The sequence below is a fragment of the Gymnoscopelus microlampas genome, assembly GCF_963454915.1.
Source record: "Gymnoscopelus microlampas genome assembly, chromosome: 15".
Taxonomy (NCBI): domain Eukaryota; kingdom Metazoa; phylum Chordata; class Actinopteri; order Myctophiformes; family Myctophidae; genus Gymnoscopelus; species Gymnoscopelus microlampas.
In genome coordinates, this window is record NC_139952.1 from 35,682,792 (window position 1) to 35,826,970 (window position 144,179).

At 41.9% G+C, this 144,179-nt stretch overlaps 5 protein-coding genes across 6 annotated transcripts; 3 read left to right on the forward strand and 2 right to left on the reverse strand.

Annotated features, from left to right (window-relative positions):
* The first annotated feature begins 4,840 nt into the window (after window positions 1-4,840).
* LOC311061515 (uncharacterized protein) lies at window positions 4,841-7,669 on the forward strand. Its single transcript, XM_084080174.1, has 5 exons — window positions 4,841-5,000; window positions 5,341-5,484; window positions 5,675-5,715; window positions 5,832-5,903; window positions 6,537-7,669. Exons 1-5 carry the CDS (start codon window positions 4,933-4,935, stop codon window positions 6,809-6,811), a joined length of 600 nt encoding a protein of 199 aa, XP_083936300.1. The 5' UTR covers window positions 4,841-4,932; the 3' UTR covers window positions 6,812-7,669.
* Window positions 7,670-16,587: 8,918 nt separating this feature from the next.
* Window positions 16,588-70,637, reverse strand: atp1a3a (ATPase Na+/K+ transporting subunit alpha 3a). The gene is made up of 23 exons (XM_084080894.1): window positions 70,287-70,637; window positions 49,730-49,849; window positions 47,232-47,291; window positions 45,039-45,242; window positions 43,569-43,682; window positions 42,009-42,143; window positions 40,848-40,965; window positions 39,657-39,745; window positions 36,248-36,427; window positions 33,655-33,853; window positions 31,278-31,522; window positions 28,660-28,852; window positions 27,822-27,997; window positions 25,531-25,667; window positions 24,851-25,001; window positions 24,472-24,640; window positions 23,436-23,590; window positions 22,103-22,226; window positions 20,903-21,048; window positions 20,564-20,694; window positions 19,311-19,412; window positions 19,082-19,173; window positions 16,588-18,507 (listed from the first exon to the last, which is right to left on the reverse strand). The coding sequence occupies exons 1-23, from the start codon at window positions 70,290-70,292 to the stop codon at window positions 18,479-18,481; spliced, it is 3,075 nt and encodes a 1,024-aa protein (XP_083937020.1). The 5' UTR covers window positions 70,293-70,637; the 3' UTR covers window positions 16,588-18,478.
* A 20,987-nt stretch (window positions 70,638-91,624) lies between these two features.
* Window positions 91,625-95,004, forward strand: LOC311061361 (uncharacterized protein). Of its 2 annotated transcripts, none has more exons than XM_084079965.1 (3): window positions 91,625-91,847; window positions 92,026-92,121; window positions 92,848-95,004. In XM_084079965.1, the coding sequence occupies exons 1-3, from the start codon at window positions 91,697-91,699 to the stop codon at window positions 94,080-94,082; spliced, it is 1,482 nt and encodes a 493-aa protein (XP_083936091.1). In that variant the 5' UTR covers window positions 91,625-91,696; the 3' UTR covers window positions 94,083-95,004. The 2 variants fall into 2 exon arrangements, with proteins under 2 accessions (XP_083936091.1, XP_083936092.1); XM_084079966.1 differs by having other exon boundaries at window positions 92,030-92,121.
* An 18,101-nt stretch (window positions 95,005-113,105) lies between these two features.
* On the forward strand, window positions 113,106-114,383 carry LOC311061768 (protein pelota homolog; the record flags this gene model as incomplete). Its single annotated transcript, XM_084080460.1, has 1 exon — window positions 113,106-114,383. One exon carries the CDS (start codon window positions 113,106-113,108, stop codon window positions 114,381-114,383), a length of 1,278 nt encoding a protein of 425 aa, XP_083936586.1.
* A 17,302-nt stretch (window positions 114,384-131,685) lies between these two features.
* On the reverse strand, window positions 131,686-137,224 carry LOC311061520 (uncharacterized protein). The gene is made up of 8 exons (XM_084080180.1): window positions 137,169-137,224; window positions 136,830-136,871; window positions 136,075-136,159; window positions 135,063-135,157; window positions 134,351-134,422; window positions 134,018-134,089; window positions 132,626-132,697; window positions 131,686-131,972 (listed from the first exon to the last, which is right to left on the reverse strand). Exons 5-8 carry the CDS (start codon window positions 134,355-134,357, stop codon window positions 131,794-131,796), a joined length of 330 nt encoding a protein of 109 aa, XP_083936306.1. The 5' UTR covers window positions 134,358-134,422; window positions 135,063-135,157; window positions 136,075-136,159; window positions 136,830-136,871; window positions 137,169-137,224; the 3' UTR covers window positions 131,686-131,793.
* Between the last annotated feature and the right edge of the window lie 6,955 nt (window positions 137,225-144,179).

Sequence of the window (144,179 nt, forward strand, 5' to 3'; positions counted from 1 at the left end):
ACACAAGACCACAATGGAAACAACTTTTTGTGCAACAATCATTGTACATCGTACCTCTGCTAATTGCAAACTGTTAATAAAGTATTCAATCAATCAATCTATCAATGCAGCAGATGAAAGGAGCCATGTGTCCTTTCTCCTTTTTTTGTCCTTTCAACGTGTCACAAGTTCACAACAACAAAGGTCCGCAATGCAACACAAACAGAGATCTGAGAGAAGGAGCCCAGTCATTGTGTGTGTGTGTGTGTGTGTGTGTGTGTGTGTGTGTGTGTGTGTGTGTGTGTGTGTGTGTGTGTGTGTGTGTGTGTGTGTGTGTGTGTGTGTGTTCATCCTCCGTCAGGCAGCGTGCAGACAGTCTTACAGAGGGGGCCTCCCTTCCTCCCCTCATTTTAATTGATTTCTCATAATTAACTCAGTATGTCCATCGATTTCCCCGCGGGGGCCTCTATCGGCTTTCAATCGGCAGGCTTATTATATCCACGTTAACCCCGAATTATCCCCGACCAGCCGCCGAATAAATATTGACCACATTCAACAACAATTACGGCCGAACAGAACAAGCACTAAATAATCCCATTTCCTTCAGTACAAAGGTCATATGGAGAGACTGTGATATTTTTGGACCAGCAAAACGTCATTCTAGAGACTATACTCTGTCATTTAGGATGGAACTTTTTCCAAACTAATGCATAATGCATTGAATTGTTGCTATTTAAATTACAATTTAGCAGACGCCCTATGCAGAGCTATTTACAGTTGCAAAATCAGAGTAAGTGGCATGAACCTGTCAAATAACAACAGTGTTACCACCAGCAGTGGTCGAGTAAATAGAGTGCTTAGAAAACAATACATTTAATATAGACCAAAGCTAGCATCTGTTAGCCTACTATAGATATAAAAAAATATAGTTTAGATAGATACTTAATATCTGAGGACTGGCTGTCAACAATAATGCCTAGCCTATAGGCCTATCAAGTAGCCTAAACAACATATAGGCCTACAACTGAATGATTAACATTAAAACTGATAATTGCATATTAGCCTAAAAACATTTAGCTTATCTCTAAACTTATAAAACAAAAATTGCGGACATTACAAATCTGATTTATTTTCTAAATCATTGGAAGACTATTAGACACGTGTCAACCAACAATACAGACATTAGTCTCCCTCTTCAAATCAATTAGACAGCCAGTTAATAGCAATGATATGTCCGAATTCTAGCCTATATCACGTTCTCAACCTTTTCATGCCATGGCCCCTAGTTTGACTCTGTTCCACTGATAAATATTGTGAAAATGTTAAAATGTTTGCCTCTTTCTTATATTATTTGACAATTGGGCCAATGTTTGACCAGTTTTTATAGTTTGTTGATTGCTTTTGATGCAGTAATGGTCTTTTTTCTTTTCTCTCTTCACTGTCATCTGGGGACACCTCATCTGGGGACCCCCCCAAAATCATGTGGGGACCCCGACCCACAGGTTGAGAACCACTGTATTAGACGGCCAGTTAATTAGCACTGATATGTCTAAATTGTAGCCTATGACAAAATTCATTAGTATAGCTACAGAAACGCTGTGGTAACTTATAGCTCACATTGACTTTGAACAGGGTGTGAAATGTCAAGCTGCAGGGCCAAAGTGTCCAGGGAAAGCATCTCTCTCAGGTTCAGTGACTTTATAAGCGGGGGGAGGCAGCAGGTCAAACCCAGGGGGTCCAAACAGGCCTGCAGGCAGCAATTCAACCAGCATTTAAGGTCTGACTCCTGGCCTGCTATATGACCCACGTTAGGCTATTGTTTTCCTGATATTAGCCAACATAAACATGTATTTCTTTTAGTATGCAATTAAACAATTGACCAAATTATATTATGCCAGCACAATATTTTGTTTACATGACACACAGTAATTTTCATGGGAGGGGTGTTTAAACCTTAAGAAAGGAAGGTGAGGGGATGGGGGTGGGTTGGGGGGGGGGGGGGGGGTGTTCATGTGTCTTGGTTGTGACATAAAAGTGAGTGGGTGTGTCATTGTCAAGGGTTATGGGTGCTCTATGTCTTACACACTTACACATCTCACGACACCTTTGTTTCAAACAGTATAACATTTAAAAAAAGGCTATACAAGCCGAGTTGATTTATTTAAAAATGGTTTTGCAGTAAAAATGCATGTGTGGCCTTTGTAAATGAGATCCTCAAATGTTTTCATATTAAAATGAGTAATATAGGCACATTTTGGAAGCAGCAGCAGCAGCTCATGTTGATAATATTGTTATATAAAAGTAGATGTTGTTGAAAACAATTTCAAATACATATCTGAAAGAACAGCAGCGAACACAGCAGACCAATGCCAAACACTATGAACATGCCTCGCAGTCACACACACACACACACACACACACACACACACACACACACACACACACACACACACACACACACACACACACACACACACACACACACACAGAGAGAGAACTATACTGGTGAGGACATCAACATTTTAGGATGTCGCTTTTATGAATACACCTCTTTTGACAATCCTTTGCCATTTTTAACCCTATAACCTTAAAGCCGAAAATAGCCGATCTACGAGCTTGTCGATCTGCTATTGTCTGTGCAACGACACCTGCACGAAACTGAGCATACATCAGGCACATATCCAACCCTAACCCCTAAACCTAATGTCTAAATGCAGTATCCTAACCTGCATATTTTCCTAATTGTTAGGCTAATTAAAAAAAATATTTTTAAACCATAAAATCAACCATTTATCACTCGTGAGGACCAGGAAAATGGTACTCACATGTCTATTTCTCAAATTCTACTATACTTATGGGGACATTGGCCCTCAAAAGCATAGTAAAGCACACGCGCACACACACACACACACACACACACACACACACACACACACACACACACACACACACACACACACACACACACACACACACACACACACACACACACACACACACACACACACACACACACACACACACACACAGTAATTGCACCGCTAAGGGGAAGCAAGTGAAGACAGGAACAGAAGAAAAGAAAGAAAGAAAAAGAAAGAAAGAGAGAGAGTGCAAGAGAGAGAGAGAGGGAGGGAGGGGGAGAGGTGGGCCGGGATTGTTGGGGCCTCCGGATGAAAGAGGGGGGGGGGGGGGGGGGGGGGTATTGTGAATTAAGCGCTCTCTGGCCCTGTGTCCTCGGCACGTGTACAGGGGCCCCCCGAATAAAATAATCCCCATCCATCTGGCCTTTGGGGGAGAGGAGGAGGAGGAAGGAGGAGGAGGAAGGAGGAGGAGGAGGGAGCAGGGTTAGGGTGAGGCAGAGAGAAAGGGAGAGAGAGAAAGAAAGAAAGAGCAGGTGAGGGGGGCGAGAGAGAGAGAGAGAGAAGGAAGTGGACTGGAGAGACACTGTATGAGGGAGGTTGAATGAGAGAGAGAGAGAGAGAAAGAGGGAGAGTGCTGAAATGGATAAGCCACCGAGTGCAAAGATGGAAGAGGCTTAATAAACAGGGAGAGAGAGTGAGGTAAAAGGCAACAGCATATAAAAGTTAACTCAAAGCTCTCTGTGTGTGAGAGTGGGTTCAGAAAGCCATGGCACTGCATGAGGGCTCATTGAGCATCCAGACCTCAACTTTACACTGTACGCTACATGTCCTTCAGAGACTATTTTCTATACCTTCTCTCTACCGCCCCCCCCACCCACCCCTCTCCCCCCCTTACCTCGATCCCCCTACTCGGCATCTTAGCTGTTTCCATGACGACCGAGTTGAGGCTGCAGTAAGAAAAGAGGGTGCATGTGCGTGCGTGCCTGCGTGTGTGCGTGTGTGCGTGTGTGCGTGTGTGTGTGTGTGTGTGTGTGTGTGTGTGTGTGTGTGTGTGTGTGTGAGAGAGTGAGAGTGGACAGACAGCAGGTGATGAGACTCATCTTGGGTCCCAAATGGCAGACCATGTGGGTAAATGATTCATCATTAGACTAAAACAAAATAAACATAAAAAAAACTTCTGAGGACATGTGTGCAAATAGAAAGTGAAAGTGACAAAATATTGTGCAATGAAATGCAACATAAATTCCTACAATTTAAAAAGCCTAAACAGATTCATATTCCCAAAATACATAAGTTATAGGCTTAGCCTATTAACACTAATATAGGATCTTGACTGATCTTTTTTTTAACATAAAAAATAATTTCAAAATTATATGGGGTTTTGTTTTTTAATCATAGGCTATCTGGTAAAATGTAGCTTCCAAGTAAAATGTCTTGTGTGCAAATTTGCCACTAACTTCGCTGCCATATTTCTCTACCATTGAGAGGTTATAGGCCTACACGTTCCCACACATTTCAATTCAAGCATAAACACCCTGATATTAATAATATTAAATAATAATGTTAAACCCCCATATGGCTTAACCGGAGTCCCTCAGGGCTTAATACTAGTGTATTTCCTGTTTTGGGTTATTGTGGGGAAAGCTTTCGCTGAAAATAGCAGATTGACAAGCTCACAACCATTGCTCTCAATGCACATCGTGAGCTTGTTGATCTGCTATTTTCTGTGAAAGCCTTCCCCACAATAAGGATGCTGGGGTTACCATTTAAGTAGTTAATAAATAATAATAATAATAATAATAATAATAATAAATAATTCAAATTATAGATAATTATAATAAGAAATAGCAGATGTGCGGTTATTTTTTTGGGGCACGCGGCACCGCCGTACGACGAACCATGGCAGTTGACCGTTGTTTTATTAGTCACCATACATGGGAAGATATGGGCTGATCCTTCCCGTATGTTGATGTACAAGTGCAGAACCAGGAAATCAGACACACTCCACAGCCTACGCACCACGGGTTATACAGAAGTAAAACCAACACAAATCTACCCCATTTGTACGTGAAAATTCAACTGTTGGATAACCATGTGCTTAGTTGAAATGACAATAAATGAAGACGCACATCTGAACGTCATCCAACACTACGATTTAAGGTGAGAAACGGAGTATGTATAGCGGCTTAACGGAGCTAAACTGAATGATAATTCATTACCTTTTTGTGCTGATGTGTTAATCTAAAAGTAGGCTAGTAGACTAGATCTAGGATACTCTTCAAGTTTGAAATGCCATGTATTCACTTGGCTACGTAGGCTATCACATAGATTCTTTGTTGTGTAATTCTAGTTTTAAATTAAATTATAGTTTACAGCGTTATGCACGTTTTCTCGCCCATATCTACATTTGTATACATTGGTTTAATTGGTCTAATTGGTTCCTGTGAGTGATGGTTTTATTTATCGAACAAATAAACTAAACTTGTTTCACTTTCTGCAGGCGGTTACTCACACGACTGTGGGCAAAGGCCTTGTGGCGCCATCATGTGGTGAAATCTAGTACCTGCATGGCTCTGACCAACACATACACAGACAGGTTGCCCGTGTTTCTGAAATATGTCTTCATCGCTGTAGTTGGATTCAGGTACACGAGAAGGCCTAAATCATATTAATAATAATAATAATAATAGCTTGCATTTATAGGCATATAGCGCCTTTCATGAACCCAAGGACACTTTACAAAAACAATGAACAACCATTTGTACAAGTATTGTTCTATCAAACATTATTTCCCATTTATCTTAAATAACCTTCATTCTGTTTCATTTTCTCAGTCTGATACGGACTTTGTGTGAGTCTGTGATTCTACCAAGGGGTGAGTGAGTCAGTTCCAAACAAAACATGTAAATGGTGGATATTTTATTTTTTTAATTGAATTTAAATTGATAGAGATTGTTGTAACCAGATTTTAAATCTTATATCTCTGCCCAGGTCCTCCCCCATGGTCTGCAGGGCCTCCCCTCTGGGTCTATCCCTACTTCCTGTTCTTTGTGCTAATAATAAGTAAGATCCTTTTCATGCAACAAAAGGTCTCTTTTTATGTCTTAATTTGTATTTACTTGCAGAATGGCTGTTGTCAGACGACTTCACCCATTTTCCCCTAATCTTCATTTAATTGGTTCTTACTAATGAGCATTAGTAATGCTTGTTATAATATGGTACCATTTTTGTCTACTCACTCTGTGTCTCAGAGGAGGGCTGTGGACAGTTCAGAAACCGGCCTACCAGTGACATCATCGATGGGGAATCCAAGCTAATGGATACTGCACGATTTCTATTCCTGGAAAGTTAGCATGCTATAATGGAAGCCATGGTTTTTGAGTTAACAAAAATCAAAATCCCCAAAATTACCTGCCTAATGATGATGTCACTAGGCGGTATTCTGAAGTGTCCACAGCCCTCCTATGAGAGACAGACCGAGTAGAAAAAAATGGTACCACGAACATTAGTGAGGACCAATTAAATGAAGATAGGTTGAAAATGGGTGAAGTCGTCCTTTAACTTTAGGACCAGTGCACTAGTCATGAAATATATATATATTTTAAACCGTTTTATTTAATTACACACGTATTTAATCAAATAAAGCATTGAATGGAATGTGACGGTTCCTTGACAGTCTAATTCTTTGTGTTACAGTGGTCGTGGGTGGAGCACTGGCAGCACTGTGTCTGTGTCTGTTCAAACAGAGAGGAGACAGAACGCTACTTTTGGTCCCACTTTTGAAAGAGGACCACCTGGACACGATCTCACGTGTCATCGTGGTTAAGAGGCACACTACAACTCCAACTGATCCAGAATGCCACGGCGGCACGCCTGCTCTGCCACCTCCCTACATTTTCATAGGCCCCCCCTTTCCCCCCCCAGAGCACGTTGTTGTAAGTGACTCTGAATCAGAGCAGAGCGTCTGTTAAATGCCTAAATTATATTTGTAAATTGTGCAATAAGGAAGGCTGGTAGCTGATTGGATAGTGTGTAGGGTTGGGATCCTTTAGGATTGTAACGATTCGGATTCCTTAACGATTCCCTCTTAAATGGTCTGATTCCTTAACAGTTCCCTTTTACAATTCCTATGTATTCCTATATATACCTCACTGGTTCACTTGAGGGGGTTCCAAATGGACCAAATGGACCCTTTCGATGAATTGAGTACAAAAGGAGTACAAAAGGACCCCAATGGAAACAAGCCATAGTGCCATTCTCTGGTTTAAAATCCTCTAAACAGACCTTGTATTGAACTGTACTTCCCTGTGCTTGTCTTTGCAAACTGTTAATTAAGTATTCAATCAATCAATCAAAGGTCTCTAACTCTGTGAGTGTACAAACGGGTCCATTTGGTTCCATTTGTACACTCTCAGAGTTATGGTGGTCCTTGAAATTAAAACGTTTGAGAATCCCTGGTATTGTAATTGCAGCTCTGACAGTGTGATAAAACCGGTTCTGGAAACGCTTCCAAATGTGGAACAATAACCCTAACAGTGTGTCAGGTCCAACTACAATATATCCTCACATGATCACATCTTCTAACCAGAGACCTATAGGCTTCCTCTTCCCTGCCCTCAGCTTCCTCTCACTCTCTTGTTTTTTGCATGTTTTACTGCATACAAATGTTTGTATTTTTATTTATCCAACACAAAAATGTTTTCTATTGTCAGCTGTACACGTGTTACTGTTCTGAAAGCACTGATCATTTTGGAGTGATTACAATGAACACTATGTTGTTTGTAAAGTGAATTTATTTAAGTAAACTTTGAATTTATTTAAATACTGAATTATCCTGTCCCAGTCTTAATTATTCATTATGTTTTTTTATAAACCGATGTGCCTTTGTAGCTGAACTCTTCAATGTGGCCTCACATTTGTAACGTGTTAATGTAGCATTCATTCCTTCACTCCTTTAACCACTTTGTGTGACTGATTTGGTGCAAGTGCTTTAACCTCATTAACCCTGCCGTCCGTATTTTGGCAACGCCAAACAATGGCTAAAATGGTAGATCTACAAGCTCACATATGTCGCATCACTTAAATATATAGGGCTTAACGGTATAGGACAACAGATAAGGGACAACCTTTGATATTTACATTCTAGTCCATTTCGAAACAATATCAATTTCTTTTTTTTGTAAATACACTTTCTTTTTTTTTAAAGAAATATCAGTAACAAATATGTCATGAAATAATGTTCCGAAAACAACAGCCCTCTTCCCTCCCCCCCACCCCTCAGTTTCTTTTTTCATATAATTATATGGAAATTACATAACCACTTAAACCCTATATGGTTAACCCATTAAGACCTGGAACGCATCTGTGTCACTTTAGATTTCTTTGGCTATTCAAAAATAGCAGATATACAAGCTCATAGCGCGGCACCGAGTGCCGCGCTATGAGCTTGTAGATCTGCTATTTTAGAAAAATCTTGAAAAAAAAAAATGTTTTCGATCTTTTTTTCAAAAAACTGTTAGGCTTTAGAAAACATTTTAAAGAATCGCCTCAGGTAGCGGAGTTCCTCAGGGCTCTATACTAGTGTATTTTCTATGTTCTGTTATCGCGGGGGAAAGCTTTCCCCACAATACGGATGCTGGGGTTTAAGTGGTTAAAAGGAGAAGTGTTGAGAAGGTGACTGACTGTACAGGCAGCAGAATGGAACAGCATAGTGACGACATCATCATCAGTAGCTCCTATAGATGTACTCTGTATTTTGTCCAACATTTAAAATGATCCGCCTTTAAGTGGTTAACAGATACATTTGTCTCGTTAAATTCATCGGCCAATGGCCATGCTTCACACAGAGAGGTGGAGAGAGAGAGAGAGAGAGAGAGACACACAATCACCCAATCCACTTCCTATTAACCACTGTTTCTCAACGTAGGGTCCGAGGACCACCAAGGGGTCTTAACCTAAAAATGGACCCTTACGGTTCTGTAACTCTGAGAGTGTACAAATGGAACCAAAGGGTCCATTTGGCGTCATTTGCATACTCTGCGAGTACAATTAACACGGAGGACTTTACAGTGTAGATTTAGGGTCCCACTGCAAAAAAAAAAAAAAACCCTGTATCAAATGGGGGTCCTTGAAATAGAAAAAGGTTGAGAATCACTCCTATTAACCGACACTCAGACACATGCACACGCACACAGACGTTCAGACCAACCCCCCCCTCCTCTAACCCCTGTGACCTATTAGGCGTCATGGCAACCCTCTGACCCATCCCCACTGTTGCCGTGGAGACAACCTTGGAGCACGCCTGACCACAGCCAACCCCCCCCCCCCTCCATCCCCCTTAACATCCCTGTCCACCCGCTCTATCTCCCCCCCTGCCTCCCTCCCTCTCTCTCTCTCTCTCTCTCTCTCTCGCCCGGTGCGGCGCCGAGGCCAGCCGATCGATATTCTATCACACAGAACAGTGGAGCGAGAGAGAGGGGGGCATGGGCCAGCCAGATTACTGATGGGGGGAAGAAGGGGGGAGGGGGAGGAGGTGGCTGACAAAAAGAGAGCTGTGTTTGTGTGTGTGTGTGTGTGTGTGTGTGTGTGTGTGTGTGTGTGTGTGTGTACGCGCGCCATGTGGGTGTGAAAGTGTATGTGGACGAATGTGCATGTGTGTGTGTGCGTGCGTGCGTGCGTGCATGTGTAAGTGTGTGTGGACGAATGTGCAGGTGTGCGTGTGTGATAGTGTGTGGGGGTGTGTGTGTGTGTGTGTGTGTGTGTGTGTGTGTGTGTGTGTGTGTGTGTGTGTGTGTAAGTAGAAAGGGGTATTTGTGTGCTTGTGGATAAGAGAGGGAGTCAAAGTGTGTGTGTGTGTGTGTGTGTGTGTGTGTGTGTGTGCGCGCGTGCGTGCGTGCGTGCGTGCGTGCGTGCGTGTGTGTGTGTGCTTGTGCGTGCAGGGTTATGAGTGTGCATCAGAGAAGAGGGATTTTACTGTGCTAGTAAAGTAAGTAAGAGACAGAGAGAAGGCATGTGTGTGTGTGTGTGTGTGTGTGTGTGTGTGTGTGTGTGTGTGTGTGTGTGTGTGTGTGTGTGTGTGTGTGTGTGTGTGTGTGTGTGTGTGTGTGTGTGTGTGTGTGTGCGCGCACGTGCCTGGGGAACAGCATTTTTGTGTGCTTGTGGAAGAGGGCAGACAAGGCAGAGAGGGTGTGTTTGTGTGTTTCGTAATGAGACATAGCTGATGCCGAGGGCGAGGTGGCAAGCTGAACTGTTTTACTATTCTGTGAAACTGATGTAAGCATCACGCATTCATCAAGCATCCACTCTCTCTGTGTGTGTGTGTGTGTGTGTGTGTGTGTGTGTGTGTGTGTGTGTGTGTGTGTGTGTTTAGCGCACACGGATGCCTGCATGCATCTACCTAGATCTAAATAGTAGATCTAAAATCTCTCGATGCATCGCAAAGCTATTCCCCTATTAGTTTTTTGTAATGAACATTATTGCAAATGCAAACATATTGGAAAGACATTAGTCTCGCGTGGCCAGACTGTTGCCTCCCACAATTTTCATACGGTCTGGGACGCGGAAGCTCTGATCATGATTAAAATTTAAACCGGATGTGAAGCCTCCTCCCCACTTCCGTTTCCTCAAAAGATTTTGTATTTTTTAAGCTAACTTGCATTTTACCATTGTCACCGTTTTTTCTCTGTAAATGCCTTTGTAATAATAGAATATGAATCGTCCTTGAATGCTTTCTCTGGTTTCGCTGTGGCAGAATTAAGCATTGTTTAAAAATGTAAACTATAATGACCTGCCCAAAATAGGGATGTCAGGTTTGAAGTGGTTAAAAAGAGGCACCACAAATGTAGGCTCAAACGGCACAAGACATAAGGATACTGTAGCAGTTCATTGGTAGTAGTAGTGTTATGATTAGTACTGTTGCAAAGGGACAGCTGCTATTTACAGAAGACATTGTCCTGCGAAAAGGACACCAGGGACAAATACCAACCTCAGGGCAACATTATAAAGAACCTACAATAGAACACCGATATCTCTGTAAGTGACAAGTGATTAATTTTAATTGATGGACAACGGGAGGAAGTCATGAAAACCACAAGAGAGAAAGAAAAAAAGGGAGAAAAAAGAGCTGGACCCACACAACGAACGAGGTGACCTATTTCCCCAGGATAAAGGTCTGTCTGTGTGTGTGTGTGTGTGTGTGTGTGTGCGTGTGTGTGTGCGTGTGTGTGTGTGTGTGTGTGTGTGTATGTGAGCGTGCGTGCATGAGTGTGTGTGTGTCAAGAGGGAAAGCACTCATTTGTTCCCTGAGCCTTGTAATAGTATTCATGAAACATGGACACCGTTGCACTCAGTCACACACAACCCCCCCACCACACACACACACACACACACACACACACAAGCCCCACCCCACACCATACAAACACACATTCACGTAGCTTCATTCAAGTACAAGCACAGCACTTCGATTTAAGCCTATTCTAACACGCTAAATAGTCTTTTCCAATTATCACTCTTGCAACAAATCCCTAAAATAGTTATACTGTATGTAGGTAAAAAAAATAACATTCTATTGACTTTAATTATTTCATGTCCAGAAAATAGCGACTGATTTCAAGCCACCTTCACTAAGTTTATAGCAGTGCTTTCTGTAACTTGAGCCAGCAGTTTGTAAACCAGTTATACAAAGAGTCAGATTATGGAAATTAAACCCTTCACTGTCAGATGACAGTGAAGTGACAATTTAAGGACCTTTTTAATACCTCCAAAAAAATGTATAAAGAAAGAAAAAAGACCATTATTGCATCAAAAGTAATCAACAAACTATAGCCTACTATAAAAACTGGTCACACATTGGCCAAATTGTCAAATAATATAAGAGAGAGGCAAACATTTTGAAAATAGCCGATCTATAAGCTCACAACACCTCACAACGCGAGGCGTTGTGAGCTTGTAGATCTGCTATTTTCCCAATATTTAGAACCACTGTGCTAGACAATTTAATCATTAGAGCCAGTTGGGTTTTGAACTTCATATAATTTCCCTGAAAAGCTGAAATGAAAAAGGCTGATTGATGTCCCATAATCAACAAAAGACGATTCCAGTAGAGGAAATTTTGCTGCCCAACATGCACAGTATCTTCTATTACAGTCGATCATGGGCTGAATAATCTGCTTTAAGGCTACGAGCTCTATGCCTGCCATCTAAAACTGTATTGAAACATAAAGGAGGTGGTTAGAAGGCTCCTAAATGAACAACAATCAGGATTTTGCGGTGTATACTAACAAGAGCAATGTATTAACGCTGCCAGGGTTAGGGGTTCCCTTCCCTAGCTCTGGGGTGGGCAGCTTTTTTTCCACAGAGGGCCATACAAAGAATACAAGAACACTCGTCACAAAACAATAATCCGGCGACCTCGGAACGGTTGCCACCAGGTATTCCTAAACGTAACCTCAGTAAAAAAATATGCCTAAACCTAACCTTATTCCTAATCTTAACATCAGTAAAACGAATACAAGAATGCAAGAACCGCTGGGGGCGAGCGGTCCGCAGGAATAAATGGGGGCGAGTGTGTTTTGGGGTGAGCGTTCCGGTTACCCATACAAAGGGCCAAACTTGGGAAAAGTGAATTTTAACTTGAAACACAGTGCTGAATTATAACTGCATGAATTTGGTACATATGATTGCTTTAAACAAGCTTGCTATACAATATTTGCCAGCCAGGCCAGAAAGGCCTGGGTCCTTGCTTCTAACATAAGAATATTCTGTTACAAAATGTAGACTTTTTAACAGCTGCATGAGTCACTCTGATGTACTCTGAGGTTACAAACAATGAAAAGATTACTTACATCAAACAATCCACTTCAAAGCATTATCAACTTCTAAAGCAGCCTACTAATTTGCAACTCGCCAGCTGTATGATATAGGCACCACTTCATTATGTCACTGATATAAAGAGATACAAAGCACAAATGACAGGTTATTGGCAAGGTATACACCTAACTGATTGGCAAGAGGGGAGGAGATAAGGGAGTAGCAGTTATCAGAAGTGATAGGAATCAGGTGAGGAGGGGGGAGTTGTTATCAGATTCTGTATCAGATTCTGTTAAGCCATAATGAGCTCTTTTACGTTTGGTGCAGAAAGTATATTTTGATGCCAATACTTTTGTACTTTTACTCAAGTAAAATTCTGAATAGAGGATTTCTATTCTTTGTGATATTATTGCTTGCTACTTTTACTTAAGTAAAAATAAATTTGAGTACTTCTTCCACCAGTTATAATTAGGCTATTTTTTGGCCTACTGATGGATTTCTGCCAACCACTTATATGGTTTCATTTAAGTAATACAAACAATTCCATTTTTTTAAACCATGGAGCTAATAGAGCCTGCTTGCTTGCTCAGGGTATAAATTGTATCTTGACCATCAGGTCAAAATTCATGTCAGATCCTGTGTCTAGGTGAGACATGACCTTTGACACAATCTCAAAAGTACGTTTTTTCAAATTGATTAGAAAATGTTGCAATTTTGAACAAAACATCAGTCAAAGCATCCGTAATCTGTGGTCTAGGACAGTGGTTCTCAACCTGTGACCCAGGGGGGTCCCCAAATGTTTTTTGGGGGGTCCCCAGATGACAGTATGACAATTTAAGCCCTTTTTAATACCTAAAAAAAATTGCACCAAAAGTAATCAACAAACTATACTATAAAAACTCAAATAATATAAGAAAGACGAAAAGATTGTGAGCTTGTAGATCGGCTATTTTCACAATAAATCTGTAGAACCGAGTCAAACTAATTGTAATGCCTCAACTACTACAATGGGGGGGGGGGGGTATGGTGTTATCGCCATACATGTTTTGATAAGGCATACATAGACATTGTACAGTGAGTGACTGTAACCTGCATGTAAAAGGGGCCATATTTGAAAATATGAAAATATCTTACTGCATCTCCTGTCATACTGTACCTTTGGTCTATAACAATGTCATATTTAACTACAGAGCAATATCAATAGTCTTTTGTTGTCAGTGTAGCCAAATGAAAGTCACTTATGTGTGCTGTGAACTAAACAAAATGCATTACAATTATATTTACAGGCCCATACATTGTCTTTTGTTCAGGTAACCAGGTCGGGCTTCGGACAGTGATGGAAGAAGTACTCTCATTTTTTACTTAAGTAAAAGTATCGATACCCTATTTTGGTAATAGTCTGTTACAAGTACAAGTTTGGTATTCAAAATGTACTTGAGTAAAGTACATAAGTATTGGCATCTGATGGATATGTTTTGTGGACCAGCTTGATATGATCTAGAAATATCGATCTAACCAGTCCAATTAATATAGTGATGTCTTTTTGGGCCTGTACTTCAGTCTGTTAAACATGCTTTTTGTAACTCTACTATACTTTCTCTACCAAGGCCATGTAGCTGGCTCCATATTTGCTATCTGGTGCTGGCTCCATATGTTTCCAATCAGTAAAAACCTGTCTTGGTCAACACTTTGTGATTAAATGTCAAATGACCTGTATCTGTGTAAGATGACCTGTATGACCGGGATATTGTCACTAATTTACTCTGTCAGCTGTCATCCTGTCACAGATAAAACCATACACATGTCCTATGATATCGAAGGAACAACTTGTTTATGGAACCGAGAATTGTACACAAGGACACCCTAAGATGAACAACAACTTATTATTAAGACAGCCAGACGCCTGTCCATCCTACGACTCCCATCCTACGTCTGAGGGTCTTAAAGCCAATCAAAAGGATGCACCTATGTCTGATGTCATTGAAGTCCAACTGTGTATAAATACTATTGTTTGTTATTGAATCATTGGTGTGTGATTGATATTCTTGTCTGTAACTTGTACTGCCTCCGCCGTGTACACTCGAGCAATACAGACTGATCATTCTGGACGTACCGGTGTCTGACTTTCATTTCTTTGGGTGTTGACTGGACGGGTATTGGGGGGTCTTAGTACCAAACCATCTTTTCATCTTTCTTGGGCTCATGCCTTATTCATAGGGTTCTTATTTAACCCTATCGGCATCAAAATGTACTTAAAGTTTTAAAATGTATAAAAATCAGATATACAAGCTAAGCGATGCGTTGTGAGCTTGTAGATCGGCTATTTTCAAATTGCCAATATATATAGGTCTGAAGTGGTTTTGTAAAAATAATCTAAATCTACAGTAACTAGTAACTAGCAACTAAAGTTTTCAAATAATTATAGTGGAGTAAAAGTACAATATTTGTCTGATGATGTAGTGGAGTAGAAATAAAAGTACTGAAAATTGGAAATACTCCAGTAAAGCAAAAGTACCTCAGAATTGTACTACAGTAGGCCTACATGAGTACATGTACTTAGTTACTTACCACTGAAAGCTTGAATAACGTCCCCCCTGGGGATCATAAAGTGAAATCTAATCTTGTCTAATGTATTCTTTGTTTGTCAGTGTTGCAGTTACCTGCAGAGTGCTGGGTCATGAGTTCAAGTCCAAGTCTCATTGCAGACATCCAGGCCAGCTGATGTATTGTCCAGCAGACAGCGGCCTCACATTTACACGTAGGCATCCCAATACAAATCAGCTGTAGTCTACAACGGTCAATTTGCTTGCATGCACAAGGGACAGTAGTCATATTGTGCAAAATTATAAGCTTTAGACAGGTAGCCTCTACTATCCTGCTTATTTCAAAAGGAGAGGATCATATGTTCTAGTTCTTTAATGTCTTCTACAAAGCATGTGTACGCTGCACACATCTGAGCCATAACCACTTAAACACACTATGTATGCAACAAGATGTGACTCTATAGTATGATGTAGGGCATTTCATTTATGAAATATGGGGATGCAAGGTTTCTGCCCGACAGCAACAATGAGATTTAACAATAAAGATCTTGAGTCTTAAAAGAGAAAAGTATGAAAACTGCCTAGGTTAGGTCTTCCATTCCCTAGCCTAGCTCAATAGGTAAATCGTTGAGCTCAATAGCTCAACCAGTGTTTCTCAAAGGAAGGTATGTCTACATCTAGGGGTGTGCAGAGGTACTACATGAGAGAAACTGGAAAATGGAAGAATTCATGTTACGGTTATCGTTGTGTGAACCTGCTGATCTGTAAAGTGTTAGACCAAACTGAATAAAAAAGCGTGACAAGCTCAATTGTTACTGTGCGTATAGAAAGCGATACTTATTTGCCATTATGTTTTATTTTGAACACATTGACATCAAAACTGGACTATTTTCTAAGCAAAATGTAATGGGGTAAAGTAAAAGGTACCTGATTCAGAGATGAGATAAAGGGGCTACTGAGGCCAATAAAGTTTGAGAAGCACTGTACTAGCAATGAGTAGTTCTCACACTTTCAATATTTTTCAAAAACTATCAAAAATAGCAGATGTACAAACTCGAGCTGTGAGCTTGTACATCTGCCATTTATGAATAGCCAATGCAAAAATCTAAAATGACACAGATGCCTTCCTGGTTTTAATCAATCATTGATTTGAAAAAAAATAATCGATTAAATCAATTAGTTTGATGAACTATTGCACCCCTAGTGTGTTATGTTATGTTGTTATGTTATGTTATGTTACATTACATATAGCCCAGATTGCCAGGGGGCGAGTCCCTAGAAGACTCTACGATGATAAATAGATGACTTGACACTAATTCAAAAGAAGAGTTGGTCACAGCATTTATTTCCATTTTCTGACAAAACTCCACACACAAAAACAAACTGGAGACCAAACTGAAAAAAGAGAGATCCTTCTTTTTTATTCATTTAATTAAATGTTCTCCCTTTTTTTCTTTTTTGCTGCTGCTGCTGCTGTTTCGCACATTTAAGGTACGGCACCGTATAACATTTTCGCACAGATTTTTTTAATAATGAAATTGGAGAGAAATCTCTTTTTCCTAGGACACAGAAAGATTGTAAATTTTTTTTTCAACAAGGGAGAGGGCACGGGCGGGGGGGGGGGGGGGGGGGTTTGCGGACCTGGGGAGGGTGGTGGGGGTGGAGGGTGTGCAGGAGAGAGGGAAGAGGAGAAGAGTTTACAAGGACGGAGAGGAGTTTTTGCATGGTGCTCACAAACAGACATTTAAACGGGGACGGACAGTCGGACGGATAGACGGGCGGGGGGTAGGGCTTTGGGAGCGAGGAAAAAGAAAGGAGGAGTGTGAGAGAGAGAGAGAGAGAGAGAGAGAGAGAGAGAGAGAGACAGACAGACAGACAGACAGAATGCGAAAGAGAGAGCGTGCGAGAGAGAGAGAGAGGGGAGACGGTGTGCTTTGTCATGTCCGAATGAAAACAAGCAGCTCTCAGACCCACTCCTAACTTAAAAAAAACAAAACAAAAATGAAAGACAAAAAGAAGGTACATAAAACTTTTACGAACGATTCAGTTTCTTAAAAAACACTCGGTCATCTATTAGAAAACAACAACACGAGCCGAAAAGAAAAGGGGGGGGGGGGGTGTGTGTGGGAGGAGTGAGGTCCAAAGATTCGAGGAGGTGACCACTTAATAGGATTTATTTTTCCCCCCACCAGTAGATGGCACTAGTGGGTTACAACACAGCGGTCGCAAGTGGGATTATCCTTCCTCGACTTGGTTGAGTGGAACGGGAGGAGGAAAGGAGGGAGGGAGAGAGGGAGAGAGAAGGGAAGGAGGAGGTGGAGGAGGGAGGGAGTAATAGATCTGTAATAGAAGACTGGCAGTGAAAAGAGAGTGCTGGAGAGAGAGAGAGAGAGAGAGAGAGAATGGCAGTTAAACAGCAGAGAAGGAATGTGGCAGACTATGGCAGTGATCGAGGGCAGAGCGGGCGCGGGGGCAGGGGAGGTTGGGAAACAAAACCATAACTAAAAACTACAACAAAACAAGAAGAATCTATAAATGGACGCCACCCACCCGCTCATATTAGCCGGTTGGGAATCTAGACGGGAGCTGCCATGTTTGGGTGTTCCGTGTGGTAGTAGTACGAAGTAGTGAGCCTCAATGGAGTTAGCATTCAGGGCTTCTTTTGTTTTAATTCACCGTCGTTATCATTCATGAAGTGTTATCATTCACAGCGGCGTGGTTTCCGTCCTAACTATGGTGCCGCGCGCGGAAAACAGCCGATCTATAAGCGCACGCATTTGCGTGCTTGTGGATCGGCTATTTTGTGGCTCGAAGCTTGCGGATCGGCTATTTTCTGCGCACAACGCCGCCGTTCGACTAAGTATAAAATCAGGCTTTAGAGCACACAGTTCTATATGAAGAGTGAGTGGATCTACAACGGTGATCTCAAAGAGCAGTACAACCAGTGGCAGAATAATGCTGTTAAAAAAAGGAGGACAGAGGACGAGAGAAAGAAGGATGAGAGGGGTGGGGCCACACTCCACCCATTCTCTTCTCTCCTCCTCTGTCATTGGTCCTCTCGTTGTTTTGGTGTTTCGTGTGAGTGTGTGTTTTTTTAGTTTTTTGTTTTTAGAAGAAGGTGTAGAAGGAGATGGGAGGATGGTGAAGAGGAGAGATGGATGGGTGGGAGGGAGTGGGAAGGAGAGAGAGAGAAGAGAGAGAGAGAGAAAGAGACAGAGGGGCAGAGAAAAGGGGGGATGAGCTCAGGGGAGGAACGGGGTGAGAAGTAAAGAATGGTTTGATAATTTAATAGTATGTCTCTTTTTCCACCCAGCCTGCAGAAGAAAACAAAGGAAAGGGGGAAGAGAAACAAAGAGAGAGAGAAAGATTTAGAAGATTCCCTCTATTAACTGTTATTTTGATTGTTTTATGAATTATTATTATTATTATCATTATTATGAATACATTTTACATTGAATTGTATTTTGAACTAGTACTGAAATAAATCATGTCATGTCTTTAGATAATATTGTCAGAGTTGCATTTAATGAATACAATCACAGTTGTTTTTTTCTCCCCTCTTCTCATAAATATTGCTTAACATTACAGACCTGAGGTCAGTCATTTACAATGACTAAGAATTCTGCACTGCATGCATTGAGGAATTGAGGTTTTGGATGTAAAAAGTTAAAAAGACAAAAAATATATATAATGAACCAAGACCTTTCCATAGGCCACTGGTAATCACGCGACTTATAAGCAAACTTTGGCACATTTTGGTGTGTGGATAGACTTGGTTCTTAGTTTTTTGTTATAAATCTCTCTGCTTCGGTAACGCAGCAGAGGACTCTTTGTGTATATGAGTGTGTGCGCGTGTGTGTGTGTGTGTGTGTGTGTGTGTTGTATTACCTCCGGGGTTCCGGCGCAGGATGAGTTTTCGGATCTCATCGTAAACAAAGATGAGGAAACTGTACGGGAATGCACAGAACCACCAGCTGGGCCTGAGAGGGTGAGAAAGAGAGAGAAAGAAAGAATGAGAGAATGGTAGAGAGACAATGGGAAGCAATGATTCCACCAAACAACTTCCAACCCCAACTGCTGCTAACCAAAAGCCTGAGCATAGGTCCCTGGTCCTTACTTGAGTGGGTACATCCGTAGTGCCACGTCCATGCCAGGGCAGTAGGACAGGAAGGCAGCCAGGGCCGTCTCCTCAAACAGGCCAAAGATCAAAATCTTATTCCTGGGGAAAAAAAAACAGAATCAAGTCAACACTTTCTCACTTGCTTACAAAAAGGAGGAAAGAGAGAGCGAGAGACAGACAGACAGACAGACAGACAGACAGACAGACAGACAGACAGACAGACAGAACTACAGAGACACACAAACTGAAGGAATGCAGAGAGGGAAAAAAAAAGGCAATCTAAAAGGTGTAATTGCAATTATTGTTTATTTACTTTGCAATTATTCAAATCGATTGCTTTTTCGATTGATCAAATAATTGAGAGCACATTTTCTTGATATATAAGCACATTTTAAATACCAAGTATATCAACAAATTGATTTTCTATAATTGATTAAAACGATTAGTTGCACCGCTACTCCACTGTGCTCTTCCATGCATGGCTGACCTCTAGTGTTCAAGTGCTGATCCAAATCTACTTTAGGCCTGTTAAGATTCTTTCCAAGGGAGGCTCCCTCCAGAGGAGTGTGTCTTAAGGACAGGAGTGGAGCAGGAGCAGTAGTACTAGTTATCTGGGTCTGTGTGGCTGTCCCATAAAAGACCACTGTCCAACAGTGTGCCACTGGGACATGACAAACATGGAGGATAACCCAGAAAGGATGAGCGGAAAGAATAGAAGTAAATAAATAAAACAAAAGCTTGGCCATGCATGCCTGCAATTTAAAGGGAGGGAGTGAAAAGGAGAAAACTGAAATGATAGTAATATAACTGAAAAAACGTCCTCCTGGCAGGCCGGAACGGGCGGGAGGCAGAGATAACTATGCTATCCTTAATATGCATGTAATGCAGTAACATGCTATTCCCAAATTGGAATAGCATGTTAAGGGGCCACTATAGAGTGTGCCTCTAAAACCACCTTCACTTCTGCCCATAGACGGCTGCACTTTGACCTGACCGACACAGCCCCGAGTAGGCAACCAGGCTTTTTACAAACCCTTTTTATTTTAAATCTCTGCCTACCAATGACATCATCATTGTAGTGTATTCCAAGCTAATGGAAACTACAGCCTTTGTCTTCCTGGAACGTTAGCACACTGAAGCCATTGTCAATTAAAAAAATAAAGTATGTTTAAAATGCTGTTTGAAATTACCACCGAAAGTAGTTTGTGTTAAACTCTGTATACAGGTTCAGGTGAGGTGTTTGTTCTTACTTCATGCCCTGCTGGAACACAGAGTTGCGTCTGGTCTTGCAGATGATGACATCCGCCCACTGCACCACCACAATGCTGACAAAGAAGGCTGTGTGGCAGGTGTATTCCACAATCTTACGCTGCTCATACGTCTATACAGGGAGAGAGAGAGGGAGAGGGTATTAATGGTCTGTTGTACCCATGGATTAAAGTTCTCAGTCTTTTGATTTCAATCATGTGGATTCTATAGAAGCCAGCATGTCTTCTATGGAAGCATGTTGCACGGTGAAAATAGCCGATCTACAAGCTCTCAATGTGTCGCAGACGTCAGATATTATTGTGCTTTAATCCATTGTGTACCCATTGCTGTCCGTAGCTGTCCTCCAGGTCGTTCATGGAGCGGTCGTCCCAGTTGAGCCTGATGCCGACCAGCAGAGAGGGAAGGAAGCCGTTCTCAGCCAGGATCACAAAGTAGGAGAAGAACCCTCCCAGAGCTTGGATCATACCTGTCATATGCACAGAGGTGGGTGGAGGAGGGAGACTGATTGATTCAGTGATTCACGGTTTGACACGATTACATTATATCAAAGAGCAAACATTCAGCATGACAACCATTCAGCATACGGTAATAATTATTATGATGACAAAAAGAGAAGGAACCATCATGGGAGGGAAAGAGAGTAAGAGAGGGTGAGATCAGTAGGAAGGAAGGGGCGAGGGCTTCCCTGTGAGACCCCTCAATCGAGCAGTGCCCCCCCCCCCGTCAGGCCTGATAGATCTGAGGGCGGGTTAGCTTAGTTTCTGGGACTTCTGTTTTATTAATGCTTCAGTGACGGGAAAAGTAGAGCTGTCACCAACCACTTGAAATTCTTTACAGACTAGTTTGGAATGTCACATTGAGTGCCAGGTTCTATGCATCCAAATCATCCTCGGAGTGCCAGCGTTTTTGACAGTGTTTTGACGATCTTTGGACAGCCGATGTAAAAGAAAAGTGTCTGGGGGGTGCGGGAGGGTCCCATCTATCCACTGGAACAATAGCATTTCTACCGCGATCGGCCATTTCGGAGCGATCACCTGTTAAAAATGGCTGGTTTTCACCATAAAAAAAAATAATCCGAGCTAGGAGCGTTTTTCTACAAATCCTAATATAGGAATGGACGGAAGTGATGTTTTTTGGGATGGCGTCACATCCATCGATTCCTTCTAGCAGAGTCGAGGGATCATTCCTAAGTTGCGTTAGAGCGCCCTCTTGTGGAATTTTCAACAAAAAGAAATGTTTTGGAAAAGACATAGATCTATGTTTAGGGCACCCGATGGTTGGATTTGAGACAAAGTAGATCTACATCCTTGGCACTCAATGTTTTAACTGTGCTTTGCTAAACGTTGGTTGGCACTGCTCTAGTACACACACACGCACAATTTCCTCCCCTTTGTCCCTTTTCCTTCTGATGGAGTGAAGCTTATGTCTGATTTGTAATTGGTTGCATGACACTGGCGCGCGACTAAGTATAAACAAGGCATTATATACTGCAATAACATGATGGGGTCAGTGTGACGTACCGATCTGTCCGTAGGCGATGCTGATCAGCCTCTCGTTCACCAGCTTGTCCCTCGCCGGGTTCCTGGGCTGACGCTTCATGATGTCACTCTCTGCTGCCTCATAGGCCAGTGAGATGGCTGGGACCTGGTGGACAGCAGGGGAGGGAGGGAGACAGAGAGCCATTAAGACCTGAGGCCAATTCTACAAATGCCTTCTAAACCATTCTTTCTCAAACTTTTTCGTGTCAAGGACCCCCAAAATGATAGGTATTTGCGGACCCCCGTCTGAAAATGATTTGTGCCAGGGTCCCCCAGAAGAGAAGATTTGTGTTAAAAAAAAGATCAAAATGATTCAAAATCACTTTCAAGATATTTTAAAAAAGGTTAAAAAACAGCACATGTACAAGCTCGCAGCACGGCACCAAGTGACGCGCTGTGAGCTTGTATATCTGCTATTTTTTAAGAACCACTGTCTAAATCCTAAGAGTTTTCTGAAATACCTATGTTGCTATATACGGTACTGTATATAGCTAAAATCTAAAATGACACAGATGCTTTCCCGGTTTTAATGGGTTTAAAGGGACATGAAAGTGTGGAGGAAGTGATTATAAAAGGACGGAAGGAGAGTGTAAGAAAGAGACAGAAAGAGAGAGAGAAAGGGAGCGAGGGACGGATGAAGTCCCACATGCAGAGAGGAGATAGATATTTGAGAGACAGCCAGAGAAAGAGAAAAGACAGACCGACGCATGTTGACACATTGTGATCATTTTCAGGTGGATGAGCATCACATCATGCCTGCACACTGTGAATGCAGGCAGATGGGTTTACATAATGTGGAGCCATGTGTGTGTGCATGAGGAATATTGATACCTGATATGCATTATTGGTGTGTGTGTGTGTGTGTGTGTGTGTGTACCTGTGAACATATTAGATTAGGGAGTGCATAACCCATGCTGTGTACAGTATGTATGACTTCTTGTTCAGCCATGGGGATCCAAGCATGAGTGTGCATACAGAACATAGAATGCTCATTGTATCCACCACTGATCGTGACTGGTGACTGCACACCCACATACAGTACTGTACATTCACACAGCATGCATGGTTATGCATATTACTGGCCTGTGCTCCGGGTGATGCTGTGTGTGTGTGTGTGTGTGTGTGTGTGTGTGTGTGTGTGTATGACTGTATGTGTGTGTATGCACACATGTCTATTGTTTGTCCATATATCTTCGTGTCTGTGCATCAGTGCTTGCATTCCTGCATTCGTGTGTATCTCTTTGTGTATATAGGTGCCTGTGCGGCTTCTTTGTGTGTGTGTGTGTGTGTGTGTGTGTGTGTGTGTCTCTCTCACCATGTCAGTTCCCAGGTCGATGCAGAGGATGGTGATGGTTCCCAGGGGCAGGGGGATGTTGACAACGATGAAGAAGAGGAAAGGAGTGATCTCTGGGATGTTGCTGGTCAGGGTGTAGGCAATGGACTTCTTCAGGTTGTCAAAGATCAGACGGCCTAAAAAGGAATGGGAAAAAAATGTTCAACGTTTCTAAAAAGCAGTCAATGTGTTCCGATCGGCCACAGATGTAAATCGGCCGATTTTCACTCCAAAAGACTTGATCGTGGTCACCAAATGACTTGATCCGGAAAAACGATCTTTTATGACCGAGCCGCCCCATTTAAGTGGTATAAAAGTCAATCACATCTATAATATTGCTTCAAAAAATAACCAATCTACAAGCATCATCAATTTTCTGTGAGCAACACCGTCTGATTGGTAAATGATCATATCAGCCTACTGCGTTGATGTGACGTATGTTGTTGTCATCTCTACTGCTTGTGACAGAGGCTCGTTCAAAAGTTTAATTAGTTCCAACACAACAGCTTGAACAACAGCCGTCCCTGATGGCAGAGAGGGACTCTTTTTGCAAGTGTAACATTTTTAGATCCTTATGCAGGGATTAAAATAGGAGAGGTTATCACTGTGTAAAGTAATGGGTATTTTGTAATAGTGCCCTCAGGGAATGTCAGCAATGGTGCCCAACGAGTATGCCACCGTCTTGGAAACCCAGGAGTACAGTTGTCACAACTCTCCTGTGCATCAATCTCACCTGATCCCATTACCGCCGCCGAATGAATAACTTTTTTACTGTATCAAATAAGAATGATGACTATCGTAAACAATATACTGTAGAGCCACCTCCCTGACAATAGCGCCGGGACAATTTGTTTATTTTTGGACCACAATTCTTATATGAGACGATTCTAAGATGACCCAATGTTATTCACCATAGAGAAATTACTTCCGTGACCCAGGGGATGAACGAGTGACGTCAGGACTTCGGTACTCAACATAAACCACCCTTTGCAATGCCTGCCCTCCACCACCACCTCACCTTCCTCCACTCCTGTGACGATGGAGGCGAAGTTGTCGTCCAGGAGGATCATGTCGGCCGCCTGCTTGGACACGTCGGAGCCTGAGATCCCCATGGCAACGCCGATGTCGGCCTTCTTCAGGGCAGGAGAGTCGTTCACGCCGTCACCTGTCACTGCCACGATGGCACCCTGGCAGACGGAGAGAGACAGCACAGAACTGACCAACCTGAACCAGAATCAGCTCGTGAAGTAGCATTTCATGTCTTGCCTTGGTGAATTAAATAAAGCAGTTCACGTCTGTGCCTATACGTCTATGTATATACAGTATTTTTTATTACAACTGCATGTGCGCTTGCCTGTGCACATGCACGATTGACATACACGTGCACGCATCTGTACCTGTCTCTGACAGCCCTCTACAATGATGAGCTTCTGCTGCGGGGAGGTCCTGGCGAAGACGATCTCTGTGTGGTATCTCAGGATGTCGTCCAGCTGGTCCTGACTCAGGTCCTTCAGGTCCGTGCCGTGGATGACGCACGCCTTGGCATCCCTAAAACATCAACATTGGTTCTGGCTGAATATTGACATCACATCATGCCTGCACACTGTGAATGAAGGCAGATGGGTTTACATTATGTGGAGACGTGTGTGTGCATGAGGAATATTGATACCTACTTTACATTATTGTGTGTGTGTGTGTGTGTGTGTGTGTGTGTGTGTGTGTACCTGTGAACATATTAAATTAGGGAGTGCATAACCCATGCATGTATGTATGACTTCTTGTTCAGCCATGGGGATCCAAGCATGAGCGTGCATACAGAACACAGCCTACAGGTGAATGCTCATTGTGTCCACCACTGACACCCACCCAAACTGGGGTTGGAAAATGACCAAAGGAAGCGCGTATTTGTGTAGTGTTTGTGTTACTATTACTACTACATTAAATTTAGAATGTCACAAGATGTTTTGGTAGGCAATATCTCTAATCGTCTGGCTACACAAGACTACATGGGACCATATGACAATCAGAGTGGAGCTCCAGGGCCCTACCTTGCCACCACTATTGTATTGTATCTTACCTGGGGTTGACCTGGCTGACAGGGATGTTGAGGCGGGCAGCGATGTCCTCTATTGTCTCGTTGCCTTCCGAGATGATGCCCACGCCCTTAGCAATGGCCTTGGCTGTGATTGGGTGGTCTCCGGTCACCATGATGACCTGCGCACAATAAGATTAAATACATGATTAGCCAGTGTTGTCCAGAGTCACAGAACCTACCACTATGCACACATATGGTCATGTGCATATATGGGACCAACCGACTTCAAACTACAGGGAGTGCGGTTCCCGCCGCCGAGTTGTTCGGATATGCGGTTGTCCAGAACCGCCGATCAGACCAATATGTCCATATATGGGCATATATGGGCATATATGGATATCCAGTTGTCCAGAGCCGCAGATCCAACCAATATGCCCATATATGGGCATGCCAATATACAGGGTATGGGCATATACTAAATGACATCAGGGATCTCCATCCATATATTGGCATACAGTAAAAGGGAGGGATACAGAGATCTCCATATACGGGCACAAAAGGGACACAGATAGACGGGTACAATGGGTACTCTGAAAAAAGCTCCCGACACTATGACTCAGACTGTCAGACATAATCAGTCGGATCGGCGGTGCGACGTAGATCATTGGTTCTCAAAGTGGGGTCTGTAACTGTAACTCTAAGAAGTGTACAAATGGAACCAAATGGACCCTAACGGGTCCATTTGGTTCCATTTGTACACTCTCAGAGTTAAATTGACATAGATTTTACAATATAAATTGCGGTCCAAGTGATAGAAATGCCATTAAATGGGGGTCTGTAGCCCTAATCCTTGAAATTAAAATGGTTGAGAATCACTGCTAGAGCCGTAAAAAAAAATCTCTTATGGGGGACCCTGGCATATCTTTTGAAATGGGGGTCCACGGGCTAATAAGTGTCAATTTGGGGGTCCTTGACATGAAAAACTTTGAGAACCACTGACGTAGATAACGCGGCCCGAACTCTAGCAAATAAGTATATAATATCCTCCACACCATTCAATATGTCTCCCACACGCTCTACACACAATGTAATGCCATGATTGCTTATCAGTGTCTGTGGCTGTTTGATTAGAAACAGCTGCTGTTTAATTAACTCAACTGCTGTTGTCCGATTAGAAACATCTGGCAGGTGGCAACCAAAATGACCTTGCAACAGCAGCTGAATTACTATTGTCTGTCTACGTATGTCCTTTACTGGGACGGATTACAGCTTGTGTGCACAATGTGCACACGTGCATGGGGCTGGGGGGGGGGGCAGTGGTGATTTTGTGCACAGGGCCTATTTTCACTTTAATCTGTCCATGGTCCTTTATGGCTAAAAAGCATTATTTGACACTTTGGCTATTCAAAAATAGCAGATATACAAGCTCATAGCGCGAGTGCCGCGCTACGAGCTTGTAGATCTGCTATTTTTGAAAAAACGTGAAAATGTGTGCAAATCTTTTAATATATATTCTTTTTAAAGCAAACATTTTTAACTCAAATCTTTGCTTCTGGGGGATCCCTGGAACAACATATTTTGAGATGGGGTCCGTGGCCAAATACATTATTTTGGGGGTCCTTGACACGAAAACGTTTGAGCACCACTGATATAGAAACATACGTTTTTTTTCAGAATACTGCTGGGATTTAGAAGACATTTGTAGAATCGGCTTCAGGTCTTAATGAGTTAAGCACATGAACCCCAAATTTACACCCCTGGGGGACCCCAGTCAACAAAGTATATAGTGTTTAAGTGGTTAAGGGAGTATTGGGATGGGTACATAAGTACTGAGCACAAAATTCATAGGTTGATGATGATAGGACAATATAGAGATCAGGGACGTGCACAGATAGACTCTAGGTGGTGCTAGAGCACCTGCCCTTTGCCCTCTTGACCAGAAGTGCCCTTTTTCAGTTTACAGCAGGGGTCTTCAACAGGGGGTCCGGGACCCCTAGGGGGTCCTCAGAGTTACTACAGGGGGTCCGCCAAATCTTTATGTGATATGATTTTTCTTTTTACCATAACCACTCGAAACCTAGCATCCCTTTTCTGAGGAGAACTTTAGCCAAAAATAGCAGATCTACAAGCCCACAACGCCTCGCGCTGCGAGGCGTTGTGAGATTGTAGAGGTATAGGTGTAGAGGGAAAAAAGAGCAGACCAAGGAAACAAAAAAAAGTATAATTTACTTGAGCACCTGCCCCTCAAAATGTCTGTGCACGCCACTGAGTATCCAACTAAAAAAACAACAACCTTGATGTACAGTAACGTGGGAGAAAAAAGTGTCGCCCACCTTGATGCCAGCAGACCGGCATTTGCCCACGGCATCGGGCACGGCAGCACGGGGAGGATCAATCATGGACATGAGACCCACGAAGCACAGCTGGTCTGTCTGGAAGTTGACGTCATCTGTGTCGAAGGCGAAGCCCTTGGGGTACTTGTCCTCCGGCAGGAACACATGGCAGAAACCTGGGAGAGGCAGGAGCAGGAGAGAGGAGAGGAACGTGGGAGGAAAGACGAACAGAGGAGAGAAACACAGGGAGGTGACAGGAGAGGAGGCGGTTAAAAGAAGGAGAGCAAATGAAGACACATAATGAAGGAGAAATGTTTAGAAGTTTGTCCTAATTTAACCACATTATCCCTGGCATCCCTATTTTTGGCACAAAAAAATATATGTGTATATATATTCAGTATATTTTCATATATATATACAAAATTAATAATTGTTGTGAGTTTGTAGATCGGTTATTTTCAATATTTGTTGTACGACGATATAGACGTATACGCATAAGTGGTTAAAGGGATAGTTCACCCCCAAAATGACTTCGATCGATTAGTCACCCCATGGAGACTTGAATTCATGGATATTTTTTTGTTTTTGTCGCATTCCTAAGCCAATAATTTGATGACCGGCAGCGGTTCAGGTAGGAGACACAAAGAGTCTCCTACGTGTCTCCTACCGCAACCGCTGCCTACCGGTCCGCTTAGGAATGCGACAAAAAAAATCCATGAATTCAAGTCTCCATGGGGTGACTAATCGATAGAAAAAAGGTTTTTTTTTGTGGGTGAACTATCCCTTTAGGCACACTATCCTGTTTCTCCCTCCTCCTTAGCCAGTCCTCCCATCTTACCCAGCACTCTCTCTCCCAGGCCTCCCAGCTCCATGTATGCGTTCTGGAAGGACTCCTTCAGCTCCTCGTCCAGGGGCTGCTCCTTGCCCTGCAGCATGATGGTGGAGCAGCAGTCCAGGATTCTCTCCGGGGCGCCCTTCATCACCAGCAGGTAGCGGTTGTCTGCCTCATCGTCTGTCTCGTGAACGGAGAGCTATGGGGGCACACACACACACACATTTGACTGTTATCAGCAGTGGTGGAAAAAGTACTCACATTATTTACTTAAGTAAAAGTATCAATACTGCGATATAGAAATAAACAACCAGAAATAAACCATGCTGCTAGCTGAGCTGCTAAGGCTATTCAACACTAATGTCTGTCTGTGTGTTTGTGTTTTATCATTGTATTCTGTGTATATCATAATATAAACAACCAGTAAAAGTCCAGAATTCAAAATTTACTGTACAAAAGTATTGGTTTCAAAATGTCCCCATCATACAGGTGGACGCCCCTGCCATGCATAGTCCACCATGGGAATTGTATTGGTTCTTTAATTATTGTCTCCGCCAGGCCGAAAGGCATGGCGAGAGAGTATGTTTTGCACCCCGTCCGTCCGTCCGTACGGGTCTTTCGGATTTTTCATATTCCATCCTGATTGGCTAAGAAGTTTGCGGGAGTGCTTTGTTTTCAACAAAATGCCTCAAATCATGAACACAGCATGCAATTTCCGTGAAATTTTGCACAAACATTCCCACTAGGCCGAGGAAGAAATGCCACTTCACATTTTCCAAATCAGCCTCATGGTGGCGCTATAACAGGCCGATTCGTGTTTTTACCTATAATTGCACCGATCTGTGTAAAACTTTGTATGTGCACTCCCTAGAGGCCAAGGAAACGTTTGCCCTGCATTTTTCATATCTGCCTTTTATAGCGCCACCAGGAGGCTGGCTTATGTAAAATACATTTTTGGATATTACTCCTTCAGATTTTATCCAAATCTCACGCAAATCGGTACACATGATCTCTATAGTCATGTGATCAAAATGGATCTGTTAGATTTTTCATATTCCATCCTGATTGGCTAAGATTGACATCTAAAGCTTGCAGGAGTGGCCCGTTTTCAACAAAATGCCGCAAATCATGAATGCAGGGTCCGATTGCGGTGAAAGTTTGCTCACACATTTGCACTACAATGAGGAAGAAATGCCACCCTTCCACATTGCCCTGTTATAGTGCCACCAGCAGGTCTAATTTAACAAAACATATTTTTGGAACAAAATGCCTCAAATCATGAATGCAGTGTCCGATTGCCATCAAAGGCCTAAGAATAAGTGCCACCCTTTTCACATTATAGCGCCACCAGGAGGCCACGATAACCTACCTGACCTGGCGGAGACCTGTGCTCCGAGGAGCACTTTTTCTAGTTTTATTTGTGCTTGTCAATTATATTTCTTAATTGCACTGTAATTTTTTTTAATTCTACAGTTTGACCCCAGGAAGAATAGTCACTGCTGAGGCAGTCGGTTGTGGCACGTTGACAGCATTGAAGCACGTGGAATCCAATGCGTGTGTGCTTGGAGTTCAACAGTGGTGAACTTTGACCGGGCAATAATCAATCGGAAAGAAGGGCTGTGCTTGACCCCACTTGGCAGCATTTCGCTTGTAGTTTTCACTCCAATGCACTCCGAGTCAAACAAACTACACACCAGGAAACCGGCACTCCTGCTGGCACTGTCCACAGCCCCACAAGACAAACTGACCGCAAATACAAGCAAAATACCTGTCCAAGTGGCACTTCTTTCCTACTGGCCGACGCCCGGGAATGCTCACCAAGAGTCAAGATGTCAAAACACCGCATCTGGCGGACGTTCCACCCCCTTGCTCCCATACAATTGGAACTGCCGCTTCTGAAGCGTAACGGTACGGTCACTTATGCACGATGACAAGAGAGTGGCCAATGCATACCAACGTGTCAAAGTTCAACTAAGTTGAACTCCAATCGACAGCACGGGACACGTTGCAACCGGAAGCTCCACCATAGAATGGAGGCCAACAGGACGCAACTTTGTCGTCCATGTGTAACTGTTCCCTCATGTTTACAATGTCAGGTGTACAGTATGTGTGAGTGGTAGAAAATGAACGCGTACGTGTGTCTGAGTATTTGTGAATACCGTACGAGCATGTGTGACAATTGTACACCTCCACCTCCTGTGCTTCTGTGCAGTGGTGGAAAAAGTACATTTCTTTACTTAAACAAAAGTATCAAGACTGCAACGTAGATATACTCTGTTACAAGTAGAAGTGCCATATTCAAAATGTACTTGAGTAAAAGTACAACAGTATCGGAATATATAAAAATCAAAATATATATAGGGCTGAAGTGGTGTTTTGTAATAATAATCAAAATCTACAAAGTAGTAGTAACTAAAGTTTTCAAATAATTGTAGAGGAGTAAAAGTACAACATTTGGCCCTGAGATGTAGTGGAGTAGAAGTAAAAGTATTGAAAATTGGAAAAAGTCCAGTAAAGTACAAATGCCCCCAAAAATTACTTAAGTACAGTACTGGAGTACATGTACAGTACTTGGTTACTTTCCACCACTGTTTATGTGTGAATACATTTGCGAGCACACTGACCTGGTACTTGTTGGTGGAGTTGAATGGGATCTCGGCCACCTTCTTGTTCTTCTCCCTGATGGCCTTGACGGAGCCGCAGGACAGCTCGATGCACTTGAGCAGGGCCGACTCGGAGGCGTCTCCCGCCACGTCCCTCTTCAGAATGGGCAGCTGGTCCTGGCCGGCCTTGAACACGGCGCGGTTGCACAGGGAGGCGACGCGCGCCAGGGACACCCACGTCAGGGAGGTCTTGTCAAACGACGCACCTGAAAACAGATAGTAGAGACATTTAGGGGTGGCAAACACATACTCGAACGTAGCCTAGTTTGAACCTTTTTACGTTTTCGTGCAACTAACATTTTAAGGGTTGCACCAGCTGAAATAGTTCCAATTTAGGCATAAAATTACAATGTTACCAATGTACGCCTCATCCATATACAGTAGTAGGTGTAAAGTCTTCCGTAAAACAGTGACTGTCATTGTGCGTCCTGTGGATAACTTGGAGGACGAGGAGGAGCGGCTGTTTTGCGTCCGCAACGCGTTCCGTGACAGATTAAACCCCTTGGAAATGTATGACGTAGATTTATACTAGCACTCTTGTTTTCCACAAGCGGGGATTATGAGGAATACCGACTTATTGCTGGTAGCCGGTTCATGAAACAGCAGCGTTCAAAGATGAACAAACAAAACATTTGCTGGCATATTTGTATAGATTATATTTTTGTTCTGTACAGTAGGTGGTGGCTGATTTAGGCAGTCACACCTGGCCTGAGTCCGTGTATTATTAGACTCTGGGCTGGGTGTGACGACACACCTGTTGTGCAGATGCACACAGGATAAACGGGGCCTTCCCCACACGCCTCCATCACGACAGCATGTTCCATCTGCTCTGGCTGCTTGTACCATCTGGCCCCTCTCTGCAACAAGCTGAGAGACAGGGACCATTCTGCTGAAGCAGTGGAAGGATTCCGGGACTTTCCTTAGGCACCAGAATTCCCTTGTTGCACTATCTACTTCTCAACCTTTTCAGGCCACGACCCCCCAAAATAGTTTGAACTGGGGACCCCCAAAATAATCATATTTGAACTCGGGACCCCCACCTGTACAAGCACTTGGAATTGTAGGAGTTGAGTTGATTACTTTTGATGCAGTAATGGTCTTATTTCTTTTCTCTTTCGTTCTTTTTTTTGGGGTATTAAAAGTCCTTAAATTGTAACTTCAATGTCATGTGGGGACCTGCTCAAAATCATGTGGGGACCCCCCTGGGGGTTCCGACCCACAGTCTGAGAACCACTGATCTACTTTGTGATTATACTTGCGGCCCTATCTGGTGCGGTGCCTTATCCCTTATCTTTATGCCTAATCTAATCTTAATAGGCATTTTTTATTATTTCGAGAAATTAAAACAGTGAAAATATCCGATCTACAGGCTCACAACGCGTCGATGTAGATTGTCTATTTCTTTTTACTATTTTAAAGTGTTTTTCAAAATAAAATAAAAAAACAAATAAGATTAGGCATAAGGTCGCGCAAAATAGGGCCCCTAATGCTTAATTTGAGTTTCTGTAATGCACCAGAAAATAAAGAGCACTTTAATCCAAAAACCCTACCTGTCATCTGTTTACTCTTACCAAGCACTCCACAATTTTAAATATTCTTATTATATCATATTAGGAAATGTTTTACTATGTTTTGAAGCAGGAAATATTAACCACATGAACCCCTAGCATCGCTATTCTGGGCACACCATAATAGGCGAACATCCTGTGAAAATAGGCAAACATTCAATAACCTGCAATCTCAATGTTTATCTATTTATTTATTATATCTATAGACGGAACACAAGATGTCCGTTGAGGAGGTTTGCCGGAAATACAACACTGATATCGTCCATGTAAATTTCTCCCCTAGGACGTGTTCTTATTCTCAAGTATGGCAACCTTTAAGTTATGCAGTCATCCATTGTTTCAGATCTGACTGACATACCATTATGTAGAGTATCTCTCTATTCACTGTCTCTGACAATTGATACATGTAGTACAGTACAAGACTACAGTAATCCCTGAGGGATTGGAACGAGTATTCGATTAGAAAGAAATTAAGATTTCTTGCATCGCTAATCTCTAGTAGAGATAGTGGGATTCCCACTAGGCGTATCACTTCCTCGAGATTTACATTTAGCCTTGTGTTAACCCATTAAAACCGGGAAAGCATCGGAGTGACCACTATAACCATTATTTTATACTTTGACCATACAAAGATAGCAGATATACAAGCTCATAGCGCGTCACTTCGTGCCGCACTATGAGCTTGTAGATATGCTATTTTTGAAAAACCTTGAAAAAACGTATTAGTATTGGTGATGCAAAACATTGTCTTGTGTCTCTCCCCGACTCACCGGACTGGTCCTCGGTGGTGTCGGCTTCGTGGATCTGACTGTCGAACCACATGTGAGCCACGGTCATCCTGTTCTGGGTCAGGGTGCCCGTCTTGTCGGAGCAGATGGTGGAGGTGGAGCCCAGGGTCTCCACGGCCTCCAGATTCTTCACCAGACAGTTCTTACGCGCCATGCGCTTGGCAGTCAGGGTCAGACACACCTGGTAGACAGGGAAAGAAACCAGAGAGAGAGGTAGAGAGAGGCGAGAGTAGGCAAAGAGGGGAAACGAGAGAGAAAGAAGCAACAGGGGTAAAAAGGAAAACAAAAAAAGAGAGAAAAAGATAATTGGTTGCCAGTCAAGATGGTGAAACAGAAGAGATACACAACTCCAGGCACAAAGTAAACTTTAAAGGAGAATTTCTTCAACACTTCAGGTGTCATTTTCACTCAGGCTGTTGTGTGGACCCCACACGTTTTAAGCTGCTTGATTCAATATATACTTAGATATTTGATATTAATTTGATCAAATGCATTCCAATATAAGCCCATCCAACACCAAACTCCATGTTCATTCATTGTAACTCTTTGTAAACACGTCCCTGGTTCTCAAGACTGATATTGTCCTTCTAATAAATGTGTCAACAGATTTTTTTCTAATGAATAAATTTAATTTCATCTTACTTTTCAAATTAAATATCTAAATCAAGCAACTTGGAGTACAAACAAAAGCCTGAGTAGATGTGAAAATAACCGCAGAAAGTGGAATTCCCCTTTAATCAAGCATGCCTTCATCCCACGTCTCTACCCTGACACCTGGAGATGTCCATCCTGATCACTAACACCCGTATATCCCCTCTACAGCACAATGCACTACCAATTCAATAACAGCCATATGAGCGATGCAGAAAGAAAGAAAAACGCAACGCATGAGCAAGTGATGCGCTGAAGCAGAAGAGTGTATTGCTATGTCATCATGCCAATGTACGGCAAGACGCGCGGGCCAAAAAACATAACTAGCCAAGCAGCCGGCGCCACATTCAAATGTAACGTAGCCGACTAGCCGGCGTTAGCCTATAGTGTCATTACGTTAGCTAGCCGTTGTCATTGGAGACAACTGACCCAGTGGTCTCACAGAATGACCCAGGCTCAGCCACAGGCCTGGAAAAAGAGACACAAACACAAAGAGAGAAGAGGAGGAGAGAAGGAGCGATATAGATACACAAACAAGTATGGGCTGTCCAAGGAGAGACAGGGAGAGAGAGAGAGAGAGATACACAGATAGATACAACACAACACCAATCGCCACAGAGAGATATAGACACATTGATACTGTACGTACAGTATGTTAAAGCCAACGCTAGTACAACAATAAAAACAGAGATGCACAGACGAATACACAAACACACAGAGATATCATGGCACGTCGGGACACAACACAATAACAGATGCAGACAGGGGAATACAAATATTACACAACAGGCTACACAACCTCACACGCACACAAAGTTCACAAAGTACACCACCAGCCCTGAGTGAAACAGTAGGTTGCATTTAGGACTCGTACTCTGTATTCTTAGGCTACTAAGTATTTCTTCTTAACTTCTCCTGTCTGTATTCTACTGAGATACCCTCTCAGTTTTAACCAGCTTGCAATACTAGGTTGTACAGAGGTGGGATTGAATACATTACAGCAATTAAAAGCCAGATAAGCTGACAGTCAAAAGTATAAAATATGTTAACGAGTGCCTTGCAATTGTCTAAAATTCTTCCTCATTGTGTTTTACGACACTGAAGTTGTCTAAAGGTCTTTACACACTAGGAATGATGCAAACCTGTCATGACTAAAGAGTGAATCGCTTGGTCTAATTTCATAATTGTTCGATTACTGATCTCTTTCTGATCAAGTTGGTAGAAGGGGACATAACCAGCACCCGTTGTTGACAGTATGCAGCGGGAACTAGCAAGCCTCCCACTCCACACGTTATCTGTAAAACACCATTTCAGAACACTTCATATGCTACTGTATGTTTTTTAATCGCTGATAATCGCTATCGCGGTTGATAATAACATAATTAAATGAATTGCCCCTGGTGTGTTAAGGCCTTAAAATATCTGCAAGATGCTGTTTGACTCAGGTCTGCACAAAACACCCTGTAATGAGAATGACATAAATATATTGGAAAACAGAGGTACAGTATATGCAGAAAATTACACACACACACACGCACACACACACACACGCACACGCACACGCACGCGCACACGCACACGCACACACACACGCACACGCACACACAGTCACACACATCCCACATTAACATAGTATGCTGTCCATTTTAGAGTCTAAAAACTACAATCCCTAGATAAGACAGATAAAATATATACTGTCAAACTGCAGTACTCAAAAGATATACCCCTCATACAAACAAAAAGGTATGGAAACCTAGTAGTAGTACGGTATGCACGCACGCACGCGCACGCACACGCTCGTGCGTGCACACACACACACACACACACACACACACACACACACACACACACACACACACACACACACACACACACACACACACACACACACACACACACACACACACCATCCTCCTGTACTCACAGTGACGGTGGCCAGAAGACCCTCGGGCACGTTGGCCACGATGATGCCGATGAGGAAGATGACGGCCTCCAGCCAGGAGTAGCCCAGGATGACGGCCAGGATGAAGAAGCTGACGCCCAGGAAGACGGCCACGCCTGTGATCAGGTGGATGAAGTGTTCGATCTCCTTGGCGATGGGCGTCTACAAGAGGAAGAGGAAGAGGGTTTTGTATTCGAGTGGGAAACTTGGAGGTCAATGGCATACAGTCACAAAAAAACAAACATCCTGTTTTGCTTTGTTTGTATCAGTGGCCACTTTGGACACAAATAACATGGCAGCCAACGTCTTTGACTTCACTACCCAAAAGTCTAGGCAAGCATGTCCGGCGAGGACTCACTGTGATTGGCCAGTCTTCGCACTGACTGGCAGTTCTGCCTTGGTGTCTTGGCAAGTGCCATGATGAAACTCATTGTCTCCCCTAAACATAGTAATACAGTCAACCCCCCCAAGGATGATTGTTATTGCTTAAACATGTAACTTTATAATTTTGTGGGACATAATATGCTATATAGTTGTTTAAAGTTACATAGCGCTGCTTTAACAAGCTCTGTACTTGTGAAATACTATGGGAAACTAGCCGATATACAACTTCCAAACCAAGCTTGTAGATCTTCTATTTTCATTATTTTTTGACCATTCTTTGACAATGTCTGCCTATAATGACATGCCCAAAATCGCCCTCTTTAAAATACATAGACACAGCCCTCTAAAGTCTAGTCATCCACTTACAGTAGCTCATCGTGCCTGAAGCAGGGTGAGCTCATAGACCCAGTGGCGTGCACAGACATTTTGAGGGGCTGGTGCTCAAGTAAATTATACTTTTTAGCCGCCAGCTGAAAGCGCGGCTCTGTATTCACTCTGACTCTGACCCGACAGATTTCCGACATGTATTCAACACTTTTTTTGCTATTGGCTGTCCTGGCTGTCCTTCACTACTTCACAGCCAATGGGGAGACACTACTTTAAAGCCAATGGACGGCCGTCCTAGCCAATGGACGGCCGTCGTTTACAGCACCCGCCTCCCCTCGCAGCACCGCGGCGCAGGCACGCCGGGCAGTTGTCCTCCCACCCCCCCTTACCTCTGACTGCAAAGGTCTAATAGCGGCCAAACAACGGATGCACGCTTATACAGTACTTGAGTAAATGTACTTAGTTACTTAGAACATTTATTTTTCGACGACTTCACATCGCCCGTCCCCGCAGGGAAGGGGGTTCCCTGGCTCAAAACAGATGGGGGGGGGGGGGCTGTTGACAAATACATATTAATCTGGGGGTCCATGAACATGTTTGAGCACGCGAGTTTTCCTTTCGCCTCCGAGGCACCCAAACCAGTAGAGAGTAGAGACGTGAAAGGAGTTGGGGAGAGCCTGGCTGTGTTGTTGACTGACAACGGGTGCATTTCTCCTTTCCGACATGTCGCCTTTCCGACGTTGACTAACCCTATACCTAACCCTAACCCTAACCGCACGCGGAAGCCACTAGTCGGAGTGGTGAGATGTCGGAATGGAAGGAGCACCCCACTGGCAACAGTGGGGTGCTCAAGTTGTAACAATAGTGCTGTATCCTTACTTTGTTGCAGTAATCAATTCATTACAATATACGTACAATGACTGACAGAATATATATATATATATATATATATATATATATATATATATATATATATATATATATATATATATATATATATATATATATATATATATATACATATAAATACATATTCCAAATATTATTTAACTTTTTCTTTTCAAGATCTTTTTGCAAATAGCCGATCTACAAGCTCAAAAAGCGTCGTGCATGCAACACTTTGCGAGCATGTAGATCTGCTATTTTCAAATAGCCAATGTACTAGTCTGTGCTACTGCTCGTATGTATGTATGTGTATGTGTGTATATATATATATATATATATATATATATATATATACACACACATATCTATACATATATATATATATATATATATATATATATGTATATATATATATATTCCAAATATTCTTTAACTTTTTCTTTTCAAGATCTTTTTGAAAATAGCCGATCTACAAGCTCAAAAAGCGTTGTGAATGCAACACTTTGCGCACATGTAGATATGCTATTTTCAAATAGCCAATGTACTAGTCTGTGCTACTGCTCATGTAGCCTAGTCGCTTCTTTTGGCTTTGTTTTCATAGAACTGACTGCTTATTTCACTCATGCAAGAGAGCCTAGTCAGCCTACGTGACACATAACATCACACTTTTGCGGATTCCCCTGTATTGCACGTTTAGATGGAGAAGCGAGGCTGCGCCATTTTCACCCTGAAAGGTGGTTTCACTTAGGATTAGGGTTGCACTTTACTTTCATAGCCTAAGCATAAGTAGGCTAGGCTAACTATTTTTGTTGCTGATACAAATTTAATTTACTTCTACTCAACTACATCTCAGAGGCAAATATTGTGCATTACATTATAAAACATACATTTAACACTTTAGCCCTATTTCACACCTACAAGTATAATACCTACTTGTAGATCTGCTATTTTCAAACATTTTAGTACTTTCACTTTTGGAACTTTACGTACATTTTGATACCAATACTATTGTACTTTCACACAAGTACATTGCGACACACGCACACACACACACACACACACACACACACACACACACACACACACACACACACACACACACACACACACACACACACACACACACACACACACACACACACACACACACACACACACACACACACACACACACACACATATCCTTTATATTGGTAGCCAACCGATGAACCTCTCTGTTGAGTTATTTTGGTTGCATTGGAATGGCTGAGATTTCATTTTAAAGACCACTTTTACATTTTGTGCTGCAGAGTGGGGCAAAAAAAGCCTGCCGCTGGCAGCTATATTATGACTTTAGTCATTTCTTGTTTTTGTTTACTTGGTCTGCTCTTTTTTCCCTCTACACCTATACCTCTTTGCCAAAAATAGCCGATCTACAAGCCCACAACGCCTCGCAGCGCGAGGCGTTGTGGGCTTGTAGATCTGCTATTTTTGGCTAAAGTTCTCCTCAGAAAAGGGATGCTAGGTTTCGAGTGGTTATGGTAAAAAGAAAAATCATATCACATTAAGATTTGGCGGACCCCCTGTCGTAACTCTGAGGACCCCCTGTTGAAGACCCCTGCTGTAAACTTTCAAAAGGGCACTTCTGGTCAAGAGGGCAAAGGGCAGGCGCTCTAGCACCACCTAGAGTCTATCTGTGCACGTCCCTGCATAGACCTCACACTGAAAGGGCACTTCGAAAATGATCAGTGGTAGTAGTGTCCTTGCTCAAGGGCCCAATGTCAGTTTGCATAAAAGAAAAACCCAGATGGAATACCTTGCCGGTCTCCAGGCCTGAGGTCAGGGTAGCAATGCGGCCCATCACGGTACGGTCACCGGTACACACCACGATGCCACGCGCCGTGCCTGGAGAATGGTAAACAAATATATATATTTTAATATAATATACAGAAACTGTATTATGTTTTGCCTAATTGTCAAGAATAAAATAACGAAACAAGAACAAGAATGAAAATCAAGGATGAGAGTGAAGAAAAAAGAAAACGTAAGAGCAGATGGCTGAAGACTGTGATCGCCTACACTGTATGCAATACCATATAATGTCCACATGGAGGCAGCATAGACCATACTCTTCCCAGTCAATTACCACCATGACCAATAATGGTGTTATAGCAAGCAAACGGGGAACACAACCATCAAAAGCAACTCTTACATAAAACATATACACCCATTTACACCTATAACTGTATTTATATATAATTTCAACAGTCCACTGTTTGTATGTGACCCACTGACTGTCATTGTCTATGTCTATGTTTTTATGTCATTGTCTGTTTCTTAACGATTCCCTCTTGACGGTCCGATTCCTTAACGGTTCCCTTTAACGACTACTACAGGGGGTTCCAATTGGACCCTTACAGGTCGGTAACTTTGAGAGTGTACAAATGGAACCAAATCCTCTCAGAGTTATGGTGGTCCTTGAAATTAAAAAGTCTGAGAACCACCAGTATTGTAATTGTAAAGCAGACGTGAAGTCCACATACCCGACAGAGTGCCAAGTGGGAAGTCAGTTGGATCAGTGTTTGTACACAATCTTGTCCCAAATCTGTGTGTGTGCGTGTGCCTGTCTGCAGTCTCTGCACATCTGTAATGCATGCATCTTGAGAACCATCTGACCGATAGACCTCAAACTCGGCCAGAAAGGCGGTTGTCCAAAACCGCCGAGCCGACCGATATGCCCACCACATGTGGGCCTGACCGAGTTCAAACTCGGGCGCATACATCGCCGAGGGAGTGATGATGGAGGAAAAGGAAGAAGAGGATGATTACATTAATGATGATGATGATGATGGTGAATGGCAAAGGCGGTAATGGGCAGAAGAGAAACCGAAGCAAAAGGGGTCGTGTGTGATGATGATGACAGCTGACTGAAAACATCTGCGATGATGACAGCATCGGTTCAAATGACATCAACGTCATTGTCAGGCAGTTGCAAAGATGACCGTACCTTCGACACAGTTGGTAGAGAAAAAAGCGATGTTGCGGGTCTCCAGGGGGTTGTCATGGGTACAGTCAGGTGACCTGGACTGTGGCTCTGATTCGCCAGTCAGGGAGGAGTTGTCCACCTGCGAGGGACAGGATTGTTTGTGAGAGAGAATATGTAAGTGTGTGTGTGTGTGTGTGTGTGTGTGTGTGTGTGTGTGTGTGTGTGTGTGTGTGTGTGTGTGTGTGTGTGTGTGTGTGTGTGTGAGGAAGCTTTTATGACCAAGGTCATTAAATACCAACCACTCCTACATACCATCTCAGAGCTGGGCTATAGGTGCAGACTATTTGTTTTTATATTTGGCAGCCTAGGACATACCCACAGACTGGTTGTTAGAGGGTTCCAACAACTGGGGATGCCCAAAAAGGAGGCAAAAAGGCTGGCAAAGTTTTGTGCTGTCTCTGCTATAATTGGCAGCCGCCACATATGGCGGAGATGCCCTTACTTATACCCATAGAGTACTGAGTGACATGCTTATTGTATCATGAAGACATATGCCATGATTTTGTGATGTAATCTTACTGCATCTTTAATATTTGTGTCCTTGTATGCTCTCCTTTGTGTGGACATAAATAAATGGTTAAAATGTGTGTGTGTGTGTGTTGTTCCTGGTTAGATACTGGCTCCTCTTGGCATTGCATGTCTAAGTGTTCTTGAGCACTAACCTGAACCCCTAACTGCACCTTGCATCTGTGTGTGAATGTGAGGCATACATTTTTTTTTTTTGTCAAGGTGTTGCGATGCAAAGCATTGTAGCTTGTAGATTGTTTCTTTTTGACGAGTGATGCCGTTTAACTTGTACAACGGAGTGCTTTCAAGTTAGTTTTACGTTGGCTATTCCAGTTGCCCTTTATGGTGTTAAACAGGGCGTGGACCAATGCGTCACAACGGCTATTTTCAGCATGCAACCAAGTGTAAAATCTGCCATTACGACGCCATCAAGGCCTGCCAAAAATACATTTTTCAACTGTAGATTTAGTCGACCAAAATGCTGTTAAAATTAACACTGGTTGCCAGTGTCGCGCACCGCAAATAGCAAATCTAACAAGCTCACAATGCATTGCAGCGCAATAAGGCTCAAGTGTGCATGTGCGCATGCCTGTGCAAGAGTGTGTGCGGTCCCACCTTGCAGCCATGGGCGGAGACAATGCGGAGGTCAGCAGGGACCCTGTCTCCTCCTTTCACCTCCACCAGATCTCCTCCCACCACCTCCTCAGCGTTAATCGTTATCTTTTCCCCCTCACGGATCACCAGGGCTTGCTGGAGATGGAGGGAGGGGGGAAAGAGGAGAGGGAAACAGTAAGAGAAAGAGAGAGCTGTAATCAAAGTCTGTCCCATTCGGCTCAACAAGATGCTCTCCACTGCTAAGATGGAAGAAATCCGTCATAACAGACATAATTCAGAAGTTCTGTGTCAAACACGGAAGAGGATGTAATCAATCCATCAGGGTTTGTTCAAAATGATATTTTACATTACATTTGAGGGTGCTGAGCTACGGCAGCACAAAATTAATCAGCTACACCATTAAAAGTCATAATCACCACTTAATTGTGTGTTTGTCATGAGAAACGACCGTTTACCTAAATCTTTACTTTTCGGGGGGAAAAGATTTATAACAACAATGAGCCATCATCACACACCAAATAGCTCCTATTAAAAGGATTTTAGTCTGCAAAAGTATTGACATTTCGAGCAACAAAGCTCAGACTTCAGAGCCGGTATTGCTCGAAACATCTACTTTTGCAGATTACAATCCTTTTAACAAGAGCTATTTGGTGTGCAGATCTTTCTGTTTCCATTCCACCAGGTATTTTTGGATCCAGCACCCATCCGATTTGGTTTTGAGATCTGCAATTATTTTTTTATCGTACCACTGTAATACACACATTGCCAAACGCAGGGTCCTAAAACCCTTCGGTTTCTCAAGAACACATTGCACATTCAAGTATCACTATCTTATCTTAAATGGTAGAGATCGGTTTTACAGAAACAAAACCTTAACTCATGGATGGATCCTAAATATCTGTGCAGATTCTAAATCCGAATATGCAATCACTTGCATTTACTGTAAGTAAGTAACACATCCAAAATTTCAATTAAATGGAGGACAAAGTACTCACATTTCCACTTTTTTTAATGGCACACCAATAAATGAACGCGTTTCGGCTATGAGCCTTCCTCAGAGCATGCTCTTTTTATAATTCCTTCTTTTGATGTGTATACTGGACTTTAGGTCTAGCACTCCACTGAGAAAACCCATTGTTGATGCGCAACCTCTTTTTCTTATTTTGTAAGTAAGTAGCCTTGGGAACTAATGGATCCCGAGCCATGTGGCCCATATCCTATAGCATATCGTTGCTGTCCGGCAGGAACCAACTAACTCCATTTTTCCGCTTTTGCATTTTTTCCGCCATAAATCAGGGCCATTGAACACCCTTTAAGTCTGTGTGTTCATTAAAAAAATCACACCTGTGTGAAGGTAGCGGCGCCTTTGATATATTTTGTCATAGATATGTGTTTCTACAAGAGAAACAATATTAAAAGGCTTCCAGTGGCACTAAATAGTTTTTTTGTATGTGTGAAAGTGAAAGTGGTGAAGTCTGTATAAATATCCAACCCATGAAAGTATTAACAAGCTTGTCAGCTTGTGACTGAATAATAACTACATTGGATCCATTGCCATACCTGGGGCACCATGTTCTTGAAGGACTCCATGATCTTGGAGCTCTTGGCCTCCTGGAAGTAGGAGAAACAGCCGGTGATGATGACCACAGCTGACAGCACGATACCAAGGTACAACTACAGAGATGGAGAGAGAGAGAAGAGAGAGGAGGGAGATGTTAAAGTCATCATTTAGTTCAGTGACATCTCATTACTTAAAGTACTCTGAAAAGGAGAACTAGGAAGGAATGGAAACAGACAACCAACTACAGGGAAAGAGCGCACAAAGATCTGGCTTTCATATTTAATCTCTCACGACGGTCTAAAAATACACTGGATATGAACAAACAAGGTCAAAACAGATAAACCATGAGAGAGAGAGAGAGAGAGAGAGAGAGAGAGAGAGAGAGAGAGAGAGAGAGAGAGAGAGGAAGCAGGACAGAGATATTACTGTCACATTCAGAGCAACAATAAATGTCATTAATTTTAACATCATTTTACACTACAAGTGTAATTTTGATTCATGCCGTTATAAGAGAGGTGAGGCGTTAGATATGTCAGACATGGCTATTTCAGTACCTTCTAGAAATAGTACAAATACTGCTCTGATTCGGGGGCGCGAACCTATGAACCTGTAAGATGCTGTTGTTCGCTGAAAATAAGTGATTTTAAACTGAAAGATTTTGGTTGAAAAACAGCTACTTTCAACAGATGGCATGGTTGTACAATAAAGTATAAATGACTGATTAGTATGTCTCAGTCCTTCATGCTGACTCAACTGTGTCCTCGCTTGGTCTGTGTGTTTTCCCAGAGTCCAGCCCTATGGCCTGTCTCTGACACATTGTCCTTTCCACGCTGTATGTGTCAAAGCTGTTTAGCCTCGAGACTTCAGCACTACGTGCTGACCCGGGCACTAAACAACGCTGACCCATAAACCTTTGCTCTTACCCTGCTGTGAGTGATGCTCCCCCCATGGCGGAACCAAAAGAGACACTGACACGATGCTATCTGTCAGCCTGAGAAGGTGTCCCTGTCTGGCCGGTGCGGCTCAGCTGAGGCGATGCTGTCACTGATACCATGCTATTGCTAGCCTAGCTCTCTTTTCATAACTTGCTGAAAACAGGTAGGGGGAACACTGCTTTATCAATCTCTCCCTCTCTCCCTATACTGTATCTATCCCCCCTATTTCTATACATCCATCAGTCTATGCATCCACCCACCTCTCACTCCCCGTTTATCTGTGTTTTCCCTCGCAAGATGCATGTACCTTCCTATGTATCCTTCCATCCATTAATCCATTTCTCTTCTGTAATCCTTCCCTTTCCTCTTTTGTATCGACTCATTATCGTCTGCATGTTCAACGGCTGTAGCAGCACGGATGGCATGAGTAGGACGGAGGACAGCACCATGTTTACCTCCCCACCCATCCCTCCACCCACCAACCCAACCTTCCATCCCACCACCCTTCCACCCACTCTCTCTCTCTCATCTTACATTGTCTCCGGCAGGTTCGTCCTCGGTGGCGGCCTGGATGGCGTAGGCCAAGAAGCAGAGGATAGCTCCGGTCCACAGGAGAATGGAGAAACCCCCGAACAGCTGGCGACAGAACTTGACCCACTCCGGGGTGGTGGGGGGTGGGGTCAGCGCGTTGGGGCCATCCCTGGCCAGGTACTCCGCTGCCCTGGCATTGGTCAGACCCTGGAGGAGGGGCAGAGGGAAGACGGTAAGGTGGAGAAAGAGGTGTATAGGAGTGAGCGAAAGAGTGAAAGAAAGAGAGAGGGTAAGAGTAATTGCAAGGGAGGAGAGAAAAGGAAGAGGTGAAGAGTGGTGAGAGAGGGAGGTGTTGTGGGGTGAGATGGGACGAGTACAGAAGTAGGACGTTAGGGGAGTTGAAAAAGGAGAGGAGGGAGGAAGAAAGAGAAGAGAGGGCAAGAAGAGCAGGATGGCTCATCAATGTAAACATCACATGGTACTGTATATCACTGTCTGTGAACAGTTACAGACAAAGCATCATCAAGTAAAGTGTAGGAGGAGCAAAATGTTTCTTTAGAACAGTGGTTTTAAACACCACCGAACACTGTCTTCTGACTGTTCTACAGGGATGTTGTTTTACCTACTATATCAAGATTCTAATACCGTAATCAGTGTTTCCCCTTGGATGACATTGTAGCAGCGGCGAATGCAAAAACATTCATTTTTTGCATTCAAAATAAGAAATCAGGTGTCTTTGAGATTGACAGGTGTCGCTGAGTCACAGTGGGCCTGTGGACCGCCTCCAGGCAAAACACAACATGGGCAATACTACTGAGGCGTCTATCTTTTCTAGATGATTGATGTGTTCCTCGCTTGACAAGAAACAAGGTCTCAACTCGATGCATTGCGATGCGATGGTCGCTCGCTTGTAGGTCTGTTCTTTTTGGTATCACAGTCTATTGAGTGAAGTTGCAGGACTCTTTTTTTGTCTCGTCAAATGACAATCCTGATCAGTGTTAGTTTACTTCAATGCAGACATCTACCCGCTGCTTGTTGTATGTAACTTGATTTTAATATGCTGAGATGTTAAGTTAATTGACCTGAATAGGACCACAATGGAACCTTTCTGTGTAATCCTTTTAGCCCAAAATCTCTGACTGTACCTCGTGCTGTTTACATTTCTGTCTAATAAAGTATTCAATCAATCAATATTCAAAACCTATGAAGAGATATGGCGTTCTGTACAGTAAATAGACGGATCCCAGGGCTATTCAGAGAGAGAGAGAAGCCTATGACACTCCCATACGTAGACCTCCGTTCGTTGACACAGAGATTAACACAATATTCAAACACATATTGCCAAAACCAACTTACAGTTGATTTAGAACTTGTTTCTGTGTGCTCAGACTCAGTGATAACAAGAACAAGGAGTGGGCATACATAAGCAACGTCACATAGCGGCGAGATCAAAGATTGTTGTAACTATTTCAATGCGCCTGGATGGAGCCGTCACCTCTCGTCTCCTCTAATCTCTTCTGATCGTCTGTCAAAAGACATAAGACTTTAAATTGTCTTGTGGGTTGACGGACGGTGGGTGGCATTCACAAACGTTAACATGTCCATATGGGGATAAGGCTAGCTCCAAAAGGTCAGAATGTTCTACGAAGGTTTGTTTGTTTCGTTGACGTTCGGATATTGAGGTTCGGACGTTTGCCATTTACTTATTTTCTGGATTGTGACTTGCATGGCTATTCATTCTGCACTCTCCTATACCCATCCGGTTTAGTGAGGATACGGAAACGGTCTGTGTGTGCATGTATGTTTGTTGTGGTTATTACCAGATACAATAGGCAGGCTTTCGACCGGATCTGAGCACAGAGCAGTAAATAGAGGAAGTGCTACTGTTTGAATGCACACACATCCACACGCACACACGTGTGAACGGCACGCACACTCACATGAGCGGCTGCACCGCTTTAAAAAAAAGTACCGCTTTAGGCAGAATCACAGACAGACAATGGAAGCTAGTTCTTATATGGAAATAAAAAAATGCAGTAGATGGCTCCGATTCTTTTCACACACCAAGTGGCTAGTTAGTCTCCGTTGTCAACGCCATTGGCCGTTGGCAGGTGTTCATTTTGTTCCCTGGACCCTGGAAGTAATTAAAGGCTGTCCTACTTGAGAATAAGAACACATTCAATGAGAGCAATTTACCTGGACGATATCAGTGTTGTATTTCCGGCAAACCTCCTCAATGGACATCTTGTGTTCCGTCTGTAGAAAGAAAAGGACAAAAAGAATTATGAATAAACCTCAATTATATTCTGACATTTCAGTGACATTTTATATGGATTGAGTAATTACAAAATACTGTCAGTGTCAATCAATATGAAACCTTTCTAGAAAGCACAACCTTTAAAAAAAAAAAAAAAGAAGAAGAAAAAACGTTGAGAGAGGCTGTGAGGTTTTCTGGCGTGTTTTTGGAGCAGCTGTGGGTCACATTTTATCTTCAATTGATTCCTGGCATTTCCTTTATCCTTTGGCATACCAGATGGTTGGTGGTAGACATGCAGGTAAGGTACCCATTCAGTGTCAGTTACTTTCATGTATTGTATGTGTTTTTTATGTTCTGGTACTTGTGGGTAAAACTCCCCTAGTCTAGACTGGCCTTAGTAAAAAATAAAAAGCAAATAAAGTGTCCAAATTGCATATTTTCCATTTGGGGGAAAAGGTTACAGAATTTTGATACAACGCATGACACCTTTTGAAGCACAGTAGGTACTTGGTTGACAACAGATGACACTTTTCCACTTTTAATCATTAAAAGTGTAGATACCCCTCAGTGTAAAGGGTCATTCCTATATTTAGCCTATATTTACCACCCTCCTAACCTAACCTACCCCCCCCCCCCTCTCTCCATCTTCTTTTGTACATATTTCTCACTCTTCATACCAGTAACCTGTAAACTCATTGTATGACATTCTATAGTAGTTGTGTATATCTGTCTGTCTCTTATATGTCATCATGATTTGTGTGCGTGGGGAACTCATTTGAAACAAGCTCAGTGCTTTTATGAGTCTTCCAGTTTAGTAGACCTCGTATTGTGAATTTGTACTTCCATGTACTGTTGTTCTCATGTCTTACTAAATAAAGTACATCAATCAATCAGCTCATGGCTCCACACAGTAGGAAATCCCTCTGCCATTAGGATTGTATTTCTCTGGCATATTAACCTCAAACCACACAGCCTATACCACCACTACAGTTCAATAACAATACACTATGTCTTTGTTTAGCTCCCTATCAATTACATTACTTCAGGGTCAGAGTTATAAGAACTGGATCAATGGCAGGAATATGCTGTTTACGGAGTTCCGTTTTTCTCTCAAGACTGAGAATTTGACAGAATTGACCAACATTGTTAATAGTATATATTTTAGCATGGTGTCAACCTCCTCAGAATGAAGACTATTTTGTTATTGATTCCAACATCAACTTTCAGCATCCTGCTTAATGTCTGCTAAACATAAAAGGATTTAGTCCCATGAGAAACACTTCTTGGTTGGTTTTCAATTCACTGTGTGCATAAAGGTGATGTTTTTGTTAAAAGGATCCCTGGCTAATAAGCCAAACATGCCTAATACATTATAATTGCCCTCTATAACTAAAATATATGTTTTTAATATTAACCTAGGAAGTATTAAGTTGTTTTTTATTCTCACATGCATTCCATAAATTCCATAGGGCTAGACCACGCATGGACAAATGACATCATCAACTTGCGACAGGCATTGCCCCTTTTGAGTGAAACTATTTCTAAAATAAATAATAAAAGTTAAGGTGTTTTTAATTTTACATTTTAGTTATAGAGGACAATTATAATGTATTAAGGCATATTTGGCTTATTAGCCAGGGATCCTTTTAAAACATTAAAGCTCTGTATGTGTTTGTTCAGTAACAGGGTATTCCCATCTCTCAAAATCGTTAGTAAAACAGAAGATACATTTTTATGGATACCAATTTTATCCAACCAGGAGAAAACCACACAAATAGGATTTATCAGCTTACATTTTCAATTCAAAATGTGTCAGCTATTTTCTTCCCCATCACTTGTGTATCCTGTATTCTGCATAAGTTCTTTATCCTGGTTCAAATTGGTATCCTGACCTACAAACATATTTTATGATTACTTAAAAGTCCCTTGTTAATGGACTCTCTAGCGATGATTGCTATCAGAATATAGAGCTATTTAAAATCAATTACACCAACTTTAAGTTCTCTTAAAACTAGGTTTGCAACGATGCAAAGAAATCTGTATTTGATTTCCCATTCCCTTGTCATAACACGAGCTGTGACTGTAATATACGGTAGCTTTGAGTAGCTTGTGAATTCCACCCATCTGTGTTTAATGTGATGAACCCTGCTTGTTTGACGCTCTGTGTCACTTAAGCTTTTGTCTCTTGGCACAGAGCTGGTAGTACTGTTTGACTAAAGCCAGATTTATTCTTGGTTGCGCATTGTGTTTCACACCAGAAATAGGCGATCTATAAGCACAAAATGCGTCGTGCTACAACACATTGTGAGCTTGTAGATCAGCTTTCTTTGGAGTGAGACACCGGCGCGCAAATAAGCAAAGAACCATCATCAGCTACTGTCAACGTATCCCCATTCTGTACACTCTAGTTTCAGTCAGAGGAACCAGGTGTACTTACCAATGGGACTTCCTTCTTGAGGTCGTCCAGGTCCTTGCCCTTCTCCTTCTTCTTGGAAGGCGACTCCTTCTCATCCTTGTCCGTCGTGGTGGCCACGCGGTAGCTGTCAGACCGTCCATACTGCAACACACACACACGATTTTACAGGTATTTAACAAGTAGGAGTCAGTCAAATGCCTGTTAAATAAGCTTGAATTCCTACATCCTAATCTAATAATATGCACTAGTGTAAAAAAAGATACACACACACACACACACACACACACACACACACACACACACACACACACACACACACACACACACACACACACACACACACACACACACACAATCTTCACTATGGTTCTTGCTGACTTCCACATTGCAGTTTTGCAGAGGCATTTTAATGGGCAAGAGATGAAAGCAATTGAGAGTATGTACAGTAGCAGCAATATAATTAATTATTTGTCACCATTACAAATATGCACACTGAAATAAATCCCATTTATAAACAAACTCACGCTCTCAGATGAATATAGAAGCTAATTCTTCTGACTAACTTTAGGAATTCTAGTTGATCTTATTCCATTCTATCTTATCTCAGGTTAGGAAATCCTAAAATACTCAATCCATCATGAATGGAAATTGTTGATCGTCTTTCAACGATCCTGAAGCCATCGTCTTTCATTTCACTAACGTCGGTTGGTAAAATATACAAGAGCTAAAGATGCCAGACTACTATCTAGAGTTTCTAATTCCAAAGCTACAGTACATGGTGAAAACAACTTGCTAAAATGTTTTTCGGATTATTTACCACTATAGTTTTTCATGAACATTTATTTTTATCATCATTTGAGATGGCAGACACGATGCTCCTGATAATGAGACAGAGGATACGATCCTTTAGTAAAGTAAAATAAAAATAGCATTAAATCTACACAAGAACACACAAAACCATTCTGCCTACACTTCCAGAAATGTAATTACTTCACACCATGATCATTGCAACAAATGTCTGTGAGTGTCCAGCAATTCCTCGGGGACCACGCAAGTTGTGAACGATATCAGGAACGATGAGGTTGGGAATGCATGCTCCACCCGGTTATGCAATACTGTTGTCAGAGTACTCGCTGTACACGTAGTGAGAGTACCCTAGCCAGTGTGGCACCCGTTAGCACAGTTATGAATGGGTACCGGCCTACTCGGGAATGATGCAAGTCAGGAGCGATGCAAGTTGGGAATGCATGATCCACCCGTTGGACCGTTTGAATTCAAAATAATCTCAGAGACTTCATTTCAAGCTGACATAGTGATGGAAGAAATATAAGTATCAGTACCACAATGTTACAAGTAAAAGTCTGGTATTCAGAATTTACTTGAGTAAAAGTACACAAGTACTGGCATCAAAATATACTTAAAGTACCACAAGTAAAAGTAAACATTATGCAGAACGTTATTAAGTTTTCAAAATGTATACAAATCTTTTGAAAATAGCAGATCTACAAGCTCACATCACGATGCAACGCGTTATGATCATCACAACGATCGTGTGATGCTCTATTTGAGCATCACACAATGCTCAAATAGAGCATCTATTTGAATAGAATAGAGCATCTAATAGAGCATCTATAACAGCCGATCTATTTGAAAATAGATCGGCTATTTTCAAATAGACAAAGTATAGGGCTTAAGTGGTTAATGTATGTTTTGTAATAATAATCAAAATCGACAAAGTAACTAGTAACCAAAGCTTTCAAATAACTACAAGTAAAACTACATTTTTTAAATTGGAAATACTCCAGTAAAGTAAAAATACCTCAAAATTGTACTTAAGTACAGTACTACAGTACAGTAGTTAGTCACTACCACTGCATATACCTGCCAGCACAGACTATGCTCTGAGGGGAGCTCTGATTTCTTCCATAACCATCAACGCCCCCCTCCCACCCAGTCAAAACATCTAGATTGAGCTCCAAACATAGACTCAATCCTCTGCTGAGAGGGCACATTGAGACACTGTGATTAGAAGTATCATTACTGTAGATGACAGACTTGTCTCGAGAGCGCTGGCTGCCACTCAAACAGCTGCCATTTAGTTGACAACTGTGCCCAAAGGTGGTGGTAGTGTGGGGGGTGGGGGGGGGGGGGGGGGTGTTACACGGAGACAGATTTGACTTTGTCTACGAGGGGGGAGACAAAGGACAAAGGGATCCTGATCACATGACTCCTGGTGGAGATAAAGAAGATGCTAATTAAAATGCATCGTGGGACATTCATCATTAGGGCTGTCCTACATTATGGCATACATTGTGCATTGTATGCGTGGATGCAGGATCTGAAAGTCCGTAGGGAACTTGCATGGAATTGTATGGGATGAGCAGTGTGGAAATCTGACATAGGAGATGACCTTGAGAGGCGGTCTGTTCGTGGCTAGAGTGTAATCAGTACTGCTGTACGAGGCCAGAGAGAGAAGGAACTGGTAGTGAGCAAACTGCATGTGGGAGTCAACCCAAGGTGCTCAAGACCATGAGTCGGCTAATCTGCATTCTCGCACATCGCATGGAAATTTGTGTGTGGATGTTATAGTATTTGCACATGTGCCTGTACTGTATGTACGCTTAAATGCACTTGCATTGCATGCACCATTGAGGTGTACATGTATGCTTGTAACTGTTACTGTACATCTATATGTACCAGACATCTATAAAATGTCTGGTACATATTGGACTACATGTGTCCATGGGATGGGGGATCACAGCGCAGGAGCTAGATGAATACATCTTTCTCTGTCTCCCAGACCAGCATGCATCTCACAATCCAGGACAAATAATTGTGATTAACAATTTAACTGTGTTTTCGGCCTTTAACATTTTTGATTGGCTATTAGGCTTTGTAGACAAAAAATCCACAGGGCAGATGACAAATTACTTAAAAATGACTGACACATTTAATAATACTATATTATTAAATATAGTATAGTATTTATTAATAATACTATAAATTATATTTAATATACTTTCAAAATGTAAACAAAATAATGGAAATAGCCGATATATAAGCTCACAACGAGTCGCATTGTGAGATTGCAGATCTGCTGTTTCCACTATTAAACAACAGATTTATATGAACAAAAGTATGTCACTTCTTTCTGTTCCTTCTCTTCACACATTGTCGAAGCTATGCAAATGTAAAGCACACGTGCACTTTTATCCACCTCCTCTTAGGAATATAAAACCACATTTTGGTGATAAAACCCCCCGAAAACAAATATTTTTTAAGAAAACCATTAACAGAATGGGCCGGGGCGTCCGAGTGGCACATGGGTTTAAGTACCCGCCCTCCACTGTGGGGACTGGGGACCGATTACTTCACACAGTGCAATGGCCCTTCGCCAAGTCCTACAACCCTTAGTTACTGTTGCTACACCTGCCAAGTTTCTGCTCCTGCCATGACAGACGCCAGCATGTCAATCATCATTAATGTCAACTATTTTAGCGAGAGAGAGTCAAGCATTCGCTTGCACAACACCCTCCTCTAAACCAGGGGTCTTCAACGTTTTCAGACCCCCTAGCTGAGAAAGAGATGAAGCAGGGACCCCCACTACTTATTGTATAAAATTGTGTTTCAGATGAAAAAAAAAAATATTACTTGGTCTGCTCTTTTTTCCCTCTACACCTATAACTCTTTGCCAAAAATAGCAGATCTACAAGCTCACAACGCCTCGCGCTGCGAGGCGTTGTGAGCTTGTAGATCTGCTATTTTTGGCTAAAGTTCTCCTCAGAAAAGGGAGGGGTGGTTCAAGTGGTTAATGTAAAAAAAAATCATATTGCACAAAGATTTGGCGGCCCCCTGTAGTAACTCTGAGGACCCCCTAGGGGTCCCGGACCCCCTGTTGAAGAGGCCTCCTCTAAACTTTGATGGTATATCTGTCGGACTTGTACATTCCATATACACACCTCTTCAGCATTTGTGCTGAGAACTTTACAGGCCTTCCGCATCTAGTTGTGGTTGGTAATGTAGACCAGAGGTTCTCAACCTGTGGGTCGGGACCCCCAGAGGAACCCAGCTGATAGTGAAGTGACAATTTAAGGACTTTTAAGACCTTTTTAATATAGCTAAAAAAAAAGAAGGAAAAAAAAGACCATTACTGCATCAAAACTAATCAACAAACTATACTATAAAAACGGGTCAAACATTGCCCATTGGTGAAATTGTCAAATAATATAAGAAAGAGGCAGAAATTGAGAAAATAGCCGATCTACAAGCTCACAACGCGAATTGCTGAGCTTGTAGATTTGCTATTTTCACAATATTTATCTGGGGAACCGAGTAAAACTAAATGTAATGCCTACATTTCCAAGTGCTTGTCAGGGTGGGGGTCCCCAGTTCAAATATGATTATTTTGGGGGGTTGCACGGCCTGAAAAAGTTGAGAACACAGATGTAGACAGTGGTTTTTCTAGGGAGGTACTGGGTTGGCAAAGGGAAAATTGGCCATGTTCGCTGGTTGGAAGCTCACAGGCCAGGGTCAGTGTTCTTTGTCGCTGCACTAGCTACTCCTACAGACCTACTGGTTGGTTGGAACTGCTGAAGCTCCTCACTGTCAGGTAAAGAGAAGTGGCTGGCAACTCCATGTGTATGAGGACACACGTGGCTATCTACACCCTCTCTAAGACCAACAAGCGGGTGTTATCAGCAAAAGGGACCAATTTGTAGTTCATTGTTCGATGGGAATTGACATCATGATTAAATTGCTGAGAAAAACTTTATCAAAAAATGTAATCTTTATCAAAACTGTGAATTTGGACAGAACATTTGTCGACCTTTAGTTCCTCCACTCTACAGCCATGGGTTTATTGTGAACATTTTTGTGCATGTAAAACCATGAACAACAGAGTGTAGGTCATGGGTGGTAGTAATGAGCTACGGGAGAGACTGAGGGAGAATGTATTTTGTGAAAGCTATTAATGAGTATTAGTCCGGGCTGGGAGGTTTCAGGCTGATTTGAGGGCTTTGTGATGCTGCGTTTCAGTGTAATTTATTTTGTCTCTCCAGAAAAGGCCCTGGCAGACTAAAGGGCTTGGTGACAGTCTGTGGTAATCATCATACGATAGCTCCGCCTCCCACTTTGGACACATCTGGCTGTTTTTTTGTGTATAGTACAGTATGTGTATTTGTTCTGAGAGAGAGTGTGTGTGTGTGTGTGTGTGTGTGTGTGTGTGTGTGTGTGTGTGTGTGTGTGTGTGTGTGTGTGTGTGTGTGTGTGTGTGTGTGTGTGTGTGTGTGTGTCTGTGTGTGTGTGTGTGTGTGTGTGTGTGTGTGTGTGTGTGTGAGAGTGTGTTTTTATGATGCATTGCATTGTGTTTACATCTTCCAATGAATTAAAGTGTAAGTGACTTTCTATATGTATTCTGTATCTGTGGGTTTCTGTTTCTATTCATGCAGGCATTAGTGTGTGTGTGTGTGTGTGTGTGTGTGTGTGTGTGTGTGTGTGTGTGTGTGTGTGTGTGTGTGTGTGTGTGTGTGTGTGTGTGTGTGTGTTGCCATCTGTCAGAGGAGCGGCTGTGTTCGCCTCAGGACAGTGGCGTCCAACAGGGCCTCAGATTATTGCTGTTTACTACACCAGATTAACCCACTGAACAATACTAATCCCTCTCTCTACCACTGTCCTCTCCCCTCTCACTAACACATGTTCATTCCTGTGTGTTCTACCGTATTACGCAACATACGTAGTATACCATCCAAGAACATTTGAAAAAAAAATGTATACTGTCCAGTAACCATCCGAGGAAGTGTATCTGATACGCAGGAGAAGGGGCTGGGGGCAGCAAGAATGTAGACTTTAGTCAAATAGCCTTTTTCATGTGATAATGTGGCATCCGAGATGATGTGTGGCTATTGTTTTGAGGTGATAATGACCAATGGCCATTGGGGTTTCAAAGTAATTCACACATTAACTTAGCAATATAGCGGTTGGGGTTTCAAAGTAATTCACACATTAACTTAGCAATATAGCGGTTATTTCATTCGGCGACTATACGCACGCATGTGTGCATGATGCATTCATACCTTTGGATAGTTGAAAGACTGGAGGTGTTGTGTCTTTCAGTGGCTAAAGATTAAACAAAACAAAACAAAAACTGTATAAAGAACCCAAATTTAATTCAGTTGAGCGGTCACCGCCAGTCACCAGGCTAGCCTGTCAACTGGAACACTTTGATTGAAACAGACTGTTTTCCTCCCTTCATGTGGATGTCATTGCTGTCGGGCAGAAAAACTCTTATCTCCATATTTTACTTTTTGTGTGTTTTCGTAAATGAATGCCCTACTTGACCATACTACAGCGTCACACAAAAGCAGATCTGCAAGCTCGAAACGTGTCGCGAAGCGACGCGTTTTCAGATTGTAGATCTGCTACTTTTGCTATTTTAGATTTTGAATCCTGAAAAGTAACAGTTTTGGACATATGAGGTTTCCAATTCCACCCGACAGAGACGATATATGATCCTCTGTGCAAACGTTATACTTTCCCTGTGGACCTGCAATGTGGATTTTCCTTTTTTATGTTACGTTTCTGCCCTTTTTTTGGCACCTTGTGTCTAATCTCGTGCACACATACCTGCCACTATGTGGACCTACCGATGTGCTACCACTTTCACACCTTATGTTTAATCTCATGTACATAATGTATCTGCTGGTGTTATGTACAGTATACATTATGTATATGTAGATATCTTTTATATGTTCTCTTTGACATGCTTCTTTAATGTTTAATCATTTCTCCCTGCCCTACCCCCCCCCCCCCCCTTTTCTTTTTCTCCTTTTCTGAAAAACAATAAGTCGGAGCTTAAGCAAAAACTAATTTCACCCACTTCTTTGCACCTGTAAACCATGTGAGTGATGAGATGATAAAATGGATTCTTCCAATTATGATTATTTTTATTATTAATTTGATCGTATCTTATCTCCTCCTTCTATTCCGTCATCCTCTAGCTAATCCATGCTTATGTAACACCTGAGATTCAAGCCTGGGTCTCTCCCGTGTGGGACGCCAAACATCATCTACCGCTACGCCAAGAGAGAATCCCACTTTGGCCTGGGAGATATTAAGCTTCCGGCTGAGCTACTCTGCTACACTTAGAAATATGGTTAAAGTGATATACACAAACCGCAATATAACACCTTTTGTTGATAATGTTAAATACAGCCATGACATTTATCCCTTGCTTCATTGATCTCTTTCCCTTCTCACTCATTGAGTGATAAAAGCTATGAAATGTTTCAGACACCATGTATTATTGACACTACTACAAGGACTTGCGAACAACAAAGATCCATACAAGAAGACGCACCATTTTTCCCTGCAATTGATTGATTGATTGAATATTTTATTAGACAGAAATGCTAACAGCACGAGTACACTCTGACCATACCTGTTGTTTTACCTGTTGTTTTATCTCTTGCACTTTATCTTGTGCACTATGCTATGCTATAGATGATGATGACGATGATGACGAAAACAAGCACTTTATGTCCGGCACTTTATTCTCTGAATATAGCCCTTCGTTCTATCTCTTGCACTTTATCTTTGTCTCTTGCACTTTGATAATGATGATGATGACGAGGATGAAACAAGCACTTTATGCCCGGCACTTTATATCTCTGATGTATATCTCTGAATGTAGCCCTTTGTCTCAGATCTTGCACTAGATGCGCCCAGACTTATGTTTTATGCTATGGCGTTTGTTTGTTGTCCTGTATTCTGTGTATGTTTTAAACCACTACTCCGGCTGTAAACTTATTTGCCCTTTTGGGACACTAATAAAGACCTTGACCTTGACCTTGTCATACACTTGGTCTAAAAGGATTTCATTCACTCTTTTTTTAAAACAACTGCTGTTTACATTAAAGAAGAAACATTTCTCATATTTATTGAGACCCTTCACTAAATTAGAAATAGTGAAAGCATTGAATTCAATCAATCAATCAATCGATCGATCAATCAATCAATCATTCATTCTTTCTTTCATTCACTTGCTTCAAATGAGAGCATAACCATAAGCTACACTGCCATCATCTCTGCTATTTCACATCCTTGTGATGAAGATTTGTCCGCAGCGGTTCCCAAATAGCAATAGCATATAGCATATTCCGGAGACAATGTGCAAGTTTGACCAATGAAAGCCATATCTAACTGCCAAACAAATATTGCATATTAATTTGACTCAACATGGGGAAATCACCCAGCCCGGACACATAAAGGATTGGTAGATTGATAGCTAGCCCTGTTCTCCATTATTTGGAAAACTACATAAACTGGATGGGTAGACTGAGTTGGCGAAATAAAAAGCAGTAAAAAGCCAGTGTTCTTGAGGCTAGTTGTCCCTTTTCATTAAGCCCACTTTGCAAGTCATTTAGCTCCTCCACCTGTACCCAATATGCTGCTGTGCAGCAAAACTGCTAAACTATCAACTGCGCTGCTGGAATAATTTTTTACCGCCCTCAAACTCTAGGAATACATTAGCCTCTATGTGACTATGTCATTTAGAGAGAGGGCACGATTGCATTTGACTTCCAGCACAGAAGCATTCAGCCTGAGTTGACTCCACACGCCTAACTTCTAACATCTAAATCCCAGGAGGTTTGTGAAAGCATCTAAGCTCTGCTATGCCTATGGCTATTCGTGACACAGATTGCTCTCTCATAAATTTGACATTGGCCATTCCAGCACTCTCAACCCCTTCCTCACCCCACACACCCACACCCACACACAGATGTGCGTGCCGTGCATATATCCATTCATGACAGTAACTGAGGCGGCGAGAGTTTTGACTGACTCACGCACACAACCAAGCACTGCCGTTTTCCTCACAAGGTCTTATGTTGCACTTGATCAGATAAGTGGTGTTACAAATGGATAAACAGGCCTTGCTAATTGCAACAGAACACATTCAATTAGAATATCATTGTTTCATGATATTGAATTGATACTGTTTCTCTGACAAGGTTTCATATCCTTTTCAGGGAAAGGCAGAGTTGTACTGTATGTTTATGGTGACATTAGGGCTGTCACAACAATCGAACATCAAATAATCGTTGACTATGGGGTGAAAATGCACTAGTGGGCATGGCTACCGCTAAAGTCAATATTATATATATATATATATATATATATATATGTCAATACAATAAAGTTGTGCGTGCCTCAACACACAACTTTTTTTCAACGCCGGATGAAAGAGGCTGGGCATTAAGTGGGTACGGCCTCCACGAGTCTGAAACATTTCCACATGACGGTGACATCACCGTCGCATCATTTGTATCTTCATTCCATTCCTTTGCCCACTAGCCGGGAGTGTCCATACTCAAGCACACTTACAAGCTGTACTTTGACACTCGCACTGGTGAACAGTGGTGTAAGGTAACTAAGTACATTTACTCAAGTACTGTACTTAAGTAAATCTTTGAGTTTTTTTTACTTTACTCGAGTATTTCCAATTTTCAATACTTTTACTTCTACTCCACTACATCTCAGAGGCAAATATTGTACTTTTACTTCACTACAATTATTTGAAAACTTCTACAAGATCTACAAGCTCACAACGCGTTGCGTTGTGAGCTTGTAGATCTGCTATTTTCAAACATTTTAGTACTTTTACTTTTGGTACTTTAAGTATATTTTGAAGCCAATACTTTTGTACTTTTACTCAAGTAACATTTTGAACACATGCCTTTTACTTGTAACAGAGTTTGTTTATATTGTGGTATTGCTACTTTTACTTAAGTCAAATATCTGAGTATTTTTTCCACCACTGCTGGTGAAACACTAGTGGGATTAATGTACCTGTCCGGTAGACTACACAAGTCATTTCATGTTTGACAACAATCAAGTAGAATTATCAGAAGGTGTAATTTACGAAAGATATCATATACTAAAATGTATAAATTATATTGATGATCCATTGATAATGCAATCTGACTTTTACTTCCTTTCTATCTGTCTCTCTCCGCCCATCTCGGTCTCTGCAGACAGTGGAACCTGCGGAGGTGCTGGAAGCATCCAGATGTTCTATACATTCCACAACAGAACAGATTGTCTGTGTGAACAGAATGTAATTTCACCATTTAGACTGTAGACCCGAGCATCAGCACAGCAGACCACAGGTCTGAAGTAGGCTGCAATGAATACTGTCTGTATTTAAGCCATGTTTTAATCTCCGGAAACCACTGCTTAAATCTCACATACTGTACACACACACAACTTCATTTTGATCTGGATACTCCGGTGCAGTTTCCATGAATGGAATGGCAGAGTACATGAAAATAACCATCATTTGTAATCCGGATGTGAATTCAAATACATATTGTAATCCAGATATACATTATTCATATTTGTACTGTTTTACGTTTTACGTTAATACATAGATGGATGGTTAAAATTATATCCCTAAGTCTTTTCCCAAATGACTGTAAGACAAGTCTCTCAACATGGGGAAGCTATTTCCCAATCTACAGTAGGCTTGTTCCAACTGGCGATCGTATATCACTGACTGAAGGGAAGATTGGTTGATTGGTTTTCCCTACACTGATATTGAGGCTGCTACTTCTCTGCAAGTTAATAAGCAAAGTAGCTAAAGCTCTTCAGAAAATCCTCATGGTGAGTTAAGTGACATTCTACACTATCAGCTGGCAGAGTCCTTGGTTTCCCAGATACGAATGGGAACGATGCCGGAAAATGGAAGAACTTGATGATTTAATTATCTTTCGTTCTTGTGTGTGTGTGTCTACTCCTTTTGTGCCTCAGATTGGCCGAATGTCCTTCGCATTTACATGTTCATATTTCTGTGGCAATTAAATATACGTTTTAAATAAGAGGCAGTACAGTAGCTCGCCTGTCGTTTTCTATTGATTCCAGTGTAGAAGTTCAGTAGTAGTAGTGTATAGTAGTCATGATGTCCATGTAGAAGATCATCACACTCGCATACAATGACATGCATTAGTGCACACATCAGTGGACAGACCGACCTAGAAAGCTACCGACTGACTGACTGGCACACACATGCATACACACAAGATCATGAAATCCTCCATCGCCCATTCATCAATGTATCCATCCACCCATGCATCCCCCATTAGTCTATGCATCCAGTCATTCAGCTAGACATGTTCAGTATCTGTTCATCCCTCTAAACCGGCAATAGGCTTGCTGTGGTCGGTGTGATTATTTTCCACCAATTAATACATTCATACTAATTACTAATATACCAGTAACACTGGGGTCCCTATTTTAACAGCGTCCAACAACTGTCCATGCCATGTGTTAGTGCCTGCCGCAAAGGGCCCTGAATTACTGATTACGCATTGCACTCTGCGGAAAATAAGGCCTTGGATGTGTATGCATTGTGCATAGCCTACTTAACTTCACTGTGTGCCATCTGATTTAAATAACTGCATTGCAGTTATTATTAACCAGTACGTGTCCTACTCAACATTTGCCATTGGGTTATACAAGTAAACAGACAGACAGTAAATATCCAATCAGAGCACTAGAATAAACAGCCACAATGTCAAAAACAGTAAATAAGAAAGTAACGTTGGTTAAGAGCACATTATGTGTAACATTCACATGTTAAGTAAATCAAGCACTGTCAAGAAAACGTTCTCTCCCTACTCATTACATGGTTATTTTACTTCATAATTTTACTGTCCGGGCGTCATCCAGCTATTGATCCTAGTATTGATAACATGCTTAGTACTTTGTTTATACAATAATAATAATATACAATAATAGAAATGGTTTTATCGGTGGGCATCAGTATATGCTCGCACACCGTGTAACACTGGTAATGCTGGCTACCTCAACAACCCTATCAGGCAACCATCAATCTATCCATCCACCCATCTGTCAATCTGGTCATCCAACCATCACATCTATCTTTCCATACAGCCATCCATCCATCCATCGGTTCCCCTGCCACTGTTTACATTCAGAAAGCATCGCTTCTCTCTCTCTCTCTCCCTCCCTCCCGCCTCCCCCTATCTCCCTCAAGCCCTCCCATCTGTTCCCCTCCTCCTCACTACTTCTCTGATCTGTTCAACTGAAGCAGGTTTAATCAAGCTGAGACACATCACTTGTGACACTGATGATGTATATTCCATTTTAGCTTGATTTTTTACTTGATTGACTGATTTTATTTATGGACTATCAGACACAGACAGAAACATGAATCCAAAGGACAACCTTTTGATGTGAGAAGTCTTATTTCTAACATAGTCCCAAGATGTTAAGACAATGAAAAAACACACACAAAAAAAACATATAATAAGCCTAAATATGTTACCCCTGTTCCATAAACAAAAATCCTAATAAGCCCTTCTCATATTTAAAAATCACACCCTGTGTGAAGGAAGCGGTGCCTTTGGGGCGGGGCTTAACTCATTGCAGTTCGTCCCTATTGGTCGTCTGAGTCCACTTACCAAATTTGTGCTTGGTAGCATGCTGCAAACTGGAATAATGGCTGTTTAAAGCCCAGCCAATGGGCAGACAGAGGGGGCGGGGCTTAAGTAATTGCAGTTCGTCCCTATTGGTGGTTTTAGTCCATGTACAAAATTTGTACTCCGTAGCATGCTGCGAACTTGAGTTATGGCTGTTTAAAGGCCAGCCAATGGGAAGACAGAGGGGGCGGGGCTTCAGCAATTAATGCTCGTCCCTATTGGTGGTCTAAGTCCACATACCAAATTTGGACTTGGTGGCATGCTGCAAACTGGAGTTATAGCTGTTTAAAATCCCGTGCTCATCCCGTGCTCATACGGGCGGACGGACATAACATACGCTGGGGGTCCCTGGAACCCTGGGGCGGGGCTTCAGCAATTCATGCTCGTCCCTATTGGTGGTCTAAGTCCACATACCAAATGTGGACTTGGTGGCATGCTGCAAACTGGAGTTATAGCTGTTTAAAATCCTGTGCTCATCCCGTGCTCATACGGGCGGACGGACATAACATGCGCTGGGGGTCCCTGGACCCCTCTTTGATAACTTCAGCAATTCATGCTCGTCCCTATTGGTGGTCTAAGTCCACATACCAAACTTGGACTTGGTGGCATGCTGCACACTGGAGTTATAGCTGTTTAAAATCCCGTGCTCATCCCGTGCTCGGACATAACATACGCTGGGGGTCCCTGGACCCCTCTTTGATAACCAGTGGTACGCGTGGGCAATGAGAGGAGAGATGGCATAGGCAGTGTCCACGTCCGTGTGTGTGTGTGTGTGTGTGTGTGTGTGTGTGTGTGTGTGTGTGTGCGCGTGTGTTTGTATGTGTTTCTTCTTTGCCGTGCTCATCCCGGGCTCATACGGACGGACGGACATACGGACAGAGTCAAACGTAGAGCGGTTGGCACCGCTAAAAATGTAACATATAGCAAGTCTGTTCCACAACATGGCAGTATTGTAAAAAGGAACTTCAGGCTACATTATCTTTCACTTGAGGCACTTTACATGAACTCACACTGGCCCTGGTATAATACTGTAGTATATAATACTGTAGTTACGTATGCTGATTATGAACCATGTTATCTGAAAACACAAATATTGATACCCATTTATGATATTGTACATAATATGCTGCAGCTTCTGTAGTTCTACTCTTGGGCTGTACTGGCAGTGGTTCTACCCCATTTAGCTTCCGTTTTAGTACAGAAAATGGGTGACGATAGTGTGGTTTAAACAGTGAATTATTTGTGGTTAGAGAGTGAACTGCTGATGCCATGCTGAAGGAATGACAAAAATGCTAAAGATAGAAATGCCAGATCTCCACAGCCTTCAACTTTAGTCTATTTTTCTTCACTAAAGAAAAGCTTGTTTGTCATGATAAAAAGAACATACTTTCTGTGTCAGGCTTTGTATCAGGCTTTGACACTTGTGGTTAGAGTGTCCGCTCTGAGATTGGGAGACCGGGGTTCATTTCCCGGCCGAGTCATACCAAAGACCATTAAAAATATGGCAGCTTTTGTCTATGTTGTTACTGCAGTCAAAAATATGTAAAGATATTAAATTACAGTATAAGATCAAATAATGTACCTACAGCTTTTATTTTCCCCCAGGAGTGAAATTCAATATACAGGATAATAAGGCAGCATTTTATTATTAACCTATAAATACAAAAAGTTGCACTGTATAATCCTCAGGTTTGCGGGTACCATTAGTTGTGTCTGTCTTTCACAAATGAATAACAACTAAATACAAATAAAAGTGTATTTATTTATCAAAATCAACCAATGTGATAAAATATTAGCCTGCATGTTGGCCTAAATGTTTGGTTTAGTCCCCCTGGAGAAGAATGCACAAGCCACCACTGCTCTCACGCTCCAGAAACAGGAGATACTGTAGGCTCCTGACCTACGGACCACAGGCTGCTTACTGTTATACTAGTGGAGAGCGCCAACAAAAATATTTTGGAAACTGCAGTAAAAGATAAACTGAGTGAATGCAGGGATTTTGTAGCCCATAATTTGTTGGATAAAATGAATGTAAAAATATACGTATATAGATATTGGACATAACTGTTCTATAATGCTATTCACAGGAGATAACGGGCAGAACCTAGCTCCAACACCACCAAGGTGAAGGGTTCTTCTATTCTCTATGTTGCTAAATGGCACTAAACATTACCAGGGTTTCAGATTCCATTCCCTATGTAGCCCAACAGGGTGAGCAAGGCATTGCTTGGTTCAAGAATGTTGCTTGGCCAAAATGTGACGTTTTGTCAAATGAATCGCCACCATGAACCCGATTTGAAGAATTTGCGGCAGAGAGTTTTTTTATTTGGCCTATTGGGAGTGTGCATGCAAAGTTTCACTCCAATCGGTCCAACAGTGCCGGAGATTAGCTGTTCACAGACTGAATGACACACGGACAGACAGGGGCGAAAACATACTGTAGTCTGAGACAATAATCACAAAAAGAGAATCCAGAGATCCATGTCATTGTTATTATGGACCTTTATACTCCACTCGTTTTAATCCATTTTAGAATACATTATTGACCCAACAGCAAAAGTGATGACTGAATCAAGGATAAAGTCAAAGTACATTGGTTTGCCCACATTTCCTGCAGTCCATTTCGACTGTAAAACACAGCATGTTGGGGAAAAGAGCTCAACAGAAAATGGCAGTTGACAGAATCACATTGACAGCTTCGGTCTCCATTGTACTGAAAGACATAGGGATGAGAGGTTTCCTAGCAACACCCAATCCACTGGGCGCACAAATAATTGAAGCCTACTGTGTGAATAAATAGCCTAGGAAAGTATATTGGATTTTTATCCCCGTTTATTTTCATGACGCGCTTGATGTGAAGGTATGCTGTGTAATATTTCAATGTCATTCCTGGAACTAGCTATTGTATGCCTCGCTAATCAGGAGCAAGCAGGTTTTCCCTCGGTAGTGTGCTCTCTCTCTCTCTCTGTCTCTCTTCTTTCTCTCTCGCCCCCTGCATTAAGTACCCTCAAGTCACACAACGTTCAGCATAGATAAGGGGCCACTTCATTTCCTCCTGTGAAATACCAAACAATAAATCTATATTATTAGACCCATTATGACATCGTTTGCCATGCGCCAATGAGCTAACAGCCTTACAGCACATCTCCATGTGTTGCGATTAACACCTGTAAGCTCTATAACCTTCCTGCCCTCTCACTGCATTTCATGGAAGACCACTAATTACCCTTCACACACAACTGGCCCCGGCTCTGCCTGCCAAACAGGAAATGATGTCATAGTGACCTCATAGTATAGCGATTTCAGGCCACCCCAACAGAGCAAATGGCAGATATCGGATGATTGGATGACCCTCACTGTTGACACGTACGTAGTATGGATCCAAATAGAAAAACACACACATGGACATGTGCACACATTGCCTGGCATGGCTAATATCACTGCGCAGATATTGGTCTGGGATCTCTGTGTGGATCCTGCATTTCCAAGGGGCGGATTAAAAACATGCCTCTGGTGATAAACCCTCCCCATATTTGCACACTGGGCCCTGATTGGTCCCTCACACGCACACGCACGCACACACACACACACACACACACACACACACACACACACACACACACACACACACACACACACACACACACACACACACACACACACACACACACACACACACACGATGGAAACTAGACATGCAGGAAACAGAGTGGTCACAATCAATACAGAGGAAATATTGACAGACTGGACTCGTTATGCAACACACATTAGGACCAAAACTAAAATGCATGACAATGGTGTATTTCATTGCTCTGTCAAACACTAAACTTTGTGTCATTACTTTCTCGGTGTGGCCAGTATAAACACTGTGGTATTTTTCTTTTCCTTATTGTGACAAACAGTAGGACAGCCAAAATGAAGACAGCATGAGATACGGTAGTGCATGTCTGGGTCCAGAGCTGGACCATTAACCAATACACGTCGTTCACTGGGCAAAATGTGTATACTGTACTTAGTTCCAAAGTTAAATGGTGTTGGGGATAAATAAGTATCTGGTTGCATTTCATTTAAAACCTGAGATGGGTGGGGACTGGGTACTCTTCCCACAGTCCCCAAGGCTTAACTTTGTGTTATAATAAACCACAGTCTCAATCCTCATCATCACTGACACTGGGTGAGTCATACAAGAGAGATGGAACCTATCCGCTCTTCAAAACCGTGACGATTGGGGGCTTTCCAACTATGGTAATCATTAAGTCTGTTGTTTCTGAAGAGCTGTGATTTCTTTCTCCATTTTCTGTAAACCCTGTTTTTGGCACCTTTAACTAAACTAAACAATCTACATCTACTTATTTGTTGGTGGAACTAAATTAGACTCCATGATAGTATGGAATGACTCCAATAGAACGTGTCTTTTTAGATACAGATGGATGAGTCAGAAGCTACAGCACAGCCACAGGCTGTAGCCTAGATCCGTACAAATTTCCGGAAGCATCCCAGATGTTCAACAATATTATCTGTGTTCTGTAGCAGAACAGAACATTCCTATCATCTCTATAAATGAGCCTCTGTTTCCTTTCAATTTGATGTACTCAGGAAGTGGAATTTCAACTTTGATATAGAAATGCGGGAAGCATTTTTGTCTTAGAAAGGCTGCTATACAGTGCATTCCATCTATGAAGAAGGAATGAAGAATGGAAGCTTTGTCATTGTTAAGTGAGCTGCACTTTTTGAATTCTGAATTCGAAGGGAAGAAAAGCGCATCAGCATCTGGTGCCCGGCAACATAGAGTACACTGTCTGGGAGAATGACAGCTGGCGATTAAAGGCAAACTAAAAGAATAAGGGTGGAAGAATCATGATTAAACCCGATTAAAAACAATAAAAAAAATGTCTAGGGTAGGGTAGGGTAGGGTAGATTAAGTGATATTTTTTGGTTTAATCAAGACGTTTTTAATGAAAACATATCATGATTCTGATTCAGTAACAGGGGTCTCCTCGTCTCTCCAGCTCTTTAATAAGCAGAAAATATACCTTTTCAGGTGTGTTGCCAATTTCAGCCAATCAGGAGAGAGTACCATTTATCAGGTTACATTTTATAGTGTTCCAGTTCCAAATTAGTTTGCTCACTTCTCTGTGTCCAATTCCACTTGTTTATCCTGTATCCTGTATGCTCCTGAATGGATAGAATTGGTATCCCGACCTGAAAATGCATTTTATGCTACTAAAGTGCTGGAAACGGGGAGACCCGTTATTGAATTACTATCAGAATATAGAACTTTGTACAATCATTGTTATTTAATATTGAAAAGCTGATCTATCGTGGATGATAATCACATTTCAGGTTCTTCAATGACAGAGCAATAAAGGTGTTGATTATATCAATAAAGGTGCTGATTGGTTAATAATCTTTAAACATTTTTCACAGCTCAACACACATGACATTTGAGAATTCAATTGGATGGTTGCTTTAGTTTAGGTAAAAAAAAAGGGGGGGGGGGCAGTGGACCTTAATACTTTTTAATTGTGAGTTCATAAAAAGAACACAATCTCAATATTGTAGATGGAGATGCCCTGATTGTTTATAACGTAGCTGATCGTTTATTGCAACACAGTAGTATTGGGCAAGATTATGTGAATGCAAATGTGAGTGATACTGGACAGAGTTAATGGTTATTACAGAACAATGGATCAGAAGTGGTTCATAATGGAGGACCTCATAACAGCTATATATTGATGGAATATCAGACATCACACGCACGTGTGCAAGCAACCACAGCAGCGCTCTACAATGATTGGCTCTCTTCCTGAAGCTTCTGCACCAAGTGCATTATGGGCAATCAGGAAATGGGGATACATTCAGCTCAACCTTCTCTCCCTATCTCTCCATTTCCCTCCATCTTTTACATATACCAGCCTTACCATCAGCCTATAATTGTGTCAATATGGTACCACATTCCTGTATATCCCCCTACTTTCATCCCCCCGTCCCTCAATCCATCCTACAGCCGTTCACCCTTCTCAAGGTGACTCACAGGAGGAGAGCCTTCCCTCTCTCTCTCTCTCTCTCTCAATTGGTCTCTCTACCATCCCCCCCTCCTCCTTCACTCAGTGTGTATGTGAGGATGTGTCTGTGTTATGCTGCGAGGATCACCGTCCTCTCAGCGCGGCCTACAGTCAGCCGGTGACCTTCGTTTCATCTCTGCCCGCGGAGCCTGATCGTTGCTTCCCGTGGCTCCAGGCCCATATTGATTGATCGGTTCAGATCGGTCCCCCCCACCCCCCTTCTCCCTCATCCTCCCCCTTTACTCTTATCCATTTTACATTCTACCCTCCATGGCGCAATGTTAACGAATCACAGACCTCGGAACGGGAGTTTCCACTGCCCCCAGCCCCCCCACCTCCCTCCACTCCACTCCACTCCTCCCTCTCCCTCTCCTCCTTCTCCCCCCTCTTTGACGCAGTAGCCGGAGAGAGTCGTGCGCGGTGTACCCCTCCGGCAATCCAACGGACAGCATCCACAAACTGTGACAGGGCGACACCATTTCGAGTTGCACTCTCATATAGCGTGAGAGAGAGAGAGCAAAGGGAGAACAGAGAACCTCCACACAGCATTGACAGAACAGAGAATGACATCATGTAAGGTCTATATGTGTAGTGGTCTCTCTCTGAACAGGATGTCCTTTATGAACCAACACAACGTCGTGTCTACAAAGTTGGACTTCAAATGACACAGGGGGAAGACGTGTTGATTCTAGTCTGATGTGATCGTGCTATAATTATGGGGACCCCACTCGTCGACATTGGGGGGCACCCACCACCACCATTGAGGAACCATTTTGACGCAGTTGTCTCTGTGCCCGCTTTGGTACCCGAAACATAATATTACACGCCATGCTAAAACCTAAGGCGTATTGTAAATGACAGCACCACAACAAGCAACATAACACCATGTCAAGGCAAAGTGGCAGACAGACAAGGGTCACCAATACAATAGCCTAAAATGGGTGATATTTTACTCCCAGTCCCCACCCTCTCTGGATGTCACTGTCACCCATGCATGCTTGTTAGTTATAAATTACACAAATACCAAGACATAGCGTTGTAAAAAGGCATGTCTGTGGGGGCTCAATTATGAAACAACGCTGCCCAGGGACATATTTAGTGATCATTCCTATGATCATTAGAACCTGCAGTCAGATGTGATGGGAAGATAACATCATCCGCAGTCCAGGCTGTGCATGTGAATGTCATCAACATCCATTTACACATATTTCCATAATGCAAGTGTTACAAGCTGATTATCAACACATTGTTGGCTTTATGAGATCTGTTCTTTGTTCTCTGTTCTTTTTTTCTCAGTTCATGGAAATAAAGACACAGATTGCTACTCTCCTCACCGCATTATGACGCACGGGCTGCTGGATGGAGTCATGTGGATATGGTCCTATCTATCTGATGCAAAATGTATTTAGAAAACGGCTAAATGCTTGAGAAACAAGCATCCAAAACGTACTGTCTGTCAATTCCATCATGGCGTGATTATCATTTGCAACGCCTTTACTAAAGGATGAAGATGACATTATAATAGGCCTGCATGGCAACTACGGCTTTCCACCAATTCTCATCCCAGTCACAGAATAGAAATGCCGGTGATACACAACACATATCATCGTGGATGGAGTCCGTTGCTAATGGGGGAGTAAAAAAATGCTCTTTTCGACAAGGGACTCCATCGTGTATTAGGCTATATTGAGCATATATATCCCAGTGTTCAATGTCATTCGAACATCATAGCTTTTCCCCACATATACTGTACATGTTTACTCTTTACTTGGCAGAACACTCATGCTATAAGTATATATATATTATATACACATACATCAGGGCATTTATATTGCGTTTTAAGCCTCGTTTATACTTCACCGTGCGACACGTCCTATGCTGAAAAATAGCAGATCTGCAAGCTCACTATGTGAGACTATGTGAGCTTGCAGATCTGCTATTTTCGGCGTCCAACTATCCGTCCATATGGTGAAGTGTAAACGGAGCTTTAACGGTGATAAACGGAGCTCTGCTTACCCCCATCTCGACGCGGTCAGGCGGGTCTCTCCTCAGCAGCAGAAACGGTCAGGATGGATGTGGATGCAACCAGAACTACAGCCGGTTTGAGGCGCGACGGAGACACGGAGAGTAAAATTGTGTCTTTTCTTTGATAGAAATAACGTCTCTCCTCACCAAAAACTGCACAAATGAAACAAAAAGCTGTTAATAAGAGGAGGAAATAGCGCTGAGTCTCATTTGTAAGAAGAAGAAAGAAGAACGGCCATAAGGGAACTTGACGAGGCAATAACGTTTCATTGAACACAAAGCACGCGTCCAACTCAAATTTAAATCAAAAAAGGGGTACGTTTGGTTTCTTTTTCAGGTGTTTTTTTTAAATGACAGGTTGCAGTTATAACAATGGAGCAGGCGTCCCGCTCGAGCCTCCCTTGCCTCGCGCCCTGGCAGCAGGTGCAACTGATGCCAGCGGATCACACAGCGTTTAAACCGCTGGCTGGAAACCGTTTCATTCAGGATGCTGCTGCTGCCTGGATGACCGTATCCCTCCGCGCATGTGCTCAGGCACAAGCTCAGGCCGCGGCACTACGCCTTTCTTTGCTGTGTGTTGCACAGCCAAAAAAAAAAGCACTCCGCGTGTGAAAGAAGAGCCGGTGGTGGGTCCTGATTGATGCAGCAGATGACATGATGCACCGCCTAGTGTGGTCGGGCTACACCCAAAGTTTACATTTAACCACTTAAACCCCATATGGTAGAGCGGAGTCCATCAGGGCTCTATGCTAGTATCTTTTCAGGTCAACAAGCTTACAACGCCAGCGCTGTATTAGCTTGTCGATCTGCTATTTTCTGCGAAAGCTTTCCCCACAATACAGATGCTGGGGTTTAAGTAGTTAGCCTAAGCCATTAAGTGTGCTCCCAACGCCCATTCAGTGCCCCAATAGGTTAGGCTACTGTCCCATAGGTCACTTTTTGAGGGATGAAGCTCACTCTTTGGCCAGTAGCAGCAAGGACAGCTCAGTCACACATCTTTCCAAAAAAAAAAGCTCCTCCTCGTAAAGGTCGCCACCAGGTATTTCTAAACGTAACCTCAGCTCAGTAAAACTATGCCTAAACCTAACCTTATTCCCGAACGTAACCTCAGTAAAACTATGCCTAAACCTAACCTTATTCCTAATCTTAACCTCAGTAGAACTATGCCTAAACCTAACCTTATTTGTAATCTTAACCTCAGTAAAACTATGCCTAAACCTAACCTTATTCCTAACCTTAACCTCAATACAACAAATACAAGAACCGCTGGGGGGGCGAGTGTGTTTTGGGTCGAGCCTTCCGGTTACCAATACAATAGATTAGATCATAACACGACTGTCAGGAGGGCAGGGCAGAATAGGCCTTAGCTAATAATTGGAGCTTTGACTTGCAATGATGACACAACAAAGACTTAGGCCGTGCTATTTTGGGTGAAATAGAGCCCAGGCCATGGTGTATAGCACACACAATAGCTTTTAATCTACCCAGTATGCACATGTGTCTCCCTGCTCGTGCAAAACTCAGGCTTCAGTGTCACATGATGTATTTCTGTATGTGCCACCTGTTGTTGAAGATTAGACAATTATAACGGTGTTTTCAGAACCTTCAAATTGGTTGGCTGAGTCACTGTGGTAGCATAGCAGAAGACAAAACACACCCATTGTGCGTGCGCGTGTGTGTTTTATACTGAAAGGCCTAATTATAAAACATATCACTGGGAGGTCAATCAAGAGACAATACCCAAATACATCTCTATTCACGCGCTCGCACGCACACGCAGCCAAGGTGACTCAATCAATAAGAGCACTTGAATAACTGAAGGAGCAAGTACAGTATAGCAAGGGTTGAGAGAGATTGCTTTGGCAATGTAAACGTATGTTTTCTCATGCCAATAAAGCCCCTTTGAATTGAAACATTGGATTGAAAATAGAGTGAGTTAAGCCTGGTGTATATCCCTTTGCACGATAGTGTGCTGGCTGAAAATAACAGTGACAGCGTCATCATGACAAAAAAACTGATGTGTTGAAATGATGTTTTCATCTGTCTATCCTTGTGCTGGAAAAAGCTCAATAAACATAACGTTAAAAAAAAGAACTCACAGATCCATTTGGGTAATTTTTTCTTTTTTTTTTACTGAGGATTTTACTGTGTAGGTTTCAAATGTTCTTATGTGCTTTTATATGTCTTTGTTTAGTTGTAATTACTTGTATGAGTGCCTCAAGATGAAGATTCCAAAATATGTTTTCTTACATCCCATTATACACGTATAAGAGAGTCAAATTCTTGGGTTTTGGCTTCCACCATTGGAGCAAAGAAGATAGCAAAAATAGCAATAAAGTAATTGACATAGCAGTCAAAATAGTAATAAAAAATAAAATAACTATTGTACAATGTAAGGTGCCTTTGTTTTGTTTATTTAAATAATGTGGAGTATATGTAAGGTACAGTGTGTGTGTGTGTGTGTGTGTGTGTGTGTGTGTGTGTGTGTGTGTGTGTGTGTGTGTGTGTGTGTGTGTGTGTGTGTGTGTGTGTTTGAGGGGATCCTCAAAGAAAATAAATACAGTTAAGAAAAACAACACAACATCATCAGTCATAGAACAATACCAAAAGTGACGAAAAATAAAATCATAATTACATAGTGTAATAATTATAGTATGTTCATTGTTCAAGTGATCACATAATAAGAAGACAGTGCCTTTTTTAACAGATAAAAAGATGATCAGATGAAGCTTTAAAACGTAATGGCCTTTTTAGCTATTGTTTTTGAAACTGCAGGAACAGAAGAGAGCTGTGCAGAGAGCATCAAATGATAATTAGAGGAGAAAGGTATCATAATTGTTTTAAATACTGAGGATAACTGAAATGTATACATTTTAAAATAAACTGTAACCAGTGGCCCTGTCTTCTAATAATGGTGAGGGCAATGGTAACAGACAATAACAAATCTGCGCAGTATATTATAAACTGTATTGAGAGGAAAGCGCTTTTGATTAGTTTTGCATGCAACTTGATAGGCGAATCCAATGATGATAAAATAAGTTGCAATATGAACTTGTTTCTAACAAAAAAAGTAAATTAGTTTCTGGAACGGTAATGAACACCAATATTGAGTTAAATGTTCCTAACCATATATTCGATATGACATTGAAATGAAAGTTAAGAGTCAAATGCCGAAGTTTTTGGCGTGTTCATCTCTTTCCAGTGGTGTACCATCTATATAGCACATGAATGAGCTTCAGATGTACGTATGTGATGCTCTGGCGAGTACCAAAGATCATAGGGTAAGATTTAGTCTTGTTGAGTAGTCATTTATTAGCTGCGAGCGAGTGTTGTAGTGTATTCAAATCCGATCGCAAAGCTGATTCAATTTATAAAATAGTTTTATTTGTGTATATAACGTTACTGTATTATTATTTTGTGTATTTGGTTGTTTGCCTTTGTGTGGGATTGTGTATGCACACAGCTGGATCTGAGTGTGTTTGTGTAAAAGGCAGACAGACAGACAGACAGACAGGCAGGCAATAGGCTGTTAATGTCCACTGTTTATAAGCCATGGTTGTCTGGTGGGGGGAAAAACAATCTGTCCCGGAGCCTGCTGGTCTGGGCCTTGAGGCTACAGTACTGCTTGCCAAATGGTAGCAGTTGAACAGTTCATGGTTAGGGTGGCTGGCATCTTTGATGTGGGGCTGCCATAGCTGAATGGCCAGAGAGTCAGAAGTCAGAAGTTGGAATCAGAAGGTCCCCGGTTTGCCCCCTGGCCCCGGCCTATGTGTTGATGTGTCCTTGAGCAAGACACTTACAGTAACCCCTAACAGTGCCGTTTTGATAGAACCCACTGCTCCGAATAATTGGGTTAAATGTAGAGGACACATTTCACATACAGTATGTGCAAATGTACTGTAACAAAAATACCCCATTTCCCTTGATAATCTTATGGGCTTTACGGACAGACCGTCTGACCTTCTGTAGCACTTTGGGGTTGAGGACATTGCAGTTCCCATGACAGGCAGTGATGCATCCAGTCAGGATGCTCTCAGTGGTGCCTCTGTAAAGGCCCATAGGATTCCTTTCAGCCGCCTACTGTAACAGGTAGACAGACAGGTAACTGCGTGCGTGCGTGCGTGCGTGCGTGCGTCCGTCCGTCCGTGCGTCCGTGCGTGCGGGCGTGCGGGCGGTAGGCATCCACTGTATCTAGATGAGATCAATATTCTCTCCCATTATAATTGCAGTTTGGCCTGGTTTCTGCGGTGCTTTGTCATCGCTCCAGACTTCTATCAATGTGTTTTTCCTGCTTTCTTTCTGTTATCACAATGAGCAGAAAAACTGTGAAAAAATACAAACAAACATTCAACCTGAATGTACATGATAAAATGAATAAAAGTAGCGGCAAAAGATTAATACAGGTCCATTTGGGTACTTGCATGGGTAAATGGTTAATATAGTATATAGTCATACCGTATATTGTATATAAATATGAATTATTAGTACGTTATGTTTAGATTTCACCTTTGTTCACATTTTCTTCATTAAAACATTACCAAACTTACCAGAATAATTGAGGTAACGGTAACCACAACCTCGTGAATCTTTTCAAATCAATACATGCTTTAAAATGATTTGAAAAATGCATTAACATGCAATGATAACATAACTTTGAATAACGGCACAGTCCACCTACTGTCGCTCCAGCACATCTCAAGTCTGTTGGAAATATGGGAGTGTATTATAACGTAATTTATGTTTTACAGCTCAGGACATAGGCTTAAAACGATATTATCACTTGATTTGCCTAAAGAAGGAATATGATATTGACTGGTTGAAATAACTGCTGTGGCAGTTATTTCGAGGACTTTGTGGTTTTGCATTTCCTGTATGTGAGCTGCACACGCTATGTGACACAAAGTCTGTGGTCATGACTGATTAGTGAGATCAGAAAATACCCAAGATATCAGAGATTTGACCAAAGGTTACACACACACATGCAAGCCTGAATCATTAGATTTTCTCTTTTATTTAACGTGTCGTTTTTAATAATTTAATTGACACATATATGTAATTGCTGCTAATATAAAGCATAATTGCTTTTACTGAATTAATATAATGTATAAGATACACATCTTGGGGGAAATCCCCCCCCCCCCCCCAAGCAGTCGGAACAGGTGCAAAGTAAGGGTTTTTGTGGGTGTTGAAAACAACCACATACACAGACAAACTGACTTCTCAAACCTTCGTCTTCTCATATAGACTGGCTGGCCTGTACTTAAGGCTGAATGAGATCTAAATGGAATCTTCTCTTCCAAAAAATGTTATGTAAATTCTACATCATTTTAAAACAAGCCCAAATTATGGCATTTGTAAATCTGACCAGATCGACATGAAACCTTCCTAGAGTTTATTTCTATTTTTATTTCTATTTGGATTGGTATTGTTAAATACACATTTGTAATCCCACCAAATAAAAGGAAGCTTTTAAACTTTCAAAAAGCCTAATTTCTGAGTTAGTGCTACAAAGTTAAATAGACTAGGTTTCTTCGGAAGGAATGGCTGTTACGCCACTGATAAAAACTTACACTTCACATACAGTAGTTAGAGAATGTAGCTGATGAGATGATGTGAATGCACTAACTTTGTATGATACTGAAAGTAGTTAAAAATAGTAATTTCTTTTGTGTGACTAGACTTGGGACAAACGCAGAGTTGCGTTGGGGTCGGGTGAGCATCAGCACATTACTCTAGACAAAGGAGTAGGCTAGGACAGGTTGTCTCGTAAGGGTCATGGGTCATTTGAGGATTTAACAAGTACAAGTGACATAAAATGTGTACACTGTAAGGTTAGCGACCAAATAGATTTTTTGCGAGTAGGCCAGTAGAATGAGGGAGCCCCTCTGCCCCTCCCCTTCTTATAACTGTGGCACCTCCAGGGTCATACGTTGTCTTCAAGTCAGGGACGGTACCATTGGACGGAGATTAAGTTATTAAGGGGTCTACGGATGGTGATCAGACTCAGACCAAAAATTGTTCATAAATTCCCTGAAGGCCACGGGTCTGCTAACAAGGTTGAATTTGCTCTGAAGTCACCATGGCGGAAAATATGGTATTGGTTTCTCCGTCACCGCGGGTAGACGCAGTTTGAAAAAAATAGACGCTTCTGTGTATAGTCCGTTCAAAAGCAACCTGAAGGTTTCGGGGATCCTGTCTGTAACCACACACCACTCCAACATGGCTTGGACGACAAAAGGTCAGCAAGTTCATACCTTACTGAAATTGGTTTCCTCAAAAATAAATGTATACCTGGCTCCACTCTTAGCTAAATCAGGGAGCACAATGCAGACATCCACCCATACATGGGTATACAAGAGCAAAGAAAGACATTGAATTTCATTTAACTTTTGAGCCATGCAAGAACTCTTAACTAGAATGGCTGAGGCTGGGGTGCTGGAGGCACAGTTTTGCTATGTGTGGCAGATTTGGAGTCGCAGAGATGGAGTGTAGGAGGGAGCCATATTTAAACAGACTGCCTTGTTGTGAGAAAGGGCTTTGATTGATGCTAGAATGTCTGGCTGATTAGAAACACTTATTCAATCAGCAGACTGACAAGCTGAATACAGCTACTGTGTCCTGCATGATGAACTAATGCAATGCTTCATAAAATGTGTGCACCTGACCTCAGCTCTCTTGTCATTGCACAATCTGTTGATGGAGAGAGAGCAAACCATTCAAGTCGACATGGATAAAATTAGGACAGTCGACCAAATAATTTGATATACTACAGTATACTGTATGTTCAGCTGTGTCAGCTGAACATACAGTATTAATTTCTGAGATTCTGGGAGCACCGTGGTGTGAATGTGTGTATCTGTATGAATGTGAAGGATATGTGCCTACCGGTAAATCCTGGATAGTGAAAGATTACAAAAGACTGTGGGGAGGAAGACCTGGAGAGAATGAAGAAGAAGAAGAGGAAGTCGGCAAAAAAAAAACATCATAGAGACCTGGTCACCATAGCAACAGCTCTCAGGTAACCTTGGCACCCTAATCATCTCGCTGACATGAAACAAAATTGCGGAAATGAGAAACAGAAGAGATGGAGGGATGAATTGAGACAGAGAGAGAGAGAGAGAGAGAGAGAGAGAGAGAGAGAGAGAGAGAAATGAGAGGAAGGAAACGGCAAGTCACTAAGAAAGTGATTGAAAGAGGGTTGAAGATTAACCCATTAAGATCTGAGGCCGATTTTCTACAAAATTGTCTTCTAATTCCTAACTGTTTTCTGAAAAGCCTATGTTGCTATATCAGTGGTGCTCAAACTTTTTCCATGTCAAGGACCCCCAAAATTATATGTATTTGACCACCGACGCCCATATCAATACATGCTGTTCCAGGAACCCCCCCGAAGCAAAGATTTAAGTAAATATATATAATATATATATATATATATATATATATATATATAATGAAAGATTTGCACAAATGTTCATGCTTTTCACAAAATAGCAGATCTACAAGCTCATAGCGTGGCACTAAGTGACGTCAAAGTATAAAATAATGGTTTAAGTGGTTAAAATCTAAAATGACAGATGCTTTCCCGGTTTGAATGGGTTAAGTATGATTGGGAGAAGAAAGAAAACCTATAAGAATAACCTTATTCCTTCTCACACTTGCTGATTACCTTCTGCTTCTACCAGGCCAGTGATTTTCAAACTTTTTGTAGTAAAAATCTGAAGGCACCCCTGTATTCATAGCGAAAATGGCAATCTAAAGGGCTCACAACCAGATGCATTTTAGCTTGTAGATGTACTATATTTTTGAACACTTTAATTAAGGGTCGGGTATATAATTATAATCACATTTATAATGCCCTTATAACACTTGTTGCGTTTATAATTATGCATAACAACTTATAATAACAAGGTTTATGTTCATGAAGTATTATAAGCGCTGGTCATAACGTATAAGCTCAGCAGAACAGCACATTATAACTTACAGACTGTAATGATATACCCAAAAAAGGGAAGAGAGAGAGAGACAGAGACACACACACACACACACAAACACACACACACACACACACGCAGCTTTGTCAATCTCTCCATCAGAGGGAGCACCCTGCTCAGAGACATAATACTAGAAAGCTAGCGTTCATTGGTAATCATGATGGATCTTAAGAATTGATTTGTGTCCATTTGTATGCAGACAGTGGAGGTTTTATCTTCTGTCTCAGAGACAATATACTAGTGTGTGGATGCCGGCGCGGCATATGCATACAGATACATGTAAGTACAAGCGCGCAGCACGCACAAACACAGGCAGTATGCCAAAATACAATGTCATGAGATGTAAATGTGAGAAATAAGCAACTAGGTGTAGGAAAACAAGCCCAAAAGAAGCGACTATATAGGCCACATGAGCACTTTATCTGATCTACAAGCTGTTGTGAGTTTACTTACTTATCCCCATTACGGCGGCTGGCGCATAGGGCAGCAACAAAGTTTCTCCACTTCCATCTGTCTTTGGCCATCTTCTCTATGGTCCCCCAGCTCTGTTGTTGTTGCTGGAGCTCCTTCTCTATCGTTCTACTACACCATGTCATTTTAGGCCTCCCTTCTGGGGTCCAGTGTAATGTGATTCTTGGGATCACGTTGATGTCCATTCTGAGGACATGGCCAATCCAGGTACACCTGTGTTTAGGGTTTGATATTACTCCTACAGATGTTGTCCAAACATCACACAAATCGGTACAGACCATATAGTCATGTGATCACCACAGATCCGTCCGATTTTCCATATTCCATCCTGATTGGCTAACATTGGCGTTTGCGTTTTTGAACACAATAATGCCTCAAATCATGAACGCAGCGTGCTATTACCGTGATTTTTTTCACGCTCATTCCCACTACGCCGAGGACAAAATGCCACCCTTTTCACATTGGCCTGTTATAGCGCCACCAGCAGGTCTAATATAGCAAAACACATTTTTGGAACAAAATGCCTCAAATCATGAATGCAGTGTCTGATTGCCACGAATGGCCTAAGAAGAAATGGCACCCTTTTCACATTGGCCTATTATAGCACCACCAGGAGACCACAATAACCTACCTGACCTGGCGGAGACCTGTGCTCCAAGGAGCACTTTTTCTAGTCTTTTTATTTTCTTCCCTGTATGTGGATGGTTGTATGTGGTGGGTAACCGCCTTCCATTCCGACATCTCACTACTCCGACTAGTGGCTTCCGCGTGCGGTTAGGGTTAGGGTTAGGTATAGGGTTCGTTAACGTCGGAAAGGCGACATGTCGGAAAGGCGACATGTAACCATGTGGTGCACAGGCACAGCAGCGATAATTACCATCTGGGACATCTAGAAAGGTACCTTTTCTAAAAAAAGAAGCTAAATCTGATTTCACCAATAGATTTCTCAAATTAGGAGGACGTTTGCATACCACCTTTTGAAGACTTTGCAGATCTGTGGATCTGTGTTTACTAAATGCCAATGTTTCTTTTTATTACGTTCTCAAATTCCTTCACCATAGGGAGTAGCCTACTGCAGGAAACAACATGTACAGTACTTGAGTCAGTGGATCTTACCTGTCTTTTAATAAGACACTTTTCCTGCATGACGTTTGTGTACTTATTATCTCTTGCTGACTTTATCCACTGTTCAGGATAACCCCTTTGTCGAAAGGGTTAAAAATATTGAGGAATTGAGACAATTTGAATGTCTGATAACCCACAGACCTAGTCAGGCCGTTATGATAATTATTCTGGTGAAAAAAGAACACCTTTTAAAATGTTTTAAACTGGTCTGTATTGTGTATTCATTGCACTTGCAGATCGGCTATTTTCACAATTCTCGCCCTTTTGTTATAATTATGCAGCAATGGTCTTTTTTTATTTTCTTCCTTTCTTCGTTGTTTTTTTGGTATTAAAAAGGTCTCATTTCACTGTCATCTGGGGACGCCCCTGAGGGTCCCGACCCACAGGTTGAGAACCACTGATCTCTAGGTCACTTTAGATGGGGGGACAATGGGGAACAAACATCATTATAAGGAAGTGTCAACAGGTGTGCTTGCTCAAATGACCATGTAGAAGATCCACAAGCGGATCGAAAAGTTGCACATTTTGTAATAAAGAAGTATCTTTTACATTTTTTTTGTGCGCGGGCTCTACCGCTTTGAAATTAATGCACATAGACCGCCACCTTTACCGGCTGGGCGATAGATAACATCCTGGTTTTTGGGACAATGTTCTAAGTATATTATATCATGTTCTGTTCTCCCCACATCTCTCTGATTGTTAGACTCCTGATTAGATTGTCAACATCTTCCCATATTTTGCCATCTTTATTTGGAACATTGTTTATCCACTGTTCAGGATAACCCTTTTGTCGAAAGGTTTTAAAATATTGAGGAATTGAGACAAATTTAATGTCTGATAATAACCCACAGACCTAGACAGGCCTTTATGATTATTTTTCAGGTAAAAAAAAGAACACCTTCTAAAATGTTTTAAAAGGTCGGCTATTTTCACAATTATTGCCTCTTTCTTATAATTATTTGACAATTTGGCCAATGTTTGACCAGTTTTTATAGTATAGTTTGTCGATTACATTTGATGCAGCAATGGTCTTTTTTATAGTCTTTCGGCCTGGCGAGAGAGTATGTTTTGCACCCTATCCGTCCGTCCGTCCGTGTGTCCAATTCAGAACCTCTTTCCCAAATGTTTCACATTTGCCTGTTATAGCGCCACCAGGAGGCTGCTTTTTGCAAAACGCATTTGTTGACACTGCTCCTTCAGATTTTATCCAAACATCACGCAAATCGGTATCATCTCTTTAGTCAAGTGATCAAGACGGTTCTGTCCGATCCGTCCTATTTTTCACATTCCGGCCTAATTGGCGAACATTGCTGGCCCACACTAACCTACCTGATCTGGCTGAGACCTGTGCTCCGAGGTGCACTTTTTCCAGTTTTCTTTCTTTCTTTTTTTTTTTTTTTAGGTATTAAAAAGGTCTCATTTCACTGTCATCTGTGGACCCCCCCTGAGGGTCCCGACCCACAGGTTGAGAACCACTGATCTCTAGGTCACTTTAGATGGGGGACAATGGGGAACAAACATCATTATAAGGAAGTGTCAACAGGTGTGCTTGCTCAAATGACCTTGTAGAAGATCCACCGCTTTGAAATTAATACACATAGGCCGCCACCTTTACCGGCTGGGCGATAGATAACATCCTGTTTTTTTGGGACAATGTTCTAAGTATATTATCTCATGTTCTGTTCTCCCCACATCTCTCTGATTGTTAGACTCCTGATTAGATTGTCAACATCTTCCCATATTTCGGCATCTTTATTTTGAACATTGTTTATCCACTATTCAGGATAACCCTTTTGCCTAAAGGTTTTAAAATATTGAGGAATTGAGACAATTTTAATGTCTGATAACCCACAGACCTAGACAGGCCTTTATGATAATTGTTATGGTAAACCCACAGACCTAGACAGGCCTTTATGATATTTTTTTCTGGTAAAAAAAGAACACCTTTTAAAATGTTTTAAAAAGTGAGCTTGTAGATCGGCTATTTTCACAATTATTGCCTCTTTCTTATAATTATTTGACAATTTGGCCAAAGTTTGACCAGTTTTTATAGTATAGTTTGTCGATTACATTTGATGCAGCAATGGTCTTTTTTTTATAGTCTTTCTGAATTTGGACATTATTGGGATATTTTTTTCTGGTAAAAAACAGGGGGGTTCCCAGTTCAAATATGATTATTTTGGGGGGTCGCCAGATCGAATATGATTATTTTGGGGGGTCACGGCCCGGAAAGAAGGGAGAACCACTGCCCTAGAGCAGTCCCACAATGCATGTAGAAATGTACCCATTTGTTGTTTGTTTGCACATCCAATATTTATTGTCTTGGGTTAAACCCATTCTGAGTTTCATGGGTGTAAAATAATATCAATGTACAACTTTATAGTGGATAAACGCACTTCTCGCATCTCTTGCCCAACCCACATTTAAAATCAATGTCTGCTGTTAATTTTTCAGTAATCTCACAGCCAAGGTCTTTTGCCATATTAATCTTAGTTTTCACACATCTTGGTTTATTTAACATTTCAAATTTGAAAATAGACGATCTACAACTCCACAACGCATCGCTTTGCGAAATTGTGAGCTTGTAGATATGCTATTTTCGAAGATGTTTTTATACATTGAAAACTGAAGACCTTCTGCATAATGAGATACTTTTACTTTTGGTACAAGTATATTTTGATGCCAATACTTTTGTGCTTTTACTCAAGTACATTTTCAATACCGGACTTGTATTAATACAATAGGGTATTGATACTTTTACTTAAGTAAAAAATGTGAGTACTTCTTCCACCACCCCTTTGTTGTCATGATAATCAATGGTGTCCCTTATGAATTTGCCCACTTTGATCTGTGTTGTTGCTCCCTGTATTTGCCCGTGGAAGTAATGTTCTCATGTAGGGATTGAACAGCCTGAGCATCCGTAGTTTTGGTTCACTCTTAATTCCTTCCATTTCGTTCTAGTTTTTTGTGTCCTATACCAAAATAACCTGATCCCTACCATCACATTTATTATGGAGTTTGACAGAAGTTTCAAGAAAAAAAAGGAGGACCTGCAATGTGTTGTCTTTAGTATTTTAAAAAGAGGAAGGCAGAGCAAACCAAAATAAAGGAGGAAGAGGCAAGGAAATAAAAGACAGACCACACATCTCAATAGTTCAGAGTGCTGTGACGAGGTGGACCGGATGAAATACCTGCAAGAATTAAATTCATAAAGTCGGGAAGATCACTTCGATATTGTTGACACCATGACAACAGCGAAAAGAATCCAAGCAGAAATATCTATAGAAGGCCATTATGAAGACCTTGACCTCCAACATATGGGCGATGCGACCTATGAAAATATTGAGCCGGAGCCCAAGAAGGAGGAAGATCTACAGAAGATACAGCAGTCTGGTAAGAGATGCTACTAAAACTAAAAATCACAAAAATGTATACTTTTTAACCTTTTAAACAAGAAGGTTCAAATATTTAACCAACTGTGTGTGTGTGTGTGTGTGTGTGTGTGTGTGTGTGTGTGTGTGTGTGTGTGTGTGTGTGTGTGTGTCCTCCAGACAGAAGCAGAAGACGGTACAACCGGGTTGGAGTCGGTGTTGGATTGCTTTGTGCTGTTCTAGCTCTCCTGAACATTGCTGTCCCACTATCTCTCCGTAAGTCAGGTTTCATAAATATATGTTTTAATCAGTGGTGTAAAGTAACTTAGTACATCTACTTAAAATACCAGACTTATACTTGTAACATAGTATTTCTAAATTGCGGTATTGATACTTTTACTTAAGTTAAAAATGTGAGTACTTCTTCCATCACTGGTTTTAATACGTTTGATCTATGGTGAACCAACATTTGTTACAGTACATACACTAGCAGAGATTATACCTCATAAAATATACTGTATATTATTAGCTATAGTAATAGTTTGAGTTGCAGAAAAATAAGCTGTAGCAGCTTTGGTAGTTGGACATTATTATAATTTTAAAAATTGTGTTTTTAAATAGTGGATCTTTCATTTTACAGATCAGTCCAACATGGTGGAGAGACAACAACTACAGAGCAGTATTGACGAGTTACAGAACAGACACAACAACCTGACTGAACAGAAAGACCAGTTACAGGACGGTTATAACCAGTTACAGGACGGTTATAACCAGTTACAGACCAGACATAACCAACTGACTGCAGAGAAAAACAATTTACAGTCCAGATATAACCAACTGACTGCAGAGAAAAACAATTTACAGTCCAGATATAACCAACTGACTGCAGAGAAAGACCAGTTACAGAGACGTGTTGACCTGTGCTATACACTACGTGTTGACGGTCCATCATCATGTGCACTTTCTGAATCTTATGCTCATTCACTCTCATTCAGCATTTCATAACAGAAGTTCTCATAATTGGTTCTAGTGAGCAGAAAGAATCAATAATAAGTACACTCGGTAACCTGACTGTAGAAAGTTTTTAAAATTATTTTACTTGTTTATAAAGCTCTAAATGGTCTGGCACCTTCCTACATATGACTGCCTGCCTCCAACTGACTTTTTTTTAAGTCCATACTGCTATTCATAGGGCTGCACATGTGTCATGTGTTTCGCTAGCCAATCACAGTCCTGAATTTGCAAAGTCAGCCAATCACATTACAGCTAGTGGTGATGACACTAGCTGTAATGTGATTGGCTGACTTTGCAAAAGTATAGATTTGCATTGACTGTGGAAGGGTTAGGGGTGTAGACTGCGTTGTAGACTATTGGCCAATCACGGTGCAGGATTGGTCAGTGTCCAAAAATCACTTATAGGGGGCGGTTACACCGCCCCCAAAACACGGTGAAGCATCATTCTACTTCTACGGACCGACGGCGTGGAATAAACTCCCACATTACACGCCTCTGTGGATAGCTTTAAAGCACGGCTCAAGACCTATTTCTTCACTCTTGCTTTTAGTATTTTTTTTTTTAATCTCACTGTTTTGCCTGATTCACTGCTTTTTTTTGCTTTTATTTTAATATTGTTTTATGCTTTTGCTTTTCTTTTTTGCAATATGTTAAATTAGTTTTAATTTTACTTTACTTTCAATTACTTTTTCTGTAATTGTATTCTTGCTCTGTAAAGCACTTTGAGCTGCATTTCATGTCATGAAAGGTGCTATACAAATAAAGTTTATTATTATTATTATTATTATTATTGATTAGAAGATTATGACTTTTATTACTAATAGATTACTATTTTTCTGCATTTGATGTATTACCTTGTGTTAACCTTTCTCACTGTAAATCCCTCTGGATTAAGAGTGTCTGCTAAATGCCTAAATTGTAAAATTTAAATTGAAGATAATCTGCAGAACCATGTCTTCAGATTCCACTTTAGCCCGTAGCACTTGACCTAGCCTTGACGACCATATGCAGGTTAAAAAATTAAAAAGGTTAAAATGTCATTTAGACTTTATTTAGACTGATCTATAGGTTCATTTGTTGACCTGGCATCCTATAGTTTCTATTATTTCAATGTACAGATTTTTTTTTTATATTATATTTTTTAGACTGATGCTAGGTTCTTGCATGGTTTACCTATGATCCTAAATTACTGAGGCACTACACTGTCTCTCTGCATTTGATGTGTGTGTTTACCTCGCTTACTGTAATTTTTAAGTAAGTTAGTAAGTGTAAGTTTTAATCAGTGGTGTAAAGTAACTTAGTACATCTACTTAAAATACCAGACTTATACTTGTAACATAGTATTTCTAAATTGCGGTATTGATACTTTTACTTAAGTTAAAAATGTGAGTACTTCTTCCATCACTGGTTTTAATACGTTTGATCTATGGTGAACCAACATTTGTTACAGACTGATGCTAGGTTCTTGCATGGTTTACCTATGATCCTAAATTACTGAGGCACTACACTGTCTCTCTGCATTTGATGTGTGTGTTTACCTCGCTTACTGTAAATCGTTAATAAAAAGCGTCTGCTAATGCCTAAATTGTAAATTCGGTTTGCACATAGAGGTACCTGTTTACGTATATATTGTCTTAGCGTTGCCTTGTTGGGATTTTACCAATCTCTTGTAAGTATAATTTTATTCCAGATGACAGTGAAGTGACAAGTTAAGTACTTTGAAGACCTTTTCCATACCTACAAAAACAGAAAGAAAAGAAGGAAAAAGACCATCATTACTGCATCAAAGGTAATCAACAAAGTATACTATATACCAAATTGTCAAATAATATTGTCAAGAAAGAGGCAAACATTGTGAAAATAGCATATCTACAAGCTCACATTGAGCTTGTAGATAGACTATTTTCACAATGTTTATCTGTGGAACTGAGTGGGGGGGGGGGGGTCCCCAGTTCAAATATAATAATTTTGGGGGGTCACGGTCTGAAAACCACTGGATTAGGGAAAGAGGAAAGTGGGGAGAGGCCAGGTAATGGCAGGGCTGATGAACTGACAGTATGTAGGCTAGATGTTAACCCCTGGGGGACTCCGGTCAACCAACTATACACGGGAGGGTTTAAGTGGTTAGCGGTAATTATGGTAAACCAATAATTACCATCTGGGACATCTAGAAAGGTTTTCTAAAAGGAGCTAAATCTGATTTCTCAAATTAGGAGCCAAATAGATTTCTCAAATTAGGAGGACGTTTGTATACCACCTTTTGAAGACATTGCATAACTGTGGATCTGTGTTTACTAAATGCCAATGTTTTTTTATTACGTTCTCAAAATTCCTTCACCATAGGGAGTAGCCTACTGCAGGAAACAACATGTACAGTACTTGTGTCAGTGGATCTTACCGGTCTTTTCCTGCGTGACGTCTGTGTGCTTATTATCTCTAGCTGACTGTATGCACTGTTCAGGATAACCCTTTTGTTGAAAGGGTTAAAAATATTGAGGGATTGAGACAATTTGAATGTCTGGTAACCCACAGACCAAGACAGGCCTTTATGATTATTATTCTGGTGAAAAAGGAACACCTTTTAAAATGTTTTAAACAGGTCTGTATTGTGTATTCATTGCACTTGTAAACACATTATCAATGGTATCCCATCTAGGTCATTGGTTCTCAACCTTTTCAGGCCGCAACCCCCCAAAATAATCATATTTGAACTGGGGACCCCAAAAATAATCATATTTGAACTGGGGACCCCCCACAATAATCATATTTGAACTGGGGACGCCCCACCCTGACAAGCACTTGGAATTGTAGGAGTTGAGGAATATTATTATTATTTAGTTTGACTCAGTTCCACAGATACATATTGTGAAAATAGCAGATCTACAAAGCTTTTTGACTCTTTCTTATAAATATTTGACAATTTGGCCAATGTTTGACCAGTTTTTATAGTATAATTTGTTGATTACTTTTGATGCAGCAATGGTCTTTTTCTTCGTTTCTATTTTTACGTAATAAAAAGGTCTCACTTCACTGTCATCTGGGGACCCCCACAAAATAATTTGAGGACCCCCCTGATGGTCCCGACCCACAGGTTGAGAACCAGTGTTCTCTAGGTCACTTTAGATGGGGAACAATGGGGGAATACACATGATTATAAGGAAATGTGAGGAGGTGTGCTTGCTCAAATGACCATGTAGAAGGATCCACAAGCGGATCGAAACGTTGTCAATGTTGTAATAAAGAACTTTCAGTCAGGTCAAAGTAGATTTAACCATTTATTGCAACAAACCGCTCTTGGAGATATTCCCTAAATTTAGTCCAAGCAGCATGCCAAGCAAAATCAGGGAATGTTAAGCAAAACCTAATCTCTCAAGAACAGATTCTGCTCTGCGTTTGAATCTGTCAGTAGCCGTGTTGACAACCCATGCGCATTGGTTACAAGTGGGCGTGCTATCAGATCAGGAAGCAGGCCGCGCTTTACCCAATCAAATGTAGTGGGCAGGTTAAGCAAAACCCCCATAGGGATACAATATCAAACAATAAGCAATACATTGACATATTAGTTTGAATTGATATAAATCACAAGTATTTGAGCCTATGCCATACTCATACTAATCAAAAGGTGGAGCCTGGGGTGGAGGAGGCAGCTAAGCAGCAATGGAGCAGGCAGCAAGATAAGCAGAGACCTAGTGAATACAAAGCCGTATTTAGAGGAACCTCTTTGTTAAGGAGCTGTGATTGGAGTATGAATGTGTGACTTAATGACCAGCAGAGCTGTGAATGGGGAATAGGAGGCTGATGTTCACATCAGCTGACTGACAGCTGATTACAGCTGAGGCGTACAAGACTTCCGTGTCCTGCATGAACTACCGCAATGCTTCATATATCTTTTACAGTTGTTTGGGTGTGCAGGCTCTACCTCTTTGAAGTTTCTTTTTTTTTAATTTTTTAAAAATAGCAGATCTACAAGCTCATAGTGCGGCACTCGTATAATATAATGGTTAAAGTGATTAAAATCTAAAATAGTGATGCTTTCCCGGTCTAAACCTGCATTTTGGAACACTTCAAAGTGCTTTGCCAAAAGACACGTTTCCTTTCCATGATTCTTTGATAGACAAGCTCTATGAGCTTGTGGATGTGCAAATCGTTTTCTTTTTTTTTTACTCGGGCAGAACGTTTCTTAAACAATGACAGCCCATCTGTCCCTCTATTCCAGCCGTCTTCAACGTTTTTTCAGGTCAAGGACTCCTGAGTGAAAGAGATGAAGCAGGGGAACCCCCACTACAAATTGTATAAAGTTTTGTGGCAGAATACACTTTTTTAGAGCTTCATCACAGCACTATGTCTATCATCAGTGTTGTGTAAAATGTATGTTTTTTGTTTTGTTTGTTTGTTTGTTTGTTTGTTTGTTGTTGTTGCAAGATAGATCTGCTATTTTCGGTGCATGCGCCCACCAGAATAGGTGGGCCTTATCTTGCGTGGCGCCTTACCCCTTATGCCATAACCTTTTAGGTATGTTTTACTATTTTGAAAAACATTTGAAAATAGTTCAAATAGTCGATCTATAACCTCACAACGTGTCGATGTCGATCGGCTATGCCTATTTGAACTAAATTATTTTAAAATGCTTTTCACAATACTAAAAAACTTTTAGGCATAAGGGGTAAGGCAAGATATAGGGCCCATGTGTCATGATTTTTGATTCTGTAATATACATAGTGAATGTAAGTTGAGTTGAAATTTTGAAAGGAAGAAATTAGAAAAAAATGTAGATGTTGAAGAACTGAGAACATTTGATTGTCTGATTATCCACAGACCTAGACTGTAAAAAAGAAAGAAGAACACTTTTTTAAATGTTTGGTTTGTAATTGTGTCTTCATTGTTGTAAAAACAGAAGGTCACTTACAATGGGGAACATCATTATAAGGAAGTCAGCAGGTGTGCATGCTGAAATTACCTGAAGATCTACAGCGGAACAAAAAGTCGCCCATTTTGTAATAAAGAAGTATCTTTTACCGTGTTTTGATGTGTGGGCTGGCTCTACCGCTTTGAAGTTACATAGGCTTACATAGGCATTTACATAGGCTTCCACCTTTACTATACTGTAGATAACATCCTGTTTTTTGGGACAATGATGTATATCATGTTCTGTTCTTGTGACATACAATGGGGAACAATCATCATTATAAGGTCAAAAGGTGTCAAAAGGTGTGCATGACCATGTAGAAGATCCACAAGCGAATTGAAACGTTGTCAATGTTGTAACAAAGAAGTATGTATTTTACCGTTTTTTTTAAGTTTTAGCCTTTTTAGCCCAGCACCCACAGTCGATGTGCATAGTTAAGTTTCCTTTAGCCTATTTATGTGTATTTTAGGAAAAAGTTTGAGCAAAGTTTGCCAATTTTGTAATAAAGAAGTATATTTTACATTTTTTTGGTGTGCGGGCTCCATCGCTTTACCTTTGAAGTTAATACACATAGGCCACCTTTACCGGCTGGGCCATAGATAACATCCTGTTTTTTGGGACAATGTTGTAAGTATATTATATCATGTTCTGTTCTCCCCACATCTCTCTGATTGTTAGACTCCAGATTAGATTGTCAACATATTTTGCCATCTTTATTTGGAACATTGTTACCCTGGCAATCGTACTTTCAAATACAGCAGATTCTGTCATAAGTTTCATATGCGGACTCTGCCAGTTAGGTAAAGGCTGCTACAATAAAACCTGTTGCTACTAATCCCATCTCTGCTTTATTAAGACCTGGTGGCATGTGGGAATCCACCATCGGTATTTCAATACCGACTTCCAAAACGGCGGTAGAGGTAGAGGTGGTTCTCAACCTGTGGGTCCCCACAGGAAAAAAAGAAAAATAAATTAAATGAAAAAAGACCATTACTGCATCAAAAGTAATCAACAAACTATATTAGAAAAACTGGTCTAACATTGGTCAAATTGTCAAATAATATAAGAAAGAGGTAAACATTTTGCTTCTGAGCGTGCAGATCGGCTCGTCAGGGTCGGGGGTCCCCAGTTCAAATATAATTATTTTGGGGGGTCCCCGATCAAATATAATTATTTTGGGGGGTCACGGCACGGAAAGTTTGAGAATAACTGCCCTAGAGCGGTCCCACAATGCATGTAGAAATGTACCCATTTGTTGTTTGTTTGCACTTCCAACATTTATTGTCTTGGTTTAAATCTGAACAGTTTCAAGGGTGTAAAATAATATCTATGTACAACTTTATAGTGGATAAACGTACTTCTCTTATCTCTTGTAGCCCAACCCACATTTGAAATCAATGTCTGCCTTTATTTTTTTCAGTAATCTCACAGCCAAGGTCGTTTTGCCATATTAATCTTAGGTTTTCACACATCTTGGTTTATTTAACATTTCCCTATAGAATATTGATGCAGACTTTAGGATATATGGAGAATAAAATATTTTGTAAAAACTTTGCACCCTATTCTCTTCTTCCAATAAGACTTGTTTTCTAGCAGTTGTGCAAAGTAACTAGAGTATTTCCAATTTTCAATAATTTTACTTCTACTCCACTACATCTCACAGGCAATAATTACTCCACTATAATTATTTGACAACTTTAGCTACTAGTTACTTCGTAGATTTTGATTATTATTAAAACATTTCTTCGGACCCATATAAATTATATATACTTTGGTAATTTGAAAATAGTCGATCTACCACTTCACAACGCATCGCTTTGCGACAGGTGGTGAGCTTGTAGATATGTTATTTTCAAAGATTTTTCATACATTTAAAAACCTTCTACATAATGAGTACTTTTACTTTTGGTGCATTAAGTATATTTTGATGCCAATACTTTTGTGCTTTTACTCAAGTCGATTTTGAATACCAGACTTGTACTTGTAACAGAGTATTTCGAATCTACAATAGGGTATTGATACTTTTACTTCAGTAAAAAATGTGAGTACTTCTTCCACCACTGCTTTGTCACGATAATCAATGGTGTCCCTTATGAATTTGCCCACTTTGATCTGTGTTGTTGCTCCCTGTATTTGCCCGTGGCTGTAATGTTCTCTTGTAGGGATTGGACAGCCTGAGCATCCGTCGTTTTTTGGGTGATTTCATTTCAACCTTAATTCCTTCCCTTTCGTTCTCGTTTTTTGACCAAAATAACCTGATCCCTACCATCACATTTATTATGGAGTTTGACAGAAGTGGGATCCCGTTTCTAGAAAAAAAAGAAGGACCTGCAATGTGTTGTCTTTAGTATTTTAAAAAGAGGAAGGCAGAGCAAACCAAAATAAAAGAGGAAGAGGCAAGGAAATAAAAGACAGACCACACATCTCAATAGTTCAGAGTGCTGTGACGAGGTGGACCGGATGAAATACCTGCAAGAATTAAATTCATAAAGTCGGGAAGATCACTTCGATATTGTTGACACCATGACAACAACAGCGAAAATAATTCAAGCAGAAATATCTGAAGAAGGCAATTATAAAAACTTTGACCTCCAACAGATGGGCGATGCAACCTATGAAAATATTGAGCCCGAGACCAAGAAGGAGGAAGATCTACAGAAGATACTGCAGCCTGGTAAGAGATCCTACTAAAACTAAAAATCACACAAATATACTTTTTAACCTTTTAAACAAGAAGGTTCAAATATTTAACCGACTGTGTGTGTGTGTGTGTGTGTGTGTGTGTGTGTGTGTGTGTGTGTGTGTGTGTGTGTGTGTGTGTGTGTGTGTGTGTGTGTGTGTGTGTCCTCCAGACAGAAGCAGAAGACGGTACAATCGGGTTGGAGTCGGTGTTGGATTGCTTTGTGCTGTTCTAGCTCTCCTCAACATTGCTGTCCCACTATCTCTCTGTAAGTCAAGTTTCATAACAATATGTTTATCAGTTTTAATCAGTGGTGTAAAGTAACTTAGTACATCTACTTAAGTACTTGTACTTAAGTACAATTTTGAGGTATTTTTACTTCCAATTTTCAATACTTTTACTTATACTCCACTACATCGCAGAGGCAAATATTGTATGTTTTACTCTGCTACAATTATTTATTTGCAAGTAACTTTAGCTACTAGTTACTTTGTAGACATAGATTATTATTATAAAACATACATTAACCACTTCAGCCCTATATATACACTTCAGATACTTGAAAATAGCAGATCTAGAAGCTATATGCTATTTTCAAAAGATATTTAGGAAAACTTGAAATGGGACATTCTCCATAATGACTACTTTTACTTCTGGTACTTTATTTTGATGCCACTACTTTTGTACTTTTAAGTAAATTCTAAATACCAGACTTTTACTAGTAACAGAGTATTTCTAAATTGCGGTATTGATATTTGTACTTAAGTAAAACATGTGAGTATTTCTTCCATCACTGGTTTTAATTTGTTTGATCTATTCTATGGCGATCCAACATGTTGTTTTCAATACAAACACTAGCAGAGATGATACCTCATAACATGTACTGTATATTATTAGCTGTAGTAATAGTTTGAGTTGCAGAAAAATAAGCTGTAGCAGCTTTGGTAGTTGGACATTGTTATTGTTTTTAAATAGTGTATCTCTCATTTTACAGATCAGTCCAACATGGTGGAGAGACAACAACTACAGAGCAGTTTTGACGAGTTACAGAACACACACAACAACCTGACTGAACAGAAAGACCAGTTACAGGACAGTTTTGACCAGTTACTGACAAGACATAACCAACTGACTGAACAGAAAGACCAGTTACAGGACAGTTTTGACCAGTTACTGACAAGACACAACAACCTGACTGAACAGAAAGACCAGTTACAGGACAGTTTTGACCAGTTACTGACAAGACACAACAACCGGACTGAACAGAAAGACCAGTTACAGGACCGTTTTGACCAGTTACTGACAAGACATAACAACCGGACTGAACAGAAAGACCAGTTACAGGACCGTTTTGACCAGTTACTGACAAGACATAACAACCGGTCTGAACAGAAAGACCAGTTACAGGACCGTTTTGACCAGTTACAGAACAGACACAACAACCTGACTGAACAAAAAGACCAGTTACAGGGCAGTTTTGACCAGTTACTGACAAGACATAACCAACTGACTGAAGAGAAAGACCAATTACATGACAGTTTTGACCAGTTACTAACAAAACACAACAACCTGACTGAACAGAAAGACCAGTTACAGGACAGTTTTGACCAGTTACTGACAAGACATAACCAGCTGACTGAAGAGAAAGACCAGTTACAGGACAGTTTTGACCAGTTGCTGACAAGACACAACAACCTGACTGAACAGAAAGACCAATTACAGAGCAGTTTTGACCAGTTACTGACAAGACATAACAAACTGACTGAAGAGAAAGACCAGTTACAGGACAGTTTTGACCAGTTACAGACCAGACATAACCAACTGACAAATCAGAAAGACCAGTTACAGAGCAGTTTTGACCAGTTACAGACCAGACATAACCAACTGACAAATCAGAAAGACCAGTTACAGAGCAGTTTTGACCAGTTACAGACCAGACATAACCAACTGACTGAACAGAAAGACCAGTTACAGACCAGTTATAACCAGTTACAGAACCGTTATAACCAGTTACATACCAGACATAACCAACTGACTCAACAGAAAGACCAGTTACAGACCAGTTATAACCAGTTACAGAACCGTTATAGCCAGTTACAGAACAATTATAACCAGTTACAGAACAGTCATCGCCAGTTACAGACCAGATATAGCCAACTGACTGCAGAGAAAAACCAGTGCCAGAGACGTGTTGACCATTTAGAAGATTGCTATTGTGTATGCTTTTGATGTATTACCTCGTGTTTACCTTGCTTACTGTAAATCACTCTGGATTAACTAAATCACTCTGGACTCTGCTAAATGCCTAAATTGTAAATTGAAGATAATCTTTAGGACCATGTCTTCAGACTCCACCTTAGCCCGTAGCACTTGACCTAGCCTTGACGACCATATACCTAGGTTAAAAAGTAATTTAGATAGCTTTATTTAGACTGATCTATAGGTTCATTTGTCGACCTGGCATCCTATAGTTTCTATCATTTCAATGTACAGATTATTTTTTTAATATATTATATTTTTTAGACTGATGCTAGGTTCTTGGTTTATCTATGATCCTAGATTACTGAGGCACTACACTGTCTCTCTGCATTTGATGTGTGTGTTTACCTCGCTTACTGTAAGTCGTTCTAGATAAAAAGCGTCTGCTAAATGCCTAAATTGTAAATTGCGTTTGCATATAGAGTTGCCTGTTTACGTATATATTGTCTTAGCGTTGCCTTGTTGGGATTTTACCAATCTCTTGTAAGTATATTTTTTGTCTGTTTTTTTTTAACACAGTCGTAGAGTTTGGTTCTATTTACACGTGTGCACTTATATTGTTGTATTGTTTTGTTCTTTTTGCTGTTTTGTTGTGGTCTTTGTTGTTTGAGATTACATGGCAGACACATGTATAGTTTTTTCCTGCAATATCTTGTGCTATTGTTACATGGTGGGTGTTACATGTGTGAGGATGGTGTGGAGATATTGTGTCAGTGTATGTATGGGATTGTGTGTGAGTGTGAGTGTTCAATTCCAGGTGCTGACCATGTCCTGATTGCTGGCTGCCAATCACCAGCAGCTGCTTCCAGTGATTGGTTGGAGAAGACTACTTAAGGCCTTAACACCTGTAGTCTCTGGCAGCACTTGAACTATTGCTGTCCACCCACCCACAAACACACACACACAGCGTGATCTTTGTATTAACTAGTATTGTTTTGGTTTTACCTTATTTTGTGTTTGTTCGGTTAAGTGGTTAAACTCCCAAGGTTAGATTTAGGATGATTGTTTGATTTCTCCTAGTTGCTCCGTGTGTCATGTATAATATTGTTAAAAGTCTATTTAAGTTTATGTAAATATCTTTATAAAATAAAAATGAGTTTCACTCCCACTTTATGCTGCATCCCTTTTTCCCCAAGACGGGGACGTAACAGTGGGACTACAGATGAGAATTAGCATCCTTGCTAAAGTCCAATGTAATTACACTGCATTCCAACTCTACTGCTGCAGTTTTGTTGCTGTGTTTATGAATATGATATACAAGCTCACAGTGCGTCACTTCGTGCCATGCTGCGAGCTTGTACATCTGCTATTTTTGAACATTTTAGAAAAATCTTTAAAGTGTTTAATTATTTTGAATTACGAAAAAGTGTGAGAACTGCTGATTTGGAAGTCATTTGTAGAATCGGCCTCAGGTCTTAATGGGTTAATGGTCTGTATTATGCATGTAGTGGCGTTTCGTTGATTCAGTTCAACCTCTTTCTTACACAGGCAGGCAAATAAGCAATGTCCACAATTTGACTTACAGTAGTATGCGTTGTAGAATTCACAATGAGTCATACAAACATGAACAACAAGCATACAGTTTCTTGGCTTTTGTGACATTTGTCCTCCCCATATGCATGTCCTTCCCAAATTACCTGTCGTACATAAACCATAACGAAGCGTGCACTTAATAGTGCCCACGCAATAAACCAATAACCAAATAAGTAACAATACTAATAATAATACCAATAATAACTAGAAAAAGTGCTCCTCGGAGCACAAGTCTCCGCCAGGTCAGGTAGGTTATTATGGCGTCCTGGTGGCGCTATAATAAGGGTGGCATTTCTTCCTCGGCCTAGTGGGAATGTGTGTGCAAAATCTCACGGAAATCGCACACTGCGTTCATGATTTGAGGCATTTTGTTCAAAACTGACCTACCTGCAAACTTTGGAAGACCAATGTTAGCCAAGTAGGATGGAATATGAAATATCGGACACATCCATCTTGATCACATGACTATAGAAATACTGTGTACCGATTTGTGTGATTTTTGGACATAATCTGAAGGAGTAAGAGCAAAAAATGTGTTTTACAAAACTCAGCCTCCTGGTGGCGCTCTAAAAGGCATATGTGAAAAATGCAGGGCAAAGGTTTTTCCTTAGCCTCTAGGGAGTGTGCGTGCAAAGTTTCACACAGATTGGTGCCGTTATACTGTAGCTAAACACGTGAATCGGCCTGTTGTAGCGCCACCATGAGGCTGATTTGAAGGTTTTCAAGTGGCATTTCTTCCTGGGCCAAGTGGGAATCTACGTGGAAAATTTCACTGAAATGGCATGCTGCGTTCATGGTTTGACCCATTTTGTTCAAAATGAACCAGTCCTGCAAACTTTGGAAGCCAATCTTAGCCAATCAGGATGGCATATGGAAAATCGGACAGATCCGTGTTGATCACATGGCTATGGAGATACTGTGTACCCATTTGTGTGTTTTTTGGACAAAATCTGTAGGAGTAATATCAAAATAATTGTTTTGCGAAAGTCGGCCTCATGGTGGCGCTATGACAGGCTGATCTAAAAAAGGGTAAGGAGAGGTCGCACAGACTCGCAGCCACGATGCAATAAACTTTTTTATTTATAAGTTACCAACGTTTCGACATATTATGTCTTCATCAGGGTCTGATGACAGGCTGATCTGAAAAATGTGGGGCAGAGGTTCTGCTGTGGCATACAGGGACTGTGTGTGCGCAGTTTCACAGCAACCGGGCCAACGGTGGCGGAGATTAGCTGGTCACAGACAGAAGGACGGACGGACGGACGGACGGACGGACGGACGGACGGACGGACGGACGGACGGACGGACGGACGGACGGGCGGGCGGGCGGGCGGGCGGACGGACCCTCTCGCCATGCCTTTCGGCCTGGCGGAGACAATAATAAAACAAAATTGTGAAATGACACAGTGCATCAGGGTAGCAAAACACAGGGGAAGGACCCAAGTGCAGACGTTTGGAGGCAGAGAAGGTTCAAATACAAGGAGTTGATAAACACAACTGTCAATAGAGACAAAGGCTTACACAGGGTAGTGATGCAGGCAGGCAGGGGTCAAAACCGGAGAAGCGGTCCAACACTGGCAAACAAGTCCAAGGGGAGCTGGCGAGAATCCAAATTCCAAGGACAGGCAAAAGAAAAAGGTCAAACACACTGAAAGCAGGCATAACTGAAGCTGAGGTTGGGACTCAGAAATACTAAGATTCACAAAGCAAGAGGCTAGGGAGCCAAGGATGAAACACGACATAAACACACTTTATAGGACGTGGCAGTGAAAAAAGTGAATTTATACTGTATAGTGAGGGCTAGATTAGGGCAATGGTTCTCAAGCTGTGGGTCGGGTGCCCACATGATTGTTTTTTTGTCATGCCCCAACTCCTACATTACAAGCGCTTGTCAGGGTGGTCCCCAGCCCCCCCCCCCCCATCTCCAAAATATTTTGTGCCAGGGATTTTTTATCAAAAATAGCAGATGTACAAGCTCATTGCGCGGCATGAACTTTGAGAACTAATGCTTTAGGCCACTCAACACAACGGCTTGAATGTGAAAGCAGAAATTAACCATAATGAACCCTATAGCGTCCCTATTCTGGGGCAAACATTTGGCAAAAATAGCACTGTCTACAAGCTCACAATGCATCACAACGCGACACATTGTATAAGCTTGTAGATCGTCTATTTCCGGCAAAGAGATTTGGCGTTGGGGGGGAAAAAAGGAGTGGACCTACTGTATACACGGTAGCATAAAGCCCATGGTAGCATTGTGCTTTGGTTTCTATGATGTAGCATTGTATGGGAAATTACAGTATGAGCCTGCCCAGTATGCTTTCATAAACAGCATGTGTATTGTAGTGTGTGTGTGTGTGTGTGTGTGTGTGTGTGTGTGTGTGTGTGTGTGTGTGTGTGTGTGTGTGTGTGTGTGTGTGTGTGCGTGCACGTGCGTATGCGCACATGTGTTTGCGTGTGGAAGGGCGTGGCTTATAGGCTGTAATCTGAGGAGAGAGGGCAGTGGGGGGAGGGTAGAGCATGGTAGCGTATAGGTCCGATTTTTACTTTAATCCCAATCTCAATCCCTGGTCCACTCACTACTCATGTGTGAGCGTGACCTAATCTCACGCTGCAGAGAGGAGGGGTGGTGGGTGACGTGGGTCGGGTGGAGAAGAGGTCAGAGCTGTCCACAGCTGTAGTGTAGATAGCATCCGAGTGGACGGCACGTGTGTGTGTGGGGGGGGGGGGGGGTATGGGTGTGTGTGTGTGTGTGGGGGGGGGGGGGGGGTATGGGTGTGTGTGTGTGTGTGTGTGTGTGTGTGTGTGTGTGTGTGTGTGTGTGTGTGTGTGTGTGTGTGTGTGTGTGTGTGTGTGTGTGTGTGTGCGTGTGCGTGCGTGCGTGTGTGGTTATCATGGTACATCAGTGAGGTGGATGGTAGAGATTCTTCAGGCTCACAGTACTGACAGACCACTAGTGGTGTAAACTGTAAAGTAACTAAGTTCATTTACTCAAGTACTGTACTTAAGTACAATCTTGAGGTATTTCTTACTTTACTAGTATTTCCAGTTTTCAGTAATTTTACTTCTACTCCACTACATCTACAGTAAGAGGCAAATAAACTGTAGTTATTTTGTAGATTTTGATTATTATTACCAAACATACTGTACATTAACCACTTCAGCCCTATATACATTTCGGCCATTTGAAAATAGCCGATCTACAACTCACAATGCGTCCCGAAATTTGAATTTGAATTTTGACTTTCACACGATTTTGAATTCTGGACTTTCACTTGCAACAGAGTATTTCTACATTGCAGTATTGATGCTTTTACTTAAGTAAAACATGTGAGTACTTTCTCCACCACTGCAGACCACTGTCCTCTCCGCTGTGACTAAACATAGACAGGAAGAGGTGGTGAAGTCCAGATTGAGGAGCTGTGGGGGCGAGCAGGGCCATTCAGCAGCTCATTCCCCAAAATGACACATCCATCATTTTCAAAAAGGAAACAACACCTACTCACAATCCCTATAATGACTGCTGGCATGAAACACATTACAGGTTATCATTAAAGCTATGAGTCAGACCTCTCTCTGAATAAGAAATAATTCCATTTTCGAAGAATGTCACACCCCAGCCCCCATTACTACCTGCGTCATCACCCGTACAGAGTTTATACACTCAGAGGTGAATTAACACTCCAGATTGTAGGCCCTGTAACATTTGCGTGTTTGAAATACTAATGCATTTCAGGCAGATAATCTTCTCCAATAACAGCTACAATCTCAATGAAACTATGAGATGGGGTTGTAAGGACGGGTGGGGGGCTTTTAGGGTATTAGATATATCTACATATAAAGCTACGCGGCCCTCACACCTACGTCTCACCGCCGATTTGACCAACATGCCCATATATGGAGATACATGCACCCAGGGTTTAATTTGCTGGGGGGGGGGGGGGGGGGAATCCATGCCTCTGCTTTTGATAACCCCGCCTCTGGTCATTCATTTCATTTTGCACATGGTAGTGTATTACAGTACATACAATTCCTATTAGAGGATAATAATTAATGTAATCTAATACACCCATGAGCGAAAAGGAGCAGGAAGAATAATACATTCTTATTAATACCTGCCCCCTTTTTAAAAAAGTGTACTTGATGATCTGCGCATACAACCAGTACTTGCACTAAAAAAATGATCTCACAATTCATCTTTTATCACCGGTGGGGATACGTTTTATCCCTGCTACTGGTCATCCTGAATTAAAAACATGCATAATATATACTTTTGGGAAGACCTTTTTTCTCCCCAATTTAGTCGTTATGGCAATTGATTCCTCCCCACACACATTGCTGTGTGTTGTCACCGCTGTTGTATCCTACGGACTGACTCACCTGCAGTGAGGAGCCCCCACCGGGAGGACGTAGAGCCTTCGTCCTACTCCTCCCGCCCAAAACAACCTGCTGACAGTTGACAGGTTGACAGGTTCAGTGACAGTCCCCAGCAGAGACAAAGCAGCTATACTTTAGCACTGCGCCACCCGAGCGCCCTAACTGTCTGATATGTTTGATATTATGGTTTGATTTTTGAGTTTGAATTTAGCAAATTCAATACAAAATGTATGTTAAGATAAAATGTTTCCTTTTACAAATCAAACCCTGCACCTACTAATTAATGGAACAAAGTGTCTGCGTATAAACGAGGAGAGGGAGACTGGACAGACAGGATGTCAAACCAGTGCTGAAAGGGAACAAACAAGGAGGGCAGAGAGGAGAGTGGAGCATGAAAAAAGAGAGAGAAAAAACAATTCTGGATGACTCAGAGGAAAGGAAAAAAAAAGAACTAATGACAGAGAAAGAGGAGAGAAACAACAAAACTGAGATGGTAAACGGGAGAGAAGACAGATAGAGGAGACGGTAATGGTGTGAGAGGGGAAATTAGAAAGAGAAGCAAGAGGGAAGGAGGGAGGGAGGGAGGGAGGGAGGTAGCGGTGACAGGAGTGAGGGAAGAGATGAAAACAAAAAAGGTTTGGGAGGAGAGAGGAAATGTGTTTTTAGATGAATGAAGAGCAAACTTTCAGTGATGTGTGTTTGTGTGTGTACAGCGTGTGTGTAGTGCTGTGTGCATTCATGCACATGAAAGTGTGTGTACGCTAATGTGTGTGTGTGTGTGTGCGCGTGTACCTGAAAAACACGGGGATGCCATGCATGCTCTGATGACCTTTATCACTGCATCACAGAACACAGACATGTCCTGCAGGTAAAAACACAACGCACGCACGCACGCACACGCACACGCACACACACACACACACACACACACACACACCCCTAATGTTAACATGACAGGTGTTTGCATTGCATAGGCTCAATTAAGGAAAGCACAAAACCAAACATAATCGCCCTACTGTCATGCACCGATACACACTCACAGATGAATGGTCTGCCCACAGCAGGACATATGATACTGTGTTGGTCTGTAATGCCTCGCTGATTCATTGTCTGTTTGGATAACATATGATACTGTGTTGGTCTGTAATGCCTAGCTGATTCATTGTCTGTTTGGATAACATATGATACTGTGTTGGTCTGTAATGCCTAGCTGATTCATTGTCTGTTTGGATAACATATGATATGATACTGTGTTGGTCTGCATGCCTCGCTGATTGTCTGTTTGGATAACTGATTTCATCCACATGGAAGCCACACAGTTACTAGAACCTGTCTTGTTTTCTTTTTACAGTCTGTGCATTAATTTGTCTCTGTCTACCTCTCTGCATCGTGATTCTCTCTCTCTCTCTCTCTCTCTCTCTCTCTGATGATAAACCATCTAGACAGAAACTGAATCGACCAAATATAGAGGCAAGATAGGCTACTGCGAATGCAGCTGAAAATATATTTACTCTCTTTAACTATTTTAATTACATGTTTACTTTCAGACTATTCAGTTATTTAAACTCAGTACACTGGTTTGCTGTTTTTTATAAATGCATTCACTGTCACTTCTGTCAAAAAGAAAGTATGAATACAATCTTGAAACAAGAAATGTAACTTGAATTGTATCCATTACAGTGAGATGTTATGCAAATGCCACTCTATATTTCTCTCTTCACCCTTTTGAATCCAACCATGCAGCCGTAAGCCATACATGTTCAGATATTGCTTATAGGGGGGCAAAATCACAAAATAACAAGTGCTGTTATCCTAAATAATTCACAGTGAGCTGTGGGAGTTTCTATTTGTGTCTTTTCATGTGTGTGTGTGTGTGTGTGTGTGTGTGTGTGTGTGTGTGTGTGTGTGTGTGTGTGTGTGTGTGTGTGTGTGTGTGTGTGTGTGTGTGTGTGTGTGTGTGTGTGTGTGTGTGTGTGTGTGTGTGTGTGTGTGTGTGTGCGCGCGCGTGCATGTGTACACAGCATGTGAACCACCAGCCCAGCATGCTTCTCTTAATCTATCTGCTCCCATAATAGCAGCACTGGTCCAGTTACAGAATGCAAATGGGTTATCTGGTTTGCATCTTACATACATACTGTAATACACCAATGTACAGTATGACATTTTTTAGCACACATTTTGATTTTCATTTGAACCACTCAAGTTTTTTGTTTTTCCCAATCGAATTTTGTTCAACAATCTCAAATGTGTCGCATCACACCTATAATGACTATGCTTGACATAATTGTTTTTCCTTTTCTTTATACTTCTTACGTCTTTTTGTTTTACTCCACCCCCTCTCCCTCAAGAGGCTTAGCATTTTTCCAGGCCGTCATTGTAAATAAGAATGTGTCTGGTTAAATAAAGGTTAAATAAAACAAAACTGTTTGGTCTGTTGAGAATAGAAACGGTGTAGTATACAGTGAAAATTGACATGGCAAACATCATGCCACGTTTGGAAAACCACAAAATACAGCATTAGTTTATAATTCGGTTTTCTCACAACTCACCTTGTATAAAGCTAACATATTTGAACAGGGAGCGTATAGGTTTGGCCATGAGAGATTGCGTTAACCTCTCAAGTGTCTACTGTCAGATAGTGGAATAGTGGGGATAACTCTGTGTAGCGTGTATTTTCTACTGCAACATTCCAGATGGCGCTTTACTTCATGATGTTGTTCTACACAGTACACACACTCAATCTGACATCCACTGTTTCACAAACACTAGTGTTTATCTCACACATGCACAGTGCACAGGAAAGCAGTGTGTACATGTGCTTGCAACTTTTGATAAAGCATGTATCTTACACCCTTTCCATCCCTTGCTCGCCCCCCCCCCCCCCCCCCAACTCCATCAGACAGTGTCGGGCCAGAGGGCTGTACGTTGCCGGGTCAGAGGTTCTACAAATATGGCCTGGCTCTCCACTGATCAATAGCTATGGAAGAGTAGGGAGTCACTCTGACCTTGCCCTCGCTTAAAGGTGCAGGCACAAAAGAAACAACATTGACATTATGCAGAAAATATATATAGGCCTAAGGATAAAAATCTGTTTTTAATAATTAGCCAGCTGGAGTTGGGCAGAAAAAGCCCAACATACTGTACAGTCAAATACTCCCCTGCTGAAGTGCTCTGCTTTGGCAGCCAAACAAAGATGGCCACCACTAGGGGGGAAAGAGCATCGCTGTCTCTTTAAGGCCCAGCCGGCTCCCGCAGACCAATCAGCAGCCAGATAGCATGACTAGCCTGTCCTTGCCAATGACCTTGATGGAAGAGGAGCGAGAGAATGGGTGGATGTGTGAGGATGCTAGGGAGGGGAGAGAGAGAGAGAGAGAGATGAATGAAGGAGTAAGGAGTGATGAGAACAGAGGAAGCGAGAGAGGGAGAGGGAGATTGATAAGAGGAGGCACATGGACGCAAGCAAGCAGAGATGCCCCGTAAAACGCTCTCTCCGTGCTCTGCTACTCTCTCGCTCTCTTCTCACTCACTGAATCTCTCCATCCACCATGCATCCCCTCCCTCCATCCCTCACACCCAGCCTACTGACAGCTGAGCGTGCTCGCATCCACTGGACAGTTGCATAATTCTCAGGATGGGATGGAGGGGTTATGGAGGGGGGGGAGGGAGAGTGACTCACAATCCACTCCACACTGGTAGAAGATGGAGGGGAATCTTAAAGGGACAAGGCGCTCAAATTGAACAATTGCTAGCATGCAACATCGTCCTATAATAATAATAATATTGTAATGTGCATGACCATAGGCGATTTTTAGTGGCGGCCGGACAATTATTATTATTACTCTCCGCCAGGAGAGTATTGTTATCACTGCGTTTTCACTTTCTAAACATGACACACCGATTGGTCAAGCCTCACGTGACACGTGAAATACTGTGATCTGATTGGCTAGTGACGCCACCGGGCCTATATATACATGGCATCACTCTGACAGTGTCTCCGCCACTGTCAGAGTGAGGTAAGACGGGAACCATGAAATGGCTGCATGGCTGATACATAATTGGCAGATAGGACAGATAGGACATTTATATAGACAGGAGGGATATGACATAGGACACTTATACAGACAGGAGGGATAGGACACTCACACAGACAGAACGGAAGAGGACACTTACCCAGACAGGTTGGATAGGACACTTACATATACAAGAGGGATAGCGACCTATAAATACATGTGTCACTGTGATAAGCCAGATTCCAATACCGAAAATCCGGCCACTAGCTCACTCCCAGACCTTCGAACCGGAAGTAGTCAAGTAGTCGCGGTCCGATTGTTCCTATCTGTCTTATTGGACAGATAGGACAGATAGGACACTTATATAGACAGGAGGGATATGACACTTACATAGACAGGACGGATAGGACAGGAGGGATAGGACACTTACACAGAATGAACGGAAGAGGACACTTACCCAGACAGGATGGATAGGACACTTACACATACAAGAGGGATAGCGACCTTCGCGACCTTCGAACCAACACAAGTCTTCTGGCGGAGAGTTGTGCTCCGAGGAGCACTTTTTCTAGTTATTATTATTTTTTAATATATATATATATATATATATATGTATATATATATATATATATATATATATATATATTTATATATATATATATATATATATATATATATATATATATATTTTTTTTTTTTTTTTTTTTTTTTTTATATATATAGGAAATGTATGGCTCATATATGGCTTATATTATGTCCACATACAGTATATTCCACATATATGGATATATATGTACGATGACTGCTGTCGGGTACAAACTGTATCTCTTCAAAAACAACATTTTTCTCTTGGAAATTAAACACCCATGTTCACGAATCACGATCATGCGATGGAGTCTCAAACTCACTATATGACCATGTACTTTCAACGGAATTGAGTGAAATATGAAGACAGCAGGGCCATAATTATAAAAGAGCAGCAATAATTTCTCTACAGTTTCTATACTGTATACCGGTGATTCTCAAACTTTTTCATGTCAAGGACATTTCAAAACAATTCAAAATTATAAACATTTTTAAACACATTTTTAAACAATTCAAAATTATAAACATTTTTAAACACATTTTCAATATTTTTCAAATATTTTCAAAAATGGCAGGTCTACAAGCTCACAATGTGGTGTGGCACGACGCGCTGTGAGCTTGTACTTGTAGACCTGTTATTTTCAGTGAGACACATTGGCGTGCAACTAAGTATATACAGTATCAGCCAGGGAAATTGAGTCAAGGTATTTTCATAAAGCTCTTATCCCTGGCTTTATCTTACAGCCAACATCTCAATGCAAATGGATTGTATGGAGACACGATAGCAATACACAAGTCTTCTACTTATCTGACTAATAATCTGCCTGGAATATCTGTTCATCTCTCTCTTGTCGTTCCTCTGTTTATTTTACTATAGCCCCTTTTTCCTTTTTGAACCGCCATCAACACGTTTTTCTCTCTATCTCAAGCACGCACCCACACACTTAAGCTCCCTGTTGAGCAAAATCATTTAGTGCCAAGATTGCATCTGGCCAGAAAACAACAATGCCCATGTAATTGCACCCGCGCACGCACACACACACACGCGCGCGCACACACACACACACACACACACACACACACACACACACACACACACACACACACACACACACACACACACACACACACACACACACACACACACACACACACACACACACACACACACACACACACACACACACACACACACACACACACACACACACACACACACACACACAGTGATGACCTTGCAGAGGAAATCACTGGTAATTTATCATGGTCAGGAATGGTTGAACGAAGATCAACGTATTTGATAATTGAGACATTGAGATAGCTGCATGAGGCTTCTTCACTGTCAGCAGCGCCAAGACAGCTGGGACCAGTGGTGGTAAAAGTACTCAAATGTTTTACTTAAGTAAACGTATCAATGCTGCAATGTAGAAATACTCTATCACAAGTAAAAGTCTGGAATTGCAAATTTACTTGGATAAAAGTACAAAAGTATTGGCATCAAAATATACTTAAAGTACCTAAAGTAGAAAGTATTCAAGTTTTCAAATGTATACAAATCTTTTGAAAAAAGCAGATCTACAAACTCACAATGCGTTGCAACGCATAATGATGATGACAATCCTAATCCTGTATCAGATGTAGGAAGAATCTAATGGTACTTTGAGTTCAAGATCAGCTGACAGGCCTTTGAGCAAACAAAATATTGTGTAAAGGTACATGGGTACAGGAAGGACAAAGCTCTTAAGTAAGTCTGCACTGGCACTGATCTAGTATTTATTTGATGCCATCTTCCAGCCTCTTTAATAACTTTTAAAGACAAATGGGGAACATCATGAACCAAACAGCTTTTGAGTCCCTGAATGTATGCATCTTGTGTAATATTTGTGAATTTCAAGAATTATAGTATAGAATGGGATATTTTACAGATGTACTGTATGGGTAGTGGGTACACAAGCTATTAAAGTGCACAATGTATACACTACAGCTTGAACACTTGCTTTGGCAATGTAAACGTATGTTTTCTCGTGCCAATAAAGCTCCATTGAATTGAATTTGAACAGTTCTCCATAAACCGCCACACACACATTTCCATTTCCACCTTTTAGCTGCTACCTTTTCCCCGAAAGCAACGTAACGAGGAGTTGTACTAAGGACACACAAATCTTGCAGTTACACAAAGTGTCTGTTACAGGTATCAAACCTGCCCCTTTGACATCATCCACCACCCTCTCTCTCTGCCACTACCTGCCACCCTGTTAACATTCCTTCAACAAAATGTTTTCTCCATGCAGTGCGATATGGGCTAAAGTGATCCACATGAATAATGGGTTAGGCCCGATTTAGCTCCGCCTGGCGCTGCAGTTGAAACGGGGCTACTACCACATGCCATAATAATGGGCCCATTGGTAGGGTTCTCTGGGGTAAAGGTAGAAAACACTACAGGGACTCCCTTTGTAGTGTCTGCTCATTTGTCTTGTGTACACAGCATTATGGCCTGTAGGTTCAGCTGCTCTTACCCTGCATGGGTGGCTGTAAATTGGGACTTATTGTAAGGCTCCCCCTGTATGTGGCTTGTTACCCCGGGAGCAGTATGGGTTAGCGCCCCATGCTGTGTCTTCCGTGAGGAAGAAGCCCAACAAACCCGCGGTTAGGCCTTTAGGAGGGCCATTCCAGCATACCGCAAGCAGAGCTAATACCATTAGACAGCCCAATCTAGTGGTATCGGCCCAACGAACCATCACGCCAGAAGGAAATGTTTGGATCGGGGCGGTGCACCTGATCTGGCGCAGCGCTCAGGTCCTGGACCTGGTGAGACGAAGGAGGAGCCCGGCCAGGAGACAACCCACAGAGCCTAGTCCCTCCACGTGCCAGAGCCTCCCCGAGTCCCGGCAGAGTACTTCCAGAGAAGCGGACTGCCCTGTCTTTCCCTATAGGACTGACCGTGGGTGCTACTGGGACGTAAGTCGGGGCTTGATCAACCCTGGCTGGGTCACCTGGGCGAGGGTGTATGTTGTATGTTGCGAGACCCGAAACACCCTATGACCCCAGGCTACAACACTGATGATACGTCCCAGTTGCATCCATGTGATGTTTTTCTTTATCAGTTAGAGAGAGAGAGAGAGAGAGAGGTGGAAATTGCAAGAAAGAGGGAAGTACTGTACAGTGTGATGTGTCTAAAAGCTTCAGTGTGCCTCCCGGGACCAACACATTCATTCGTGAGTCAATACATCCAGTCACGACCATACACTCCCACCTCAGACCAGAGGAGAATGCACTTCCTATACGGACTGAATACTCATTAACCTTTAATATGTAAACTGCTACAGTATTTGTTTAAGACGGGGGGAAAGCAGCTCTATTTTTGGAGCATGCCTTGTATTGTCCAATGATGGATCTTAGGTATAAGAGATCGAAGTGTAAATTAATGTAGTACTGTATACAGAAGAGCAAATGGTTGTCTGTTGCCCTATCTGTCCAAGTTTTGTACAGCATCAGTGCATGTATGCCTGTGTACGTCAATCTACAGTACAGTACCAACCTTTCTTATGATCATATGATTATAGGACTGACGTTTATCTGCTTGACCCAGTAAATCCATGTGTTGAATCACTCTCATCTGCATAAGCACATACTGATGCACTTGACGCCATGGCCATCAACTACTTTATCAGATAGACTGACGTCTGTCTGTGCACAATGACACGGCATGTGTTGTGTTCCTGTACTCATTCTGTTCTTTACAATGTCTCATATCTTCCGGTCACGTTATGTGTCCAGTACTGTGTGTGTGTGTGTGTGTGTGTGTGTGTGTGTGTGTGTGTGTGTGTGTGTGTGTGTGTGTGTGTGTGTGTGTGTGTGTGTGAGATAAACTTCAGTTCTGTCGTGTGATACTGCCTGGTGTCATTTTGTCATTTTGTTGAGCTCGTCACTCAACTGAACCATCACTCACCACCCTTAGTCAGAGGAAGACTCTTAGGACCAAATGGAGGGTCAACTAAATTCACAACACTATCTATCTATACCTAAATACCTACGTACCTACAGTGGTGTAAATAAGTACATTTACTCAAGTATTGTACAATTTGACTTATTTCCAGTTTTCCGTACTTTTACTTCTACTCCACTACTCTCAGAGGCAAATATTGTACTTTTACTCCACTACAAATATTTGAAAAAAAGTCAGTCAGTCAGTCAATGATACCGTATCCGTTCCATAACAACAGCAGCTTGCTACCATGTATGTGCACCCCCTGCATGGGTTCTCCATTTTAAACAGAGTCTTGCATGGTCCAATCTAAAATGGTTCCACTCCGACAGAACCCCGCAGTAGATGAAAGGCAGCAGTGTAAATCACTGTCAGGGCGAAGAAGACGGCGATGACAGCTAAACTAATAGGAAAAGTCCACAGGACCACAGCTTAGATTTACTGTAGCAGAGTGTGATTGGAATATTTTGGTTTATAGGCGGCGTACCGCTGAGAGTACCGGTTAAGAGTTACGACTCCTATTAAGAATGCAATATGATACTAGAGATTGTTTTCGTGTGTGCTTGTATACTCAGTGGTGTAAAGTAATTAAGTACATTTACTCAAGTACTGTACTTAAGTACAATTTTGAGGTACTTTTACTTCTACTCCACTACATCTCAGAGGCAAATATTGTACTTTTACTCCAATACAATTATTTTAAAACTTTAGTTACTAGTTACTTTGCAGATATAAATGATCACATTATAAAACATACATTAACCACTTTATCCCTATTTTATACCTAGTCTATTTGACTACAACAGTATTGATACTTTTACTTATAGTAAGTAAAACATTTGAGTACTTTTCACCACTGTGTATACTGTTACAGTAGTACATACTGTACATGCGCTGATGTTTCAACACGGCTTACACATACTGTATGTGAATGTTTTGATAATAATAACTATTATAACTTCATTTATAAAGCGCTTACCAAAGCAAAGTGCTAACATCTGAAGAATCGTATATAGACTCGTTTTGCCTGACATTTCAAATGTCTGCTGCTATGTGACTTATGAACTAATAATGTATTTAAGATAAAGATAAATATAAGTTAGTTCCATCTAAATGTGTTGTATAGTGCTATTATTCCCTCCTCTCTCGTTCCCTCGCTCCTCCTCACACATCTGTCACCTCCATCACCTCTCACATGTTTCCTCCTCCTCCTTCCCTCCCTCCCTCTGCATCTATGAATGAATCTCCCAGAGAAAGTGGATGAACGACAGAAAGAAAAAGAGGAGAGGTAGGCAAGAGAGGGAGAGGGGGGGGGGGAGAGAGGGAGTTCCAGATTAAATTTAGCATCTAATTCCCCCTCTTTTGTAACGTTTCTATAAATAACCCTTCAACACCCACAGAATCTATGTTTGAGCCACGGAGCAGGGGTGGGGGGGGGGGGGTGGGGGGAGAGAGAGAGAGAGAGAGAGAGAGAGCGAGAGCGAGAGCGAGAGAGGGGGCTAATAAAAGTGGCAGAGTGAGAGAGAGACAGAAAAAGGAAAAGAAAGACAAATTGACAAAGAGAAGGAAGATGAGGAGAATGAGAAAGGGGGGAAAGGGAGAGATAGAGAGAGGGGGAAGGTATGAGAGGGGGAACAGGGTGGGAGGTGTTGCTTAGCAACCACATCCTGACTTGGTGAATCACGTGATGAGAGAGATGACTGGCCGTAGTAACACTCTTCTGCCCGGGAGCACAGACTGGTGGGCGCGCACACACACATTTACACCCCACATACGCAAACGCGCGCGCACACACACACACACACACACACACACACACACACACACACACACACACACACACACACACACACACACACACACACACACACACACACACACACACACACACACACACACACACACACACACACACACACACACACACACACACATTTACACCCCACATTCTCGCACGCGCATACACGCACACACACACACACACACACCCACACACACACTTTATGGTGCATATTATAAGAGACAATTTAATGTAGAACAGAAGCGGTCACAACGATGGCAATATATCTACTTCCCATTACATACTCAGGCCTATATATTGTGGGTTTAAGAGAGAGCGAGAGACACAGATAGACAGACAGACAGACAGACAGACAGAAGCAGCGGGGTACAGACCTCCCCTCCCTTCCTCCCAGCTGAGGGAAGTCTCTTTGATGGGGATTGCCTCATGCTTGTAGAGGCTGAATTTCACTGCAACGTTATATAACGCTATAGGGCTCTTAATGGCCTTAATGGACAAACCAAGAGCAGCCATTCCCAACCTGTGGCAAATGCAGGGCCCACTGGTGGCCCGTCAGGTTATTGCAATGGCCCCCAAATAATTGGAAAAACACTAAAATGTTATTGATAATATAACATAAATATTAACCCATTAAAACCGGGAAAACATCTGTGTCATTCTATACTTTGGCTGTTCAAAAATAGCAGATCTAAGCTTGTGCAAAACTTTTTTTTTTGCTTCTGATTTTGAGATGGGGGGTCTGCGGCCAAATACATATGACATGAAAAAGTTTGAGAACCCCTGATATAGCAACGTTAGTTCCACTGATCCAAGCCTGAACACAATTGATTGATTGATCATTAAAATGAACACGCTCTGTAAAGGTCAGATGGGAGGGGCCATGAACGGGCCCTGATCCTGAAAAGGCTGGGGACCTCTGACCAAGAGAGATGCAGAGCACGGAAACTGACCTTTTTAACGCATTGGCGCCACATGACCTGACATTTTCAGGAACTCTGTGCAGAATTCTTGCCATGTTTGTTCACCATTTGGAAATAATTTATTAAAATAATGAAATCCCCGGTTTACAACATTCCGTCCAGAAGACGAGCGTTGACTGAGCACCTGACAGCACAACAACCTCTCCACCTGCTTTGCTATATATATATATATATATATTACACTTTTATATTGGGTGTATATATATATATATATATATATATATATATATAATATATATATATATATATATCGTAGACAACCAACTAGCAATTCCATCCCACACACACACAGATCATCAGCTATTCCAACACGAAGTAGTCGACGCAAGAGTCAAATCTGTAAACAAGATTTGGTTAAATGCGATCGCTACTGTGCGGCACTTGCCATCCCCTGATCCCCTGGGATACCAATGACACGCCTGATGCTGGGTGCAGCGCAATTTCATTGGTCATAATTAAATCCACATGCAACACAGTGATTCGGCCTAATCCAATACTTGGCCATGGGTACTACACCACCTTTCTCTATTCTGGAAATTACCAAACATCACCATGCCCCACCCCACCTACAGTACCATATCATTGACTGTGCATCATGCCAGTTTAAATGTTTCACAACAAAGTATGGCTTCCCTGGACAATATGTAGATATGAATAGTTAACTAGAAAAAGTGCTCCACTGAGCACAGGTCTCCGCCTGGCCAGCAATGTAGATGGAACAGACAGATCAGTCTTGATAACATGACTATAGAGATCATGTGTATCGATTTGCGTCTGAAACAGTATTAAAAAAAAATCACACCCAGTGTGAAGAGAGTGGTGCCTTTGAAAGTGTAACTGGTTGCATCCTTGTGTTGCAATCAGCAACAATATGTTGTCACGTGACACGTGACAACATATTGTCACGTGTCACGTGAAGCTTGACCAATCAGCCGTGCTCAAACATACGGACGGACATACGGACGGACGGACAGACGGACATACGGACACACGGACAAAGTCAAATGTAGGTTTAACAATTACCTTTGGTCTGGCGGAGACAGTTACTGGCACAGACAATTACTACTGTATGTGTGCAGTTTGTGAACAACGTGTGTCTGTACTATGAAGCCCAATATTTCCGAACAAAGTACTGTACATGTGCTAGCATGTTTTGGGTAGTTTTTGGTCATTGTATTGCCATGTTTTGGTTAACTGTGCTGTTATATTTGGGGTTCTTTTGGGTAGTTTTGGGTTGTTTTGACATTGTAGCCCAGCATGTACAAAACTCTTAAATAAGCTTAAAGGATGGATACTGGAGCAACCGAACTGGAACCAAGGCAAGTGATTCATTCTGGAGTTAAGAAATGACGATTTGACTAAATATGGAACTGACTCAAATCATTGAAAATAACAAATAATACTGTTATACTGGAACTCCATATTTGGGCATGACTGACATCATAGTTATATCATAGTGATGATGTGAGCGTTGAGACAGCTCAGCTTAAACCCTGAACACACTGCAGTATCAAGGACTTTATCAATCAGGTACTGAATGACCATAATGACACTTCATTGCTTACAAAAGGAAGCATTAGAGCAGAGATTCGATGTCAAACCCACAAGCTCAATATACTGCTTCTAGTCACAAACTTCCTTTAAGCTCAGACATTGCTGACTTAATAATCCATTTCTGAACCGGACACCCCTGCAGCAGTCCCCCCGCCCCTTTCAGCGAACATGAAGTTGGTTCATAAAGCAATCCAGAAGTACGGTGCCGGTCAGGTGTCTCTCGTGCCAGATGAGGCAGAGGACATGTGGCATATCTATAATCTGCTCCAGGTTGGTGACAGTCTTAGGGCCTCCACCTTCAGAAAGGTGCAGGTACCGTCGTCATCTAATGGTAGTATGGGCAGCAACAGGGTGCGGACTACCCTGACTCTGTGTGTGGAGACTATTGACTTTGACTCCCAGGCCTGCCAGCTGAGGGTAAAGGGCAGAAACATACAGGAGAACGAGTATGTCAAGATGGGATCCTACCACACCATTGAGCTTGAGCTCAACAGGAAATTCACTCTCGCCAAAAAGCTCTGGGACAGCGTTGTGCTTGATAGGATCAGGCAGGCATGTGACCCCACCCAGAAGGCAGATCTGGCGGCGGTGGTGATGCAAGAGGGTCTGGCTAACCTGGTGCTGGTGACTCCTGCCATGACCCTGGTCCGCGCAAAGGTTGAAGTCCCTATTCCTCGCAAGAGGAAGGGCAACTGCACCCAGCATGAGAAGGCTTTGGAGAGGTTCTACGAGGCGGTGATGCAGGGGATCCTCCGTCACATCAATTTTGACGTGGTCAAGTGCATCCTGGTGGGCAGCCCAGGGTTTGTCAAGGACCAGTTCCTAACTTATCTCTTCAGGGAGGCGGCCCGGCAGGACAACAAGCTACTGCTGGAGAACCGGCCCAAATTCCTGCCGGTCCACTCCTCGTCAGGTCACAAGTACTCCCTCAAAGAAATCCTGTCTGATCCCACTGTCACCAATAAGCTTTCCGACACCAAGGCGGCAGGAGAGGTGAAAGCCCTGGGTGACTTCTACAAGATGCTCCAACATGAGCCTGACAGAGCTTTCTATGGGCTGGCTCATGTGGAGAAAGCTGCTGATGCTCAGGCTATCGACACCTTGCTGATGAGCGATGAACTTTTCAGGCACCAAGATATCACCACTAGGGGTCGGTATGTACGGCTGGTGGACAAAGTGCGAGGCAATGGTAGCAAAGTTAGAATATTCTCAAGTCTTCATGTGTCTGGCGAGCAGCTGACTCAGCTGAGTGGAGTGGCAGCTATCTTGCGTTACCCAATTGCGGACCTGTCAGAGCCCGAGGACGACAGTTCAGATGACGACTTCTCTGGCCTAATTTCAGTCGATTTCAATAAGTTCATTGAAATGAACGAGAGACAAAGGGAAGCTCTTATTTGGCAGAATAGAAAGGAAAGCAGTGAAATGTTGTTACTAGATGAGGCATGATGACTAAAAATGTTCAGAACACCATACAACTCTGTGTTAGGTCCAATCCAGTTCTACAGCAACTTTCAAAGCCAACTAATTTTACACCTAAGCCCATAATACCTTCGTCTCAAAGGTCCTTGAAATGCTAAAGACTGGAATATAAGCAGTGCATGTGGATGCTCTGTTATTGTATTGAATGGAGCAGTATGGACAAATATGAAGGTTTAATTTATGTGACGCAGTTTTCAGATGTCTCTTTCTTGCAATTAAACAGATTGAACAAATAAGAAAGATGGAAGTGGAAGCAACCGCGGACGGTCTGATGATTAGATGGAAGGAAGAAACTGACTGTTCTTCACTGTCTGTGGAGACGAATAACAGTGGCCTTGGAGAGACAAGCTGATGGCAGCAGCCCTGACACTGCTTTAGGAAGTCAAGGAAGCAAGCAAGCAAAGGGGAAGTCCAGAAGATCATCACCAAGAGAACGGTCAAGATGTTCCTGTTTGAGAAAGACGCAGCCTTGAAGTTGCTGGCTCACACTTAGACTAAAGACTCTGAAAGAATAACCACTTAAAACCTTATACTTAGTTGAACATGGTCCCCCACGGCTGTTCCCAGGAAGATGTGGAGGTTCTGTTCGATGTGAACACCACACTCAACAAAGATTTCAGTAGGAGGTTTGGGATAAATGCAGCGTGGGAAAGAGACCTTAGAGGAAATACAGAAAAAAGAGGTGGCTGGAAGAGCAGACTGAATTGAACACCGTCACCTGCACGAAACAACACTGCATCACAGAGAATAAACATTTCAGAAACTAGCTAGGTCTCATCAGCAAACAGCAACAGAAAAAGATTCTGGTGAAAAGTAGGCTTTCTAGGAAGAAGATGGATGCAATGTACTGTAGCAGAAAAAATATATTGATTTTTTTTATTGCTGCTACAATGTCCGAGGAACCAGAACAAAATAATTTTACTCTGATGAACCCATACAGAAGATGTAACAATAAAGAAACTTTGAACCTTGAAGATGGATGCAATACAGCAGAGGAGATTTTGGAAAAAACTGCTTCTCTGAAAGAAAGAAAGAAGAGGAAAATGGTGGACCATGACACTGGATCAAGTTATCTTTTACAGTTTTATACCAGGGGTATTATCCTTTTTTACGGTGTGGCTCTGTAGGAGGTTGTCTGTGTTGGCTGGAGCTAATCTTGCAAACTGGCTGGAGTCTGGACAGATCAGAGTCACATATTGTGCATGCTGTCAGTAGGCCAAGGAATGAGGAATCTCCATGTTTTTTTTTCATGTGTTTTACCGTATATTTTAAATATTTAACTAAAATGTTATAATGGAAGTCAATGTCAGTGGGATCGTGCTGGGAGACCCCTATTACTGAAGACTAACACTATGAACACTATGATTATTATGGCAATATAGAGGTATTTTAACACGTACTGTATTTTAATAAAACAAAATATCACTTTACACCCTTTCTAATTGTTTCCTTTGCATTCTAAACGTTTGTAATTGCCTGTAGTTTAAAACCCTGTTGTTGACCAGGATTCATGAGCATTTGCTACATGCCTAAATTATAAATCAGTCTTTCTTAACCTAGATATATTAAGTAGAGTAAATAAACAAGGGAACCAGGAGACCTGGTACTGCCAGACCCCTAGTGGTTGAAATCTGAATGGCCGGACTTCGCATGACGTGTCATGCGAAGTCACGTCATGCGAGGTCCCTTCTATGGCCATGTATGGACGAAAGGGGGACAAAAGATGAGCGGGCATGCCTATATATGGGAATATACTGATGACATCATTGATCTCCATATATGAGCATAAAAGGGACAAGGACTGACAGATACATATATCTCCTTATGGGCATAAAAAAGACACAGACAGACAGGTACATGCGACGTGTCATGCGAAGTCACGTCATGCGAGGTCCCTTCTATGCCCATGTATGGACGAAAGGGGGACAAAAGATGGACAGACATTTATGCCCATGTATGGACGAAGGCCTCATGTAGGCCGACCCTCTGGGTCTGGCAATAAATACACATACGGACGTCATGTGCCAAGTCTATGATGTCAGTCATCTATGACGTATTTACAGTATGACTCCATATTTTGGCAAGGTTTCAGCCCGATTCGACTGCCATTGACTTCCATAATATTAAATATGTACATAAAACATGCGAAAAAACAAATTAACAAGAAATGTGGCGCTGGGCCACCGGTTTGCAAGATCAGTTCATCCTTCGGGAGACTTTCCATGGCAATCCAGGCAGTAGTTTGAGATATCTCTGTTTCAACAACCCCCCGAATATGGACTATTGTGTTTGTGTAGATGCTCGACTAAGCTGGTCCACGGTGGATTTGAACCCCTAGACTTTGCGGTGGTGGACTGGTGCTTCACCCCTGTTTTTAGACTTTATTAGGATTTCTCTGTGTGCAGAATCTTGTGTGCTCAGAATCTTGGTTTAGTGGCCACAGTGGATAGCCAAGAGAGCTGCAAAGCACAGAAACTGACCTTTTTAACTCATTGGCAGCACCACATGACATGACATTTTGAGGAACTCTGCTCAGAATTCTTGGCATGTTCGCCGTTTGGGGAGAATTTAATAGAAAGGGTGAAGTTCACTGTTATGAAATGCCTGGACTGCTGACAGGAAAGTTGGTTATTGGTCTAAATAACACCACACAGTTTCATCAATTAGAGGCTTGCTGAGGCTCACTTTTGAACTGTATATCGCTCATTATATCCACTGTAGATGGACTGTACATAGGCCTATTTATCTGTATTCCCACTGTGCAGCTGACTGACACTGAACATATATCAGCCTTGCATCATATCAACTGTCAATAGTCGGTACGTATCCATTCATGGATGATAGATGTTCATACTGCAGATAGATTGTACATGATACTTATGCCTATATTCATATCCATTATACATTATGCTAAATCAGGAAATACTTTACGTATTATATTTTTAAAATGTATATTATTTTTGATTTTTAATCTGAAATTATTCAGCCTAATCCAACTCACCCCGCCAAAGGGACCCTCAAGGCCCTTGCACACATAGTCGGTTTTAAGGACAGCGAACATTTAAAATGAACACACGCTTCTCTGTGACCTCTTGCACACCTACTCCAAACTTGCAGTCTGAGGAGTGGCCGTGACAGGGTGTCATTTTTGGGGCGGTGTAACGGTCCCCTATAAGTGAGGTTTGGACACTGACCAATCCTGCACCGTGATTGGCCAATAGTCTACAACGCAGTCTACAACCCTAACCCTTCCACAGTCAATGCAAATCTATACTTTTGCAAAGTCAGCCAATCACATTACAGCTAATGTCATCACCACTAGCTGTAACGTGATTGGCTGACTTTGCAAATTCAGGACTGTGATTGGCTAGCGAAGCACATGACACATGTGCAGCCCTATGAATAGCAGTATGGACTTAAAAAGTTTTTTTTTAAGTGAATCACTTCCATCACTGTGATGACCACTGTGACCACACCGCCCACTTCACACTGGGCGTGATTTTTTAAATCAAATGCAGTTCTATTCCTGCATTTTTTTGGATGTGTTAAAAACGTATTGAGCAATAAAAAAAGAATTGCATTGACTCAAAGACCTTTACGGTACCAATTTTACCCTTTAAATGAACAGTCAGGATTGACTGTGTGCTGTATACACAACAATATTTGCCTTTAACTATACATCTGCATGTCCAGTCCCTTTCTCTCTGCCTGTCAGATAAGCACTCCTTCTTGAGTACATTAAGGATCTAAATCTCCCCCAAAAAGATCTGTCAGCCAGTAGCAGATCAAATACAGCGTGAGAAGCATAACGTCTGCCTCATCACTGAGTGAAGCAGCAGTCCTCTTGCTTGGAGCGGTAACCAAGCAGCGTGTCAACCGTTGCTATGTATCCCACAATTCTTTGCTTTTAGGCGGAAGCCATGGTTCGACACTGGGGTTTGCACTGCATCTGCAGTGACTCAGTCAGTCACTTAGTAATCTCTCAATGGGTTCCCAGATTGGTCACTTTAAGACACTGGGGTTTACACTGCATCTGCAGTGACTGAGTCGGTCACGTATTATAGCCTAACAATCTTCTGTGTCAAATCTCAGCCTCTGTGACAGATATCAGCAAGCCAGTTTGCATACTCTTCTATCATGTCATTATATTGGACGTTTATGTATGATTGACTCATCTGGCAGAAAGGCAATATTCCAAGTTCAAGGTTAATGTCACTCTCTTACAGTAAGGACATTTCTGCAAGTGATTGGATTTGATTTGATTTAATTAGATTCTGGTAAAAGATATGTGAGCAAAATCACAATACAACTTAAACCCAGGATAACACATCAAAGCGTAATGAAACACTAATAACAGAACCAATGTGATCTTTCCAGATAACTAACAATAAACAGCGCATGTAAGAAAAGAAGAAATCCCCACTAATAATCTTCCATATAAGCTCCCTTCCTTCATTAGTCTAAATTCATCTGCTAATCAATTCCTTGGTGCTGCTGTGGTTGGATGGATGTTCCAACGAGGAAGTGAGCATTTCTGATCACGCCTCCCTGAGCATTCACCTTGACGGGCGCGTGGCAGCCCCCCCTCTGCTCCCATTGGAGGAGAGGCAGAGTCAACGGGAGCTCTGATTGGCTGCCGGTGTCCAGCCTGTTGCTGGGCTGTTTCCATGGAGATCACTATCGCCATCTCTCCACCACATCCATTGCCAGGGACATGGTGTGTGTGAAAGAGAGAGAGAAGAGAGAGAGAGGTTTATAAGGGGAGAATTACATGAAATGGAGAAAGTAATATAAGAGACATGAAATAAGTGTATACAGTCACAGTGTGTGTGTGTGTGTGTGTGTGTGTGTGTGTGTGTGTGTGTGTGTGTGTGTGTGTGTGTGTGTGTGTGTGTGTGTGTGTGTGTGTGTGTGTGTGTGTGTGTGCAGTACATGTGTGCGTACCGGTGAATACATTTTATGTGTGTGAGAGAATGAATGCATACTGTATCTGCGACTGCGAACAGACACAGAAAAAGAAAGGGGGAGAGTGAGGGAAAGAGAGAGACGGTCATTCATGCTAAAAGGGAGGTCAGGAAAGCCGGAACAGGTGGAGAGGAGGGAGGGAGGGAGTTGGCTACAGATGATGGACTGAGGGCTACAGAAAGGAATTCTGGGATTACTGCAGTTAAGATGGCTGACTCATGTGAGACGCATCTCCTTGTTCCATGCATCATTAAAAACATGTTAATGCTTGATACAATTATTTTGTTCCAAATCCACAGTAGTGTGTGTATGAGAGAGAGAAAGTGATTGAGAGAGAGAGAGAGAGAGAGAGCGAGAGAGCGAGAGAGCGAGAGAGACTGAAGTGGCAATCTTCTTCCTTCCCTGTTAGATTGCCCTTCTGTGTGACCAATAATGGCTCTTACAGAGATGTTAATGGACGACTTCACCCATTTTCAACCTATATCTTCATATAATTGGTCCTCACTAATGCTAATGATAAAATTGTTCAATTATCGGTCTGTGTCTCATAGGAGGGCTGTGGACACTTCAGAAACCCGCCTACCAGTGACATCATCGTTGGCAGGTTTGTTTTTTTTTCAAGTTTTTTAAATTTTATTTAGATTTTTATAAAGATGCAAACAGCATGCTAACTTTACATGAAGAGAAAGCCTGCCGTTTCTATTAGCTTGGATTCCCCATCGATGTCGTCACTCACTGGTTTCTGAACTATCCACAGTCCTCCTCAGAGACACAGACACAAATGGTGCCATATTATAATGAGCATTAGTGAGGACCAATTACATGAAGATAGGTCGAAAATGCGTGAAGTCGTCCTTTAAGCATTCAAATAGAGTCGGAAATAAATCCTGTGTTTACATTAGAGGTGCAGCAGCAAAAATGGAAATCTCAGCTCTGCATTGATTTACTGTCACCTGGGAGGGCTGGGTCCCCATACAGAGCAGTACAGTATGTACCTTAACATATACAGTACATGTGCAAACGATAGATGATACAAACGTGCACGAATGCATGCAGGTGCACATGCAGCTCAAAAAGCTGCACTCTGTCATTTTCATGTCTTACCCAAGATTCGAACCCGGGTCGTCCGCACAAGTGCTGAAATCACTGATAAAGCACACCTGTTTGGGTGTGCTTTATCAGGGGAGCAAGCAAGTGTGACCTTCAAGCAGTACCACTTGTCAACCAGACCACAGGAACTACATGTCTCACTAGAAGAGCATACAACCACCACAGTTCCGTTAGTCATATTGTATTAACATACTCCACCATACAGATTGGTAAAACATGTTATTCGGAAATGAGTCTCTTAGATCAGTGGTTCTCAACCAGTGGTCCGGGGACCACCAGTGGTCCTTGAAGGGATTCCAGGTGGTCCCCAGCTAAATTATGGAGAGTTGGTAACCAAATGGACCCTTATATAGGTCTTTAACTCTTGAGAGCGTAAAATGAAACCAAATGGACCCTTACGGGTCCATTTGGTTTCATTTTACGCTCTCAAGAGTTAAATGATTGTTAAACATCTGCATTACTTGATTTACAATATGTCTACACAATTAGAGGATGTAGAATGATTGTTATTTCGATCAACGTTTGCCTGTAATCTCTCCTATGGTACCAACATCAATACAGCATGGAATTGTGGACAAAATCTTGTCCAACGATAACAAACTATTCTAAGTCTTGAGTCTGAGAGTCTAAATCTCATCAAATGGTGGGCCGTGGCTCAAATGCAAAATAAATAATGGTCCTTGATATGAAATGGGTTGAAAGCCACTGTCTTGGATCATGTCATGACTTGCGTGTTTGTCTCACAGATACCTGCTGCATGCTGCAGAATGCAAAGCATCTCCTATAACCAATAGGGGACCTTTTCCTTCCCCAAATCACATCATAACTCATTCAGCATGCTGAAGGCCTGAAGCCTGCAGATAGAACACCCATTAACTACATTTCAAATGCACTGCCGTTTCATTCCTTCCAGATAAACGTATGCATGATTTAGGCTGAGTATGCCTTCATGGAGCCAGGTAGAGACGGTAGCTACCCATGGAGTCAATGAGGCGTGTAGTGTCTTTCTCAAGGACATCTATGGTCTTAATTACTGGGTGTTGATAAGCCAGGTTGATAGGCTGTGGGAGATGGTCTACATTTACCACAATACAGTCACTGGAGGAGTGTATAGTGCAACCTCAGACTGGTACAAAGATCTATTCATTACAGGCACCGCCACAGTAAAACAATGGATTGGAAAAAATTAGGGGGAGGTAGCATAGTAAGAGAGGAGAGATGAGGGGAGGGAAGGAGGAGATGCGAGGGGGACATGAGAGATGGGTGGATGAGATGAGGGGGGGAAGACAATCTCCTCCTTCTGTCTACTGTGTGACCTTCATGGTGTTTCCTTATATCCCGTATGGACATTTTCATTCATAGCCACCGTGAGATGTGGATGAGCAACCCTGCACCTTCCCCCTAATCCACTGTGCTCTCTTTATCTCTCTCTCTCTCTCTCTCTCTCTCTGACTCTGTAGTCCCCAGTTCCCTCTGCTGGCTGAATGTTGGCATAGCATGATTCAGAAATCAGAGTAGATTTTATTAGCCAAGTACCATGTACTGTACAATGCACTGAAATGAGAAATATTACAATTTATAATCAAATTTAATTTAAATAATTAGCAGCAAAGCAATGGAATCTCATTTGAGGGTTGGCCTCTGGACCCAGAATTCATGTGAATAAAATTAATTATGCTGTTCATTTGTACATTCATACTGTGTTCATTATCTGAATACATTTAAAACACCTTTAAATGGTGAGTTATCTAGTGAATCACTCAGACGTTTCAAAGCATGACGAGCCTTCTTGAATGCTATGGTCAACCAGGCCGTGGCAGCAGAAACAACAGCCAGGTAATGCATGCAATAATCATTCAGAGAATTGGGTAAGTAAACCTTAAAAGAGTAGTTCACCCAAAAAATTACTTATTTTCTATCAATTACACACCGTATGAAGCCTTGATTTCATGGAGATTTGTTTTTGTCGCATTCGTGAGCCAATAATTTGATGACCAGCGGAGTAGACTCAATTGAGTCTCGTACTGACCAGCCTCCCGGTCATTGAGTTATTGGCTCAAGAATGCGACAAAAACGAAATAAATCTCCATGCCATGCATTGTGAGCTTGTAGATCTGCGATCTGAATTACTGCCTTACAACTCAACCAAGCCCAGTGAGGACAGCAGAATTCCGCTCATTAAAATGCTTAACACATGCTGAAATTTAATTTTTGGCCAGCCTTTGTTTCAGCTAGCTGAGAACAGCAGAATTGATGCTACCAGAAATGACGGTGGTGGCTGCAATTTAGGTCCATTTATCTGAAAAGAAAAAATAAACATTTTGAAAATTCTGTCAAAATATTTCAAAATAAATGGTGTTCATTCGGCTACCCGGCTGTTTATTCGGCGACCATGGCATTGCCATCGTGGCAACAAAACCGATGGATGAGCTGTTTTGCTGGTTCGGGGCACCAGAGGAGCTCCACAGCAAACAGAGGGGCAACTTTGGATTTGAACCCACAACCTCCGTGGTGGTGGGCAGGAACTTTACCACTGCGCCACCCGAGTGCTCAAAATAATCATATTTGAACAGGGAACCCCCCACCCTGACAAGCACTTGGAAGTGTAGGAGTTGAGGCATTACATTTAGTTTGACTCGGTTCCACAGATAAATATTGTGAAAATAGCCGATCTACAAGCCCACAAGAATTTTTTTGCCTCTTTCTTATATTATTTAATCATTTGGCCAATGTTTGACCAGTTTGTATATTATAGTTTGCTGATTACTTTTGATGCAGTAATGGTCTCTTTTTTTTTATTAACTTAAAAAGGTCTTAAAAGTTCCCAAAACTCACGTGGGGACCCTGGGGATCCCGACCTACAGGTTGAGAACCACTGGCCTACACAATACACCCCAGTGGCACCTGTTCAGGAGAGCGCTCGGGACCCCTGTGGACCTCGGGGGTTTGGGCCAATGCCAGTGCCAGAATAAGAGGGGAGAGGCTGAGCTGGAATACTTTGCGCAACAATGAGACAATGTAACAATGCATACACTGATCCGGGAATCTACTTGCTGAAGCTGGGGTCTGCCATGAACGAGAAAGGGGTCTCACCAAGGCTTTGTGCGAAATGGGCTGGACCATGTACTACTTTGTTGGCCAAGTTATCAGACCTGGTCTGCTGGGTGCAGCTGGTATGTGGCCATGAGGCAGTCACATGCTGGGACCGGCTGGCACCTTACCAGGACCAGTGGTGTAAAGTAACTAAGTACATGTACTCAAGTACGCTCTTGTCTTGAGGAATTTTTACCTTTTCTATACTTTTACTCCACTACTTACATCTCAAAGGCAAATATTGTACTTTTTACTCCACTACAATTATTTGAAAACTTTAGTTCCTAGTTACTATGTAGATTTTGATTATTATTATTACAAAACATGCATTAACCACTTGTCTTCAGCCCTATGCATACTTAGGCTATTTGAAAATACCCTATCTATAAGCTGGAAACGCATCGCAAAGCAAAATTTGTACTTTTACTTTCAGTACTTAAGTGTATTTTAATGCGAATACTTTTGTACTTTTACTCAAGTCAATTTTGAATACTGGACTTTTACATGTAACGAGTATTTCTACATTGTGGTATTGGTACTTTTACTTACAGTAAGTACAAAATGTGTGTACTTCTTCCACCACTGGCCAGGACAGAAGATAATAATAATAATACTACATTTTATTTATAACGCACTCTTGCAAATCTCAGAGTGCTACAGGGTTTAAAAACATGGCATAAAAACAGCATAGGCAACCAAACAACCAAACTAGGCTTAACTAAAGGGTCAAAAGATGATCGGATGGAGGCAGAGATCCCCTCCACAATGGATGTCCCTCCCCATGGTACAGTAGGTACACCAGAGCCTCCGAGTCCTTAGGGAGAGTAGGAGGTTTCCACCTTGGCACCTCTGGGACTTTGTGCTGGAGTAATGAGAGTTAATGTCTGGGACAGTGAAGCCCATGGTGAAGCCCCAGAGGTGGGGGCTGTGTAGTGTCCCTGGCTGTTGATTGGCCGAGGAGGGAATTCCCAGCATGCCCTGAGGCTCATCTACGTTCGATTTTTCTGTTATTGTGTTAGTATTTGCCATAAGGAATGTGTTGGGGGTGGGATGTATGTGTCATATAATTTATGTCATTGTGTTCAATTTATCATTTAGCCTCCACCAGGCCGAAGGTGTGGCCAATTTTGCACCCTGTCCGTCCGTCCGTCCGTCCGTGTGTGTATGTCCGTCCGTCCATGTGTGTCCGTCCGTCCGTGAGCAGCTAATCTCCGGCACTGTTGGCCCGATCGACACACACACTCCCTCGGCCTGTTATAGCGCCACCAGGCGCTATAACAAAAAAAATATATAATATATTACTCCTACAGAATTTGTCCAAACATCACGCAAATCGGTACACATTATCTCTATAGTCATGTGATCAAGATGGATCTGTCAGATTTATCATATTCCATCCTGATTGGAGAATTCCGAACATTGTTGACCCACAATAACCTACCTGACCTGGCGGAGACCTGTGGTGCTCCGAGGAGCACTTTTTCTATGTATATATGAAGGGAATCCATAGTGAATTGATAGGGGCAGCGCTCGGGTTGCGCGGGGGTATTAAAGACCGGTGCATTCGTCTGGACAATTGGCCATGTTCGGGCTGGGACTGGGGCATTGACTGTCAGCGGGGAAGGGTTGAACGGAAGGACTAGGACAGAGACACTGCATGGGGGGCAACTCACTGGCAGCAGTGGTGGAAAAAGTACTCAAATATTTTATTTAAGTCAAAGTATCAATACTGCAATGTAGAAACACCCCGGCATTCAAAATGTACTTGAGTTAAAGTGCAAAGGTATTGGCATCAAAATATACTTAAAGGACCAAAAGTAAAAGTACTCAATATGCAGAATGTCCCATTTCACAAGTTTTCAAATGTATAAAATATATTAAAATAGCAGATCTACAAGCTCACAATTCGTCGCGGTGCAACGTGTTGTGAGCTTGTAGATCAGCCTCTGAGATATAGTGGAGTTTAAGTACAAGTACTGAACATTGGAATTGCTCCAGTAAAGTAAAAGTACCTCAAAATTGCACTTAAGTACAGTACTTGAGTAAATAAACCACTGACTGGCAGCAGTGGCAGGTGAACCAATAGGGTACAATAGCAGTGGCAACACAGAAATGTGTGTATAGGGGTTAATCATCATGATGAAATAAATGTGCGAAAGAAAGGGTAAAAATACTACACTACTCTACTACTCTACATTCAAGAAATAAATAAAATAGTTCAGTATAAGGGATAGCGGCAGTTACAGGGAGAGGAGAACCCTCCTCTATCTAATGAGGAATACGTTTGTGTGTGTGCGTGCGTGAGTGACTGCCACAATAAAAAGTATTCCTATCAAGAGATGTTGCCAGTGTGCTTAATTTACATTATGCTGCATTACAATATTCTAGTAGCTAACTTGGAGTAAACAAAAAGCAAAAGGCAACATTTACCTGAAAAGCATTTATGTTATTTCCAGACAAATCTGTCTAAAGTCCAAGGTCTGAAGCAGTTTACTCCACTGATATCAATGGTGGTCAAATTGACTATGTTTATGTCTGTATATTGAGAAGTGAGTTAACTAAGATGCCTATGGGCCTTCATTGCCCGCAAACACCTTCCAGGTGTGGGCTGTATAATTGGGTTGTAATACAAAACTGTCACCTCCTCTTTAAAAAGAAGCAGATACCCCTAATGCTGCACACTGACGAAGGCTGGATAGCCGAAACGCTTGTCCTTTGTAGCCTAAAGACATGGAGATGAAATAACAATAAAAAAGTCAACTCACTTGCCATTCTGAGTACGACCCATCACTTTTGTAATACAAAACTGACTACTGCAACAGCATCCTCCATGGCATCACCTCCAAAGGCCTCAATAAACTCCAATAGGTTCAAAACTCAGCTGCCCGCCTGCTCACCAGTACCCGCTCCAGAGACCATATCACACCAGTCCAGTCCTCCCTCCACGGCCTCCACTGGCTGCCTGTCAAACAAAGAATCCACTTTAAAATACTGCTCACCACCCATGACAGTGGTTCTCAACCTTTTCAGGCTGCGAGCCCCCCAAAATAATCTTATATGAACTGGGGACCCCCCAACCCTGACAAGCACTTGACAAGCTCTTTCTTACGTAATATTTGACTATTTGGTATAAAAAAAGGTCTTAAATGTCCTTAAATTGTCACTTTAGAAATGTGCAGATGCTGTGTACACTTGTACTGTATGTTGGTTTGTTTACTGTTAAGTGAGAAAACAATGTTGCACATTAAGCTAATCATCTGGGGACCCCCCAAAAATAATTTGGGGACCCCAGGACCTTAAGGTACTCCACAACCTGCCCTAATAAGTTGTAAAATGTTTTCTCTCACCCTGGCCCCTACACACATTATGCAAAGCGACTTTGAGTACTTAGAAAATCTCTATATAAATTCCAGGTATTATTGTTATTACTAAAATATCCTGTAAGTTTCTGAATCTCACATACAAATGAAATTCCTGTCTATATCTACTGTATTTACCCCCATGCCAGGTGAAAGACAGTTAAAAGTTTCCCAGCTAAACGTTTTAACAGTAAAACAACTGGTGACCAACTGACCATAAGCTTGTGCAGCATTATTCATGTCTTCTGAAGCCAAACAATCACACTGGTGAGTGCAAATTCACTACAGCTGTTTGTTTACAAAAACCCCAGCCTCACAGAGCTCTTCCTGTTTGTATCAAGTGGGTTATGGTAATTTTTGCCCCTTGTAGAAGTCTTAGGAAAAAACGTCTGTTTTTTTGGTGAAAGCTGCTATAATGTTTTGCTCCTTGTTTGTTGTGTGGACAAAGAAACTTTAAACAGTTCCTGCTCAGTGGTGTAAAGTATCTAAGTACTTCTAAGTAGTTCTAAACCAATCACCAGCTGTGTGGTCAGCAGGCCTCTTCTTCAGATCAAAGAAGACAAGGCCTGCACTTTGGATGCTTTCATAGATTGGTTTAGATTCTAAACACTATCAAGTTGAAGCCAAGCTGATGAGGGAATCGAAGCTTGAAATCGACAGTTGTCTGCCATCCCTCTGGTGCTTTTGAACAAAATGAAATAAATACATCTGAAAATCTAACACACACACACACACACACACACACACACACACACACACACACACACACACACACACACACACACACACACACACACACAGACTATATCTGCACTTGTGTGGATGCAATTATTACATGTTTTGCCCTGTGGTATGTGTGAGTGTGCCCTCTGTTTCGTGATTTTATTATTCTACTGTCGTGGTTATTTATTTTTCCTATATTGTTCTGGTTCTCTGTGTAAATTGTAATTTGACAGGTGTGCAAAATGAGCCGTAAACAAAGGTAATTAGATTTGACAGCTTTATTAGTGATGCCTCAGGCACGTGGCCGTTTAAAGTAGAACCTTTCAACTTGACCACTGGGGGGCAGCATTGTAACTTCAGATAACTGATACAGCATACAGCTGGTGGAAACACTCGGGAAGGCATTCGACTGACTATACTATGGCGTCTTGAATTGCCTTATTCTTTGTGCAAAATCAATTATTATTGACTAACCTCATATTGACAAAATGTTTCATTAGACCTAACAGGCTACTGATTATAACTATAGTAATGGTGGTGCCATCATGCGCACACTGACTCACTCCATCACAGAAAACCATTGCACCATAGCAAGGCCATTTAATGAGCTTGGGACACTGCAGACACAAAGGTCCCCCGTGCTTCTCAACCTATTTAGGCCATGAACCCCCCAAAATAATCATGTTTGAACTGGGGACCCCTTGGAATTGTAGGAGTTGAGAGGCATTACATTTTTGTTTGACTTGGTTCCACAGATAAATATTGTGAAATTAGGTTGAGAACCACTGCTGTAGCCCACCTGACACTGTAAATAAATAATATAGTACTATATAACGGTGACGGAAAAAGTACTCAAATGTTTTACTTAAGTATCAAAAATGTGGAACGCCCTACCAAAAGGAGTAAAGGAGTGTAAAACCCTACTCTCTTTCAAAACAGCCCTAAAGATACACCTTCAGGAGGCTGCAATTGGAAAATGGCCCCTGTCTAAGTCCTAACCTAACCTACCCCCCTACCCCCCCCCCCTCTCTCCTTCTCCTTTTGTACATATTTCTCACTCGTCATACCAGTAACCTGTAAACTGATTGTATGACATTCTATAGTAGTTGTGTATATCTGTCTGTCTCTATATGTCATCATGATTTGTGTGCATGGGGAACTCATTTGAAACAAGCTCTGTGCTTTTATGAGTCTTCCAGTTTAGTAGACCTTGTATTGTGAATTTGTACTTCCATGTACTGTTGTTCTCATGTCTTACTAAATAAAGTACATCAATCAATCAGTAAAAGTATCAATACTGCAATATGTTACAAGTAAAAGTCCGGAATTCAAAATTGACTTGAGTAAAAGTACAAAAGTATTGGTATCAAAAAGTACTTAAAGTACCAAAAGTAAAGATATTTAAATATTTGAAAATAGCAGATCTACAAGCTCACAACGCGTCGCGATGCGACGCGTTGTGAGCTTGTAGATCGGCTATTTCAAAATAGCCTATGTATAAAATATGGCTAAAGTGGTTAATGTATGTTTTATAATGTAATCATTTATATCTAAAAAGTAACTAGTAACTACGTAAGTAAGTTTTCAAATAATTGTAGTGGAGTGGAGTGAAGTACAATATTTATTTGCCTCTGAGATGTACTGGAATAGAAGTAAAAGTATTGAAAATTGGAAATACTCCATTTAAGTAAAAAATAGCTCAAAATTGTACTCAAGTACAGTACTTGAGTACATATACTTAGTACATTTACACCACTGCTATATAATAATAATAAGTAATAGTAACAATACATTCCCATTTTGCCCTAGACCTGCAAATCAGTATCCAAATAATGCCATACCCAATTTAATTTTAACCCGAGAAGGTCACAGCAATCATAGGCAGGTATCCTGGGTGTGTAGCGGTGCTGCTGACCCAGAAGAACAACTAAGTAGTGAGCTGGAATGGGTGCCAACGCAGCAAATAGGCTTTTCTCCTCAGTTCACGCTTCATTGATATCAACAAAATACCACTTACAGTCCTGACGTTTCAGCCGTGGCTTTTAACAAGGTACCCAGATTGCAAGCATACGTTGGCCCAAACATTTTTTTTGTGTGCTTGCTATCTGGGTAGATTGTGCGGTGGTGGCCTTAAAACAGGTCCCCACCATGTCACTTTTACTTATCTTACTACACGGTAAAATCCCTAGTGTTAATTTAACTCGTAATGTGCAGTCTAAGTCCCCCACAACGGTAGTGATACATGACCGGTGTGCAACTAAATAGCCTATAACTCAGGCAAGAGTCTACAGTATATAGGCCCTATAACCTAACCTCTAAATGCCTAATCCTACCACATAAAACAACCATTTCTCTTGTGAGGAGGACCAGGACACGTATTGTCCTCACAATGTTTATTATTTCTCAAATTCTACTATACTTGTGGGGACATTTGGCTCTCACCGCTATTATGGGGTGGCAGTGGCTCAGGGGTACAGTGGCCGGGTAGAGCGGCCGGATGGAAACCGTGGGGTTCCCACTTTGATCCCGGCTTCTCCCAGACCCACATAGCAAAAAAGACCTGGCAAAGTTATGGCCCGGATCATGCTGTTTGTCATGGCCCACTCGGAGCAATGGTCTATACCCCCTGGTCTGGCGCCAGATTGGTTTGCCAAAAGCTCAGACATACATGAACCGTATATGGGCCAGCTGTAAAGGGCCACACTGTGCTGACCCAGTGATGAGCCAGAACATAGCAAAAAAGACCTGGCAAAGTTATGGCCCGGATCATGCTCTTTGTCATGGCCCACTCGGAGCAATGGTCTATACCCCCTGGTCTGGCGCCAGATCGGTTTGCCAGAAGCTCAGACATACATGAACCGTGCATGGGCCAGCTGTAAAGGGCCACACTGTGCTGACCCAGTGATGAGCCAGAACAGTGTTTCCACTGCTGGCCCAAACATGGGTCGCCAGAACAGGGCCTGAACAGTGTTTCCACAGCTGGCCCAGACATGGGTCACCAGCACAGGGCCTGAATAGTGTTTCCACAGCTGGCCCAGACATGGTTGGCCAGCACAGGGCCAGAGCACTGTGTCCATACTTGGCCTAGGCATGGTTGGCCAGAACTAGCCCAGAACAATGTGTCCATAATTGGCCCAGATATGGGTCACCAGCATAGGGCCAGAACACTGTGCCCACAGCTGGCCCATACATTTGCCAGGACAGGGCCAGCTGTGGACATAATGTTCTGGCCCAAAGCTGTCAATCCTGAAAGGAGATCCTGACTACCCCCCCCCCCCCCCAAATTAGACCTTTGTCACACCCCATTCTACAGTTGACTTTTCATAGATGCTCCTGTTCTGAGATCTTGCCATACCTTCAACCCTAAAGAGACAATTGCCATCAGCTATTGTGCCCATTTCTCTTTCTCCAAACTTATTTTTTTCTTCACAGATCATTTATTTACCACCTGCTGACATGTCAGGATCCGTTTTTGTCCCAACTGAACTGCCATTGATGCAGAATGGATCAGTAGAATAATCGGTGATTGAAGAAGGATCGCCCTGTAGAAAGCAGCAAATACTGATCCATTCTGCATCAATGGCAGGTATGAAGGGCCAAAAAAACTGATCCTAACATGTCAGTAAGTGGTAAATAGATGATCCATGAAGGAAAAAAAAAAAGTTTGGAGATCAAGAATTAAGCACACACTAGCGGAGGGCAAATGCCCCATTTTAGGGGTGAAGGTGTGGCAAGATCTCAGAACAGGAGCACCTATGAAAAAAGTCAACTGTAGAAGTTAAGATGGGGTGTGACAAAGGTCTTATTTAGGGGGGGTTGTGCTTTAGTCAGGCTCTCTCCTTTAATCAAGCCATACTAAATGCCATACACAGGCTATGATTGACTAAGATAAAATAAAAACAAGCATAAAAGTTTTCTGCTTTTTAATTATTAAACTGCAAACCATGTGAGGCAAATGCGTGTATGAACAATGCAGTCAACATTTGGAATATGTGAACAATGCAGTTAACAAGAAACTGTAAACTGGAAAAAAAAGTAGTGCTTTTTTGCTGAAGTGACGGTCCTCCCTCGCCAAAATTTAACTCACAGAATTTGACGTTCCGAGTCAACAAATCTCATCATGTCCATTATACATTTCCGATGTGACAACTGTGAGTCACAAAGAACTGTACCAGGAGACCCTCATCCACGTAGCTCGCACCTCCCTCAGAACCAAGGTTCACGCAGAGATGGCAGACCTCCTCCACGAGGCTGTTGTAGATGCTGTTCTGGCCATTGCCAGAACAGAACTGATGAGATCCGAGTCCTGAAATCAAAGCAAACATAAGAATGTTGTTCTTTAGTCAAGTGGCTTAATTATTGGTAAAATAGTAAATAAATAAAAACCTGTGTAAGAAAAGAGGGGGGAAAACGCAGCATCAAAGTGAATTTATTATTTAGGCTTGTATACCCAAGGGATGCAGTGACCTAGTGGTTAAGAGGGTCAGGCTTGTTACCGAGAGGTTCCCAGTTCGACTCCCCAACACGACACTAGGTATGAAAATCACCGGGTGATTAACAATCCTGCAGGGTCTGGCAAGAAATAAGTTACTGCAACTTAGTCCGAACCCTGGGTAAATAACGATTTCTTCCTCTTCCTCTTCCCAGGAGTATTTATTTTTCTATGTAAAAAGAACTTTGTATGTACTTTATAAATAAAGCACTTAAAAACTTAAGCTAGTGATGGTACACCGTATTATCAATATTGGCAGACATCTTAAGTAGTATATTAAAACACAATTCCTACATACTGTAGGCTATATGGGGGGGGGGGGGGGGGGGGGGTAAGTAATTTTTGGTGGCGCTACCTACTGAAAAGTTAAGTGGCACCAGTGAAAAAGTTACGTCTGGAGCCGTGACCCCATCCCAGAACTAACTGTATCTACGTAAACACACCATGTCTTTCTAGACAAGACTCACTCTGCATTGGAGCTCCTTCACATGCGCCTGTCTCTGTCTCTTCTGCCCCCACCTCCACCTGACGCTGAAGCCCTGAAATCAAAGCAATCATAAGAATGTTTCTTCAGTAATGTGTCTTAATTATCAGTGCAACGGTAAATAAAACCGCAGTAAGGAAAAATAAATCCATTTTGTTTAGAACAAGAATTTGGAACTAAAGATGAGATGTGGTCATGACCAAAAGCACAAGGTCACAGGTACAAGCATAGATATAAATACCTAGATGCCTCATCCGGCAATGGCCGATGGACATTCTCAGTAATTAGCATACATGGTCGGCATTTTTGTTTCTTGGAGAAACTGGCCAATCACCGCGGGTCTTTCCCGTCACATGACAGAATCTACGGTGCGCTTGATGTGCTGCAGCACCATGCCCTGAGTGCACTGAAGAAACAACCCCAGAAGTCCCTGGAAAAACAAGGCTTTGATTGGCCTGTAGTGTCGCCGCCCATTGTAAAACAATAATGGATACTTCCGTGTTACTTCCTTGTAGCCGTCAAGGAAAATCTCATAAGGAAGTGTCATACATCACGTGGTTGCGTCCATAGAGATGCGCCATGACACTTTCGGTGGCATAACGTCTACCAGAAGTTCAGTGAATACATTGCAGTGGATGAGAGCCTTCTGGACAGCTCGTATCAAACATTATTTTCTGAACGAATGCAACCTTTGTGTTTTGTCATGAGCTCAAAGACTGGAGTCCTCATGCACGCGCAGTCATTATCATACCTTCAGTGTAGAGTAGGCTATTATTTTAGAACACACCCCTCTAATTACTCTTATTCTGATCAATCTGATTTTCTCATTTTCGTTGCAAGTTCAATATATTTCGCCTTCACATCTGCACAACTTGATGTAAAATTGTTTCTAAAACAGCCTGTTTGAAACAATTTGTCTATAGCGCCGCTGATACTGTACAGTATCAATTAGACTATCTTAGATTTATTCAATCATTTGACATTATATCTTAAAATCTATAGCCTAGTTTGACTATCGACCCAACACTAATACTGATGAGCTCAGCCACTTATTATTCTACTGATGCTCTGCGAAGAGATCAAACGTGACATGTTTAGCCTAGATGTTGGTCCGATCGTTAAAGTTGATATTTGAATTAAAACGTTACTTTGTTTAGCTGAACATAAGCTGGCATATATTGCAGCTGTTCTGCAAAAAGGAATGGTCAAAACTACCCAAAAATATGTGAGCCAAACTTGTGGAAACATATTCAAAAATACTTTTTTCATAGGGCTGTAACATAAGAAAATGTAGGAAAAGTGAAGGATTCTGAATACTTTCCGGACTGACTGTACGTAAACACCCCAACACCCCATCTTTCTAGACAAGACTCACTCTGCATTGGAGCTGTTTGAGAACCCCCTGTCTCGGTCTCTTCTGCCCCCACCTCCACCTGACGCTGGAGACCTGAAATCAAAGCAAACATCAGAATGTTTCTTTAGTCATGGGGCTTGATTCTCGGTGCAACGGTAAAAAAAATAAATAAATAAAATAAAATGCAGTAAGGAAAACTGGAGGGAAAAAAAAGAAAAAACAAATCCATATTGTTTAGAAGAAGAACTTGGAATTTAAGATAATTTAAGCTCAGTTATTAATGGCCAGACAAGACCCCTATTCCAGAATGAACTGTATCAATGTAAACACACCATCTTTCTAGACAAGACTCACTCTGCATTGGAGCTGTTTGAGAACCCCCTGTCTCGGCCTCTTCTGCCCCCACCTCCACCTGACGCTGGAGACCTGAAATCAAAGCAATCATGAGAATGTTTCTTTAGTAATGTGTCTTAATTCTCAGTGCAACGGTAAATAAAACAGTAAGGGAAAATAAATCAATTTTGTTTAGAACAAGAATTTGGAACTAAGGATGATGTGCTCTGTGCTGAAGTGTGGGTCATGACCAAAAGCATAAGGTCACAGGTACAAGCAGCCGAAATGAGTTCAGTCACCCGAAAGACTTGGAGTACTGCTACTGCTCACTTCTTTGTGTCATCATTTCCAATTTCACTTGTTTATCCTGTATGAGTCATCTCTCATTGGATAACATTGGTATCTGACCATAACATGCATGTTCTGTTTACTAAACACCTGGAGAGACAGGGAGACCCCTGTTACTGAACACTTCATAGTAATTATTGCCATCCGAATATAGATATGTTTATCTTTTAATAAACAAAATCACTTACTGCACAATTCTTTAAAAAATAGCAGTAGCTATAGAATAGCAGTGTTCCTTCATGATTGACTAAATTAGCTTCTCAATTCTATATTGTATGTCCCAGCAAAGCTGTTAGAAGCCAATTTAAGATAAGGGTTAGCATTAAACAACAAACAAAAAGGGTTTTGTGTGTGTGTCTTCCCCGAGTAGAACTGAAATTCTTACCAGTTGGATTTTGAGGTCGGGGCTATTTTGTAGCCGCTCCTCCAGGTTTTCTAGGGATTGGGTATCAGCTAATGGCAGCAGATTTGGTTCAACACCTATGAGAATGAGAAAAGCTTTATCACATCACAGGTTTGCAGGTGTAAAACAGTGGGTGTATTTCCATAAAGAAAGGGAAGAAGATGGAGCAAGGGGAAGAGAGAGAAGATACATTTTAAAAAACAACAATGCATCTACATATTTACACAAGAATAAAGTAACTTTATTCTTTTAAGCCTTAGTCAATTTAAGACATTTAATGAATAGAGTAACATCCTCGCCTTTATTCCAACAGTCGATTCATTTGTGGATTATACAGTGAGCTGCACGTTTTAATTTTTTTCCTCCTTTTTAAAAAGGCAGTGAGCTTGTAGATCGGCGGTAGTGACGTGGCGCATCTAGTGAAAGCCGGAATTACACAATTTACATGTAAATAGGAAGTAAACGAGGGGGGGGAATGGCGTTCGGCCACAGATGGGATTAAAGCACTTCTTTATTGAAAAATATGAACTAATACATTGCACAAATACTCTGGACACCTACTTAACATTTGGGGCAAGCACCTTATGTTTTGCATTTCTACATGTTTGGAGACATACAGCTCCAGGTTTTACCGGTGACATTTCAGGGCAAACTGGGGGTGTGGTCACTAAGACTCTCGTAGATACGAAAGTAAAAGTCAGATTTGATAAAATACATATACGATAGTCTTGATCTAAGGCTATAGTGAAGCCACACTTTAGAGCGTTTGTCACCACGGTCCATATTTCAGTGACAGCATGCCTGTTGCTCACTCGCATCTAAACGCGGTGTGTGTGCGGTGCAGCGTAAATGAGTCACGCAGTCAAGTTAGATAAGTCCTGACAGATAGTCAAATACGTCTTTGATGATATATATGCCTTGTTTGAACGATTATTAGCACACCAAGGAAAAAGATAGCGCAGAGATGCAACAGAATCAACCAGATTGAACTTACTTGCTGTGAAAATAACAGCTGCTGATCAGACAGTAATGAACTTCTCCCATGCGCTGGAGTCATACAACCAATGACAATCACAGCCCTGCAAAGAAAGAAATGTTTGATTAACTAACAATACAGTATATTCAAACTCTAATTATGTTTACAGTTGTCATATTACAATTCACCTTAAAATAAGTTATAAGTAGCTATATCATATCAGTGGTTCTCAAAGATTTCCATGTCAATTGTATTTGGCTTCAGATTTGAAAAGGTTGTGCGCCAAGGAACCCCACAAGAGAAGTGTATTTACACCTGGAGGAACCATCTCTAGAAACCCACTTTAAGAACCAACACATTAAATGTACAGTGGTTCTCAGGTGGGGTTCAGCAGGGACCCTCAAGATTCCAAATGGACCCTTACAGGCCTTTAACTCTGAGAGTACCAATGGAACCAAATGGACCCTTACATATCTGTAACTGTGAGTGTACACATGTAACCAAATGGACCCTTACATATCTGTAACTGTGTACACATGTAACCAAATGGACCCTTACATATCTGTAACTGTGAGTGTACAAATGGAACCAAATGGACCCGTACAGGTCTGTAACTCTTACAGATCTGTAAGGGTCCATTTGGTTCCATGTATACTGTCAGTTACAGACCTGTCAGGGTCCATTTGGTTACATGTGTACACTCACAGTGTACAAATGGAACCAAATGGACCCTTACGTGTCAGTAACTCAAGAGTGTACCAATGGAACCTTACCTTTGACTTGCTTATTAAAAGTCCCCCCTGGCCTACAAAGCCCTGCAATATAAGTAAAATAAATATAGATTATCGAGGCAACTTCATGATAAACAGTAGAAAAGGCCACACACCTATGTATTCTATATACAAAAGGCAAGATACTTTGGTTTTAATAGCATGTTGTCTTTTAAAACGTCCAAACAAACGGTTTGTGTTTACAAGGAAATACCTGTTACACTACAGGCTAACTAACCAACAGAATCTTACATTATGTGCAGCATATGTTGAGTCACAACTTTATTTCTCAACCATTAATGTTCAGACGTGATCTAAATAATTATAAATGCATAAACATACCTCTTTTTGCTGTTCTGTGTTCTGTCGACGTCTCCCACAGACAATCTCAGTCACAGCTGCTGCAGATTAGACAGTAATCAATTTGCCCGCTGGTTTTCCTGCTGAGGTGGTTATCCCATGCGCTGGAGTCATGCAACCAATGAGAGCACAGGACACGGGGGTGTGTTCTGAGGGACGACCAATGAGCGCAGGTTTTATCGGTTGTCAGGGAAACCATCACGACCAATCACCGCAGGCTCTTGTCTCTCAGGCAATGGGAATAGAGTAGGAGGGTTTTCATTTTTTGGCATCAAAATATACTTCAGTACTCAAAGTAAAAGTACTCATTATGCACAATGTCCCATTTTACAAGTTATCATGTGTATAAAATCCTTTGGAAATAGCAGATCTACAAGCTCACAACGCGTCACAAAGCGACGTGTTGTGAGCTTGTAGATCACAGTGGTGTAAAGTGAATAAGTGTATTTACTCACTGTACTAAAGTAACATTTTTAGGTATTTTTTTTTTACTGGAGTATTTCCCATTCTCAATACTTTTACTTCTACTCCACTACAACTTAGAGACAAATAATGTATTTTTACTCCACTACAATTATTTGAAAACTTTATACTTAGTTACTTTGCAGATATAAATTATAATGAAAATAGCAGATCTACAAGCTCACAACGTGTTGCATTGGCGCCGTGTTGTGAGCTTGTAGATCTGCTATTTTCAAACATTTTAGTACTTTTACTATTGATACTTTAAGTATTTTGATGCCAATACTTTTGTACTTTTACTCAAGTAACAATTTGAACACAGGCCTTTTACTTATAACAGAGTAAAAGGCTCTGTCATGTCATTTAACTGGGGACCCCTGGAACCCCCTCAACCCAGTTTGAAGGGTCCTTGATGATCTGCCTTACTTTTTACTGCATGTAGAGACACATATTGGTGTGGTGGGTGATTTCGGTAGCTTTATTGTTTAATGATTCTTGTGAGTTGTTGTTTTTAACTTTTTTTGTGATGTGTTGAATGTGAGAACTGATTCAATACTGTTAAACTGTCCTTGTTATTAAAATCATTCAGACTCCTCAGGAGGAACATGCGCTTTTGGGTCTTATACTGACACTCAGCTTCAGGGAGAACCATGCATGTCCACAAGTGGTCAGAGAGCGCTTGTCACCTGCATATTTAAAGAATGACAGTCCATTGTTATTGCATGTGATTTTGTTTGTGTTTATGGAGAAGAGAATGTGGCAAGACACCCTGTGGGACCCCGGTATTTAAAACAATATTACAGGATGTCAAACCATTACATGCTGGAGTCTGTCTGAGTTACAGACCCATGTGGAAACCCCTCAAAGGAGGGTTTTGAGTTTTGATTTATTCATAGTTGACAGCCAATCAGGAGTCCAGTCCCACATGTGTGGGTTCTCAAAGCCTGTTATGGAACAGGTGTTCAAACTCAGAGTCATGTGTCATTTTTTACAGAGACAGCCGTGTTGCAGTGCCGTTTTGGAGTATAAGAATTACATATTTTCATAAGGACTTTGTTGCTTAGCTCATGTACAGCTGATGTTCAGGATACTGGCAAGTGCATGTGAGTATCAGTTCCACGTACAGTTCCATTGGAGAGTGTCTGCACTACTGTTTCTTCTTCAGGAGTGTTTGTCATCACTGCCATTCACTTTGCTGCATTATCCACGTTACATTCGTGGTGAACGGCTTTGTGCAATGGAGCGAGGTGGGCCACCTCCCACTCAACCCCGGCAAGACTAAGGAGATGCCGGTGGATCCCCGAAGAAGCAGGAAAGGTCCCACCAGTACCCAGCATCATCAAAGGAGAGTCGGTGGAGCTGGTGGACAGCTACAAATTCCTGGGCGTGCACCTAAACAGCTCGCTTGACTGGTCCGATGATGCCAATGCACTGCACAGCAGAAGAAAGAGCAAGCTCTTTTCACTCAGAAGGCTCAGAGGGTTTGGGGGGGCGGGCAGGATCGTGGGTGCCCCCCAGGAGGGGATGGAAGAGGTTGCCATGGTGCGAAGAGCAAAGACATCCACATCCAAAACACAGCCAAATCTGGCAAACAGATCTGGCCCAGATCTGGCTCACTTATGGCAAGCCGGTTCCGGCATGACAAAAAAACGGACCGTGCGAGGCACCGCGCTACGGGCGCTAAACTGTAGTCAAAATAAACTAAACTACGTCGCTACTCACATAAACAAAGGTTCTTATGCGTCCTTCAATGTCGGAAAGTGTCAGAACTCTTAGCACATCCCCATTGACTTTCAGTGGTAGTGTGCTGAGTTCCGACATGACATGGTAGTTCCGACATGGCATGGTTTGTTTTCTGCTCAAAATAGTCTATTTTACAGTGTGGGTGGGGTGCTGAGAGGTTACCCACCCCGGAGAATACACTTTCAAGGTCCACATGTCGAAGAGTCCTTGAGCAAGACTCTGAACCTTATTGCTCCTGGTACGCAGGTTGCTGCCTTGCAGCCTTTTTAATCCAAGGGACTTGGATAAAAAAGGTGCCATATAAATGCACCATTTACCATTTAGGATTCAACACATCCAAGCCAAAAAGACCCCATATATGGATATAGCTGACCTGTTTTGACATCACAGTGTGACTCAACCAGCTCAGCAGAAGGGTATACATGCCAAAACGCCCATGTGCAAGGGCTCATGTGCATGCACCCATGTGCGCGAGATCGCCCTTTAGGGCTTGTTAATTATAAGGCTAATCTGGGCCAAATAAGCCCATAAACACATGCAGGCCAGATAGAAGTAAGGCTAACCTGTGTGCCAGATACAAAAATGATAAATGAAATGAACCCAAAACACATGTGGTCCAGATACAAAAATGCATAACGTGGGCCAAATGAACCCAAAACACCTGTGGGCCAGATACAAAAATGCCCAATGTGGGCCAAATGAACCCAGAACACATGTGGGCCAGATACAAAAATGTCTAATGTGGGCCAAATGAACCCAAAACACCTGTGGACCAGATACAAAAATGCCCAATGTGGGCCAAATGAACACAAAATACATGTGGGCCAGATACAAAAATGCCTAACGTGGGCCAAATGAACCCAAAACACCTGTGGGCCAGATTGTAAAATGCCTAACGTGGGCCAAATGAACCCAAAACACCTGTGGGCCAGATACAAAAATGCCCAATGTGGGCCAAATGAACCCAAAACACATGTGTGCCAGATACAAAAATGTCTAACGTGGGCCAAATGAACCCAAAACAAGTGTGGGCCAGATACAAAAATGCCTAATGTGGGCCAAATTAACCCAAAACACCTGTGGGCCAGATACAAAAATGCCCAATGTGGGCCAAATGAACCCAGATCACCTGTGGGCCAGATACAAAAATGTCTAATGTGGGCCAAATGAACCCAAAACACCTGTGGACCAGATACAAAAATGCCCAATGTGGGCCAAATGAACACAAAATACATGTGGGCCAGATACAAAAATGCCTAACGTGGGCCAAATGAACCCAAAACACCTGTGGGCCAGATTGTAAAATGCCTAACGTGGGCCAAATGAACCCAAAACACCTGTGGGCCAGATACAAAAATGCCCAATGTGGGCCAAATGAACCCAAAACACATGTGTGCCAGATACAAAAATGTCTAACGTGGGCCAAATGAACCCAAAACAAGTGTGGGCCAGATACAAAAATGCCTAACGTGGGCCAAATGAACCCAAAACACCTGTGGGCCAGATACAAAAATGCCTAATGTGGGCCAAATGAACCCAATCTATACTCGGCCCATATGCGGCTTGCCATCATGTAACCGGTGCCGTCATTGTCAGACCTGGCTCACATCCGGTCCACATACCACTTGCCGGAGTGATATTCTGCCGGAGGTCTGCCAGACTGCCGGAACGAAAACGGCATTTGGGCCAGACCAGTCTGCATAGGTTTTGCTATGTGGGGAGTTAGTGTCGAAGTGTCCTTGAGCAAGACGCTGAACCCCTAATTGCTCCCGATGAGGAGGTTGGTGCCTTGCATGGTTTCCTCCGCCATCGGTGTGTGAATGGGTGAATGTATTAGGATTAATATGCTTTTTATTGAACAAATGTTAGCAAATGTCCCATAGCCTGTATGTTCCAGCCACCCCGTCCCCACCACCCGGCCGGCTATTTGAAATTTCTGGTTTCAGATAGCAGATCGACAAAAAAGACCTAGACTCTCCCCACTGACATTGGCAAGACACACCATAGTATCTATGAGACACACCATCTCAGGTTCACTTCTCGTATCTGCGTAGTCTCGCGTAGCTATCTGCGTGACGCCAACCTGCTTCCGGTCTCCAGTCTCCTAAAAAGGCGTCCGCCCACTTCATGCAGATAGCTACGCAAGACGCGAGACTACGCAGATACAAGGTCTAGCTCGACAAAGTCGCTCCTTTTCAGCCTGGCTAGTGGCTTGGCATTCATGGAACGGAATAAACCAGGCTGTACGGACCAGACTTTATCAAACCTGGATTTGGAACCTGGCATCTGTTTACATAACATGCTATCTAAATTGCATTTTACCCTTTGCAAAAAGGCTCCATTATGTCTGGAGCTTATCCAGACATAATTAAAAAAAGAACAATCAAATACTGCCATTATGATTTATATCAAAAACTCAAGGAACTAGCAAATTAACATGAATGGCCGTGGCTGCATATCAGTGAGGGGTCACACAAAAAGGGTGGAATCCCCCAAAACAGGAGAAATGGAAGAACAGGAGTTGTCCAGGAGAAATGGTCAAATAGCAGGAGTCTCCTGGTGAAAACAGGAGAGTTGGCAGGTAGGCTGCAAGTACACAGCCAGCCAGCCACAGGCACGCACGGTCGCACGCAGTACAAATTAGAGGTATTTTTTACTTTCTTCAATATTTACCATTTTCAATGCTTTTACTTCTACCGCAGGAAAATATTGTACTTTTTACTCCACTACAATTATGTGAAAACTTTAGTTACATTTTGATTTAGATTATTATTACAAAACACACTAACCACTTCAGCCCTATACTGTATATATTCCGGCCATTTGAAAATAGCAGATCTACAAGCTACAAGCTCACAATGCGACGCATTGTGAGCTTACTTTACTTAGGCCCATCATCGCTCCCAGTGGAGCATAGGCCATCTACAGTACAACTCTTCCCCATCCAACACGGCTTTGGGCTGTCCTTTCTGCCTCCCCCAGCTGGTTCCTTGTCTCTTGAGCTCCGCCTCAGTGTCCAGGTGTTCTTAGGCCGCTCTTAGGCCGCTCTCTTCCGCTTTGTGAGCTTGTAGATCGGCTATTGTCAAAAGCTTTTTTATACTTTTTGAACTTGTGAAATAGGACATTCTGCACAATGAGTACTCCTACCTTTGGTACTTTAAGTATATTTTGATGCCGATACTTTAGAACTTTTAGTATTTTTCTTTTTGTCCCTAATTTTGTTATCCCACGATGTTTGTAACTCAGTTTTTTCACTCAGTGCCAATTACCTAAGCTGTAATCCTGGGCGCTACTCTCCCTCTTCCAGCCTGGGGAGAGCCTCGAACTGAGCTCATGCTTCTTTCAATGCATGAGGAGTGAGCAGGCCGAATACGGGACTTCTACTTGTAACAGAGTATTATCTACATTGCAGTATCATTGATCAATACTTTTACTTAAGCACATGTGAGTACTACACACACACACACACACACACACACACACACACACACACAGACACACACAGACACACACAGACACACACACACACACACACACACACACACACACACACACACACACACACACACACACACACACACACTCTATTATCTCCACTAGCAAGCCCATTACGTCTGCTGATGCTTTATTGTTACCGGCCCCCATGCTCCTGTATCTATTCTAACAGTTGCCACCGAGGAGGAGTCACGATCAGTGGCATTAATCACTTCAGTGAGTGTGTGTGGATTATGTCTTGTGTACACCGTCTGAGCACGCGCCTTTCAGTGTGTTTGTCTGCTTGTCTGTGTGGTGTGGATTATAACTTTTTGGCTGTCGAGTTTGTTCCTGCTTGCGTACCATAGACAGTAAAACCCTTATTCATCAATTTTAAAATAAATGGGACCATAATTTATCAAAACGCATATCATGGTCATAAACAGGGGTGCACATAACTTTTTTGGTCTTGTACTCAGAAGAGCACCTGGAGATGTGACTTGGTGCGCAGCAAATGCGTTCATCATCGGTGACGAGTGCCTCTAACAGCCGCTGCTGGCTGCGTGCACGCAGCGACGCAATGCGAGGCGATGCGAGACACTCACACAATCACGTGCAGCGTGCGTCCTCTCCCCCTCCGCCTAATGGCTGTGTATGGGGCCAACGCATGCTTTAGCGTGATTGTGTGGCTTCAGGAAGTAAATTCCTAGCCTCGATCTCCAGGCTTTTATTTTTTAGTTTTGCTAAAAAAGAAAAGCTTGGAAATTCCTGTCCCAGCTGTTGGTACGCAAAAGCGCCTCGCGTCGTCTGATGTGGTGCGCATTTTTTATGTTGGGTGCGCATGCGCACCTGCGCACCAGTTATGTGCACCCCTGGTCATAAAGTATTTATGACAATATTTATTACGGTAATAAAATCAAGTCTAAAGTTTGGCAAAAACCCACCCACTTGCATTGAGTTATTTCTTCTGACACCAGCAGGGGTAAAACAGCGAAACTACAGGCCATTCATATGAACTGTCATTTCCTGTATAGACTCAATTTCAAAGGCGGATGCTGGGCCCTTGGTGCGCGTACAAGTTGTATGTCATTACAATAAGTGTGTGTGTGTGTGTGTGTGTGTGTGTGTGTGTGTGTGTGTGTGTGTGTGTGTGTGTGTGTGTGTGTGTGTGTGTGTGTGTGTGTGTGTGTGTGTGTGTGTGTGTGTGTGTGTGTGTGACTCCTGCTAAAATGCTGTGCTTTCAAACTTCACATGATGTTCTTGCTCACAAACACACACAGTACTAATTACCTGGAAATTGTGAGACAAGAACGG

What these genes read in the sequence shown, in the direction of transcription:
- LOC311061515 (XM_084080174.1), top strand. Translation starts at nt 4,933, where the DNA reads ATGTGCTTAGTTGAAATGACAATAAATGAAGACGCACATCTGAACGTC. An exon ending in ATCCAACACTACGATTTAAG is followed by an intron (nt 5,001 to 5,340) that starts GTGAGAAACGGA and finishes CACTTTCTGCAG; the next exon opens with GCGGTTACTCACACGACTGT. An exon ending in GTTCTTTGTGCTAATAATAA is followed by an intron (nt 5,904 to 6,536) that starts GTAAGATCCTTT and finishes TTTGTGTTACAG; the next exon opens with TGGTCGTGGGTGGAGCACTG.
- atp1a3a (XM_084080894.1), bottom strand. An exon ending in GTCAGCCAGGTCAACCCCAG is followed by an intron (nt 25,002 to 25,530) that starts GTAAGATACAAT and finishes TTGATGTTTTAG; the next exon opens with GGATGCCAAGGCGTGCGTCA. An exon ending in CATCGCCTACGGACAGATCG is followed by an intron (nt 21,049 to 22,102) that starts GTACGTCACACT and finishes TGCATATGACAG; the next exon opens with GTATGATCCAAGCTCTGGGA.
- LOC311061361 (XM_084079965.1), top strand. Translation starts at nt 91,697, where the DNA reads ATGACAACAACAGCGAAAATAATTCAAGCAGAAATATCTGAAGAAGGC. An exon ending in ACAGAAGATACTGCAGCCTG is followed by an intron (nt 91,848 to 92,025) that starts GTAAGAGATCCT and finishes TGTGTCCTCCAG; the next exon opens with ACAGAAGCAGAAGACGGTAC. An exon ending in TGCTGTCCCACTATCTCTCT is followed by an intron (nt 92,122 to 92,847) that starts GTAAGTCAAGTT and finishes CTCATTTTACAG; the next exon opens with ATCAGTCCAACATGGTGGAG.
- LOC311061520 (XM_084080180.1), bottom strand. An exon ending in TCAAACAGCTCCAATGCAGA is followed by an intron (nt 132,698 to 134,017) that starts GTGAGTCTTGTC and finishes CTTTGATTTCAG; the next exon opens with GGCTTCAGCGTCAGGTGGAG. An exon ending in TGAAGGAGCTCCAATGCAGA is followed by an intron (nt 131,973 to 132,625) that starts GTGAGTCTTGTC and finishes CTTTGATTTCAG; the next exon opens with GACTCGGATCTCATCAGTTC.